This window comes from Miscanthus floridulus, chromosome 6 (genome assembly GCF_019320115.1).
Source record: "Miscanthus floridulus cultivar M001 chromosome 6, ASM1932011v1, whole genome shotgun sequence".
Classification (NCBI taxonomy): Eukaryota; Viridiplantae; Streptophyta; class Magnoliopsida; order Poales; family Poaceae; genus Miscanthus; species Miscanthus floridulus.
Genome location: NC_089585.1, coordinates 135,047,941 through 135,192,119, shown reverse-complemented (window position 1 = coordinate 135,192,119; position 144,179 = coordinate 135,047,941). Strand labels below are relative to the sequence as shown.

General features: G+C 46.0%; 1 protein-coding gene and 4 pseudogenes across 2 annotated transcripts; 4 read left to right on the top strand and 1 right to left on the bottom strand.

Moving 5' to 3' along the window:
• Nucleotides 1–49,005: 49,005 nt before the first annotated feature.
• LOC136459743 (uncharacterized) lies at nucleotides 49,006–50,855 on the top strand (annotated as a pseudogene).
• Nucleotides 50,856–51,464: 609 nt separating this feature from the next.
• LOC136459742 (protein root UVB sensitive 1, chloroplastic-like) lies at nucleotides 51,465–56,760 on the top strand (annotated as a pseudogene).
• A 4,353-nt stretch (nucleotides 56,761–61,113) lies between these two features.
• LOC136461300 (CBL-interacting protein kinase 25-like) lies at nucleotides 61,114–62,559 on the top strand (annotated as a pseudogene).
• Nucleotides 62,560–69,456: 6,897 nt separating this feature from the next.
• LOC136457047 (protein CPR-5-like) lies at nucleotides 69,457–74,970 on the bottom strand. 2 transcript variants are annotated; one of them, XM_066457089.1, is made up of 5 exons: nucleotides 74,618–74,970; nucleotides 71,646–71,702; nucleotides 71,524–71,559; nucleotides 70,774–71,442; nucleotides 69,457–70,668 (listed from the first exon to the last, which is right to left on the bottom strand). In XM_066457089.1, the coding sequence occupies exons 1-5, from the start codon at nucleotides 74,876–74,878 to the stop codon at nucleotides 70,132–70,134; spliced, it is 1,560 nt and encodes a 519-aa protein (XP_066313186.1). In that variant the 5' UTR covers nucleotides 74,879–74,970; the 3' UTR covers nucleotides 69,457–70,131. The 2 variants fall into 2 exon arrangements, with proteins under 2 accessions (XP_066313186.1, XP_066313187.1); XM_066457090.1 differs by lacking the exon at nucleotides 74,618–74,970 and adding an exon at nucleotides 71,783–74,087 and having other exon boundaries at nucleotides 69,458–70,668.
• A 15,888-nt stretch (nucleotides 74,971–90,858) lies between these two features.
• On the top strand, nucleotides 90,859–138,220 carry LOC136461299 (protein DETOXIFICATION 42-like; annotated as a pseudogene).
• Nucleotides 138,221–144,179: the final 5,959 nt, after the last annotated feature.

Below are 144,179 nucleotides of genomic sequence, written 5' to 3'. Positions count from 1 at the left end.
TCCCCGAGCTTGCTGGAAGGCGAGGTATGAGCCTTGTAGCAAGGTCTAAGTGTGAAAAAATATCCCCAACTATATGTGAGTTGCCAGTCGCATGTAGCTGAGACGCAAAGTCCCCGAGCCATGGTCGAAGAGTGGTCGAGGCAGTCCCCGTGCGTAGGTCGAGAAACGAGCGATGAAGTCCCAAAGCTGTGGTCGGAGAGTGATCGAGGTAGTCCCCAAGCACAGGTCGAGGAGCGAGTGACAAAGTCCCCGAGCCATGGTCAGAGAGTGATCGAGGTAGTCCCCGAGCATGGAGTGGTCTGGCCAGAAGTCCCAGAGCACAGAGTGGTCTGGCGAGTCCTCGAGGGTCCCAGAGCTTGGAGTGGTTTGGCGAGTCCCCAAGCACAAGGGTGGTCTGGCCAGAGTCCTTGAGCACTATAGTGGTCTTGGTGAGCCCCAAAGCATGAGCTCGTTGACCGAACTATGTTCTTGAAAAATAAACGTGGAGAGCGGTAGTACATGATGATGTACGAAATATATTGATCTCTCTGTAGTACATGACGAGGTTCGGGCCGTCTGGTCGACGTAATACCCTACGTCCTATGTCTTTGGTGTATTGTACTAAGATGTATACAGATTAACCTCCCTCGCTAGGAGACCCCTGCCTCTCCTTATATACTCTAGAGGAGGAGGGTTACAAGTAAAGTATCCTATTTGGTACTATTTACAATATCTAGTACAACTTGTAATCTTGCCATGTACGCCTTGATTTCACGGGCCGGGCCACCTCAGATGGTGCGGCCCGTGTACCATCTTGTGGTACCCGGGGGTATATCCCCCACATATACTAATTATCTTCTCAAGAGATTCAAGATAGATGAATATAAGACAATCAAGACACCAATGCCAACTAATGGACATCTCGACCTAGATGAGGGAGGTAACACGGTTGATCAAACTCTCTACCGCTCTATGATTGGTAGCTTGCTATATTTAACCGCATCTAGGCCCGACATTATGTTTAGTGTGTGTATGTGTGCTAGATGTTAAGCTAATCATAAGGAAACTCATTTAATTGTCGTAAAAAATCCTTAGGTATCTTAAGCACATACCAAGCATTGGCCTTTGGTATCCCAAATGAGCTATATTTGAGTTAGTTGGCTATTCCGATATGGATTATGTCGGTTGCAAAGTTGATAGAAAAAGTATATCCGGAGGATGCCATTTACTTGGTAGATCACTTGTGTCTTGGTCCTCCAAGAAGCAAAATAGTGTGGCTTTATTCACCGCCAAAGCGGAATATATTACCGCAGGTGCTTGTTGTGCACAAATACATTACATGAAACAAACTTTGCTAGACTATGGTGTAGTTCTAGATAAAGTACCTCTTTTGTGCGATAATGAAAGTGCGGTAAAACTTGCAAATAATCCGGTTCAACACTCTCGCACCAAGCACATAGATGTCCGTCATCACTTTCTTAGAGATCATGTTGCTAAAAATGATATATCATTAGAAGGTGTAAGGACCGAGGATCAATTGGCGGATATCTTCACTAAACCGCTAGATGAGGCAACATTTTGTAGATTACGGAATGAGCTCAATGTTCTTGATTTTAATAACTTCACTAAAAAATAAGCTTGTGTTGTCCCTTGCATTGCATTGCATTGTAATATACAACATGTTTAATTTTTGTGATAATACATATAGGGCTTGTCTAACATGGTTAAGATAACCATCGTAAAGCGTGTGAAGAAGCTTAACCTTGGATCAAACTTGACAAGCAACTAGATTTACTTTCAAGTATTGCATTGCATATTCATGAATGTTGTTTTATCGTTTATCTTCAATTGCTCTCTTATTGCCTATTTTCATAAAAAAGAATAATAGCCTAAGGCAAAATATTTTTAAAAAACATGAGGGTTTGAGAGAGGTTACTCACATCAGTCACAATTGGTGTTTATTTGGATCTTATTGGAGTTGGGACTTGATTGGGAACAAGCAGCACGAAGAATCTTAAAGTTTCGCTAGAAAAGGAGTGACCGGATGCTGCACCGGACTCTGATGTCCAGCGTCCAGTCAGTTCATAGGAGGTGAACTTGCCACAAAGGAGTGACCAGACGCTGGAACAGTGTTCTCCCAACGTTCGGTCAGATAGTGGCTCTATGTCCGGATGATGATGGCTGCTTGCATCAGACTCTGGCTACGTCCGATCGATGTCCACCGGACGTGTCCGGTCGTGATTCTAGGGGTTTTGGACCTTATTGGAATCATCCGGACGTTGGGTGGCAGCGTCCGGTCGCTACCACCGAAGCGTCCAGTCACTAGAAAATGTGCGCATTCTGGATTCTTTTCCTGTTTCCTTTTCTGACATGGGGGGACCCCCATATAACGTCATGTGCATCGTTCCTTGACCCAACCCTCATCCTGCATCGCGCCAACATCATCGAGCTCACCTCCGCCATCGCTGCCATGGCCGCGGCCGCGGCCGCCGTGCCCTGCTCCCTACACTCAATCGAGCCCAAGCCGCTACCGCCCGTGCCTCCACGTCCCCATGCCTTCGTATGCCGCCGCCCATGCTGCTCATGCCACCGCGCTCGCATGGCCGACGTAGCCGCGCCATGCCTCCGTGCGCTGCCACCGACGCTACCGAGCTCTTGTGGCTGAGCCACCACGCTCTAGTGCCAGTGCCCCGTGCCTCTGCTTCACGGTCGTTTTCTCGCCGCATTGCAACCCAAACCCTAGCTGACCCAGTGGTTCCTCGTGTGTCGCTTCTTTTCTCTTCGGATCACTAGTTCATCAGGTAGCAAGCCCTCGGTTTCTATTTTGTACCTAATTGCTTGCTTTCTTAGGGTTTCGTATCTCTAGATGATTAATTAAGATTATCTATATATTCTCTATTCTATCGTGCAGTGAGTCGATACTATTGAGGTCATATTTGCAGTTGTCAGTCAACTCAGAGCCATGCTCGTGAGTACGGATCAAGGCCAAGCCTCGAAAGTGATAGTTGATAGTTGTTTCTTGTCAGCGGCAGTTGTTCTTTTTAGATCCAATCGATGGTTCGCATCAATAATGTTGAAGGTGGTCCTAGAGATGAGGATCCGAGGCGTCCGCCTCACTTGCCTACAGATCCAAAAGGCAAGGCGACAAAGAAGCTGACAACAAAGAAGCGCAAGTATCCAGATACAGATATAGCTAGAGCAGCCATAGTTGTAGAGGCCATAGAGCATGCCAAGAGAGGAGGTGCTCACAGTGCTGTAGTTATTGTAGATCAGCAGCTTCCACCAGCGACAATAGAAGCACTTGAGCAGGTTGAGCGCTGTCATGGTGATCCAGCTAGGACTGTCATGGTAGCGAGACAGCGAGTTGTCTTGGATGAGAGTTAGCCTCAGGGGGAGTCACAGTAGGATCCACAGGCAGCAGAGTAGACTCAGGAGGGATAGCAGGCCGAGGAGACAGAGCCAGCACCTCAGCCACAGCTTTGTCGCTCTGGTCGTAATCGTGTTCCAGTCACACCGAGGGCAGATACATAGCGAAGGGGTTCTCGTCCACCACCTAGACCACAGGGTCCGCCTCTAGTGACTTATGTAGATCTGAGGACTGTCATGGCCAAGCAGGCGCAGCAGCTTAAATTTGTGGAGTTTGAGCAGTGGTTTTCGCCGAGGTGAGATGAGGGTGCAACATAGAGTCTATTGTTGCAATAGTTGAAGAGCATATTTGCCCCTACCTTTCTTACCTACTAGGGCTGACAGATTTACTTAGATGAATAGGATTATATGTTCTATCTTAGGTCCGTTAGTTCTATGCTTCTCTCTAGATTGACTCATAGCATAGATTCATACAATTTGCATTCAGTGACAGAGATTATAGGCTGACAAGCACTAGGGTTAGAGAGATACTCAGGCTTTAGGAGCAGCCTGTTCGGCTACATGAAGTTTGCTATGAACAGACAATGCCCCCTAGACATCCTCATGGTAGGATGGTGCCCCTACAGATCTAGTCCACCACTGCTTCATAGAGCCATTCGGTGAGGGGTCTAGCAGGACACCCAGTGATCTTACTCCCACTGCTAGAGTGCTTGATGCCATTATGAGGAGGACACTGCTTCTGAGGATGGGGTATCATGAGGGTTTGACTCGCATACAGTTGTGGCTACTGAACTATCTAATGCAACAGACATTGTTTGATATTTGGGATCTCCTTCTGTCAGAGATGAAGGACACTATTGCTAAGGGGCTCAAAGGTCACCGACAGTTGCCCTATGCCCACTGGATCACATTTCTTATTCACAGGGCAGTTACAGTGAGGTTGCCTAAGATGTTAGCTGAGTACAGTGGTGCTATGATAGAGTTCCCTGCATATAACCTGACTTAGATGATCTATCATAGTACATTGACTGCACCTAGCTAGCCGAGCCATCGTCCAGAGGTGTCAGAGACTGTAGCCTAGGAGGATGCTACTATTAGGGGCATAGCAACTATAGAGGAGGAGCAGTTGGATGCTCAGCTAGAGGGGATGGTCGCGAGTGACCCCAGTGATAGCTCAGATGAGGACTTGTAAGTTCAATCAAGCCCTATTGTGGGTTTTGGCATTGATGACCACCAAATTAGAGGACTAATGAGGTTTATCGAGATGACAAGCAGGGAATCAAAGAATGAGGATGATGTATAGGTTACAAGTGTCCTAATTATGAAAGGTGGCTAGACCCAGCTCAAAAGAGGTTTAAATTCATTTATGTTTTGAATTTAAGTTTAGGGAAAGCCATACTATTAAGAGGGATTTTAGGACAGTTGGTCAACTATTGAACTAGATGCTCAAATTCACAGATCTACATCATCTCACCTAGTCAAAATAGCCAACCAAATTTCAGATCATGTTACCTGTTTTGGCTAGGTGGCAGTGCTGCCTGTTAAGAGCGACAGTGCTGCCCTTAACCGACCGTTGGGCTCGAGGGGGTATTTATACCCCTCAGGCCTGGCCCACAATGGTCATCTTCCTCACTAAGTCACTTTGCTCGAAAACAGACTGAACTAAAGCTCATCCCTCTCCTCCATTGTTTCTCCTCTATCCCTCAAGCAAATCCTTGATTCCAACCATCAAAACTTGAGAGAAAAAGCAGCAAAACTCAATTAGAGAGTAGATCCACTGATTTCCAAAGTCTAAGAGCATTTGGTTCACGTTTGGCCAGTGGTTCTAGGGTTTGTTACTCTTGGAGCTTGCTCCTAGCTGGCTAGGCATCGCCCTTGTGCTTGCCAACTTGTGTGGCAGCCTTGGGAGGTTTGTAACCTCATTCGAAAGCTAAGAAATCACCCCTCACTTTAGGAGTTCACTCTCTTGATTTGAGAACGAGGGTAAGGCAAGCCTTTGTGGCAAGCCCAAGCCTTTTGTAGCTTCCTCAACAACATGGACTTAGGCAAACCTTAGTGGTGAGCTGAACCACAGGATAAATCTTGTGTCTTGCATGCTTCATCTTGATTATACTTGTTGTTTACTTTGTTGCTAGCTGTTGTTAGGGTTTAGTTGCTCGATTTACATTTGTGTGAAGTTTCTGTGGTATCCAGTCTTCAAACTGGATCTTGAAGTTATATTATAGGATTAAGCAGCTAGTGGGGTCAGGTTCATATCTGTTAAATCTCAACTATGTTAGATTAATTTCTATAGAGCGGTAGTGCCACCCTGTAAGGCCAGCAGTGCTGCCCTCTGTTCTAACAGAGTTTTAAGTTAAATTTTTATAGGCCTATTCACCTCCTCTAGGCCTTCTTTGTCTTCCTATAGATCCTACAAGTGGTATCAGAGTGAGGTTGCTTCACATACGCTTCACCATGTGAAGTATGGAAGAAGGAGAAGGTTCGAAGAACGTTCGCGTTGCGGACACAAGTGGTGTGCACATTGAGGATGTCGGCAGCAGCAGTGAGCTGTCCATGTCCATAGCAAGTGATGCCACCATCAAAGAACCCAAGACCACCAATGCCGAAAGAAGAAAGGCAAAAAAAGAAAGAAAAGCCGCAAAGATCTCAACAAGAGAAGCTAGAGAAAAGAAGAAGGAAGAGCAGCGTCTCAAAGACAAGAAGAAGAGAAAAGAAGAAAGAAGAATCACAAGAGAGGCAAGAGCTAAGAGAAGGGCAGCAAGAACTTAAGAGCAAGAGAAGAATGAGTATGATGCATCATCTAGTGAGCTCTCTAGTAGCTTGGACGATGGAGATGATGATGTGTCATACCATGCTTCAAAAGATAGCAAGAAGGTGAAGAGCAAGGATAGAAAGAAGGATAACAAGGATAAGGGCAGCAACAACAACAAGAACAAATATGCCGACATATCCTTTAATTATTCTTATTTGTCTAACCATAACAAAAGGTCCTTTGTTAATATACCCGTGGGAAAGTTGCCTCATTTTGATGGGACAAACTTTGCCAAGTGGAAGCACTTGATGAGTGCCTATCTTGTAGGTCTTCACCCCGGTCTTTGGGAGATTGTGGTGAATGGATTGTAGCCACTAGAAGATCCTGAAGCGCCAACAAATGAAGAGCTAGCTGCTGTCCATCTCAATGGCCAAGCCACAAGTATTCTCCTTAGTGCCTTGGATGGAAATGAGTACAACCAAGTGATGAATGTCAATGTTGCAAAATAGATTTGGGACACTTTGCATCTAGCACATGAAGGTGTAGATAAAGTGAGGAAAGTAAAGATTGATTTGTTGATGGCCAAGCTCAATAGGTTTGTGATTATAGATGGAGAGGGGCCACAAGAGATGTTTGATAGATTAATGACCTTGGTGGGCAAGATTAGAGGCTATGGGTGTGATGAGCTTAATGATCACAAAGTTGTGAGGGTTATGTTAGAGGCCTACTCACCAAGAAATGAGACCGTAGTCACCTTGATTAGGGATAAGAAGAAGTTTGAGCACTTCACACCTAATGATGTACTTAGAAGATTGTTGACATTTGACATGCAAAGAGAAGAAGCTAATAAGAGGAGAAGACTTGGTGAGTTGCAAGCCAAGCTAGAAAGCATAAAGATCAAGGAAGTAGCTCTCAAGGCCAACAAATCAAGCAATCAAAGCATCTCTAATAAGGTAAAGGGCAGCAAGCAAGCATCAACAAGTCAATCCAAGGAAATCAAGTCAACTCCACAAAATGATGATCCAAGTTCATCCTCAAGTGAAGATAAAGATGATGGGGCTGATTATATGAAGATTAATGACATGGCTTTGTTCATGAAGAGCTATCACAAGGGGTTAAAAAAGAATGGGTACAAAATAGTGCAAAGAAGGTTTCCAAACAAGAAGAGGACTTGCTACAATTGTGGCAGCATAGAGCACTTCATTGCTAAGTGTCCTTATGACAAGAAAGAGAACAAATATAAGAAGGACAATAATGAGGGCAAGCATGAGCATAAAAAGAGATACAAGTAAATGGGAGAGGCACACATTGGGCATGAGTGGGACTCAACTAAAGAGTCAAGTGAAGAGAATGTGAAGATTGCAACCGTGGCTATTCAAAAGTCATCCTCTACATCAAGGCTCTTCAACAATATGTCCGATGATGATGACCACCGCTCCACTTCTGTTTGTCTTATGGCAAAGGGTGAGAAGGTAAATCGAAAAGCTAAATCTCCTCCTCCTAGTGGCATCTCTAGTAGTGAACTTAGTGATTCTAGTGATGATGATACTAGTGATGTTGAGAAATATGTTAAGTTGACCAAAAAGTTAGATTCTAAAACCAAGCTCTTCATCATGAATCTAATGGAGGAACTAGAAAGTGTCAAAGTTGAGCTAGCTGATAGAGATGATTATCTTGAGGAAACCGAAAAGATGTATATTGGCTGTAAGGAAGCTCTTGAGTTAGAGAGAAGTGAGGTGGACTCTTTGAACAAGGCCTTGGCCGAAGAACAAAGAGAACATGCTCTCACAAAGAAGGCAAATATTGCACTCAATGACAAGTATTGTGTCTTAGTTGAAAAGCACAACAAACTTGAGAAGCAATATAACCTTCTATGCGAGAGCACCCCACTTCCCTCCAACACAAATGACATTTCTATTTCCTCCACTAGCCAAGGGTGTGGAAAATGCTATAATCTTGACTTAAAAGTTTATTCCACTAACCTTGCAAACTTGGAGGTCATGAAAAAGGAGATTGCTAGGCTCAATGCTATGTTAGGAAAAAGGGGCATGGAAGGTAAGAAACCTGTGGTGGCAAAGGCAAAAAACCAAAGAAGCCACAATACAAAGATGGAAGAAATCCACGCATCAAAGATGGGCTTGAGCATACTCATGAAGGTAAAACCAATGGGAGAAAGGTAATAAATAGATATGAGTGTGTTTAGTTCGTGAGCAAAGGGCAGGAAGGTACAGATATGTCTACATAGAAGGTGGCACAAGGCCAGCCCAGAGCAGCACCGTGGCCTATGGGCGACAGTGCCGCTGTGAAGGGCGACAGTGCCGCTCCCCATAGAAAAGGGAAGACCACCTCCTACTCCTCTGCTCATGACAAGTCCAAGAAGAAGGTGTCACTTCAAGAGCAGGTTGTTTAGAAACCAAAGAAATCTATCTGGGTCACTCCAAATAGATACGCTTATCAACCAAAGACAAAATCACCTTCTCAATGTTTAGATTCTAACTTTGTTTTGTAGCACAACAACAAGGGGGAGGTGTTTGCCAAGTTTGTTGGCAATGGTTGAAATGTTTATGATAATGCTTCTATTTGGGTTCCTAAAGTTCTTGTGACTAATATGCAAGGCCCCAAGAATATTTGGGGACCTAAGACTAGGAACTAAACTTGTGTTGCAGGAATACTCCTCTGGTGGGTTAAGTTGGGTGCTTGACAGTGGCTGTACAAATTATATGACTGGAGAAAGGAGTATGTTCTCATCATATTCCCCAACTACAAATTCAGATGAAAATATCATATTTGGTGATAATTCAAAAGGGGATGTGATTGGACTTGATACAGTAGCTATTACACTTGATCATTCAATTACAAATGTCTTACATCAAGATCTAGGAGACCAACATGTTTCAAGATTGATGAATCAGATGTCGTATGGTTCAAGGATAGATTGGTAGTACCCAAAAATCTAGAGCTACGAAAGCAGATTCTTGATGAAGCTCATTTTACAAGATACTCCATTCATCCGGGTAGCAATAAAATGTATCATGATCTGAGAAAGAGATATTGGTGGACCAAAATGAAAATAGAAATAGCTCAATATGTAGCCAAGTGTGATATTTGTCAGAGAGTTAAAGTGGTTCATATGAAGACTGTAGGTCCTTATATTCATTGCCAGTTCCATCTTGGAAGTGGGAAGATATTTGTATGGACTTCATCGTGGGATTGCCTAGGACATCTACAGGCTACAATTCGATATGGGTTATTGTTGATTGTCTAACTAAGATAGCTCATTTCTTACCAGTCAGAGATAAATATCGAGCGGAACAATATGCCAAGCTTTATCTTGATAGAATCTTCAGTCTGCATGGAGCATCCAAGACCATTGTCTCTGATAGAGGGTCATTGTTTATATCCAAGTTCTAGAAAAGTCTACATGAGTCTTTAGGAACTAAACTTATCTGTAGTTCTACTTATCATCCGCAAACAGATGGATAGACTGAGAGGGTAAATCAAATTCTTGAAGATATGTTAAGAGCATGTGTTCTTTCCTTTGGTGCTAAATGGGATGAATGCCTTCCCTTAGCTAAATTTTCATATAACAATAGCCATTAAGAGAGCATTAAAATGGCACCATTTGAAGCACTGTACGGCCGTAGATGTCAGACACCTTTAAATTGGTCAGAAGCTGGAGAGCGTTGGTTCTTTAGACCGGATGTGGTCAAGGAAGCTGAAGAGAAAGTTAAACTCATACAAGCTAATATGAAGATAGCTCAATCCTGACAGAAAAGCTATGCTGATAAGAGAAGACGACCGCTAGAATTCAAAGTGGGAGATTATGTCTACCTCAAGGTATCACCGATGAAAGGAGTTCATCATTTTGGGATTCAGGGAAAGTTGGCACCCCATTATGTAGGTCCTTTTCAAATCCAACAACGATGTGGACCAGTCGCCTATCGCGTCAAGCTACCAGATCACATATCGGTTGTGCATGATATCTTCCATGTATCTCAGTTAAAGAAGTGTCTTTAAGTACCTGACCAAGAGATCGACTTTGGTGATGTAGAACTAGAACCTGATTTGACTTATGCCAAGTACCCCATTAGAGTCTTAGATTAGAAAGATCGAGTCACTCGGAGACGTACGATCAAGTTCTACAAAGTACAATGGAATCAACACACTGAAGATGAAGCTACTTGGGAGTCCGAGGATTACTTAGAAGAGAACTTTCCTAACTTCTTCGCTTCTATCTAGTTGCAATACCTTGTCTATATTGTAACTTGTCTCGTTTGTCAACAGAATGGAAACCCCCTTCACTAGCCTTTTGAATAAAGTTATGATGTGTTAGCTTGACACATTTCCTTTTCCATTACATAGCCTTGAGTTTTAAATCTCGGGACGAGATTTCTTTAAGGGGGAAGGGTTGTAACACCTCTGGTGTTTTGACCTAGCACTAAAAATTGATATGTCATCATATGCATTGCAAAGCATTCATAAAGTAGAAAATTTTGAATGCATTCACTAAATAAGGTTTATTCCATAATGTTATTATTTCATGTGGTGTGATTCAAAACCCTAAATAAAGATCATGGCTACAATGGTCAAAATTCATGTGATCATGTGAGGTCATGTGTCTTTTGACTCAAATAACCCTAATGGGCCATGTTACTGGTCAAAAATCAAAATTTAAGTAAAAGGAAGACAAATCAAATTTTAATTTAAATTCAAATCACAAAAGTCCTTTTGCCCCTTTTGACTAAATCAAAATCCATGTGGAATTTGGGGTTGAGGCAAAAAGCAAAGTTGGAGATTATTTTATGTAAACCAACTTTGGTATTCAAAGTTTTTCAAGTTTACATATAAAATTTGGAGTAATTTTGAAATGATTCAAATGCTCAAATGCACCCCAAATTCAAATTTCAAAATAGAGGCAGAATTTGAAAATGCTCCTAGAAGCAAAGTTGTAGAGTTTAAAAAATTGAACAACTTTCATTTTTGGAGATTTTCGACTTCTTTAGAAAATTTGAGAGTAATTTGAAAAATGGACTCAGTGGCAGTTCTGTAAATATTTCAAAAATCAAAATCCACCTCTCTGCTTGCTGTCGGCGCCACGCGGATGTCGCCGCCGATCAGATTTCACTGCTTTCACGCGCAGTGACACACCGATGCCCCCGTGGCGAGCTCGCCCATGTGCTGTCGACACCGCACGCCTTCCTTCTTTCTATAAATAGGAGCACACCATCGTCATTTCACAGTTTCCCATCGACTGCTCGCCGCCGGTGTCCTGCCCGCGCTCATGCAATTCATCCTCGCTGTAGTACCTAGGGCCAATTGCGTTGGCCAGAAGCTCCGCCTCGCCCTGCCGCTCATCCCCGACCTGCTCGCCTCGCCTCTAGCCGGTCAGCGCCACCACGCGACTTCGTCTTCTTCAGAGCTGGCCGGAGCTCCGCCATCATCGGTCTCACCGTGGTCCCATCAATCCAGTTCATCTCCGTCTTCACCGAGTCTACCTACATGATCACGGTAGCTCCTGAACGTGAAGATCGTTTCGCTTTAGTCCCTACTGCAACGTTGCCATGGCTACGCCATACACCATCGTGCCTAGGCCGCCATGCCCGGCGTGGAGGTGTCTCCGGTGCACCTTTTTCCTTTCGGATAGCTGAGATCGGTTCGGGGGAAGGAGTAGGTCATGTAGATACGGTCTGCTTCGCCAGAGCTTCACCACCGGTGTGTTTTGCCGATTAGAACAGACAGCGCCGTCGTGCGTCCTCTTTGGGTCACTGACAAGCGGGGCCTGGCTGTCAGTGCGAGAGAGGAAGAAGAACAGTGCAATTTTGTATTTTCTGAAATTGTGAATAGTGCTAAATCTTTGGAAATTTGTAGGAAAATAACCATAGCTCTAAAAATTCTGAAAATTTGTGGGTAGCTTCTGTACATGGTCTAGTATGGTTCAAAAATTTAAAACTTGAAATTTGAGTATATTTTTAATGTTCAAATATCCAGTCCATTAATTGATAAATGTAATTTTTATGTTTTTTGTAGGTCACTGTATAGTTCCAAAAATTATGAAATTTGTTTTGGTACACTAATTTGTTATGAGGAAGCTTATATAAAATTTTGAGGTCATTTGGAACAAGTTCATTTTTGGGCTTATTTCCAAATTAAGTCAAAAATAAATAAAAACAAACCCTAAGTGTTTGATTAGTGTTTGATCTTGTTTTGGTCATGTTTTGTGACCAGTAGGGTTCAAGATCAGTTTAATCAGAGAATTCACCATAGTGGTCAGAGAATTCACCGTAGTGGTCGGAGAGTTCGCCATAGTGGTCGGAAAGTTCGCCGTAGTGGTCGGAGAGTTCACCATAGTGGTTGGAGAGTTTGTCGTAGTGGTTGGAGAGTTCACTGAAGTGGTCGGTGCTAGCGTGGTCACATCCATTACGATTATGGTTTGGTTAGTTTGGCTTGTAACTGTACCATGAAGGAAAGTTGTATTCAAGGTGTTGTTATATTTCATGCACCATAAAAGCATCATGTTTACATTATCATCATGTTGAAGCATATGCTATTATTTCATGTAGAACCTGAGAGTGAAACAATTCTAGTTGAGCAAGTTTTGGAAGAATCCCCGGTTGTCACGGGATTTGATAATTGTGGTACTGATCCGGAACCTGAGATCGTCAACGAAGGCAAGCCCCGGTTTATGCATTAAACCCTTACCTTGTTTACTTTGAAAAGTTTATCACCTATGGTACTTATTGCATTAAGTTGATATGTCAAATGTTACCTACTTGATGCATTACCTACCTTGTTAATTGTTTACCATCCTTGAAGATGTTTTCATTTACAAAGGCATAGAATGCTTAGTATGCTTTATGGTAGGTTTTCAAAGTAAAAGTTTTGATACGATCAAAGATGGCATACTAGCCAAAAAAGAAAGAAGATAGAATGAACTAGAGACTAGTGAGGTGACTTATCTTGAATGTTGGGTAATGTTGCTAACTATGTCGCTTAAAGGCCACTCATTGTGGATCTTCTGAACGAGACACTTTGTAGTACTGGTCACATACTCTGGTAAGCCTACTTTGGCTAATCCGATACTAAGATGAATGCCCATGCACTGGGAGTGGAGAGATGGCAGGAGTAGCATATACCCTCATGGTAGGAATGTGGTCGGATTTGAGGTGTGCTATGCTCTCGGGTGGCGTGGAGATGGCTTAGTATAGGAGGATCCAGTAGCAAGGTTGATATATGCAAGATTAAGTTCTACATATGTCGTGTGATAAGGAATCCCTAGCTGGGACTTGAATCAATTCGAATTGCAGGTGCTCCGCGGATATGGAGACTCGATTCATTACAGAAGTAATGTAGGACTGGTGAATTACTAAAATATGAGAAAAGAATGGAATGAGAAGGATTGGAATATGGGAAATGTACATTTAGTTGAGGTAATGAACTAAAAGAACTTAGGGGTAAAACTTAAAAATAGGATAAGAATAGTAAGCTTTTGGCAAAGTACTTTGAATTTTGCTACACCCTTACCTTGTCCCAAACCCTGCATCCCTAAAAGTCTTACACCCTGTTACGTCGGGTTAGTCTTATTGAGTACCTTTGTACTCAGGGTTTGTTAACCCTTGTTGCAGGTGAGTTGCATGCGCAGGCTTGTTTTGGTCCCTGCTGCATGACTGTGTTTGAAGTCAATGACGATGAGGAGTGATGAATAGCCTTTGGACAAGGCACTAGTTTGTATGATAAATAAAGTTAATGTAATATTATCCCGCTACTATGGTTGTATGACACTTATGGTATTGTAAGTTTGAAAACAACTGGTTTGTAACTATGTTATCTTAAGACTTCCGCTATCTTTTACTCTGGTATATATTTGAATAAACCATTATAATCTGTAATGTCTGTGATTGGGATCCTGTTTGAAAAGAGAATCATGGATGATTCGGGTCTCCCGAGGACACCCGATAGACCTATTGAGTTGTTAGGAACTCGTGTATGCTATCCAAGGTCTATTAAGACAACGATAGGTGCACGTGGGCCCAATTCCTTAGGAGGTTCTGCCACAACTAGTATCAGAGCAGTTCCCATCTAAGATCATTGTAGGTTACTTTGGAAAACCTTCAAAATGATTTGGATCAAAGAAAGTAAACTTGATATTTTAAAGTTCAAATTTCTTTCTTCTTACCTTTGATCTAGCCTCAATCCTATCTTATTTGAAAGTTTGTGGCAGATAATATGATTAGGTTTGTCCTATGTATTAAAAATCTAGTACTTATGATTATATAAATCTTTTGTACTTAGATTCGTAAGATTGATTCATGCATCATGCTTGAGCACTTTGCATAAATAATTCCCCTTAATAGTGGTTGGGTAAGTAATGTCAATCCCATTCTTGCTAACCTCCGTTATCCTCAAGCTATTCTTATAGTCCTACCCTAAATTCTACAGGCTATGGCAAAGACTAAGAAAACCACACGCAAGTCCACTGGACCTCATGGAGTCCCTCATCACCAGTTGGCACCACGTAATCATGAGCTTGGTGAAGGAAGTGCCAAGACCCTAGGAGATGAAGGATCTTCAAGCAACCCCTCCAACATCAAGAACCTTAGCAAGGAGCTCAACACTCTTCATTGAGCTCATGCCAAAGATCAAGAAGAGCTGGTAGAAATGCAAAGGGGTATCACCATGACCATGGAGCTATAGAATGAAGCCTAGACACGAGAGGATGCGGCCAATGAATGCGTCCATGAGTTGGAGTTCTACATAGAAGACCTAGAGATGGACAATGCCATTCTTCATGAGAATGTCCACATGTTGTACACTCAGCTTCATCCTCCTCATGGGGATGGTGAAGTTACAGATGAAGAAATGATTGTAGCTCCAGGAGAAGTCGAGAATGAAGAAGAGGAGGAGGATCTTGAGGAGTTAGTATACTTCTTAGATGAAGATGAGATTTTGTCCAATATGGGCACGGATGCCGAAGACTAAAAGCTCGGAGTAGAAATAATTCATTTACTGCTTTCCTAGAAAACCAGGGTTGTCTTGTGGGATACAAGACAAGTAATATAAATAAGGACCCTTTGTAGCATAAAACTTTTTAAATGCTTTCAATAAAGAATAATGTAAGTAAATGTGTTTCTCTAACAGATGCCTCATCCTATCACCCAAACTAGTGCTAGTGGCTCGCATGACGATGATGAGTGCCCAAATCCTCCACCAATGCCCTCAACTATGGCTGATGCCATAGCCGCACTCGTCAACACAACGGCAAAGAATGCTAGGCTATTAAGGGAATTGGTGCAGATTCAGCAGGCACCATACCCTAATCGTGGCCATCATAATGGAAATGATGAGTCAACCTATGTGGATTTTACTAACACACGTCCGCTTGTGTTCTCTAAGATAGACAAACCTTTAGAAGCTGATGATTGGCTTAGGACAATAGAGCAAAAGTTCGAGCTAATTCACTGTATTGAGGTTCAGAAACCAAGGTTTACGGCACAGCAACTCCGAGGAGCTGCTGGTGCCTGGTGGGCAAATTTGGTAGCAGTACAGCCCGCTGGTTACCAAATCAACTAGGAGTTCAAGGATGCCTTTAGGGCACACTATATTCCAGACGGTGTGATGACCATGAAGTTAGAAGAGTTCTTGGCTCTTAAGCAAGGGGAGCACCCGGTGATGCATTATGTTGGGCGTTTCAACCACCTGTCGTAGTATGCTATTGAGTATGTGAATACTGACAGGAAGAAAAAGAATCATTTTCTTAGAGGCCTAAACACTAAACTTCAGACCATGATGGCAACTTGTGGTAATGCATCTTATCATGAGACAATTAACATTGCTATCGCTTCAGAGGAGAATTACCGCCGACACAAGGAGGCGAAGAAGAAGAAAATATTTGCTTCTGGATCATCGAGTGGAAAGCGTCAAAAGATAGTCTACCATCCTCAGAATCATGGCCGTGCACCATTCCACCCACAACAAGGCCAAAGCAGGCAGTAGATCTTTATTCGCCCTACAACTAATACGCCTTATACTCATCAAGCACCGCAGTAGCAAAACAATACAAATAATGCAAACCACAATACTACTCCCCAAAATCACAATTTTCCATGCTATAATTGTGGTAAACCTGGACATTTTTCCTGAGAATGTCCATATCCTAGGAAGAACAATCCTTATGCACCCAAAGCCCCTGTTACTCAAGCTCAGAATCAGTACAAGGGCAATGCTTAGAATAATCAGAAGGGTCAGGCTGAGAAGAAAACTAGAAGGGTCTTCTATACTCAAGTGGAATCTATTCCAGAAGGAGAACCAGTAATGATGGGTATGTTTCCCATTGCTAAGCATCCTACAATTACCTTATTTGATTCTGGTGCATCCCATACATTCATCAATTATACATTTGTTGTGAAGCATGGGATAGCTATTGGGGAAACAAAAGAGCCCTATCATATACAGTCGCCCGGGGGATGAATTTATACAAGGGAGGTAGTTCAGCATGTACCTATTGATTTGGGAGGTTATGAGTTCCCTACCAATATGCTGATATTAAAGGATCAAGACATAGATGTGATCCTTGGTATGAACTGGTTAACTCAACACGGGGCTATCATAGATGTCCTACGTAGAACCATAAGGGTAAATACACCTGACAGCAAAACCTAACTTCCCATCCAACTTCCCTTTCATAAGAGTATAGTGGAAACAGTCTGTGCAACTATTGCTGAAGGAGTCGAGAAAATTTTAGTGGTATATGAGTTTACAGATGTCTTTCCCGATGATCTACCTGGTCTGCCACCAGGCCGAGACGTAGAGTTCAGAATTGATCTAAAACTAGGGACATCACCAGTGTCCAGAAGAGCATATAGGATGCCATCGAAAGAATTAGCAGAATTAAAAATGCAACTACAAGAGTTGTTAGACAAGGGTTTCATTCAACCCAGTTCATCACCTTGGGGATGCCCTGCTATCTTCATGAAAAAGAAGGACCAAACCTTAAGGTTATGTGTTGACTATCGGCCGTTAAATGAAGTCACCATCAAGAATAAATACCCCTTGCCTCGAATTGATTTGCTTTTTGATCAACTTGCGGGAGCTAAGGTGTTCTCAAAGATATACTTAAGATCAGGCTACCACCAGATTAAGATCAGATGTGAAGATGTGCCGAAGACAGCGTTTACTACCCGATATGGTCTATATGAGTATCTAGTCATGTCTTTTGGGCTGACCAATGCCTCAACTCATTTCATGTACCTGATGAACTCAGTTTTCATGCCCGAGTTGGATAAGTTTGTCGTGGTGTTTATTGATGACATTCTTATCTACTCTAAGAGCAAAGAGGAACATGTGGAACATCTCCGTATTGTTCTACAAAGATTAAGATATCACCAATTATATGCCAAATTTAGCAAATGTGCATTTTGGTGGGAGGAAGTACAATTTCTGGGTCATGTACTATCTGCTGAAGGTATAGCTATTGATCCGAGCAAAGTAGAAGAAGTCCTTAACTAGAAAGCACCTACAACTGTTCATCAAGTTCGTAGTTTCCTAGGGTTGGTAGGGTATTACCGTCGGTTTATCCCTGACTTCTCTAGAATTGCAAAGCCAATTACTAGATTGCAAAAAAATCAAACTAAGTTTGTATGGTCAATAGAATGTGAAGAGGCCTTTCAGACATTGAAGAAGTTGCTGACAACTGCACCAGTATTAGCATAACCTTATATCGAGAGGCCATTTGATATCTATTGTGATGCATCTAGAATTGGTATTGGCTGTGTTCTGATGCAAGAAAGCAGAGTCATAGCATACGCTTCCAGACAACTCAAGAAGCATGAAGAACATTATCCCACCCATGATCTTGAATTAGCTATTGTTGTTCATTCACTCAAGATTTGGTGACATTATTTATTGGGCAATATATGTCATATCTATACGGATCACAAAAGTTTGAAATACATCTTCACCCAGTCAAAATTGAATATGAGGCAAAGAAGATGGTTGGAACTTATTAAAGATTATGATTTAGAAGTGCACTATCATCCGGGCAAGGCTAATGTGGTTGTCGATGCCCTGGGTCGCAAGAGTCATTGTCATGGCCTAATTTTAGAACCTATGCAGTGAACATTGTGTCAAGAAATGGAGCATCTAGATTTACAAATCATAGAACAAGGTTCTCTGTCCAATATTGTAGTTGAGTCCACTATCAAAAATCAGATCATTGCTGCTCAATAGAAAAGTAAGGGCATAGCCCATATTAAGGATAAAGTCAGATCTAGGAGACCAACATATTTCAAGATTGATGAATCAGATGTCGTATGGTTCAAGGATAGATTGGTAGTACCCAAAAATCTAGAGCTACGAAAGCAGATTCTTGATGAAGCTCATTCTACAAGATACTCCATTCATCCAGGTAGCAATAAAATGTATCATGATCTGAGAAAGAGATATTGGTGGACCAAAATGAAAATAGAAATAACTCAATATGTAGCCAAGTGTGATATTTGTTAGAGAGTTAAAGCAGTTCATATGAAGACCGCAGGTCCATTACATTCATTGCTAGTTCCATCTTGGAAGTGGGAAGATATTTGTATGGACTTCATCGTGGGATTGCCTAGGACATCTACAGGCTACAATTCGATATGGGTTATTGTTGATCGCCTAACCAAGATAGCTCATTTCTTACCAGTCAGAGATAAATATCGAGCGGAACAATATGCCAAGCTTTATCTTGATAGAATCTTTAGTCTGCATGGAGCATCCAAGACCATTATCTTTGACAAAGGGTCATTATTTATATCCAAGTTCTGGAAAAGTCTACATGAGTCTTTAGGAACTAAACTTATCCGTAGTTCTGCTTATCATCCACAAACAGATGGATAGACTAAGAGGGTAAATCAAATTCTTGAAGATATGTTAAGAGCATGTGTTCTTTCCTTTGGAGCTAAATGGGATGAATGCCTTCCCTTAGCAAAATTTTCATATAACAATAGCCATCAAGAGAGCATTAAAATGGCACCATTCAAAGCATTGTATGGCCGTAGATGTCAGACACCTTTAAATTGGTCAGAAGCTGGAGAGCGTTGGTTCTTTGGACTGGATGTGGTCAAGGAAGCTAAAGACAAAGTTAAACTCATACAAGCTAATATGAAGATAGCTCAATCCCGATAGAAAAGCTATGCTGATAAGAGGAGACGACCGCTAGAATTCAAAGTGGGAGATTATGTCTACCTCAAGGTATCATCGATGAAAGGAGTTCATCATTTTGGGATTCAGGGAAAGTTGGCACCCCATTATGTAGGTCCTTTTCAAATCCAACAATGATATGGACCAGTCGTCTATCGCGTCAAGCTACCAGATCACATGTCGGCTGTGCTTGATATCTTCCATGTATCTCAGTTAAAGAAGTGTCTTCAAGTACCTGACCAAGAGATCGACTTTGGTGATGTAGAACTAGAACCTAATTTGACTTATGCCGAATACCCTATTAGAGTCTTAGATCAGAAAGATTGAGTCACTCAGAGACGTGTGATCAAGTTCTACAAAGTACAATGGAATCAACACACTGAAGATGAAGCTACTTGGGAGTCCGAGGATTACTTAGAAGAGAACTTTCCTGACTTCTTCGCTTCTATCTAGTTGCAATACCTTGTCTATATTGTAACTTGTCTCATTTGTCAACAGAATGGAAAACCCCTTCACTAGCCTTTTGAATAAAGTTATGATGTGTTAGCTTGACACATTTCCTTTTCCATTACATAGCCTTGAGTTTTAAATCTCGGGACGAGATTTCTTTAAGGGGGAAGGGTTGTAACACCTCTAGTGTTTTGACCTAGCACTAAAAATTGACATGTCATCATATGCATTACAAAGCATTCATAAAGTAGAAAATTTTGAATGCATTCACTAAATAAGGTTTATTCCATAATGTTATTATTTCATGTGGTGTGATTCAAAACCCTAAATAAAGATCATGGCTACAATGGTCAAAATTCATGTGATCATGTGAGGTCATGTGTCTTTTGACTCAAATAACCCTAATGGGCCATGTTACTGGTAAAAAATCAAAATTTAAGTAAAAGGAAGACAAATCAAATTTGAATTTAAATTCAAATCACAAAAGTCCTTTTTGCCCCTTTTGACTAATTCAAAATCTATGTGGAATTTGGGGTTGAGGCAAAAAGTAAGGTTGGAGATTATTTTATGTATACCAACTTTGGTATTCAAAGTTTTTCAAGTTTACATATAAAATTTAGAGTAATTTTGAAATGATTCAAATGCTCAAATGCACCCCAAATTCAAATTTCAAAATGGATGCAGAATTTGAAAATGTTCCTAGAAGCAAAGTTGTAGAGTTTGAAAAGTTGAACAACTTTCATTTTTGGATATTTTCAACTTCTTTAGAAAATTTGAGAGTAATTTGAAAAATGGACTCAATGGCAGTTCTGTAAATATTTCAAAAATCAAAATCCACCTCTCTGCTTGCCGCCGGCGCCACGCGGATGTTGCCGCCGATCAGATTTTGCCGCTTTCACGCACGGTGACACGCCGATGCCCCCATGGCGAGCTCGCCCGTGTGCTATCAACACCACACGCCTTCCTTCTTTCTATAAATAGGAGCACGCCGTCGTCATTTCGTAGTTTCCCATCGACTGCTCGCCGCCGGTGTCCTACCCGTGCTCGTGCAATTCATCCTCACCATAGTACCTAGGGCCAATTGCATTGGCCAGAAGCTCCGCCTCGCCCTGCCGCTCATTCCCGACCTGCTCGCCTTGCCTCTAGCCGGTCAGCGCCACCGCACGACTTCGTCTTCTTTGGAGCCGGCCGGAGCTCCGCCATCATCGGTCTCACCGTGGTCCCATCGATCCAATACATCTCCATCTTCACTGAGTCTACCTACGTGATCACGGTGAGCTCCTGAACATGAAGATTGTTTCGCTTTAGTCCCTACTGCAACGTCGCTGTGGCTACGCCGTACATCGTCGTGCCCAGGCCGCCATGCCCGGCGTGGAGATGTCTCCGGTGCACCTTTTTCCTTTCTGGTAGCTAAGATCGGTTCGGGGGAAAGAGTAGGTCATGTAGATGCGGTCTGCTTCGCCAGAGCTTCACCGCCAGCGCGTTTTGCCGATCGGAGCAGACAGCGCCGCCGTGCGTCCTCTTTGGGTCATTGACAAGCAAGGCCTGGCTGTCAGTGCGAGAGAGGAAGAACAGTACAATTTTGTATTTTCTGAAATTGTGAATAGTGCTGAATCTTTGGAAATTTGTAAGAAAATAACCATAGCTCCAAAAATTCTAAAAATTTGTGTGTAGCTTCTGTACATGGTTTAGTATGGTTCAAAAATTTAAAACTTGAAATTTGAGTACATTTTTAATGTTCAAATATTCAGTCCATTTATTGATAAATGCAATTTCCATGATTTTTGTAGGTCACTGTATGGTTCCAAAAATTATGAAATTTGTTTTGGTACACTAATTTGTTATGAGAAAGCTTACATAAAATTTTAAGGTCATTTGGAACAAGTTCATTTTTGGGCTTATTTTCAAATTAAGTCAAAAATAAATAAAAACAAACCCTAAGTGTTTGATTAGTGTTTGATCTTGTTTTGGTCATGTTTTGTGACCAGTAGGGTTCAAGATCAGTTTGCTCGGAAAATTCACCATAGTGGTCGGAGAATTCACCATAGTGGTCGGAGAGTTCGCCGTAGTGGTCGGAAAGTTCACCGTAGTGGTCGGAAAGTTCGCCGTAGTGGTCGGAGAGTTCGTCGTAGTGGTCGGAGAGTTCACCAAAGTGGTCAGTGCTGGCGTGGTCACATCTGTTATGATTATGGTTTGGTTAGTTTGGCTTGTAACTGTACCATGAAGGAAGTTGTATTCAAGGTGTTGTTATATTTCATGCACCATAAAAGCATCATGTTTACATTATCATCATGTTGAAGCATATGCTATTATTTCGTGTAGAACCCGAGAGTGAAGCAATTCTAGTTGAGCAAGTTCTGGAAGAATCCCTGGTTGTCATGGGATTCAATAATTGTGGTACTGATTCGGAACCTGAGATCGTCAACGAAGGCAAGCCCCGGTTCATGCATTAAACCCTTACCTTGTTTACTTTGAAAAGTTTATCACCTATGGTACTTATTGCATTAAGTTGATATGTCAAATGTTACCTACTTGATGCATTGCCTACCTTGTTAATTGTTTACCATCCTTAAAGATGTTTTCATTTACAAAGGCGTAGAATGCTTAGTATGCTTTATGGTAGGTTTTCAAAGTAAAAGTTTTGATACGATCAAAGATGGCATACTGGCCAAAGAAAGAAAGAAGATAGAATAAACTAGAGACTAGTCGGGTGACTTATCTTGAATGTTGGGTAATGTTGTCGACTATGTCGCTTAAAGGCCACTCATTGTGGATCTTTTAAACGAGACACTTTGTAGTACTGGTCATATACTCTGGTAAGCCTACTTCGGCTAATCCGATACTAAGACGAATGCCCACGCACTGGGAGTGGAGAGATGGCAGGAGTAGCGTGTACCCTCGTGGCTAGAATATGGCCAGATTTGAGGTGTGCTGTGCTCTCGGGTGGCGTGGAGATGGCTTAGTATAGGAGGATCCGGTAGCAAGGTTGATATATGCAAGATTAAGTTCTACATATGTCATGTGATAAGGAATCCCCAGCTAGGACTTGAATCAATTCGAATTATCGGTGCTCCGCGGATATGGAGACTCGATTCATTACAGAAGCAATGCAGGACTGGTGAATTACTAAAATATGAGAAAAGAATGGAATGAGAAGGATTGGAATATGGGAAATGTACATTTAGTTGAGGTAATGAACTAAAAGAACTTAGGGGTAAAACTTGAAAATAGGATAAGAATAGTAAGCTTTTGGCAAAGTACTTTGAATTTTGCTACACCCTTACCTTGTCCCAAACCCTGCATCCCTAAAAGTCTTACACCCCGTTACGTTGGGTTAGTCTTGTTGAGTACCTTTGTACTCAGGATTTGTTAACCCTTGTTGCAGGTGAGTTGCATGCGCATGCTTGTTTTGGTCCCTGCTGCATGACTATGTTTGAAGTCAATGACGATGAGGAGTGATGAATGGCCTTTGGACAAGGCACTAGTTTGTATGATAAATAAAGTTAATATAATATTATCTCGCTACTATGGTTGTATGACACTTATGGTATTGTAAGTTTGAAAACAACTGGTTTGTAACTATGTTATCTTAAGACTTCCGCTATTTTTTACTCTGGTATATATTTGAATAAACTGTTGTAATCTGCAATGTCTGTGATTGGGATCCTATTTGAAAAGAGAATCGTGGATGATTCGGGTCTCCCGAGGACACCAGATAGACCTATTGAGTTGTTAGGAACTCGTGTACGCTATCCGAGGTCTGTTAAGACAACGATAGGTGCACATGGGCCCGATTCCTTAGGAGGTTCTGCCACATTCACTAAGCCTTTTGATGAGTCAAGGTTTTGTGCTTTGCGTAGTGAGCTAAATATACTTGATTCTCGTAACATGGTTTGAAATATGGCACACCTCTGTTTGACAACCTAGCAACATAGGAAAATGTTTTTAAAAAAAGGATATTACATTGTGTTTCAAAATCACTTTAAAAAGGCCAACTAAGTGTCATGACCATTGTCTGTATTGTTGATTACTTACTGGTCATGATATTTAGAGAATATATATCCATATCTGGGGTTAAGAAGGTCATAAAGTTTCAGCATAATCCCTACAAAATTGGTAGGGCGGTAGTGCTGCCCATTATGGCCGGCAGTGCCGCTCTCTGTAAACTGGGCCGTTTTCAGCCAATTTTGGCTAGGTTGCGGGGCCCGTTTTCTTCTACTTATTCCTTCTCTGCCCCCGACGCAACTCTCTCCTTCTCTCCCAGCCGATGCTGACACCTGTGCTTCTCTCTTCCTCTCTCACAAGCACGCGCCGCCGCCGTTCTTCATGGACTACCACCCCGGCAGTGCCGCCCCTACAGCTGGCCGAGACTCTTCTTTGCTGGTCACTACAGGAGGCTCCTTGTTGAGCCGTCTCTTCTCTTCTCCCTCCACTCCAACGGTTTGGAAGTAAGGTGAAACTCTAACCCCTACTCAATCTATGCAATGTGAAGCTTTTGGTCATGAATTTTAGTTTCTAGGGGGAGTATGAAGGATCTAGAAAGGTTTTTGATGGTTGAATCGAGTTGATTTTGGATTTCACTGGTTGGATGATTTTGGGGAGAGCAGCAATGCCGCCCTTGGGACCATTAATGGCACCCCTCGCAGATTCTAACTACTCTACTCAATTTCATATAGTCGATGAAGTTCAGAATGGATTGGATTCACTTATCAAAAATTATTTTGAAAGTTTTTCATACTCAATCTTTCAAATCCATGGCTAGGGTTTCATGTATTCTCTGTTTAGACTGTGATTCTGAAATTGTGATGATGAATAGACACTGTTGGAAATAGGATTTAACTAGAACGAGAAAATTGAAGATGAAATAGTGAAGCTACTGAGGGCGGCAGTGTCGGCCTCAGGGGGCGGCAGTGCCACCCTACCATGCTGATTTCAAATCCAGCATAGTTTCCTGTGTCATCTTCAAAGTTCTTTTTCTTGTTAAAACCTACTTGCAGCTATGTCTAACTCATTATCTTATATAGTTTCTTATCAAGTCTCATTTATATTGCATAGATGGACCGAGGTAAAAGGAAGGTGTTGACAACTAAGCAAACGGTCAAGAGAGGCAGGGGACAGGCGAGCTATACTCCTAGAGACAGAGATCTTGATGAAGACCTTGCTGAAGAGGAAAACATTTAGAGGATGGGAAGAACTATTCATGTGTGGCCTGATTCTCCTTTGCACATTTTAGAGTTTGATAGCAGCTACATGAGAAATAACACCGATAGGTTCGATCTCATTCCTCCCCAAAACAGTGATGATCATAGAGTTGTTGATTATTCCATGAGTTGGAAGAAGACAGGTGAAGCCAGAGAGATTGATCCCTACTCTTCTGACAGATCAAATGGTATTGATTATAGATTTTGGAATGCTTTCCAATCTGATTTTTATGCTATAGCCATTTTGTCTAAGTCCAAGGGCAAGATTAGCAAGATGCAGTATATTGACTTTGGTGACTTGGAGAGCAGGGATGATTATCAGTTTGCTACAACAATCAAGACCTATGACCGCTTTGAGATGACAAACATCATGAGTTTCAGGTATGACTGGAACAGGGAGATTCTTGCTCAATTCCATGCTACTTACTATTGGAATAGGGAAGTGGCTGAGCTTCATTGGATGACTAATGGGTGACATTATCGCATTGATTTTGTCACCTTCTATCGAATTCTTGGTTTTGGACACATCCATAGGGCATATGAGAGGATACATAATGAGCGTCGTTTTGAGCCAATGGAAGTAAGTTTCATGTGGGAGGATCAAAATCTTGTAGTTCCTGATTGGTCAAGAACAAAGCTCAAGAGTTTTTATTATATCATAAACAATCTCTTCAGGATCACTCTCAACCCTAAAGACAATGCAACAGATTTGAATGGCTATATCACTAATGTGTTGTCTAGGTTTCCCAACAGTGAGAAATTTAATGTTCCAAGGTTTATTTGGGTTGAGCTTGCATATGCCATGGATGATGGGAGGAAATCTTTGCCCTATGCTCCTTACCTCATGTTTATGATTGAGAGAGTGACTGGCATATGGTTCCCTAAGGATTATGAGCATATTGTTTATAAGATCAAAAAGACCCATGGTGGTTTAGGGGGACTTGGCTCAGCTACTCAGCACACTGGTTCTAGAGGACTTGGAGATAGTGGGGTAGCAAGCGTTCATCCTTCTAGAGCTGAACACAGAGATATTCCTGAGCCATCTAGGGCTAGGGAACAAAAGAAGTTAAAGTGGGGAAAGATGAGTGCATGGATGAAAGCAATTTTGCTCAGTGTACATATGCTTCACAGACTGCTTATGAGGATCGAATGGAGAACAGAGAAGCAGTGAGGCATGCTAGGGAGATGGCAAGGCTACCACCACTTCCACCAGTGTAGCCACCACCTCAGTTTCCTAACTTACCTTGCCTTTCTTCTTCTGATGAGGAGCAGGATCAGACAGATGAGCACCATGATGAGCAGCCAGAAGATTAGTAGTATGGGCACTCATATGAGCCATTCAGTCAGTACTATGGGTACCCACAGGGGTAGCATTTTGAGGAGCCCCCATGGCAGGAGGACCTTGGTGTAGAGATTCACCCTACAGAGGCCGATACACAGGTTCAGGCAGCTTTGCTTCACACTTATTCTAGGAGACCGCGTCCTTCGATGGATCAACCAGGGCCTTCTACATCAGCTGGGGCAGTACCTCCATGACGTTCAGCATGCTTCACTTCACACACCCACATCACCGGACATGCCCGCGTCGACTCCGACAGTGATGGGTGATCTCTCTTCTTCTTCTTCTCTTTTTGGTACTTGATGCCAAAGGGGGAGAAAATTAGAGGGATTAATAGTTTTTCGATGCCATATGATTCTTTGTTGCTGCGCTTATGTTTAGATCCGATGAGAGTAGTTGTCAGGTTGTGAGTTTGAGAGTCGCTCAAAACTCTATTTTATGAAATTATGCTACTTTGTGACTTTATTTGCTTCGGATATGGACATGTATTTATGGTTACTATTTTTAGCTCATCATATTATGAGATTAAATTGTTTTATATATATATGATCTGCTGTAGAAATCTGTTTGCTACCTGACTGACATAGTCAGGGCGGCAGTGCCGCCTTATTGGGCCGACAGTGCCGCCCTCTGCTGTATCGGCCAGAATCTTGTGTGCTTGAACTGATATAACCTGTCATATGCATGTTGTTTATTCATGTGACACTTTATTCAGCACCCCACAGCAGGCATGGATGTAGGGGGAGGCTCCCATCACACCTAAAATATGAATCATGGCCTTTTAGGCCAGTTTGAGAATTCAAATCTCTATTCATAGATTTAGGGGGAGGCTCCTACATCCATGATTCGAAAATCTCAGTTTAGATTTCATATCATATGTAAGCTCTAATTGGGTTGTCACCAATTACCAAAAAGGGGGAGATTGTAAGTGCAATCAAGCCCTATTGTGGGTTTTGGCATTGATGACCACCAAATTAGAGAACTAATGAGGTTTATCGAGATGACAAACAGGGAATCAAAGAATGAGGATGATGCACATGTTACAAGTGTCCTAATTACGAAAGGTGGCTAGACCTAGCTCAAAAGAGGTTTAAATTCATTTATGTTTTGAATTTGAGTTTAGGGAAAGCTATACTATTAAAAGGGATTTTAGGACAGTTGGTCAACTGTTGAACCAGATGCTCAAATTCATAGATCTACATCATCTCACCTAGTCAAAACAACCAACTAAATTTTAGATCATGTTACCTATTTTGGCTAGGGCGGCAGTACCATCCTATTACGAGCGGTAGTGCCACCCTTAACCGATCGTTGGGCTCAGGGGGGTATTTATACCCCTCAAGCCCGGACCACAACGGTCATCTTCCTCACTGAGTCACTCTGCTCGAAAACAGACTGAACCAAAGCTCATCCCTCTCCTCCATTGTTGCTCCTCCATCCCTCAAGCAAATCCTTGATTCCAACCATCAAAACTTGAGAGAAAAGGCAGCAAAACTCAATTAGAGAGTAGATCCACTGATTCCCAAAGTCTAAGAGCATTTGGTTCATGTTTGGCTGGCAGTTCTAGGGTTTGTTACTCTTGGAGCTTGCTCCTAGCCAGCTAGGCGTTGCCCTTGTTCTTGCCAACTTGTGTGGCAGGCTTGGGAGGTTTGTAACCTCATTCGAAAGCTAAGAAATCACCCCTCACTTCAGGAGTTCACTCTCTTGATTTGAGAATGAGGGTAAGGCGAGCCTTTGTGGCAAGCTCAAGCCTTTTGTGGCTTCCTCAACAGCATGAACATAGGCAAACCTTAGTGGTGAGCTAAACAACAGGATAAATCTTGTGTCTTACGTTGTTGCTAGATGTTGTTAGGGTTTAGTTGCTCGATTTACATTTGTGTGAAGTTTCTGTGGTATCCAGTCTTCGAACTAGATCTTAAAGTTATATTGCAGGATTAAGCAGCTAGTGGGGTTAGGTTCATATCTGTTAAATCTCAACTATGTTAGATTAATTTCTGTAGAGCAGCAGTGCCGCCTTGTAAGGCCGATAGTGCTGCCCTCTGTTCTAATAGAGTTTTGAGTTAAATTTTTATAGGCCTATTCACCCCCCTCTAGGCCTTCTTTGTCTTCCTGTAGATCCTACAGGAGTACCACAAGATACCTAAGATGCCTCCTCGATGACATGACCATGAGGTCAGTAGCTCCAGTTCAGCTCCACCTGCACCATAGACAGACCTCGCTCTACTTACCGTACTTGAGCGGATGAGGCAGGATTAGGTTCGCTAGGCTCAAGAGACTGCCACCATGTTTGCATAGTTCTAGACTCGATAGGATGAGTTTCAGTGGTAGCAGCAGGCCATACAGTAGCAGCAGTAGGCCATGCATCAATAGCAGCTCCTCATGCAGCAGCAACTCCTTGGATTTATGCAGCATGTAGTGACAGCTATTGGGGTTCCACCACCATAGCCTTCACCCCAGCTTGGTCAGTCTGCCACCACTTCTATGACTCTAGTGTTACAACCTAGTGGGCTTCAGAGTCAGGGACAGCCACCACCATGGGTTGCTTCTCCTATAGAGCAGGTGTCCTAGTGGTTTGTCTCACTAGTACTAGCCCTGCAATTCACACCTCTCCAGACGGGCTTCACACCGGCTCAGACTTCCTCACTGCTAGTGCTAGAGACTACAGTGTCCAGGAGCCTTGGTGCATCTTTCAGTGAGTTGACAAGGTAGCCTACTCCGCCATATTTGCATGTCATAGGTCCTTCTATAGTTGCACCTATTATCGGGACTACAGAGACGCTCCCTTCCTCAGTGGCATCATTAGAGCCAGCTACTCCAGTCATACCTACATAGTCTATAGCAGCTCTAGTTGTTGATTTGACCCAGACTGCTTTAGCATCGCTTCTAGCTATAGAGGGTCAGATAGCTCCGAGTTCTAGCTCAGATGATGATGGCACCCAGTTTCAGCTTGCTCCTCGTACCTCAGTGCCTGACTCGTCCACTACAGCTCCATCGACCGACCCTTAGGTTTTGGTGTTTGATGCCAAAGGGGGAGAGGGATCGAGTATGCTAGACTTAGGGGGAGCGACTTAGGGGGAGCTTAGTTTACTTTGACTATCTATTATATTTGGAGTTTTATGTGAGATACACTATTATGCATTCATGTGTTTACTTTTATGCATTAAACTATATTTATTTGATAGTGATATCTACATAATTATGATACATGACATGTGTGCTCTCTACTTTGAATTACTTATATGTCATATCACTTGTGCTATGCTCATTTGCTTTGCTTCCACATTTCACTCCAAGGCGAATGAGCTTTTATTACTCATACTCATGCTTATTTCATATCTTTTGAGTATATCATATTGGCTTAGGTCATATAAGCTTGCCTAACACTTTTGTTCTTCTTGCCAAAAGCTTATATAAACCAAGCATGTCAAAAACATCAACTCTTTCATATACTTGAGGTAGTATTGTCATCAATCACCAAAAAGGGGGAGATTGAATGCATCTAGGCCCCTAGTTGGGTTTCGGTGATTAATGATAATACATTATTACTATGACTAATATGTGTTTTGTAGAGGCAATTAAGTTAGGTCATGGTAATGGAGATCAATTGGGCTATCATGGTGGTCATACCCCTATGATGGAAATCGTTTCGGTTTTCAAAGGATGGACGACAAGGTTAAGGATGGACTAGTTCTAAGTGTCGATTAGAGTTGAAGAGACACTTAGAGTAGTTTAGGACTTTATTTTTCCTTTGGCCATACTATTAAAAGGGGTATGGATGGGTAGCTTGATCTAGGTGAGTCTAGTAGGTTAGGCGTGATGCACACTTGCTAATCCAAGCACTAGGTAGCTCCTAAAAAGCCCTTAGATCCATTAGAGCAAACTTTATTCACATACGTTCAAAAGTTGGAAGTGAATGGAGGGTCAAATACTGACCGGACGCTGGCTTAGGGTCTGGTTAGTTCATTTGACCCAGGTGTTTTCATTTAGTGCGACTGGACGCTAAGAGGTCAAGTGACCAGACGCTAAGGGCCAGTGTCCGGTCGACTCCAGTAAGGTTCCAGAGAGGGAAAATCACGACCGGACACATGCGGTCAGTGCTGACCAGACGCTGGCCAACGTCCAGTCACACTGTAAACACTGGAGTTTGGGGTGAACTGACCGGCGCATCCAGTCAACATGACTGGGCATCCGGTCACCCCATAGAGGCACATAACGGTTTGTTTTTCAGTCCATGTTATAAATACCTCCTCCATTCGTGTGTGGGGGTACTTTTGCTCATTTCAACAACTGAGAAACATCCTTGAGAGTGCCAAGAAGAGCAAGGTACTAGTGAGGTAATTGAGATTTGAGAATCCCAAAGAGACCCCTCATTAGTGAGATCAAGAGTAGCTAAGTGTGCATCCACCCTTCTCATTAGGCTTGTCATGGTCAAGTGAGAGTTTATGCTTATTACTCTTGGTGATCGCCATCACCTAGATGGCTTGGTGGTGATTGGGAGATTGATGATCATCTGTAGAGTTTAATTATTGCAAAGAAATTTAGAATTAGCCCAATTCACCCCCCTCTTGGGCATCTTGATCCTTTCACCGTTGTCATGGAAGGGTGCTTTGGTAGCGGACACCGAGGAGCAGGAGGCAGCAGCGGTAGATGCGAAGAACGTTGAGGTGGCGCGCCTCAGTGTGTGGACGTTCGAGACGATATCCTTACCGTCAAAAGCTGTTGAGTGCTCGTCGAAGTCGATGATGTAGTTGGAGAGGCCAGCTATCGGGTTTATAAACCTGGGGTCCCTCATAGACCGGCTTCCCAATAAAGGCTCGGCCCAAGCAGACAACGCACAACTCATGGGCCAGCCCAAGTATCTAAACAATAGGCTAGAATAGTGATCCAATCACCGATCGAAAGGTCTGGTCAAGGAGGAGCGACGCCTGTTTTTCTGACTCTGGCCCACCTCTCCAACTAGATGGCTCACTTTGGTCTCTAGCCCACCTCCGGATGGCCTCTCCGATTGGAAAGCCTAGCCAAAGCACTACTTCCAACTCCAACCCCATGTCTCCAACTAGGGTACGCAAAAACCCTACTCACTGCTCTTCTCCAACTGGCACAATCAGAGCTGACTCATCCCAACCGGCTCCTACCCAGCCTACGGGTCACCGTGACCCTTGGCTCAGGATGCCCCGACTAGAGCAATAGGTGGGGCATCCTCTGATTGCGAGTCACATGCTGGCACCGGTTCTAGAGACACATGGGTACCAGCCTGCTCCTCGGACTGCCTAGCTTGCTCGACCGCGTCCGCGATAGGTGGGGATGAGACCAGCAATGCCACCGAAGGGCACGGTGACCGTGTCCACTTTGCCTCCCATTCACCAACGGCATCCACGCTCGCCGCATGCTTCCTCACACATGGGAACTACCATGCGCATCTCTGCCTCCTACTCATCACTAGTGGACATCGTCGTAGGGTCATGACGCTCCACTGAGGTCACAACGACCTCCCGACTTTCCTCCTTCTTGAAGAAAACCATGTCATCCACATCTGTGGGATCCCCCGACTCAAGCTCAGACTCAACGTCGCTCTTATTTTCCCCAGCCTTCACATGCCGAGCATTCTCCTTCTCCTTCTTATACCTCCAGTGAGACACCTCAGCTTTCTTCTTCTTTCCTAGTATCTGTTGCGTCGTGCCCTCCGGCCCCTTTGGAAGGTATGGCCAGGACCTGTAAGCATCAAGCCCCTACACAATAGGTGGCTCAAGATAAAAAAAAGTAGGAAAGCAAAAAGGGAAAAGAACACGAAGTAAAGAAAGAGGAGCATACAAGTATTGACACCACCGAGGAATTGAGAGGTATGGGCTTTCCCTCGACCTTCTCTTTGGGCTTTAGCTACAGCACCCGGTCGAGACAACTCCAAACCTCATCATCCGGTAGCTCCTCTGGTGACGCATGATCAGGGTCTGACAGGCCACCGTACCTCCACATTGGCCACGACCTCTCCACCAACAGAGCAATCTGGTGGCGGTAGAGGGTGTGGAACACCCGCACCCCATCAAGGCCGTGCCGCATGAGCTTCCAGAGCTCCTCCTCGATGATCTCCACATTCTTCTTCTCTCGACGGGAAGAACACCATGACCAACTATCCTGCTTCTCCGGCCTCCCGTCAGTGAACATTGGGAACAACGCCTCCACCAAATTTCTGATGTAAAACCACTCCCCATGCCACCCTCAGTTGGAGTGGTAGGGGATGTATGTGGGATACAAGCCTCCCACACTCGGTTTCCTCTATAGGGCAAAACCCCCCACCAGCACGACCTCAGGTGGATTCCCCACTAGCAAAGCTCGCCTAGAGAACAACCACCAGAAGAAATCCACGTGTGGCTCCATCTTGAGGAAGGCCTCACAGACGGTGACAAAGCCAGCAATGTGTAGCACCCTGTCAGATTGAGGTGCTATAGCTCCAGACCCCACTCATTGAGGAGTCCACATAGGAACCAGTGCACGGGGTATCCTAACCCATGCTCATGGAAGGCGAGAAAGGAAACCACCTCGATGGGCTGAGGTTGCGGAAACTCCTCCCTTCTGGGAGCCCTCTAGTGTGCCACCTCCTTCGGCGACAGAAACCCCTTCATGACGAAGGCTGTCAACACCGACTCCCTCACATTGGATGACCTCTAGTCCAACATTTTGCTCTAGGATCATGAAAGGATTTGTGAGTCTTTCTCTTCTCCCTCGCTTTCTCCCTTTTTTCCTAGAAACCACCACAGCTCTCAAAAACGCTCTCAGTAAGAAGGAAAAGGAAAGGAGACGGTAGATGAGGAATAAGCGAAAGAACAGGGCGAAAAACCTTCTCCCTTCTCCTACTTAAGGAAAAGGGTACAACAGCTGGGGGAGGTGCGCCGATCGGGAAAGACGAAACGGTGAAGCAAAACTCTCTCTCTCTCTCTCTCTCTCTCTCTCTTTCCCTTTAATGTAGATGGGACGCACCCTGACTGATGAGACACGCCCTACCCGATGGAATGATGCCTGATCAGATGGGACATGGCCTAGGCATGGCCCACCACTACCACATACCAACCACTACCGCACGATGGGCACAAGAACCAAAGCACCACCACACATAGACGGCCCTCCGCTTCCCTAGGCGGGACTTGAAAAAAACCCAAAAATAGGATCTCCGCCAGAAGAGACCATCGGGCTTCCTAAAAGTTGATCGAACGGCTCAGGAAAACACACTGAGGGACAGGTAAGGAGCAAAGGGATGCCCTATGTAGGCCATGCCAACTCCATCATGAACGATGAGCATGGGTCCTGGTCGGACATTTCTGACTAGAGCTCTTCAAACCCTATCACTCGAGTTATCAAGGTAACACAACCAACCCCTGCTATTTCTTTACAAATCAGTTCATACATCCATACACACAATCATCCCATGCGTCTATGCCCTCTAAACGATTCGGGCCCATAACTGCCTGAGGGCTCGGGAACTAAGCATTGCACATGCAGCGAAATGCATGTCAACACTTTGTGTCGCATCACAAAGCGGCTGTTACCTCATTCGACATGAGCAACGACCGACCAGGGTTCAAAGGTTGGCCCTCGAAGGGCTCGAGGCCGCCCCATGTCAAATAGAGCTAGGGGAGAAAATGCAGATGAGCCCGATGTGGCCCTCCCTCCGTCTGCCCCAAAGCAGACAGGGTCATCTCAACCTTCTCGTTCAATCCTGAACCTCTTGCCAAGTCCATAGAATCTCCATTGAGGGGAGGCCGTCAGGCCACCCGGGTCGGTCTTCGGAATGACTCAGGCATCTATCGGGTTGTAGGTAAAGGAGCACTGGAATGTCATAGGAGGGCTATGCTGACCCTGTCACAAACGATGGACCTAGATTCCACTCGATCATACTCATTAGCGAACTCACCAAATGCGTCACTCGAGCCCGAGCGATTGGGACAAGGGACAAAACTCAGCCCCTCCGGTTGTGAGAAACCGAGGATGGAGTAACGCACACAAACTCAAACTGACCCCTACCAAAGCCCAACAGGGCTCGGGGGCTCAAGACATCCCAAAAACCTAGGTCTGCGACCCCAAACTCACCCCATCTGGCTATAGTTGTTTCGACTACACACCAAACGCCTAGGGTCTATGACCCTAAACTCGCCCCATCCGGCTACGCTTCGACTACACACCAAACGCTTGGGTCTATGACCCCAAACTTGCCCCATTGGGAGCCATGAGCTCTAGCTCGTCTGATCCCTAAAACTAACTAACTAACTACCACGGCTGCGTGGGATGCACCAAGGCTAGGATCTAGGACTCCGACTCGCATGATCCCACGGCGCGCACCGACGCTAGGACCCGTGAGTTTTGTCTCATCTAAACCCTAAAGACTAACTTCCTCGCCTGATCCCACGGCGCGCATCGACGCTAGGTTTGATGAGCTCCGTCTCATCCAATCCCTAAAAAAACTAACCGCCTCGGCTACACAAACGATGCCTTGGTTGACAACTCCGTCTTGACTGAAAAACACGCACACACGCTCGTTGACAAACACCCCCAGACGATTCTATCCAAATCGCCCGGGGCTCGGGGGCTACACCTGTGGGTGCGCTCGCGCGCTCCCACTAACAAAACAAAAACCTCCCCCACTGGCAACACGAAACCCCCCGGATGATTCTGCCCAAATCGCTTAAGGGCTACACCCGCGGGTGCGCTCGCGTGCACCCACTGTCAAGATAAAAAATTCCACAGACAATTCTGCTCGAATCGCCCGAGGGCTCGGAGGCTCCTGTTGGGTTCATAAATCTGGGGTCCCTCGCGGATCGGTTTCCCAACAAAGGCTTGACCCAAGCAGACAACACCGGTTTTTTCAACTCCATCCCACCTCTCCGACCGGAGGTCTCACTTCGGTCTCCAACCCACCTCTGGATGACCTCTCCGACCAAAAGGCCTAGCCAAAGCACTACTTCTGACTCTGACCCCACATCTTTGTTCGGGGTACGGAAAAACCCTACTCACTGCTCTTCTCCAACTGGCACAATCAGAGCCAACTGGGACCAACCGACCAGGGATGCCCGCTTGGAAAGGACCAGGGAATGAACAGAGAAAGCAAAGCAAGGCGCAAAAGGTCATACCATGATACTAGGGACCGTACCCTATACATCTCTAGAAAACTATACTCTGCAACCTCCCTAACACAAATAGTGTTGTAGGCACTGATATTTTCCCTACAGTATTGTGGGCGCCATTAACTCCCATACGGTAAGGCTCCCCCACATGCCTCTGGGCATTGTCGATGCGGGACCCATGGGATACCCCTCAAGGAAGGGAGAAGATGTAGTCTAACTAGGATTCTTTCCATGTAATCTTAGTAGTAGTAGTATTCTGTAATCCTACTAGGAACTCTCATTGTAAACCGACTAGGACTCTAGCCTCCTAACTATATAAAGATAGACGGAGGTCCTAGAGAAGGGAGTTAGAGACAACACTTTACAATCAATCTAACGCAAAGGCTAACGCCGACTGGACATAGGGCTATTACTCGATCATGGTCGAGGGCCCGAACTAGGATAAATCAACTATCTCTTGTGTTTACCGTCGAGTTCTACATACGTCGAAGCCCGAATAAACTGCCCTGGGTACCTCTATGGTAGGCTATCGGTGGTGAAACATCGACAGCTGGCGTGCTAGGTATGGGCTTTCGGTGAATTTGCATTCGAGAGCTCGATGGACCTCGACAACATGATCTTCTCGATGGGATCAACCTTCATCTTCGGTTCATGGATCTACGAGGCAGGCGATGATGGCAAGCTCCAAAGCCATCTCCTCAAAAATTTGGATCACCATGAAGACCTTTCTATTTCGGTGACTACGATAGATCAACTCGCTGGAAGATTCGTGCAGCTTGTGATGTCCGATCCAACTCAGATTTTGTGGCTTTGCCCATCCAACTCAAACTCAGGCTCTGCATCCAAGATGGAGTCTTACCCAAGTTCTTTCGAGAAACCAAGTTCTTTTTCGATAGGGTTCTAGAACATGGCTTCGGCCTATCAAGAATACAACTCGGAGTACACTCAAAATCATTTCAAGAAGTCGGGTCCTTTTCTGTTCGGACTCCGCAACATGGTAAAATCTTATCAGGCATGGCCCGAAGGATCCCTCAATCCGGTGCTTAGAATGCCAATAAAAGGAGCTCAGGAAGGTCTCGTACTTACTATAACATCCCAAGACTACATCGTCCACTGGCTAGGTTCTGTTCCTAAGGATAGCGATACCCGACTAGTCGGCACGATGACAACAACAATTCTACCCTACCAAGAAGGAGACTCAATCTGCGACCTTGAAGCCTCTACTAAAGTCATCAACAACTACGATAGTGTGCAAACCGACGCCGATAATAGAACAATTCATGTACGAGAAGTATTCATGGTTTGACATCCTCGATCACCATTGGTCCCCCTAGAAGCACTCGACATCAGGTCATCGGATGAATCTGAGTCCAACAAATCACCCTTTATCCAGGGGAATGATGGTGAGACCAAGAATTAGAAGCAAGCCAGAGAAAGAAGAAACAAATTAAAACAAGGACGCCAACGCCGTGCTAGGCAGCGTAAGGAAGCTTGGATCAGATATGAATCAGATCTGGCCGAGTATAATAGAAGAAAATTAGAGCAAGAAGTCAAAGAAAGACGTGTGGTGAATACACCCTATAATAGGATCCGAGAAGCACTAGAAGAACTCAGAGCGACCTCACATCCTAGTGAAAGATAGGAACAACTCTGAGACCTTCTCCGGTCAATAGCCCTAAGGACACACGATGGAAAGACCCACTCAAGACTACCTACCAGGTCAACATCTCATGGGCAGGAAGATCAAAATCAAAGGAAGTCCGCTTTTGAGAGACTCGGACCAAGTGGAAGTCACAACAGAGAAAGTAGAAGGGACCATAGTCAAAACTACCAAGTCGAACAACCAAGAAAGATTAGAAGCAAAGTACCTATTCAGACAGCCCCAAAGAATTACTGTCACCAAGACAACAGTTGGCTAGAAGGAGGTGCTGAATCAGAATACTCAGAAGTCAGAACGCACGATAGATTCTCCTATTTTGCAAATAGACTTGCTTCAATACGACTACCTCACAAGTTCAAGCCGTCCAACCACTCTAAATATGATGGCAAGACTGAACCAAGGCAGTGGCTCAGGATTTACTCACAGTCGATTAAACTAGCTAGAGGAGACGACGATATCAAGACCTTGTTCTTTCCCATGGCCCTAGAAACCATGCCCCTCCAATGGTTCAACAAATTAAATCCAGGGTCAATCAGAAATTAGGAGGACTTGCAAAGAGTTTTCTATGAAAATTTTGTGGGTATCATTACACACCCCATCACCCACACAGATTTAAAAGGACTCAAGCAGAAAAGAGGCGAAAGTCTCAGAAATTACTATCGACTATTTGGCAAACTACGTGCTCAAGTACATGACATCACCGAACGAGAAGTAATTGAAGCTCTCTCACAGAACCATGGCTAGGTGGCAATTTCAGGACTTCTACAAAGAAAACCTGAGAAATAATGAAGAATTCAGACACACAGTAGAAAAGATGATTACTATAGAGGAGAAGACACGAGAAAGGTTCCTGGATAGAAACAGCCAAGATAACCCGGACAAGCAAAATCATCGAGACATCAGACATCAGGAAAGAAAACGTGGACCAGACAACACCATAGCGGTGGCTATCAAATCAAGGTAGTTTTCCAAACCCAGAAGGTATGATGACATTGAAAACATGCATTGCATCTGGCACCCTAAAGGAAATCACACCATCGAAAATTGCTACACCTTCAATGATCGATACACAAGAAAAGATAATAAGGTAAACACTAAAGAAGACAATCAGAAAAAAGATGAAGACAACCATGAAGACAAGGAATTCCAAAAATCTAGGGGGACAATAGCAGTGATCTTTGCTAGGGCCCCAGATTCCAGAAGCAAACATCAAGAAAAGCTAGCTCTACGAACCATCATGGCAGCAGAACTGACTACTCCAAGATATCTCAATTGGTCATAATATCCAATCTAGTTTTCAAGAGAAGACCAATGGACTAGCGTAGAAAATGCAGGCCATTACCCACTGGTTCTAGATCCAACTATCACCGGTATGACTATCACAAAAGTACTAATCTATGGGGGAGCCAGACTCAACATTATTTTTTTCAGAAACGCTAAGAAAGATGGGACTATAACTCACTGGGATGATTACACCAATGAGCAACCCTTTTATGGGATAGTACCCGGTAAGGCAGCCATGCCACTTGGACAAATCACTCTACCGGTTACTTTTGGAACTCTCTCAAACTACCGAACATAGTTCATCAAGTTTGAAGTTGCAGACTTTGATTCATCATATCACGCAATCCTCGGGCGCCCAACACTAGCAAAATTCATGGCGATACCGCATTACCCGTACCTATTGCTTAAGATGCCAGGGCCTAACGGTGTCCTTTCCCTTCAAAGTGATTTGAAGCATGCTTTTGACTGCGACATTCAGGCATTGCAGCCAAAGCACAAGCCACCAATGGTAGAAAAGAAATAGCCACTGTTGCCGCAAAAATGAGCCCAGAAGAATCAGAGATACCGGCTAAAAAGCCCAGCATCCTCGCACCACCAAAAGAAGCCGACGTCAAGCAAATCGACCAGGGCACCGTTGATCCCTCTAAAATGGCAACCATCAGCATAAACCTCTCGGCAAAATAGGAACTCGCGCTCACCAACTTTCATTGGGACAACAAAGATATCTTTGCTTGGAAGCCAGCCGACATGCCAGGTGTCCCAAGAGAGTTGGCTGAGCACAGAATCAATACCAATGAAGGCTCCAAGCCTGTGAAGCAACGGCTATGATGATTCTCACCCAACAAGAAGGCAGCAATTAAAAAAGAAATCACAAAGCTAATGGTAGCCGAATTCATTAGAGAAATCCTTCATCCAGATTGGCTAGCAAACCCAGTTCTAGTATAAAAAAAGAATACGGACTAGTGGCACATGTGCGTCGACTACACAGATCTTAACAAACACTGCCTGAAAGATCCATTCGGGCTACCACGCATTGATCAGATAGTTGATTCAACAGTAGGATCTGCCCTATTATCCTTTCTTGATTGCTATTTAGGATATCACCATATCGCATTAAAGAAACAAGACCAGAGCAAGACATCTTTCATTACTCCATTTGGTGCCTACTGCTACAAGACCATGTCATTTGGACTCAAGAATGCTAGTGCCACATACCAAAGAGCTATCCAAACATGCCTTGGTGATCAGATCGGTGAAAATGTAGAGGCATACGTGGATGACGTAGTAGTAAAAACAAAGAACCCGGACACACTAATTAAAGACTTAAAGCAAACCTTCGAAAACCTAAAAAGGTGGAGGTGGAAATTGAACCTAAACAAGTGTGTATTCGGAGTTCCTTTAGGACAACTACTCAGATTCTTGGTCAGTCATCGTAGAATCGAAGCCAGCGCCAAGCAAATTCGAGCCATTATAGAGATGGACCCTCCTCGAAATGTCAAAGATGTGCAGAAACTAACAGGCTGCATGGTGGCCCTTAATCGTTTCATATCAAGACTCGACGAAAAATGGTTATCTTTCTTTAAACTACTAAAGAAGACAGACAAGTTCAAGTGGATAGAAGAAACCAACGAAGCTTTCAAAAGACTTAAGGTATACCACACCTCCTCGCCCATTCTCACACCTCCAAAGAAATACGAAGACATGATGATGTACATTGCGACAACTTCTACTATGATCAGCACAGCGATAGTCATAGAAAGAGAAGAAGAAGGGCGCGTATATAAAGTACAACGCCCCGTATACTACATCAGCAAAGTACTGTCAGAATCAAAAATCCGATACTCGCATGTGCAAAAACAACTCTACGCCCTCCTGATCACTTCACGCAAGCTTCGCCACTATTTTGAAAGCCACAAGATTACCATGGTGATAGATTTCCCACTCGGAGACATCCTACACAATAGAGACGCAACAGGGCACATATCTAAGTGAATAGTTGAACTTGGTTCTCTCAATATTGATTTCACCCCACGGAAGGCAATTAAATCTCAAGCCCTTGCCAATTTTGTTGCCGAGTGGACAGAAATTCAACAACCTATGTCAAATACCATCCTTGACCATTGGAAGATGTACTTTGATGGATCGCTCAAGCTAGGCGGAGCCGGTGCAGGTGTTCTCTTCATTTCTTTAGACGGAAAACAACTCAAGTATGTCCTTTAGATATTATGGCAAGCTACAAACAATGAAGCAGAATACAAAGCCCTCATCTACGGGCTCTGAGTAGCAATTACCCTCGGAATCAAGCGATTACTCATATACAGTGATTCGGCAGTAGTCATTAACCAAGTCAACAAAGATTGGGACTGCATCAAAGAAAATATGGGCGCTTACTATGCTGAAATATGAAAACTCAAAAAACATTTTTAAGGATTGGAAATTCTACATGTCCTATGCAATTCTAATATTGCGACAGACATCCTTGCCAAGCTTGGATCAGACAGGGCGAAGGTCCCACCCGGTGTATTCATAGAGGAGTTATCAGCTCCCTCTATCAAATAATCCAATGAGATAACCTCTGAACTCCCAGTCAAAGGCACCCAGATTTTGGTAATCACCACCTCATGGACCCAGGTTTTTATTGATTATATCAAAGAGAATAAGTTGCCAGCAGAAAAAGAGGAGGCTACCCTGGTTGTTCGCAGAAGCAAGAACTACGTCCTAGTAGGGGACAAGCTGTATAGAAGAGCCACATCATCAGGAGTACTCCTAAAATGTGTCTTTTTTGAAAAAGACAAAGAGATCTTAGATGAAATACACTCAGGTTGCTATAGAAATCATGCCGCTTTAAGAACACTAGTCGGCAAAGCATTCTGCACCAGATTCTACTGGCCAACCGCTTTAAAAGACACAGAAGAACTCATCAAAAAATACAAAGGTTGTCAAATGTTCGCAAGACAAGCTCATGTACTAGCTCACAATCTCATCTGCATCCCACACGCTTGGCCTTTCTCCTATTGGGGGCTGGATCAAGTAGGACCTCTCAAGAAAGCAAAGGGCGGTTTCGAGTACATCTTTGTAGCAATTGATAAGTTCACCAAGTGGATTGAATACAAACCACTCGCAAAATACAGTGCAGCCAAAGCAGTCGAGTTCATCCAAGACATTATGCACCACTTTGGCATGCCCAATCGAATCATCACAGATTTGGATTCTCCCTTCACAGCTATAGAATTCTAAAGTTGGACACAGGATTGCGGCTTCGGCATAGATTACGCATCAGTCGCACATCTAGAAGCCAATGGACAGGTAGAAAGGGCTAACGGACTCATACTAGCCGGATTAAAACCAAGATTGTATAAAGAACTAGTGGACTATGGATCCAAATGGATTGAAGAATTACCCAAAGTAGTATGGGGGCTACGAACTCAAATAAGCAGAGCCACCGGATACTCACCTTTCTTCCTAGTTTACGGATCAGAAGTCATACTACCTGCTGACTTGATCTGGACGTCACCAAAGATAGAACAATATGACGAAGGAGAAGCAGAACATACCCGAAGATTAGAACTCGACAATACAGAAGAAGTTAGAGTAAACGCTACCCTTCAATCAGCTAGATACCTCCAAGGTTTATAACGCCACTACAACAAGAATACCCAGCCTCGATCACTCCAAATCGGAGACCTAGTACTAAGAAGAATACAAAAAATTGATGGACGCCATAAACTACTTAGTCCAAGGGAAGGTCCTTTTATTGTCATAAAAGTCACTGGACCAAGCATGTACAAGTTGACAACTGAAGATGGAAAAGAAGTCAACAATACATGGCACATCAGCCAACTAAGAAGATTCTATGCATGAAAACAACTCAAGAAAGAATATATATATAAGCCACAAGAGATCAACGTTCATGATCAATAAAGATGATGTTCCTCGACAACATATGTCTTATTATGGCTTTCCCAAAGTTGTTTTCACTAAGCATATCAACATTCATGATCAATAAAGATGGTGTTCCTCGACAACATATGTCTTATTATGGCTTTCCCCAGTTGTTTTCACTGAGAATACCGGCCGAGAGCAAAAGAGCTAAAAAGATGCTTGAGCCTACCGATAAGGATAGCTAATAAGCTAACACCCGAACCAAAAAGCAAAATGGCTGAAATTATGCCTGAGCATACCGGTCAAGAGCAAAAGAGCTGAAAAGATGCTTGAGCCCACCGATGAGGGTAGCTAATAAGCTAACACCCAAACCAAAAAGCAAAATGACTAAAATTATGCCTGAGCATACCGGCCAAGAGCAAAAGAGCTGAAAAGATGTTTGAGCCCACCGATGAGGGTAGCTAATAAGCTAACACCCAAACCAAAAAGTAAAATGGCTAAAATTATGCCTAAGCATACCGGCTGAGAGCAAAAGAGCTGAAAAGATGCTTGAGCCTGCCGATGAGGGTAGCTAATAAGCTAACACCCGAACCAAAAAACAAAATAGCTAAAATTATACCTGAGCATATCGACCAAGAGCAAAAGAGCTGAAAAGATACTTGAGCCCGCCGATGAGGGTAGCTAATAAGCTAACACCCGAACCAAAAAGCAAAATGGCTAAAATTATGCCTAAGCATACTAGCCGAGAGCAAAAGAGCTGAAAAGATGCTTGAGCCCGCCGATAAGGGTAGCTAATAAGCTAACACCCGAACCAAAAAGCAAAATGACTAAAATTATACCTGAGCATATCGGCCGAGAGCAAAAGAGCTGAAAAGATGCTTGAGCCCACCGATGAGGGTAGCTAATAAGCTAACACCCGAACCAAAAAGCAAAATGGCTGAAATTATGCCTGAGCATACCGGCCGAGAGCAAAAGAGGTGAATAGATGCTTGAGCCCACCGATGAGGGTAGCTAATAAGCTAACACCCGAACCAAAAAGCAAAATGACTAAAATTATGCCTGAGCATACCGGCCGAGAGCAAAAGAGCTAAAAAGATGCTTGAGCCCGCCGATAAGGATAGCTAATAAGCTAACACCCGAACCAAAAAGTAAAATGGCTGAAATTATGCCTCAGCATACCGGCTGAGAGCAAAAAAAGCTAAAAAGATGCTTGAGCCCGCCGATGAGGGTAGCTAATAAGCTAACACCCGAACCAAAAAGCAAAATAGCTAAAATTATGCCTGAGCATACAGGCCGTGAACAAAAAAGGCGAAAAGATGCTTGAGCCTACCGATGAGGGTAGCTGATAAGCCAACACCTGAACCGATCCTAAGATGTTTTTACAACCAGGGAAAGAGCCAGATGCTGGCCACATCTCGAGTTAAGCAAAAAAAGCTAAAAAGAAGAAGCTAAAGATACTTGAGATCACTGGTCCTAAGTCTCTTCAGTACTAACAAGAACAAAAAGGTTGTCAGGACAAAGATCTACTTAACCCGAGTTGTTTACACGGCAGCCGGACAAGCACTCGACAAATCAAGAAAGTTTGTCAAGACAATGATCTACATATACCGAGTTGTTTACACAGCGCAGACAAAAGCCTAACAAGCACTTGATAAAATCAAGAAGATTTAACAAGACAACGATCTACATATACCGAGTTGATTACACGGCGCAGATAAAAGCCATACAAACACTCAACCACCACCATACAACTATATCTGACAATAGCAGACTACCAGAGAATATGCCAAGATCCAGTTCTTTTTGAATAAAAAAACCCAAATATATGCTCGGAGGCTGCAACAGGAGAGGTTTTCAGTTCTTTAAACAACTCAGATTCAAGACCCTCCAACTCTTTGTTCCAAATAGCAAGAAGCTCGGGGGCTACACTCAGTGAGTGCACTTTTTCTTCAAAAAAAGCGCACATCACTCAGAAGAATTATTCAAGACAGAAGTTTTCAAAAAACATAAGATTCAAGACCCTCCAACTTTTTGTTCCAAATAGCAAGAGGCTCGGGGGCTACTCTCAATGAGTGCACTTTATTCTTTGAAAAAGTGCACGTCACCAAAAAGACTTCTTCAAGATAGACCACTTCAAGACCTTAAGACAAAAAGAACCCGGACCGAGCTATATCCGAATTCTTTTTGATAAAGAACCCGTGTATATGCTTGAGAGCCCTTCGACGAAGAAACAGAGCAATTTCAAGACAAGACCCTCCAGCTCCTTGTTCCAAATAGCAAGAGGCACGGGGGCTACACCCAGATAGGAGTACTTTTTCTTCAAAAAAAGATACACACCACCCGAAGATCTCACGAAGCGCTACACGGTTTCGCTCAAGAAAGCACTCGGACGACGCTTGTTCCTACTCGACAAGACCTAAAGGAACAAGACGAGGCTTTCAAAACTCAACCATGAAGTGCTCGGGGGCTTGTCGATGTGGGACCCACGGGATACCCCTCAAGGAAGGGAGAAGATCTAGTCTAATTAGGATTCTTTCCATGTAATCTTAGTAGTAGTATTATTCTGTAATCCTATTAGAAACTCTTATTGTAAACCGACTAGCACTCTGGTCTTCTGACTATATAAAGGAGGGTGGAGTTTCTAGAGAAGGGAGTTAGAGACAACACTTTACAATCAATCTAATACAAAGGCTAACGCCGACTAGACGTAGGGCTATTACTCGATCACGGTAGAGGGCCCAAACTAGGATAAATCGACTGTCTCTTGCGTTTACCGTTGAGTTCTGCATACGTCGATGCCCGAACAAAGTGCTCTGGGTACCCCCGTGACAAGCTATCGGTGGTAAAACATCGACAGGCATCGACAGTGTTGTGGGCGTCGGTATTCACCGTACCGAGTGAACATGGTGAAACTCCTCATATGCCTCTAGGCATCAATAGTATAACAGGTACCGACATCTGTCATATCCGAACAAAACGATGCAACCTCCCACGTGCATCCGACTTCCAACAGTATTGTGAACGCCTACCATCATCGTATACCCGCCGACGTAGGCAACAAGGCTTAGAAGCATATGAACTATCTTCCTCTCACTTGTAAGGTCATTCCCTTCATCTATAAAAGAGGATGCGCTCTCTCCCAATATTCAAGTGATTCTAGATTGATTAGATCGATCAAGTTCACTAGTTCACAATCATAGAACCGCTAGGTTCGAATCTCAAGCACACGTTTGAACACTTAGCTCATAGCAGAGCTCCTGTCGCTCTCGGCTCTTTCGACCGGACCTCTTGTACCCTCTATCTTTCTCCTTCTCGTTTGTAACCCCACTGCAAACTTCGAGCACATGGGCTCAGAAATAAAGTAACCGACTGACTTAAACTGGACGTAGGGCACATTGCCTGAACCAGTATAAACCCTATGTCATTGAGTGCTAGGCCACCTTCGATCACAACGTACGGCAAAACTATAAATATTTACTTGTTGGTCACTTTCTGCGCCGACAGCGGCTGTCGCCATGAAGAAGCCGCGGGAGGCGATCGGCCCTGTTCACTTTGCTGAAAAGCCAGATTGAAAAATATTGTTAGCTGATTTATTGTGAAAGAAAAATACTATATCATATCTGATATACCAGGCTGATAATTTCAAGCGAACAAAAGGAATGGCGGTAGGCAGCCCACCCGCGTCTGCCTCGACACAAACATAATCCGATCCGATCTGGCGCTGCAAGACGACACCGCAACCAGCTCGGACCTGTCCTGGCGATGCCTAGCGTCTTCGCGCGGTTAAGGCCCTGTTCGGCTGACTAAAAAATGATTGATGCTGATATTAATTTATTGTGAGAAAAAAATACTATTATTTTATTCCCATAACTTTAAGCGAACGGAGCCTAAACGGACACGACGAAAATCACATAAACGTATAATCCGAACCAATTGTCGGCTAGCTAGGTGCCTAGGTCGTCGTTCAGAGTTCCACGTCATGCAGGGCTGGACGCCAGGTTCAGGTATTTACAATGAGCTTTCAGAATTGATGCCTGGTATTAGCCATACTTCTATTTCCTTCGTGGTGTTTTATGACAGTTTTAAATTTTCTATTCTGTACTATACTTGATATCATCAACTAATATGTTCATCTTTGATAATGATTCTTTTTCAAATTCTCTTGTCTCCCCGATAATTAATAAAACTACTATAGTCTACGGGCTATATTACAGGTTAATCAAATGTAAAATAATAATTCTCGTGCATCATTAGGAGATAAGACTAATAATACTAATGCAGGTAAGAAAGAAACATCCTTTTACTACATTCCATTAGTTGCATTGTGTATATTTTTACTTTTTAATACTGATATCAATAGTACGTGGACGTAACACTACCGATTCATCCTTGCTAAGAGGCGATGAAAGCAACCCCTATATCTGATGTCTACAATAGGCAAATCTCAAAACACCTCAAATTTAAAAAGGTTATGGCCTGCGCCCCGACCGAGAACAAGCTGCTCGTTGTTCTTGCAGACAATGCTGGTGGAGACAGCGCCGACATGAAGACAACGCCCCGCGACGCCGGGGATGATGGCCTGATGTGGAGAAGGATGGCGCAGAGCGTGGAGAAAGAGAAGGATGTGGGAAGTAAATAGATAGAGTTAAAAAAGACAGAATAAATTGAGAAATAGTTTAGGGGTCCTGAAACAAAATCGTTCATTAGCTTTTTATTATTTATGGCTCCGTTCACGTGCCCTTAAACCCAACTTCATCCACATCTTTTTTTTTATCTGAAACAGCATTTTCCTCTCACAAATTCCTTCAGAATTCCTCCAAGCGAACAATATTTATGTGGGTAAAAATTTAGAGCCCCGTGCAACACACGGATATGTATCTAGTCTATATATATATATATATATATATATATATAATTCTACGTATATATCTATATTTCTAATATTAATGAACCAAAAATCATTCTATTTTTCCGTCCATCTCTCCATGAAAAGTTTATGCGGTGTTGTTTTTTTTACTTCTCAAACTGCATCCATGTCCTCGTGTCGCATATGTTACCTGGACTCATGACTCATGAGCATACGGAAATAAACATGGCTCTAGCAATGACCCAGACTCATTACTGTATTGGGTCGCCCTTTGTATCTCATATGTATTTATGAGTTAGAACACCCATGTCTAGTCATAATAAAGAGTTTGATTACTATACGTATCGGGTTCCGTTGTAATGCATTGCATCATCAGGTGGCTTGTTTGCTATCCTAAATAAAATTTCATAATTATTAATATTATTAAATAATTAATATAAATGACTCTTGATGGTTTAGTTGTGATTAAATACTATTTATAAAATCAAAGGGGAAATGCAGCAATACCGAATTTTGCAAAAGGTCAGATAAACTAATTCAATTTACATTATAGAATTAAATCTTCACTAACATATACTAAAAAACTTATATAAAATAAATATAATTTATCTGGTCTCGTTCGCTGACTGAAACTGGCTGAAAAACACTGTTCTGGCTGAATTGGTGTGAGAGGAAAATACTGTTCCGACTGAAAAGAGAAGCCGAATATGAAGTAAGCCGAACAGAGCCAGAATCTAATAGTATCTTCATACTACGATTCAATATTTTCAAATAGGAAATTATCATGAGTAAAATGACCTTAGATACCCGTTGGCACTTGAGTGCTACTGGTACAAGATAGTAAAAAGTGTAAAATCCATATTTGGATACACATGCACTACGCACTGCGACCATCGAAATTATCGGCGAGTTCAATTTTTTCATGGAACTAAACTACCACTGGCTGCTATGCTATCAACGAAATTTTTTTAGAGCACGCCAAAGCACGTATTTCATTAAGCAGAACAGAAATTTTTAGAACAAACAACAAGCATGGTAACACTCTCGTTACCAAAAACACACACCCCACTCCACACTAGAGCACACGGGGGATTACACCAAGTTACATGTTGCGACTAGCGCGGGCAGCAGGCTAGATCGAGCCCCCAAAACGGACAGCAGCAACCGCAAATGTGTGAAGCCCGCCTGGCACCACGACAAAGCCTCATCTTGAATAAGCGCAGCCAATTCCGCCGCCGGGCGCCCCACGCCGTTGAAAGTTCTGGCGTTCCTCTCCTTCCATATAAGCCATCCCACTAGGAAGAATAGAGAGTCAAAACCTCTTCGCAACAATTTTGGAAGTTGCTTCCTAGCCGTAAGCCACCACTGAAACACATTTTCATCTCTAACAACAATGGTAGAGTGAAGATTTAGTCTGGACAGCACCAAAACCCACACCTCTCTAGTTAGTGAATGTCCCAGTAAGATGTGATCAATTGGCAGGGTCAGTTTTTCCAATGTAACTACCGCTGGCTGCTTTTATCAGCGCGTTCATTTTTTTCATGATGAAATACCACTGGCTGCTATATCATCAAAATTATCGGCGGGTTCATTTTTTTCATTAAAGTCCGCTGGATGTAGTAGGGTCGGTCATTTCTACTTTACCGGCTTACCGCAAAAGCTCCAAAACAGCCCTAAGGCCGTCAAAGCCCAGTCCTCCTGATGGTCGACGGTGGATAACGATTGGGATTCTCCAAAGCCCACAGTTTAACTGGAAGACAGCCCAGCCCATAAGCAGTGTTCAACAGTACGTATTTTTGCGGCGGGCTGGACTATCCTAATCCTAATCCCACTGGTTGCCCGCCGATGGACGAAACGCCGGCCCCACGATTCAGTGACCGTCTCACCTCACGGACCCGGACCCGAGTCCGACCGCGCGGCGAGCCCTTCTAGACTTCCCTTTCCCAAAGAGGCGGCAGCAGGCAGCAGAGTCCAGACCGTTCTCCGTCCGTCTCCCCGCCACGGTCTCCCGGAGAGCATCGCCGCCCGCCATGGGCTCGCCGCTCCGCACCGTCACCGTGCACCTCCGTCGCTCGTCGTCCTCCTCGCCAGCGGATACCGTGGCGATTGCGGTGGACGGCGGCTCGGGGGTGGACCTGGCCCGGGTGGGGCTCGCGCTGGGGCTGGACCCCGCCTCCGTCCGCCCCAACGGCTACTTCCTCAGCCGCGGCCGCGGCCACGTCTACTCCGCCGTCACGTGGCGCGCGCTCCTCGCCTTCTTCGCGAAGCGCGGGCTGCCCACCGGCGCCGACGCCGCCGCGCCCGTCGTCGTCCACGGCAGGCCCGCCGCGCCAACTGCGCAGAGCTCAGGTGCGTTGAGGACGGTTTGGACCTCGCTCCTTTAGGAACTCTGAATACTTGATTGGTCCCATTGCTAACTGGTAGAGAAATAACGAGCTGTATCTCTGAATGTTACAATGTGCGGTCGTGGTTCAGGGATCAAGTGGGGTGATCGACGCCTCTGTTATTGCAGTGGTCAGGAACTCAGGATCATGCACATCATATGCCTGATTGGTTGTTATGTCCCTTTTATTAGCTTCACGATCAGTAGTACCAACCGGTTTATGAAATTTGCAGCTACTTATATTTGCTATTTGGGATGAATGGGGATCAAATACCACTAGAGGCAAATAGTGTGGCGCTACTGAACCACTCCTTGTTGCTATGGACCATAAACCTCATAAGTAGCACGTATGTTTGAGATTGACAACTATAAGGCCTTGTTTGGATGTAATCGGATTCGCATCAATCCACATGTGTTGGTGTGGATAGGAGTGAAAGTTGAACTAAATTCCATCTCAGTCCACACCAACACATATGGATTGAGGTGAATCCGACAACATCCAAACATGCCCTAAATTGTACATGTATTCGGTTATCAATGCTGCCAATTTTCCATGTACCATCTGTTATGTACTCGTTTCACACAAATTTTAGTAAAATCTTGGGCTAGACATTAATGTTTGATGCTATATTATTCTTCAGTATTCAGTATTGTTGACGATTTGTCATTTCAGTTTTCATTGTATTGGGCCTCACGTAATTGCCATGCAGCAATTCCTTCGTCAGGTTCATTATCAAGTGCTACTTGTTGATCTGCACATTGAATTCGTTATGCATATTGCATGGGTGTTACCTGATCTGCTTAATACTAGATGATTTACTTAATATTAATACTACAAGGATGCCATTATGGCATGTACTATATGCTTGGGGAAGATGATTTCAGATGTTTACACAATCATTTGGTCTGAATCCGTGAAATTCTATTCTTCAGATCCAACAAATCCTCCATGCCCAAAGCGAAAATCTGGAGTGGAAGTAGAAAGATGTCCCAAGAAGAGCAAGCCTCAAGAGACCAAATCAGCTCTTCCAAAACGAAGGCACGATGTACTCGGCGATGAAATCATCCTTGGTCTAAAGAAAAGACTCAGGCTGGACGACCCAATCCCAGCTAAGAAGATTAAGCAAGTAGAATGCGGCTCAGGTGAGTTACTTACTGACCAATTCTCTAATTACTAACTACATAGTGCTTCATAATTATCCATATATAAGCAAGTAGAATGTGGCTCTCAACTGACAAATTTGTCTGTCTTGCTTGTTACTGCAACGGGTGATCGATGATGGACTATGGAGCAGAGACACAGCAACCAGTTAAATTTTCTTGCGGCTTTGTGAATGCAAATGGAAAGCGGCTACGGGATGAGGAGATGATCACCTCGCTGCTTTTCATGTAAAAGAGTTCGGTGACCGGAGCTGAGGTAAATGCCCTGTCATGTGTTCCAGCAGTCATGTAATCTTCAACAAAAGGGCATATACGTACTTTGCTTGGAGGCAGTTCCAGATGCAGCTGATGTATGCTGTAACTTAAGTAGTTCCCGTGTACATCCATGTGCCTTGTGAATATCACATCGATTGTAACTAAACGACATTTTACCTTGAGAATCCTAGTGACAAGTCTGTAGTCTGTGCATTTGTTGCATGACAGCAGCTACAGTTCTGCTGCTTGTCAACTAGCCACGCAATGGCATGCTTAAAGCCATATCAATATGTACCGTGCCGTCAAAACCTGAATTATGCAACTAACGACAGAAACTCCACGGTCAGTTGCATACACTTCTACCGTTCTACGCTCAATCATGAAGCGCAAACTTGGGAACAATGATTATATCATGATACGGTAAGCACATAAAGTCTTGCCTAACCAAAATCACTGCAAAGAAATACGGAGTATGTATATATACATCAAAATCTCCAGCAATTTTTGGCCCATGCAAAGCGTTTTGCGTTTATGCTACCCTTGCCCATAATACAGTCACAAGCCAACACCTGGCCCATTTTGGCCCAATCGTCTCTCCGACACTTCCGCTTCCAACCTTGAAAATTCCAAAGCCGCCGTCGCCCGGCGGCCGCCCCTCCCTCCACCGAGGAGATGTCCATGCCGCAATCCTTCCTCCTCCTCCCCTCCTTTTTACCCCCAGCTTCCCTCGTTCGCGTCGCCTCGCGGCCGCCGCGCCATCCCTCACCGCCCTCAGATTCCACCGCGTCGACGCCAAGCTTTCCCCGCCACTCCTCGCGGCATCCCACAGTCGTCCCGGCGGCTTCCGCGGTTATGGTGACTCCGGCGGCAGCGATGGAGGAAGTGGAGGCGATGGCGGGAGAGGAATGGATTCTCCTGACCCCGGCGACGGGTGGTGGCGGCGGTGGCTCCAGGCCCTCCACCCGGAGTTCCTCCTCCTGTTCCTGCTCCTCCAGTCCGGCGCCGCGTCCACACTCGCTGAGGCCCTCGGCAACTCCGGAGATGACGCGGGGGGCGTGTGGGAGGTGAGGGGCGGCACGCGCTCTCGCCTCGTGCCGGACCCAGCCTGGACCTCCTATCTCATCGCTGGGGACGATGGATCGAAGCGGGAGGTCGAGGATGAAAAGGTGGGAGGCGGCCCTGAGGGCCTGGCCGCCCTGCGGAGGCAGCTGAGGCGGTCGTGGCGGCGGTGCGCCGATGTTGCTGTCCAGCTGCTGCTCCCCGACGGATACCCTCATAGCGTCAGCAGCGACTACCTCAACTACTCGCTCTGGCGCGGCGTGCAGGGCGTGGCGAGCCAGATCAGCGGGGTACTTTCCACGCAGGTAGTGGAGCTCATCTCATCTGAGCGTTTATCGCAATTCTTTCAAGCAGATAGGTAAAGGGTAGCATATTTATTCCCTGATGAAACGTTTTCTTCAGGCTCTGCTCTATGCGGTTGGGTTAGGGAAAGGAGCGATACCCACTGCTGCTGCGGTGAATTGGGTGCTGAAAGATGGGCTCGGGTACCTTAGCAAGATCATGTTGTCAAAATTCGGACGCCATTTTGATGTTAACCCCAAAGGGTGGCGGCTATTTGCTGATTTTCTGGAGAATATGGCTTATGGGCTGGAGATTCTGACTCCAGTGTTCCCTCACCTGTTTGTTCCAATTGGGGCGGCCGCTGGTGCTGGTCGCTCAGCAGCTTCTTTGATACAGGTTAAGACTTACTTTGGTATTGATTATCAGTATTCTATAGTTTGCATTTATGGAAATGTATGCTCATTATATCGTAATGAAGGTGTTCTGCCTTGTGTATCTCGTTATCCTCACACTTGGGAGCTATATGAAGATGAGTCATACAGAGTTGAGCCTATAATATGGTCATTAGAAGATGTATGGCTATATTTGAAGATTTTCATAGCATGTTTATACTCATCACAGCAATAAACATAGAACTTCTATATGATTCCATTTTGGTGTCATTTCTGCTAATTTCAGATATAACATATCCACCAGGGTTCAGTGAGTTTTGAACTGTACTGTACTGGGTCTTGTTTCTAACCGTGTAATTTCTCTGACTCATGCCTTGTTGTTCGCTTCCATACTGAAGCTTTCTCATAATGAAGAATAACAATTAACAACCAAATCTGAGAACGCCCATGCTGGCATACTGCACAATATGAGAATCCAGTTTTGTCTGTTTTTTTGTTTTTCATATATGAATGAAAATGGCATATGACAACATGTCAATGTTGTTTCCTCTATATGCTGTGTGCTATGAAAGGGTTATTTTGTCACTTATATTTATTCTTACTAATGTTCCAGCAATAGCATATTTGCAATTTTGTTAAATGCATTAATCATGTATCTATCTTTCTTATTGGAGTAAACCACTGTTTTAGTTTATCATCCTTCAACAACTTCGACAGATTATCATGCTTCGTTTTGGTACAATAATGCAACAGCTTTAATAATGTAAGTTTCCATGCCTGCAGGCTGCCACCAGAAGTTGCTTTTATGCTGGATTTGCAGTACAAAGAAACTTTGCTGAGGTGTGCTTATCCTCATATTTGAAGAATTTTCACTTATTATCATTTTAGGGCTAATAGCCCCCCCCCCCTTTTTTTTGTGTATCAGTCCATCAAATCATTGTAGTATGCTTATATGCCTTACTGGTTGAAACTTTCCTGTTTTCAGTTATCTACTTAATCCATCTGGAATTGTACAACTAGATGATCTATCCACCTTTTACAGGCGAAATTTATCTCTGACAGATCTTTACTGTTTTAATATAAATAAATATATATATAACACAGTAGAGGAAACACTCACTGTTTCCATTTCAAAATTTGTTATCTGCAATAGATCTTGCTCATATTTCATATCCTGCCAGCTTAGATGTTTAGGAACTGGCAAACATTTTGTGGTCTCCTACAAGTATTTTGGAATTTGATATAAGAGTTCTGAAGTGTCAGTTGTCAACACTACCTTGTGGTGGTGCAGAACAGCTGCACCACCCAGTGCATTGATAGATGCCATAGCATTTCTCTCAACCCACTAGCCGCACCACTTCCATTTGTATTTGTACAAGGAACTCATGCATCACATTATGAAATGAGCACTTAAGAATTAAGATCTTAAAATTTAGTAAATGCATTGTTTGCTCTTTTCATTGCATTTTCATCTCTGTGACGGAAAAAGAATTGAAATGACATTTCAGGTTATTGCAAAGGGTGAAGCGCAAGGAATGGTTAGCAAATTTGTTGGCATATGGCTTGGCATTGCATTGGCTAATCACATTGGCTCATCTGTACCATTAGCTCTTATTTCGTTTGCTGGAATTACTGCAGTTCACATGTATTGCAACCTCAAGTCGTATCAATCAATCCAGCTCAGAACACTGAATCCTTACCGTGCAAGTAATTTGATTTCTTCACTGATGTTTATCTCCATTCCGTGCTGATTTTCATCATATCACCACAACTTTCGTATGAATGAAATTTTGTAATCAGTGAGGCTACTTTGTCATTTTATTGCCTTAACAAAACTAGCCATGGAATAGAAACTGTTTAGAGAGTAAAAACTGTTTATTTCTGATAGATGGTTGAATGAAAGCTGGAACCATATATTTAGTTTGTTATATTTTGCTACGATAATACTCTCTTACTCCAACATTTCACATTTTGCTGTATAGGATTTTATGGGGTAGAAACGTGCACTGTATGTACCTGATCCCTTGTATCGATGCTCTATTCCTTGACATCTACTCCCTCCGTTCGAAATTAAGTCGTTTTGGCTTTTCTAGATACATTGTTTTTGCCATGTATCTAGACATAATATATATATCTAGGTGCATAGCAAGATCTATGTACCTAGAAAAGCCAAAACGACTTATAATTTGAAACGGAGGGAGTAGCATTTATTCTTTAGAGTGTGTGAACCCGTATTTGCTTTCAATATAAGCAGAGATGTTTTCATGTGAAACAAATTATTCTTTAGAGTGATAATGTTACAGGGATGTGATTGAACATTTTAGTTCCTGTCCTTCTTGATAATGTTACAGGGATGTGATTGAACATTTTAGTTCCTGTCCTTTTTATGTAGGCTTGGTGTTTAGTGAATATCTGTTAAGTGGACAAGTTCCATCAGTCAAAGAAGTTAATGATGAGGAACCTCTTTTCTTCAATCTGTCACTTGGTGCTTCACGTCAAGTAAGTCAAGGTTACTTTTATTCTTGCACTGATCACATTTCTCTTCTCTCTGACTGTTTATGTTGCTCAGTGTTTAGCCTTTAGAGTCCCCTGTTCTAATACTCATGTGGCACAGCTAATGTCTTTGGTAATGTCCAAGTTATAATTATGCCATTTGTGTCCGATACAACCAGCTTCTCATTATGAATCCTTGAGTAACTTAATGGTACATGTTCAATCAAGAACCTTTCATTTATTTTATATTTCTCATTTTGTGCACCCCTAAATTTTTGCAACAGCAAAACAAGATATTGTCAGCGGAAGCTAAAGATGCTGCAGATAGAATATGCCGGCGGTTACAAATGGGTTCTAAGATTAGTGAAATAATTGAGAGTAAAGAAGATGCTTGTGCATTGTTTGATCTTTACAAAAATGAGCAATATTTGCTTATGGATTACAAGGGAAAATTTTGTGTAAGTTCATCTTGAAGCAAGTATGTTCCAATTGTCATTTTTGTTGTTACCATTAATAAGCTAACAACATTTTATCTTTTTACAGATTGTACTTAAAGAGGGATCTTCTCCAGAAGACATGCTCAAATCTTTGTTCCATGTTAGCTATCTGTATTGGCTAGAAAGGTATATGGGTTTCAAACCAAGTAATGTTGCCTCAGAGTGTAGACCTGGTGGAAGGCTTGATGTATCCCTGGATTATGCTCAGAGGGAATTCAGCCATGTCAAACATGATGGTTCTGATGGTGGCTGGGTTATGGATGGTCTGATTGCGAGGCCCTTGCCCGTTAGAATACGAATAGGAGATGGTACTCCTTAGGACTTTGCTCTATTAACTGTCCTCAGAGCTACATCCCTTGGAAATGTACAGTTTGCTTATTTTTGGATTGGAGGATTGGCATGGGATTTTTGTAGGATTCAACTTCCTAAGGCCCCGTTCGGTTGTTCTGGAATAGGGCATTCCGGGCCTGGAAATGTTCCTCTGTAATACAAATTTGTGAAGGAAGGATGCGGCTGGGAATCAATTTCAAATAACCCAACGAGGCCTAAGGATTGTTTCCTATCCAGTCCTTTGGTTCACAGGAAAATGGAAGGAAAAATTCCATAGGATTACTTTCCTTTGACTCCATTCCACAGGAATGCTAACATGAGGTGAGACTTAATGGAAAAATTCCTGGCGCGAAACAAACAACTTCCCACGCGGCGCTCGGCCTGTTCGCGCTGCTTTTTCACGGTGGCGGTGCCGTCTTGCTTCTACGACTTTGGGCCCACTCATCTAAGTTTAGGGAGAGTAATATATTATCAAATTGCTAGTGTGGTTCGACAACATATTCATAAGGCTTGTAACTAACAGTCCTCAAATACCTGGTGCTCGCTTGCAGTTTTTACCCACATAGTAGGATGGAACTGGCTACATCTCTGGTATAGTTTTTCTTGAGGATGGGATTCTTTGTAGTTGGTTTTGACTTTTGAAGGCTGTACTAGTGCAGTAGTGCTCACAAGTCACAAGTTTAAGAGCACTCAGGCTGTTATAGAGATTCACGACAGCAGATGAAGGATTTCTAGATTTGTCAATGCTCAGTATGCCCAAATTGTGTGCTTGAGATAAATTTTACTGGCAATACTTGTCTTGTTACAATTATTTCAATAAAATTAACATTCCACAATGTCAACGCAACATGTGTGAGAATGTAAAACTTGTAATTTGCTGAGTTATGTTCTACTGTCTTGAATCATGGCCCGGCAAGTTTGTTTTCTTAAAGCCATGTGTCTGATGGTTTCGCAAAACTCATGTTATGCTGTGGCAGGTGAAGTTTTTCTCTTCCAGTTTGCTTTCTCAGTTATTTCTGTTGTATTCACTGTCTTTCAGTTGTATGATTGTATCATGGGCTGCATCTGTGCTTTAAAATTTGCGGTTGAATATACCGTGGAACTGCCTCCAGGGCTTTACAAATTGGAGTTGTCTTCCACAAATTGGAGCACTCAGAGCGAAAGTATCGTGTGCCAGAAGCGTTCTGGCTCTTGTGCACTGCACTTTTCCATCTCGTGCTCTGCCTCTTGCTTTTTCGACTTCAAACAGAACAAGTTTTGACAGATTTGTTCTTGAGATGAGAATCGGGTGTTGCAAAGGATGGTGCCTAGAAGGGAAGACGGAAACATAGCTAAAAAGAACTGTTAAAAACAATTTTAACAGTTGTATATGGATTTTATTTTGTGGGTGCTTATTATTACCTTTTGGATTGGAATAATAGTGATATCCGGTGCAGATCCTCTTCAGGAACTTTCCTTGTCCAATTGAGAAATATATGAATACGTTACTCGTTAGTATTGTTTCCAATGTCAAAGGATGTGTGCCTCTAAAAATCGGTGGATATTTTGAGAGACCCCGCATTTTAGATCCGCCTCTCTTATATTAAAAGTCTTATCTCCTAAAATCGTTTTTTATAGTGTAAACAAGAGGATGCGGAGTACTTGAAGCATAAAAAGCAAGTGGTTTCCATATCAACCCAGCCAGGAAAAAGTGCAACATTTAACTCAACACAAACAGCAATATATGTAGCGTATCAACAAAGATTCCACCTCAAAATCTAATGGGTTAACTACAAAGATTCCACCTCAAAATCTAATGGGTTAACTAGGATAATGCCCGTGCGCTGCAACGGGACAAATTCTTATCACCACGTGTTGTCTTAACATGTGTTGTACTATTCCAAAAAAAAAAATTGCCATCCTAATGTGTGACTATTCCAACAAAAATGGTACTTTAAGCGTGAAGTTCACAACATTTTGTTTCTAGTCAATCATCAATATTACATGAGTTTTCATGAAGATAAATGTTTTTGTCATCCCCGAAACCTAAACCAAATTGGAACCAAGGCATATCATTCCTTTTCATCTGCCAAGGTTTATACATAGGTTACAACATGAGCAAAACATTAAACTAAAGTAGTACATAAAGCATGACACCATATATAACAAAACACAAAAAATAATTGAAAATACATTAAGCACAATGATCCACTGAAGGGAGACAATTCTTGACGGTGTAGAACAGATAGGAGCAACAAAGCTGATACTGTGAAGGAAATCGCCTCAGCCACCTTCATCTTCCTAAGCATTGAACACGCAATATATCTCGCAAGGAATAAATAGACACAATTTCTTACATTTATAAGCTGCACAATAGTTTGTATCCTAATATGTATGGTCACTGAACTACTTGTTTTGTTTCCCTGGACGAAATTTCTGGCATTGCGAGATACTGCTCAATTTAAAGAAAGAATAATTCCAACTTAATTTCAACCTTGGACATTGGATCATGCAGGTACATACCTGAAGGTAACTCTTGACGTGGTAGAACTAGTAGGTGAGGCCCTTGATTACCGCAACCCTCGTGATAGTCTTTGAAGTTACCTATATACGAAAGAAAGGAATAAAAGCAAATGAAAACTAAACCACTAGAATTCCAAGCATTTGACGAAGCATCTATATTACATATTATCCAGGCCTCTGAGCTGGGCAATGGCATTGATGAAGCGGTCGTGGGTCGTGGAGCTCAGCGATCCACCAGACATGGCTTAGCATCAGCTGGTGAGGACGAGGCCACACCCGGGTCGCCTTGCCCACACAGAGGCTGATCATTTGAGCTCACAGCGCCAGTGTTGGGCTGCTTCTTCGAGGAAGGGAATATTGTGCTCTCTCGGGTCCTTGCTGCGGCTTTCCCTCTTAAATCTTTCTATGCTCCATTATAGTTTTAGAAATCAAAGATGAATCATACAAAGGAAGCCAGCATATTGATATTAGAAATATCATAGAAGTGTTGCTACTACATAAAAATCCCATATTTTAAAGTGGTAAATAACAGAGAAAAATACTGAAAGGAGCATGGAGTTGGAAGTGGCGGCCAAATAATAGTGGCTGCAACAGCATACATTTGACAATACAAATAACTGCTGTAAAAAAATTGAATTGACAAGATTTAAATTAAAAGCCACAATAGTCACTATTACCAGAATGTGAAGTCATGAAGGCTTAATAAAATAATGAAGCACACTGTCAATCATAGCAAAATAGCAGGAAAAAATGCAAATGGCAAAGATATCATAATTATATTCATTAATTAGTAGCCTGAACATACTTCAGGATTTTGCATTAATACAAAAGAAAAATGGGTAGTCATTGATGCATGGGTAAGACCAGGTTTGAGATTATGTACAACAGTTTTAGTATTGGTTGTTGATGTATTTTGTTTGGCACTTCCATATGGAAGACGATTTTGCTTTTCCCCCAAAATAGTTTCAGAATAATTTCCTATAGTAGAAAAATATACCTACAGGCCACACTGAGATTGTTGGACAGATCACTTATCTGCTCCTTATGTACCCGCAACATGTTGGAAAGTAAAACAGATACATTTCTGATTTCAGCTACTGAAACCATTCCAAGACACAATTTAGTTGAAAACAAAGTGCTTTTCAGGCAGTTGACACACCTTGAGGAATAACCACCAGCATCAGTAGCTGCTCTGCTTCTCTGGAGAAGTCTCTTGCGTCTAAGCCAAGAAACAGCAACATGAAGTCAACAAGGTCACTCACAATTTACAGAGGGGAAATCACATGCCAACAATTTCCGAAATCTTTGGATTCAGAGAGGAGGGGTTCTGGAAAATTCGATGGATGACGCCTCTGTCAGTATAGGCACAACCATGGCACCGAGAGGGATAAAAAAAAATTAGAGGAATAAGAAATCAAGCTTCGTATCAATTGTTCATCACTTGTTGCCACTTGTTATTTTGCATATAAAAAAGGAAGCTGGTTGGCAGACACATATATAAACACTAAATGTACCATTATAAGGAGCAAATATATCTAAACTCAACAAAAAGGGAACACCCAAATGAAGAATGTACTTCAGGCAACTCCAGTGCACCATGATACATGCATGCATTGGTTGGAACATGCCAATTTCTAACTCTAACATAAACCTCCCTTTAATAAAAGTTGTCAGGTTTTTGAGATATAAACCTATCAGCAATTCTAACAAGCCTGTTATTTTAAAGTTTTGGAAAAAAAAAACTCTATCAGCTTTAACGTTTCTGTCCATGTGAACATGCTTGGATATAATCTCTTCTACTCTCGGAATCCCATATAAATAGTACTGATTCATTTGGACTTTTGCTACAGATACGAAACATTTATACCTAGCTTAATAGGGATTCTATATGGATCACGTTCAACCGTGCAGTTACTCTTTAAGAAAACTTGAAACGTATAGATATGCATTATGCAATCATAAATTTACGCTTGGGGACAAATATCAAATCTAAATGGTGGCATGGAAATCTGAAAGAAAAACGCGCAGAAAAAAAAAACAGTTTCACTTTGTACCTGTGCACTTTTTTTAGTGCGCCCAAGCCCCAAGGCGCGGACGATGGGCACGGGCATCCTCTCATGCTCCCCACCAATGTCGAAGTTCTGCAGCGACCTCCTGCGTCTGCGCGCCCCACAGCCTGCTCGAAGCAGAACACAATAGTCAAAAACCATCGGTTCAACCACATCATCTTGGCTGCAGGCGCAACGCGCGACAAATTAGATCGAGCGGACAAAGCTGCTATCTATGGAGGCGAGGGGTACTTGTCGTTGGGGACTTGGATGGGACCGAAGGTGTCGCGCTCCTCACGGAAGCAAGTGGAGATCGGGTGGGTCAACGCTGGCCGGAGTAGCAGCTCGGCCGCGGCAGCGCAGGCTGACGGCGAGCCGGACGGGTGCGGATCTCGTTCGGCCACGGTCCACAAACTTTCTGCCTGGCAGCTGTCGATTGCTTACGATTTCGTTTCGGTGTAAACACTAAGTAAACGCGATTAGTAGAAAGACGACTCACGTCACGAGATCGAGTCCCGTTCCCGTCCCCTCTCCACCCCACATACCTAACCTCCTTCCTTCCCGATGCATCTTAGCCTACTCTAATAGAACAAATCCTGATACACACAGGCTCTCTCTCTCACGCCGCCGGCGGGCGTTAGCGGCATGGGAAAAATCCCCCGCCTGCTAATGGGGCGGTATGAACTCGACAGGCTGCTCGGCAAGGGCAGCTTCGCAAAGGTGTACCACGCGCGCAATGTAGGCACCGGGGAGGAGGTGGCCATCAAGATCATGGACAAGGATCACCTGTCCAAGTTAGGCGCCGTGCAGTAGCAAATCATGCGCGAGATCGATATCATGCACCGGGTGCGCCACCCCCACGTCGCGCGCATCCACGAGGTCATGGGCCACCAGGAAGAGCATCTTCGTCGTCATGGAGTTCGTCGGCGGCAGCACCCTCAACGCCCACCTGGTCCACCGCGCCGGCCGCGGCATCAGCGAGGCCTCGGCCCGCCGCGTCTTCCAGCAGCTCGTGTCCGCGCTCGACTACTGCCACTCGCTCGGCGTGTACCACCGCGACATCAAGCCCGACAACATTCTCGTCGACGCCACGGGCAACATCAAGGTCGCCGATTTCGGGCTCTCGGCCCTAGCCGGCACGGCGCAACGGGAAGCATTGCTCCACACCCTCTGTGGGGACGCCCATGTTCATCGCGCCAGAGGTTTTCCTGCGCTGCGGCTACGATGGCGCCAAGGCTGACGTCTGGGCCTGCGGCGTCGTCCTCTTCGCGCTCGTGGCAGGCCGCTGCCCCTTCAATCACAAGGACACCCATGATCCGCCGCTGTGACTAACACTGCCCGCCGTGGCTCAGTACAGGCCTCGTCGCCCTGGTCCGCCGCATCCTCTGCCCCGACCCGGTGCGCCGTATCGCCATACCGCAGATGAAGGAAAATCTTTGGTTCAAGAAGGACTTCAAGGAGATCCCACGGAGCCTCAGCTAGCCCGAGCTGTGCGACTATGACTCTGATTCTGACGACGAGTCGATGGCGTCATCTACGTCGTCAGGGGACCCGGCCTACCCGATGGCGTGCCCCATGCATACCTCGGTATCAGCGCCGTCGCTGACCACACTCGAGAGTACTGGTAGCGCCGCCGTCCAAGCCCAGCCGCACATGCGCCGCCCCAAGAGTCTAAACGCGTTCGACATCATCACGTCGTCGCCGAGCCTCGACCTGTCTGGGTTGTTCCAGGAGCCGAGCGAGCAGATGCGGTTCACGTCTTCCGCGCCCGTGTCCAAGATCATCTCCAAGCTGGAGGAAGTCGCTGGGCACGTCAGCTTCACGGCGCGCACCAAGGAGTACCAGGTGAGCATCGAGGAGACGACGAACGGGAACCAGGGCGTGCTCCTTATGTCTGCCAAGATCTTCGAACTCACGCCTGCGCTCGTCATGGTGAAGGTTTGCAAGAAGGCTGGCGACACCACTCAGTACCGGCAGTTCTGCAACAACGAGCTCAAGCCCGGCCTTCGTGGCCTCGTCGACGGACTGCCGGAGGACAACGCCGGCCTCCATCTCTCGATGATCGTAGTATCTTTAATTTTATTTCAATAGTTCTATATTAGTAGTATACTAGTTTATTAGGAGTTTTGACAGTGTTAATGCTTTGATGGTGTGTCATGGCATTGTTGTTAATTAGGTTGCTAAAAATTTTAGGCATGTGCTTTCTCATCCAGTACTAGGTGTATCATGGTGTACACTTTTCACTTTTGAGAATCTGTTGTTTCGTGCACATGTTGTTTTATTAACAGAAAATGTATTATTTTTTAATGCATCTGGAAAATATTCCTTTCATTTTTTCCTCTTGCTAACGCATCTAAAGAGCAAGGAAAATAAATTTTATGTGTTTCTATACATCAGGCAAGAAGAGGCTGAATGCTTAAAGGTGACAATTTTGTATCTTTATTTTTCCATAAGAATAAACACAAGGTTGGCATCTTTTGGACAGGAATTTTACCACAACTTTGCAAGCAACACAAGTTTTTGGGAAATATTCTTGTTGATCAGGAGTAATAAGGAGACAAAAAGATGGCCGAAGACACGCAGTAGGGACATGTTACGGTGATCAGAAGTAGACGTCATAGCATTTTGTCTCATGTCCACAAGATGCAACAAAAAGCATGAGTTATTAGAGAAATCCAGCTCCGGGTCTAGAAATCATCAGAGGAACACGCTGAAGCGGAGTGCTCCGGAGATTCGATCGATGCAGCAAGGAACTGGCAAGGCTGTACTAGTCCTGTACCATTTGGCTTTTGCTTCTTCTTTTTTTAAACCAAATTTGGCTTTTGCTTTGTATTACAGTTTCATACATGGATTCAAGAAGCGGCATAGCCACCGCCTTATATGCAAGCCAACCTAAAGAAAAAAATATATAACTGGAGACACACTAATATGATTATCAAGTCAGTCTTATATTTGGAGGTGTGTGAGGATCTTATGATTCATTTGTGTGGGGCACTCATGGTAAGAAGTTGTCATCTACTAGTAAATTTTGAGTGGCATGTGCCCTCACTCTACATAACCTAGCTTCAGCCCTACTTATACGAGTTTTAGTGATGATGAATCAGCATAATCATCTGCATTGGTAATATCGTAAGCGCATGCATGCAACTTGAGTAGTTCCCGTATATATCCAGGTGCCTCGTGAATATCACATCGATTGTAATTAAACGACATTTTACCTTGAGAGTCCTAGTGACAAGACGTGCAAGTGTGTAATCTGTGCATTTGTTGCATGACAGCAGCTACAGTTATGTTTCTTGTCAACTAGCCACGCAATGGCATGCTTAAGGCTATATCAGTATGTACCTTGCCGTCAAAACCTGAATTATGCTACTAACTACAGAAAATCTACCGTCGGTTGCATACACTTCTACCGTTCTACGCTCAACCACCGCAGTCCTGGAGAAGTACAGGATTGGGTATATGATCCCATACAAAGAATTATAATCAAAACCTTCAACAATTTTTTAGCTTAAATGCAAGTCCATGTACAAACTGTAAGTAGCAATACATGTTGGAGTATGTGTGTATTAAGGCCCATATATGGCCCATGTATGACTCCCATATAGCTACCCTTCTAGGGTTAGCCCAAGAGTAAGGAATTACAATTCTATCATGGTATCAGCTTAGGTTTTCCCTTTCCTCCCTCTCCCAGCCGCCAGGCAGGCAGCCGCCGCCGGCAGCCGCTGCCGCCATGGCCGGTGGCCCACCACCTCCTCCCCCTCCCTCCTACTTCCACTACTTCCCCCCTCTTCCTTCCACCTGGGCGCAAATCGCGAGCCGCGCGCGCCCCGGAGACCCAGCCGCCGCCGCCGCTTCTCTTCTCGCCGCCGTGGCCCTTCCCGGCGTGGATGCGGGCCTCCCCGGCGCGGCTGCGGGCCTCTCCGGCGCGGATGCGGGCGGCGCGGCTGCGGACGGGGCGGATGCGGGCCTCCCCGGCGCGGATGCGGGTGGCGCGGATGCTCGTGCGGCTGCGGGCTTCCACGACGACGCCGCACGCGTGCGCGCGGACTTCCACGCTCCTTTTCCCGCCCCGCCTCCTCTGCCATTTCACGCAGCGCCTCCACCGGACTCCGCCCTCACAGCGGCTCTCGTCACCGCCCGGGCCGCTGCCGCGGAGGGCCAGGCACGCCTGCGCGCGGCGGCCCAAGCCTGGGAGCGGGAGCATGATGCGGCCGATGTTCTGGCCCGTCAGATCGTCGAGGCGGAGCAACTTCTCATCCATCCGTTGTACCACGACACCACTGCCACCTCGTCTGCCTCACGTCCGTCCCCTACAGTGGCTCTCTGGCCCAACTCGGCTGATCCCCTCGTCGCGCAGCTGCACTACCAAGCCGGTGGTGTCCAGAACATTCGGAGCCTAGTTCCTGTCGTCCTCGACCCTGAGTCACCCTCCTACGCCCGCTGGCGGGACCTGGTCCTTCTCATCCTCCGCCGCTACGCCCTCGACGACCACGTCCTCACCGACGCCCCGCCTACGGCTCGAACCCCTTCATGGCTGCGTCTCGACAGCATCGTCCTCTCGTGGATCCTGGGGACCATCTCCTTCGACCTTCACGACCTCATCCGCAGCACCCCTGAGAGCACCGCCCGCCGGGCCTGGCTGGCGCTCGAGGGCCAGTTCCTGGGCAACGTCGAAGCCCGGGCCCTGCGTCTCGACGCAAGCTTCCGTACCTTCGTCCAGGGCGACCTCTCCGTTGGCGAGTACTGCCGGAAGATGAAGACCATGGCAGACTCCCTCGGTGACCTTGGCTGGGCCGTGGAGGACCGGATCTTGGTCCTCAACGTCCTTCGCGGCCTCAACGAGCGGTACAGCCACCTCCGCACCTGGATCACCCGGCAGCGGCCCTTTCCCACCTTCCTCCAGGTCCGTGACGACCTTGTCATGGAGGAGCTCACTCAGGGCATCACGCCTGGGTCACTACCCGCGCTGGGGTCCTCGTCTCCCTCGACTGCTCTTGCCGCCACTCCTCCGCCACGTCCTTCCGCTCCACCAGCGTCGTCCCTTCTTGGTCCTCCTCCTCCCGGGCCGAGCGGGGGTGGGGGGGCTGTGGCGGCCATCGTCGACGCGGGGGGGGGGGGGCGTGGTGCAGGCCCTGGCCGTGGTAGTACTCCGACGGCTCCACGGGGTACACCCTGGCCCTCCTTCAACAACCCTTGGTCAGGGCGCATCTCCATGTGGCCCTTCCGGGCTCCTGGGGGCGAGCCTGGTCCACCGGCGGCCATGCTCACCAGCGCCGTCCTAGTCGCCCCGTTCTCGTCGCCGTGGGCTCCACCTACCTGGACCACGCCAGGGCCTGTCGGTTGGGACCCGACGGCTTTGGCCCGCTCTTTCGGCACCATGACCCTGACTCCTCCAGTCGGCCCAGACTGGATCGCCGACTCAGGTGCTACCTTCCACACCACCCCCAACCCTGGTATACTCTCTTCTGTTCATCCTCCTTCTTCCTCCCACCCTTCGTCCATCATGGTCGCCAATGGTTCGTGTCTTCCTGTCACTTCCGTGGGTGCCGCTCACACTCATGGCTCTTTTTGTCTTCCGGATGTCCTTGTTGCTCCCTCTATGGTTCACAACCTCCTTTCTATTCGTCGTTTTACAGCTGACAATTCATGTTCTGTTGAATTTGACTCATCTGGTCTTACTGTGAAGGATTTGGCTTCCCGGCGTCCTCTTCTCCGATGTGACAGCACAGGGCCCCTTTACACCCTTCGGTTTCCTGCGTCTGCTTCTTCCGCTTCGCCCTCCGCTTCGTCAGCTGCTTTTGCCGCCACCGCTTCATCCACTACATGGCACCAGCGTCTTGGGCATCCTGGCCGTAATGCTTTGACCCAGCTTAGTCGTAGTTCCGACATACCATGTACTCGGGCTCACGATGAGCACTTGTGTCAGGCATGCCAACTGGGCCATCATGTTCGTCTTCCTTTCCCTACCTCCTCTTCCCATGCGACCCATATTTTTGATCTTGTACATTGCGACCTATGGACGTCACCTGTTATGAGCATTTCTGGCTATAAATACTATCTTGTCGTGCTTGATGATTTCTCTCATTATTCTTGGACTTTTCCCTTGCGTGCTAAGTCTGATGCATTCCCCACGCTTCTCCACTTTTTCGCCTGGGTGTCTACTCAGTTCGGCCTCACCATCAGGGCCGTTCAGTGTGACAATGGGCGTGAGTTCGATAACTCCAACTCTCGTGCTTTCTTCCTCTCTCACGGTGTGCAATTACGCATGTCATGTCCCTATACCTCCTCCCAGAACGGTAAGGCTGAGTGCATGATTCGCACCACGAACGACACCATGCGCACCCTTCTGTTCCAGGCTTCGCTTCCTGCTCACTTCTGGGCTAAGAGTTTGCACGCCTCCACCTACCTCCTTAACCGCCTACCTTCCGTTGCCTGTCCAGCTCCCACTCCACACCACGCTCTCTTCGGTACCCCCCTTGTTACGATCACCTTTGTGTCTTCGGGTGTGCGTGTTACCCTAACACCACTGCCACTGCTCCCCACAAGCTGGCTCCCCGTTCGACTCAGTGTGTCTTCCTCGGGTACTCCCCGGATCACAAGGGGTACCGTTGCTTTGACCTCACCTCTCATCGGATCCTCATCTCTCGCCACGTGGTGTTTGACGAGTCCGTCTTCCCTTTCTCCACCACCTCCCCACCCCCCTCCACCACCGACCTTGACCTCTTCTCCCTATTTCCCACTGACACGGTGGACCAGCCACCATTGCCGTTGTGTCCTGCAGGTACTACTCCACCGTGCCCTTCGCCGGCTCCGTGCTCCGGCTCGACGCCCTCTGGTGCGGCCCCTGACCCTGCGCCCCGCGCGGGTCCGGCGGCGCTGGACTCCGGTGCTGCTCCTGGCCCTACGCCCTGCGCGGGTCCGGAGACCTCGACTTCAGCACCTGCTGCGCGTTTCGCACAGCCGGTGCGTGTCTACCACCGCCGAGTGCGTCCGGCTCCGCTGCATCCGGAGCCGGCCCCGCCACCACCGTCGTCGCCTCGGTCACCACCGGTGGCCTCTTCTCCGCCGTCGACACCTACGCCGCCACCTCCGCCCCCGGTTGCCCGTGTCGCGCAGTCGGTGTACCACCCGCCTCTCCTGCACCGACACCCACGTCATGTTCACCCTATGGTGACGCGGCACGCGGCTGGTACCCTGCGGCCCCTGGCTCTCGCAGCGATGCCAGGCGAGCCGCAGGTCTCTCCTGTACCCTCTTCCATTCGCGCCGCCTTGTCAGATCCGCACTGGCGTCGTGCGATGGAGGAGGAGTATGTGGCACTCCTTGCCAACCAGACATGGGATCTGGTGCCCCGTCCGCCTGGCTCCAACGTTGTTATCGGCAAGTGGATCTGGACACACAAGCGGTGGGCTGATGGTTCCCTTGATCGGTACAAGGCTCGCTGGGTTCTCCGGGGTTTCACTCAACGCCCTGGCGTCGACTACGATGAGACGTTCAGTCCAGTGGTGAAGCCGGCTACCGTCCGCACGGTTCTCTCACTGGCTCTCTCTCGCTCCTGGCACGTGCACCAGCTCGACGTCAAGAATGCCTTTCTGCATGGTACTCTGACTGAGACAGTCTACTGCAGCCAGCCTGCAGGCTTCGTTGACTCTTCTCGTCCTGATATGGTCTGCCGGCTCAACAAGTCCCTCTACGGCCTCAAGCAGGCCCCTCGGGCTTGGTACTCTCGGTTTGCTACTTACCTCCTGACATTGGGATTCGTGAAGGCAAAGTCAGATACTTCTCTGTTTATCTATCACCACGGCGCTGAGACTGCCTATCTGCTGCTCTATGTTGATGACATTGTGCTCACAGCCTCCAGTCTGTCACTCCTCCGGCGTATCATCACCTCTCTTCAACAGGAGTTCGCTATGAAGGATCTTGGTGTGCTCCATCACTTCCTCGGCGTCACAGTTTAGCCTCGTCCCACCGGTCTCCTTCTTCACCAGCGACAGTACACTCTTGATATCCTGGAGCGAGCTGGGATGACTGACTGTAAGCCCTGCTCCACTCCAGTTGACACTCAGGCCAAGCTGTCAGAGGCAGCGGGCAACCCAGTACCAGACCCCACTGCGTACCGGAGCCTTGCAGGAGCACTTCAGTACCTCACCTTCACCAGGCCAGACATCACCTATGCAGTTCAGCAGATATGCCTCCACATGCATGATCCCCGAGAGCCCCACCTCACTGCTCTCAAGCGCCTCCTCCGCTACCTGCGAGGCACTGTCGACTACGGCCTGCTACTCCACCGGTCTCACTCCACCGATCTCGTCGTCTACACTGACGCCGACTAGGCCGGGTGTCCAGACACTCGACGCTCCACTTCCGGCTATGCTGTTTTTCTGGGCGGCAACCTGGTGTCCTTGTCGTCCAAGCGCCAGCCGGTGGTCTCCCGTTCCAGTGCCGAGGCGGAGTACCGCGCTGTCGCTAACGGCGTGGCGGAGGCCTCCTGGCTCCGCCAACTTCTTGCCGAGCTCCACAGTCCCCTCTCCCGGAGCACGCTTGTTTACTGCGACAACGTCAGTGCGGTGTACCTCTCCACCAACCCTGTTCAGCACCAGCGGACCAAGCATGTGGAGATCGACCTTCACTTTGTCCGCGATCGGGTCGCCATCGGCGATGTTCGGGTCCTCCACGTCCCGACCGCCTCCCAGTTTGCCGACATCTTCACCAAGGGCCTCCCGTCCTCCACATTCTCCGAGTTTCGCTCCAGCCTCAACATCACCGGTGGCTAGTTGCGTCAGTGGGGGGGGCTCGTGTGTGTTCTTCTTTTCATGTCCAGTCTGCAACTCCGCTGTGACGGTAGTTCAAACTGCAGGGGGGTGTTGGAGTATGTGTGTATTAAGGCCCATATATGGCCCATGTATGACTCCCATATAGCTACCTTTCCAGGGTTAGCCCAAGAGTAAGGAATTACAATTCTATCAATACATGAACACACTGAACAAGTACAACATCAGGCTGTGTTCTCTCAAGCCCGGAGATAACATACACAAACCAACCACCACATAGAGTAAGCAGCCACTACCAGATAAACCACTCTCTTGATATTTACAATGAACAAACAAATTATCAAGCTACAACAAAGACAACAAAAAGGAATTCGAAAGACGCAGCAGAGTTTCCAACTGGTGGTGAACCTGTCTACGCGCTAAACTGTATTGTGAACTTGCATCATGAAATTAAAATGCCTAAGGCAAAACGAGGCATTTAAAGCCATTTGAAGTCTAGATCACAACAAAACACAAACATCACAAAACTCAAAAGCCTAGATCATCTGAAGCTTTGATTTTGGTGGTAGGATGGTACGAGGCACTGATGAAAGCACTTTGAGTTGGATCAATATGCTTGAGGCTGCTGCAGAAGTACAATCAACTTGTTTATTGAACGGTGCCTTTAATTTCCATCCAATGTATTCTCTTGGGGCAACACCAAGTTGAACTTCTGAATCGCTTCTCAAACAGAACTATTTCATTTCTCAAAAATCTTTGCCCGCACAGCTGGCACGTAAAGGACATCATTGTGCACTCATTGCACCCAAGATCATTCAGGCTTCAATTTTTTTCTCTGCACAGCTGACCCAAAAAGGACATCATTACACCAATTGTTGCATCCATGATCATTCAGGCTTCAATTTTCTCACCATTAAAGATGGATTTGAGCTCCTTAGTGAAATGGTTAATCCAGTCAGAAAGAGAAGCAAATGGCAGTAAGCCATTCAAGGCTGGGATAAAAAACCCCAGCATAGCATAAAATATCCAGCGGCGAATCCAATACGGGAACCAGACAGACTCCTTGCTATCAGATACAGATATAGGACCATGAAGAACACGGTACAAGACCGATGGATAACAATTTCCAAGTAAATGGATGGAACAAAGAACCTCCCAGCATATAAGCCACATGTTCCCATCGCCACCAAGTGTGTTGGTACAGAACCTTCCAGCGAAGCCACAAATAACTCCCAACAGAATGATGTTGAAAGTTACTGGCATACTTGATCCAGACACCGCAGAACGCTGGAATGCTAACCAAACAATTGCCAGAATCATTACTATGCCAAAGAACATCCGTGTTGCAGCTATTACATGACATCTTATGAAGAGCAACCCAGAATTGAAGTTTGACACTGAATTTGGCACCCACCATGATTTAGATCCCTGCATGAGAGACAAGAGAGAATCTTTCTGATTACCACACAGGTTTGTTAAGATTGTACTTCATTGATTACTGATAGAAAAAGAAGAGACAGATGATGAGCGTACCCTTGAGGTGGCTGAACATGCTGCTGTAATATCAGTTATCCTTTGGTATGAATAAGTATAAGTTCCGTACCCAAAGCATACTGACATAATAATCACTGCAGTAACAAGGAAATCTATGAGCGTCCTCATTATTTGTGCATGCCTCGTGTCCTGCATCTGAGTCTTGAATTTCTCCTTTTGGAAGTAAGCTTTCTGAAATCCCAAGGATAACTTAATCTTGTCTAACATGTGCGAGTAGGAGTTAAGTTCTAGTTGAGACTGTTTATGCTGCAACTTTCTCATGCTGAGGCTTATCTCAAATTCCTTGAGCTCATTTGACCGAGTTTGTTCTTTCAAAGATCTCTCAAATGCATTAATGATGCGCTGATTAGCTTCAGGAGAAGATATGCTATGAGTACGATGAGTCAGCTGCTGACTGCCACCAGCATACAGAACAAGCTGACTTTCCTCTGAATTTGAAAGGTCCTGCTTGATTTCCTGCGTTGGATTTTGTGGACCACCAGTGCTCAACTTGCTTGCAGCATTAGAGTCTTCGTGCTTAGAAGAACATTGAGGAACTGGACCTTGTCCATAGACAGGCATCTCATTAACAAGATGAAGCGTTGTCAATGTGCTGCTGAACGATTTCTCGAAGTTTCTCATAAAACTGTCTAACTTGTTACCATATATCTATACAGATGATAAGTAAAATATATATTAGGAACCTTATTAACAACTGAGCTGTGCAATGATAAATGGAACTAGGCTTACATTTCTCAATGATTCCTTCACTGCCGATGTACAGATCTGCATCCAAAGTCCAGACTCAGTTCCAAACTACAAACAGTTTCGTGGTTTTGCAGAGTTTATTAGTCAAATTGTAGTACAATAACCTTGGAAAGGAGTGCAGGCTGTATTCTTTCGCCTAAAGGATTCTTCGTATTCACAACCTGCAATCAGCAAATGCATCTCCTCATTGCCCTGAATAGAAACTTAGGTGCACAAAAACATGGAATGTGATGACGCTAACATGAAGGCGAATGTGGGTGAAATATAGGATTTTCCCTGGTGTGCTCATGTGAATGATGACGCCTCTGGAGAAATGCATGTGAAATTGTCGAGAGATGAACAGATGACACACAGTGAGGTGTGAGCAGACAATCATATGAAATGTAATCTCATGCTTGATTTCGGAATGGATAGCAAATGTTGCAATACAATACAAGATGAACAAAAGTCGTGTGGCCCCCACGGAAATGAAAGAAAAGTGACAATTTCCCTCCCTCAAATGGGACGCCTTACTGGTATGGCTCTATCACCACTTATCTAACCCCAAGCTGCCACATTTGACATGTGATGCACGATTGCTCGGAATAATTTTTCGCGAGCGTGTCCTTGTGACACGTATTTCATTAAGAAGAAGTAGAGTTGAATAGGTTACAACTAACTCAGGTAATCTAAAGATTACCCAACACATAAAAAGAGAGAAAGAACAACGAAGGGGAAGAACCCACAACCCCAATACCCTACTAGCCAAACCTGCGAGAAGATACATCAACGCAAAAGCTGCCTATAGAGCGGACCAGGCCACCGTGGCAAAGCATCCACCTAGAGAACTCGAAGAACCAGCAACAACGGCGGCAAAGCATCCGCCCGAGAGGATCAAAGCAACCTTGGCGGCAAAGCATCCGCAAGGTAAGAGGCCCACACACGCTCGACAGCAAAGTATCTGCCAGGGAGGGGGGCTAGCAACGACGACGGTAAAGTATCCGCAAGGTGAACCAGCAGCAACGGCGGCCAAGCATCCGCCCGAGAGGATCAGCGCAACCTTGACGGCAAAGCATCCGCAAGGTGAGGGGCCCGCGCACACTCGGCAGCAAAGTATCTGCCAGAGAGGGGGTCAAGAACAGCGACGGCGGCAAAGTATCCACAAAGAGAGATGCCCACACAGATATGGCAGCAAAGTATCTGCAAGCAAATAGCGGACCAAGGACAATGACGGCAAAGCATCCGCCAGAGACCAAGAGACAGTGGCTAAGTCAAGCACTCAAGTAGGACAGACCACTGCGGAGAACAATAGGCACACACATGAATGGTGAGAGGTAGAACCAGCGAGAAGAACAAAGGACCGAGTGAAGGTACGGTGGTAGGAGCACAACAACGACGCCTTCAAGAAGGGAAGTGACATCCACGGATGCCACCATCATTGGACGAAGTGTCATGCAAGGATTGCCTTTCGGCCCAGGATCGATGGCGAAATAGAATTTTCGACGACGCCTCAAAGGAGGTAGATGACGCAGGCTGCAACAACGTCACCGGCCCGGAGCTGAGGCCGGGCAGGGCTTTCACCCAAATTCATACGCGAGCCCTCGACGCTGCACATCGCGGCTCCACCACCAGCAGCAGACAACAATGCGGCCACGCCCGAGAAGCACAGACGGCGCCGGCGTGCCTGCTGCTGTTGCAGCATCATGTCGAAAGACAGCATGCTGCGCATGCACAGGGACAGGACGCAGCTGCCGCCTCCGACCGCCACCGCTCATAGCCCAGCCGGCACTGCACCGAGCGTACGTCGAGGAACGGGTGCCATGGCGACGCGCTGCTGTTGGAGGCCGCCGTTGCGGCAGAGACGCCTGAGTCGCGGCAGGCAGCAACATCCTCCCGCGCGTCCTCAGTGCCCGCAGGCGGAGCCCGGCGTCCCCGTGCAGCACAGCAACACACGCGCCGCGACGGCCTCTGCGACGTGGCTCCACGCACGCGGCCGAGGCCCCGCACCCAACGGCTCCCCACGGCCGGCGCGTCACGCATGCGGACACAGGCAGGGTCCGAGCCGGGGCAGCCCAACGCGCACGCGGCCTTGGCCCCGCGCCCGGCGCGTTAGTCGGGCGGACGTTGGCGAGGGGGCCAAGAGCAGTCGCCGCTGCCTCAGGTCGAGCGCACGGCAGGGACGGCCGGACGGCTATCACCTTCCCCGGATCCGGTCTCCCCCTGCACGGATCCAACCACCAGAGGCACGGATCTGACAGGAACAAGCACAGATCGAGGGATTTTAGGGGTGTGGAGGGAGCAGATTCAGGAGGCCTTTTTGAGTCCTGTCCCCCTGGCCGCCGCCGCCACCAAGGAGGAGGCGAGATGCCGCGGCGGCGACGGCCAAGCTAGCTGGCGGGAGGCGAGGCGCAGGGCCGGCCAGGCGGACGCCCTCGAGTCGCCTCCGAGGAGACGACGCGAGGGAGCGAACGAACGTTTGCTCGGAATAATTGCAATTTGCAACGACAAAGGAAACAAAATTGATCCATGGCATCGGTATTTGGCATTGCGCCCGCCTCCTATGTGTGGACCCAATCCTATGCATCGTCGCTAAGGCCATGTTTAGTTACACCAAAATCCAAACTTTAGCACTATGCAAAAAGAAGATTCCCCGTCACATCAAACTTACGGTACATGCATGGAGTACTAAATGTTGACGAAATCAAAAACTAATTGCACAGTTTGGTTATACTTTGCGAGACAAACGTTTTGAGCCTAATTAGTCAACGATTGAACAATTATTACCAAATTCAAACGAAATGATACAGTGCGCTACAGTGCTATAGGATTTCCGGCGGCGCCGATTCCGCAGGCAACTAAACGCCCCCTAAATGAATTAGGTACAATTCGGTAGAAACGGTAACGCAGAAATTTTACGGGAATCACTCTAGAATTTCATAGGAATCAGTTCAATTTCAGAGAAAAAAACACAGGAATAGAGAAAAATCCCGCATTCCAAACAAGCCCTAAACGGCAAAATGTGGACATAAACACAGGTCGGCCACTCGCCACCCGCGCCAGAAATGGGGAAAGCTACGGAGCGAATGGCACCACGCACCTGCGCGAGGACGGCCGCGAACGACATTCCGAGAGGCAGCGCGAGGTCATCCTGCACCTGCGCGCCGGCGCCACCCTGACCCTCGCCCCCGGGCGTAGCGGCGGGGGCCGGCTCCTGCCGCCTTCGCCGCAGCCGGAGCCGGAGCCGGAGCCGCACCCCGCTGCTGCGCCGGGCGGAGGACCGGGAGGCAGAGGCGGAGCCGCAGGCCGACGCCTCCGACGAGGAAGGGTCGGCGAGTGGGTGGAGGCAGCCCGTGTCCATCTCGGCGGGGCCGGGGGCGAGGAGAACGACCGTTCTGGGGTGTTCCTTTCTTCAGGCCAGGCCACGGGCCACGGGCCACCTTGCGCTGTGTGATTTGGTTCCGTTTTGATTTCGCTTTGGAAGGAGTGGGACGGACGGGGACGCCGTCGGAACGGGCGGGCGGAGCGTCCCAGTCGAAGCATCGTGGGAAAGCGAGAAATAAGTTATTACAGGGGGCTGAATTAGCCGTTGAAGTTGAATCCTGGGAAAGTTATTAATTCCATAATTTGCTTTGGAAAAATCGAAAGTTTCTTGGTTTTCTCTAAAAATAAAAAAGGAATTGGGGGAGACTCGGGGCAGAGCGGCGCAACGGCACGTGCACGTTTGGTTGGATGGGCTTGACGATTGCCGACGAGGCGGCCAGCGGCCCATCGACTAGCAGGCCGGGCCGGACCGCGCTATTTTGAAGGCCGAATGTAAGAGGACTTGGGCGGTCATGTAAAGGGACCAGCTTCTCTCGAAGAAAAAGGAAAAGTTCATTTTCTCTCTCAATTATCGCGAAAGTCAATTTTTTCTCCATAGACTTTAAAACCAGACACAATTCCTCCCTCATCTCTCAAAACCGGTCACTTGATCGCCATGGCTGTTTCCATTGGTGGTTTTTCTTTTTCTTCATTTATGTTTATTTCGGCTGAATCTTTGAAAATCATAGTAAATCATAAAAAAAAAATAAAGTAAAAAATCCAATTATGTTGGACTCCGCATGAGTAGATCTACACAGTGAACATATGATATGGTATGCTTTAGTATAAAGTTTTTGTTGTCACTTTATATTTATGTTTTTCTGTAATTAATTCATAGTTGTTGTTTCTTTGATCCAATTGTAGTGAAATTTTTATGGTGGCCTAATCATTGCATGCTTGAGTTGTAGTAAAAATTTCACGCTCATTGAATAATGCATGATTGAATTATAGATTTATCTAGGTTCATGTTTGTTAAATAGTTTTTAAACGAAATTAAATCTATAACTCAGTCATACATGATCCAATGAGCATAAATTTTTTGTTAAACTCCACATGAGTAGATCTGCACAATAAATATATTATATGGTATGTTTTAGTACAAAGTTTTTGTTGTATCTTTAGATCTATGTTTTTCTATAATTAATTCATAGCTTCAGATTATGTGGTCTAATTATGATGAAATTTTTATGGTGGACTAATCGTTAAATTCCTAATATGTAGCAAAAATTTCATGCTCATTGGATCATGCATGGCTGAGTTATAGTTTTATCTATATAAACCTAGATAAATTAATAGATAAATATATAACTCAGTCATATATGATCCAATGAGCATTAATTTTTTTCTACCTCTCAAGAATGCAATGACCAATCCATCATAAAAGTTTTACCATAATTGGACAAGAGAAACTATAGCTATGAATTCAATATATAAAAATATAGATCTAAGATTACAGCAAAAACTTTGTACTAAAGCATATCATATCATGTTCACTGTGTAGATCTACTCATGTGAAGTCCAATGCAATGTCCATGTTGCCCTTTTTAGTCACGGGCATATGTGGAGGTTGTGTTGACCGATATTGACCGGCATCTCTCTGAGTCTCTCACTCTCTCTTCTCGCTCGACTCCCTCAATTCCCTAACCCTAGCAGCGGAGAAACCCTAGCGGCGGTGGATCCGGGCGGAGGCTGTAGTGGCAGCTAGGAGAGAAGATGATGAATCCCTCGTGCTTGCGATGACACATGGGGTAGTGGAGCGTGGATTCGACCGTGGATCTAGAGGATAGGCGTCGCATGGCGGGGAACAAGGGCATGGGCGAGCGACCGGATTGGCTTTTGGACGAGTGAGTTCATTGCTTCCCCCCTTGGTTTTGTGGTGCCCCGTGTTTGTAGTGTTGATTGCTATTTAGTGCCCTGCGCTTGTGCCCCATGTTTATAGTGTTGATTGCGTGCTCCTTGTTCATCTGTAGGATGGACGCTGAAAGTAGCTACAACTTAGAAATCCATATTGTTGCTCCCAATTCTCGTGTGTGGTGGTTTTCGTTGAACAAATTGGTGGATGCTGACCGCACTAACTTCATAGACCTAATTGCTAAAATTGTCAACAAGTATCCTCATGACTACGGTGACATAGTGAGATTGTTTTATTTCTACATGGATAATAAAGTGAACATCCAAGTCTGCACTGACCAAGATTTGGTTGAAATGTTTGCAAAACATAAGGTTTCCAAATGCTGCTTGTTGACTGTTGCATATCATAGCCCAAGTAGTGACCTGAAAGGATCTAACAATGCCTAGAGGGGGGTGAATAGGCGTATCTAAAAATTTACTGCAAATGCTAAGTTCAAATCTGTCAGCCATTGTCAGAAGTCTCGACGTTTGGGCTGGAACTCCCGACGTTGTCAGAAGTTCCGACGCAAACGTCAGCAGTCCCGATGCCTAGGTGAACTACAAAAGCAGTGCCAAATTTAACTTTGCAAATAAATAATCTTACAACCTCACTTCCTAGTGGTTTGGTGAAGATGTTGGGTCACTCTCTTAACGCCGTAATGCCTCCAAACCATAGATCGAGTCCAAACCCTAAAATGGAGATTTTGGAGACAAAGAGACAAACACATACAAGTAATCTCAAGCAATCATAACAACAACTAGCACGCGGGACATAAGGATTTATCCCGAAATTCGGCAACCCCACAAAGGAGCTCCTACGTCCTCGTTGTTGAGGTGACCACCAAGGTCGGAGTCTTTTCCACCTCCTTGCCTCTCTCAAAGCGACCACAAAGGTCACTTGAGCTTTCCACTAAGAAATTGAAGGGTGATACAAACTTCCCAAGGCTCTTCCATAAGATGGAAGCTCTTGGGCAACGCCTAGCCAGCTAGGGGCAAAACCCCAAGAGTAATAGATGCAAAGACAACCGGCTTGACGAAGAAATCAAGTGCTCAAGCTTTTCAAAGTGATGCTCTCACTTAATCCATTCTTCTTTCACTCAAAAACTAAGGGGATCAAAGATCGGAGCAAAGGAGGAAGGAGAGGGGTGCTTTAGTTGCTTGGGAGCTGTTCAGCACGAAGTGAGTCAACTGTGAAATGAGTCCGAGTCTGTAACGGTTAGAAGTGAAGAGAGGAGTATTTATACTCCAAGTGAAAACCCAACCGTTCAGATCTACGTCGGAAGTCCCGACACAGATCCCGAGACTTCCGACATCAACAGAAAACACTGTTCACAATGGGTCAGAAGTCCACGGATGAAAGTCAGTGTCGAAACTCCCGACAAACGTCGGGACTTCCGACGGTTGGAACTCCCGACGTTCGTCGGGACTTCCGACGTGCTCAGTTAAACAAACAGCCAGCACCGCTGATGCCGGGACTCCCGGCATGGGTCAGGACAGTGTTGGAACTCCTGGCGAACGTCGGGACTTCCAACGTGCACAGACAGTGAGCAGTCAGAAGCACAGGTGCTGGGACTCCTGGCTTAGGTCGGGACTTCCGACTGTCGGGAGTTCCAACATGCGTCGGGACTTCCAACATCGAAAGTCACAGAAAATTATTTTATGTGCTCGTGAAGTGCTAGAGTGACTCTCTTTTGATTTTATTTAAATGCTTGAGCACTCTATCTTCCTCAGACCAACTAAACTTGCATCCCTCTTTATAGTGCGGTGGATCCTAAACTCAAAAATAAAATTAAAACCTTTGGAGATCGTTTTGAGTTTGTCCGCCTTTACAACTTCAAGAATTGAGGGATACCATTTCATCTTTTTCAACTCTTTGAATCTTTTATGGGACTAATAGCTGCAACATATCTCATTAAGATCACATTAGTCCCTAATTTGGATGTCATCAATACACCAAAACCCACATAGGGGGCAAATGTACTTTCAATCTCCCTCTTTTTGGTAATTGATGACAACCAACTTAGGCTTTTATAAGAATGAAAGATTTTAAAACTTTTGAACCCCAAAATTTATGGAAAGCTCCCCCTTGATGTATGCATGAATTTGAATTTCAATTGGAATCATGTATACATGATTTGCATACACCAAGACAAAAGCTCCCCCTAAATTTTGCAATCCATGGGGTGCAACAAGTATGTGTGAACAAATAAGTATCGGTGAAAAGAGATGCAATATGACATGTTATTTCACACAACAAGTAAAAAAATATGATGGCCACGATTTCAAAGTAGAAACTTTAAGTAACACATGGTCATACAAAAAACATTCATCATGACAAGTAGAGATAAGCACAAGCAAATAAGATAGATTAAAACATAGCTTATCCTATAATCATCCATCACACACATATAAATAGATAGTTGTCCATCACACGGTTGCCACCACACGACATAGTTCATACACGCTAAAGGTTTTAAAGTTCCAAAACATAAAGACCAACTAACTTATTACAATAAATCAAAGCCTAACACCCCCCCTTTGTCAACAAGTGCCAAAAGGGGTAGGCCGCATGAGAAACCAACTACTCATCATCGGAGTCATCATCTTTGCCTTGGTCACCTTCCTCACCATCGTCGTCGTCTTCATCATCTTCTTTCTCTTGATATTCCTCATCGTCTTCAGTTGCTTTCCCCTTGCCATGTGGGCATGAAGAAGCATCATCATCGTACGCCACACAAGCCTCATCATATAAAGCCAACGGATCATGAGGAGGCACAAATGGCGGTGGAGGAGAAGATACAATTCCTGCTTGCTGTTCTAATCGATATAGCCTCTCTTGCATGTCGTGCTCACACTGAGCACTAGCACAACATTGTCCAAACATGTAGGTCATTAGGAACTTGAACTTGCTGGGCTTCTTTCTAGAGGAGGACGAAGAGAGGGGCTCGTCACTGGATGACTGAGCAGCAGTAGCAGTGGTGGTGGCAGCAGCACGGCGAGAGCGAGAACTCGAAGGACCTTTCCCTCTAGCTGCCTCAGCTTGTTCTTTGAGTTCTCTAGCAGCAATGATAGAGGTCTTGTTTGATATCTTGAGGACCTTATGCTCAGAGTCATAGGGAAAACGGATGCCGGATACATGCTCTATGATATGCATGATGTACGGTGCATAGGGAAGATGCTTTACCGGATCCTCAGTAGCATCATGAATCTTATTCCATATATAGCGGCTAATGGAGAACTTCTCAAACTCATCTCCAAATCTCTGAAGCACCTTCTGTGAATCATCACGAAGGAAGGTGGAGTCACCTACCTTCGGATACAATATCTGTCTCAGGATGTTGTTCAGAACATAATAGTATGGCTTCAGAAATGTGGTCTGTCCATCAGCTCTGTGACCCTCAAGATACATGTGTTGATATTCCTCCAAAGCAAGATCCTCATACTCAGTCAACTCATTCGCATTGTAGTCGCTGTGACCCAAACCTAGAAGGCAAGAGAAATTGACGAAGTCCACCTTATAGTGCTTGCCTTTCGTGGTCCAATGAATAATGTCCATAGCACCGGTCTGGTCTCTCTCATGATGATAAGAAGCATAAAACTAACAGATCAGCTCGTTGTTCCAATTATTCTGAAACTCTAGCAAGTAGGACAGCCCCATTGATTGTATATCTCGAACCATATGCTCCAGCTCGGGTTCCTTGTACTTGCCAAGAGAATATGCACCAATGCACTTCATCTGAAGGACCGGTGGCTCCTTCTTCATCAAAACTTTCGATAGAGAATGGAATCATAGAAATCATAATGGAAGGGGTGCCAGAAACAATACTCACGGCAGAGATCTTTCGCATCCTCTGCATACAGGTTCCTTCCTCTGTTGTACCAGATGTCCTTGACTCGGTGACGATAATTCACTAGAAGGGGAGGAGTCCAGCCACCAGCCGGATTCAGAGCCATGGAGGGCTCCCTCATGACCGACGACACACCAGTGAATGGAACAAGCTGAAAAGTCCTCGGCGGACCATGAGTCGAGGTGCGAAGCGGTGGAACAGCAAGGGTGCGTCCGGCACGGTCCAACGCTTCCTCTTCTTCATCAACCATTAGCTCAGCCCCAACAGGAGCAGGAGCAAGAGGAGGGGCAGCAGCTGATGACCCCGAGTCGCCACGGCCATGGCCACAGGAACCACCAGCACCACCACGCGAGTAAGACACCTTGGTGCAGCCAGGCGGCTTGGGAACAGCGGCACGATCTTGAGTCTTCTTGGAATGCTTTTCCTGATGGCGCGAGGGACTGCTACCACCATCCATGACTGCGTAGAACACAAAAAGGAACTAAGAAACAATACAAGGAGAGGTGAACAAACATCGAGAAGTGAAGAAACGGGAATGGAGTGGTCACCATAGGGTCGGTAGTCCCAACAGAAGTTGAGACTTCTAACAGCCAGGAGTTCTGGCGTATGTCGGGACTTCCGACGGTTGGAACTCCCGACGGTCACCGGGACTTCCGACGCTCACGGTGACCATCGCATTCATGGGGCTTCAAATCATGACACACATCCAAACAAGGGAGATAGAGGAGTAGAGAGGAAGAAAGAATAGAGGCAAAACATAAGGTGCATTGGATTTAGGGTTAGAACACCATGGTAGTACCTTGAAACGAGAACAAAAGAGATGAAAAGAAACGAATCGCAGTCATCGACGAACAAATCCACGGGCACAATCTCCTTCACCAATAGAATCTCCTCCACCAATGGAATCTCCTCCACACCAATGATAAGACCACCACAATCCGAAGAAAATGAGGGCACGGGCGGTGGAAGGGAGGGAGGTCGGTCGGCACTACCGGTAAGACCTCCGGCGGCGGTGGAAGAAGAAAGGAGGCCGGAGCATGAGGTAGGGCGGTGGTGGGAGGGGAGGGCATGATGTGACGAAGCCAAGGCGGCGTCGGTGGAGGTGGGAGGAAGAGAACCACAGTAAAAAAATGGGGCCAGTTATAAAGGAGTTGGGAACGGAACCGGCACAGTCAGATCTACGTCGGAACTCCCGGCGTACGCCGGGACTTTCGGCGGTCGGGACTTCCGGCACGAGCCGAGACTCCTGGCCGTTGGGACTTTTAATGCAGGGAAACAGAAAAACACCTTAACCTGCACTCGCTCTGCCATGTGGGGCAAAAATATGATGGACACTAATATTTTCATAGGTGACTAGATTTCACTCATCCAATACAAAACAATAGTCACTCATGAAAATTACAAAATAGATTTTGAAAGTGACACACAATGTTTTCACAATTCTTTTCTCCAAACTAGATCAAACAAAATGTGTGTGCAAGGGATCAAGCCACGTTACGAGAATCAATGATATTTAGTTCACTCCTCAAAGCACAAAATCTTGACTCATCTAGGGGCTTTGTGAAGATATCGGCTAATTGTTTTTTGGTGCTCACATGATGAATGGTGATATCTCCTTTGGCTTCATGGTCTCTCAAAAAATGATGCCGGATGTCTATGTGCTTTGTTCGAGAGTGGTTTACGGGGTTGTTTGTCAACTTAATGGCACTCTCGTTGTCACACAAAAGTGGAATCTTGGTTAACTTACATCCAAAGTCCTTTAGTGTTTGCTTCATCCAAAGTAGTTGGGCACAACAAGCGCCGGCCGCCACATACTCGGCTTCGGTGGTGGACAAAGTAATGGAATTTTGCTTCTTAGAGCTCCAAGACACCAAGGAACGACCAATAAATTGGTAAGTTCCGGTAGTACTCTTTTAGGTTATTTTGCAACCGGCATAATCCGAATCAGAATAGCCAAGTAACTCAAAAGTGGAGCCCTTAGGATACCACAAGCCAAGATTAGGAGTGTGCACTAAATACCAAAAAATTCTCTTAACAACCATAAAATGACATTCTTTCGGATTAGCTTGAAATCTTGCACACATGCACACACTAAGCATAATATCGGGCCTAGATGCATAAAGGTAAAGGAGTGATCCAATCATGGAGCGATATACCTTTTGATCGACATCCTTTCCTCCTTGATCAAGATCAAGATGTCCATTGGTTGGCATGGGTGTCTTGATGGGCTTGGCCTTGTCCAAGTTAAACTTGTTTAACATGTCATTGGTGTACTTGGTTTGACTTATGAACGTGCCATCCTTGAGTTGCTTGATTTGAAATCTAAGAAAGAATTTCAACTCTCCCATCATGGACATCTCGAACCTATTTGTCATAATCCTACTAAATTCCTCACAAAAAGCCACATTAGTACTACCAAATATTATGTCATCGACATATATTTGGCAAACAAAGATATCATTATTGACTTTGCGAGTAAACAAAGTAGCATCGACCTTTCCTATCTTAAAACCTTGTTTGAGTAGGAAATCTTTTAAACAATCATACCAAGCTCTAGGGGCTTGTTTGAGCCCATAGAGCGCCTTGTCGAGCTTGTAGACGTGGTTTGGATACTTGGGGTCTTCAAAGCCTGGTGGTTGCTCTACATACACCAACTCGGATAGGGGGCTATTGAGAAATGCACTCTTCACATCCATTTGATATAACTTGAAATCATGATGGGCGGCATAGGCAAGTAGAATACGAATTGATTCTAGCCTAGCCACTGGTGCATAGGTCTCCCCAAAATCCAAGCCTTCAATTTGAGTGAATCCTTGAGCCACCAACCTTGCCTTGTTCCTTGTTACCACTCCATGCTCATCTTACTTGTTGCGGAAAACCCACTTGGTTCCAATCACATTTTGCTTGGGTCTTTCCACCAAGGACCAGACTTTATTCCGAGTGAAGTTATTCAACTCCTCTTGCATGGCTATCATCCAATCCGGATCATCAAGTGCCTCTTCCACCCTACGAGGTTCCAAAGGAGAAACAAACGAGTAATATTCACAAAAACTTGCTAAACGGAAACATGTAGTTACCCCTCGTCGGATGCTCCCCAATATGTTATCAATGGGATTTGGATAGGGCCATCATCATCATCATCATCATCATGGTCATGATCGATTGGAAGATCACAATCATGAGCTTGTGGAGGGATGACCTCACTACTTTCCCCATTGTTGACACCATCTTCATGAGAATGACCTTGTGCTTCTTTTGATCTCCCATCTTGACTATCTCTTATTGCGGAAGCTTCACCATGTTCATTTGATGAAACATGATGAATGGTTGGATCAAGATCATCATGCACAACATGGTCTTCATCTTCGTCTTCAATGGGCTTTACTTCACCAATAGCAAGCTTCTTGATTGCTTCATGTGGGGCTTCCTCATTACCTACATTCTCAACATTGACTTGCTCTTCTTGAGAGCCGTCGGTTTCATCAAAAGTCACGTCTATCGCAATTTCAATCAAACTGGTGGTTTTATTGAAAACACGATATCCATGTTCGTTAGTACCATAACCAAGCATGAAACCTTCATCAACCTTTGATGCAAACTTAGAACTTTTGGATTTCTTGTTAAGTATGAAACACTTGGATCCAAAAACTCTAAAGTAGTGCACCTTAGGCTTTTTACCGGTTAGAAGTTCGTAGGCGGTCTTTTCTCTTATCTTGTGAAGATATAAGTGGTTGATGGCATGACATGCCGTGTTAACCGCTTCTGCTCAATAGTTGGTTGGAGTCTTGTACTCATCCAACATTGCTCTTGCGGCTTCTATGAGCATTTGGTTCTTCCTCTCCACAACACCATTTTGTTGTGGAGTGTATAGAATCGAAAACTCATGCTTGATTCCTTCTTCATCAAGAAACTCTTCAATGTTGGTGTTCTTGAACTCCGTCCCATTGTCACTTCTAACTCTTTTGATTTTGACATCAAACTCATTTTGGGCTCTTTTCGCAAACTTCTTGAAGATTCCTTGGACTTCACTCTTTTCACGCAAAAAGAATACCCAAGTGAAATGAGAATAATCATCAACAATTACAAAGCCATATTTGTTACTACCAATGCTTATATAAGCAACGGGTCCAAATATGTCCATGTGAAGCAACTCCAATGGCCTTTCGGTTGTCATAACATTCTTGACGGGATGTTTAGCTCCAACTTGTTTTCCCGCTTGGCATGCGCTATAAATCCTATCTTTCTCAAAGGAAACATTTGTTAGTCCAAGGATGTGTTTGCCTTTTTGAAGTTTGGCCAAGTTCCTCATCCCAACATGGGCAAGTCAGCGATGCCATAACCAACCCATGCTAGATTTTACCATTAAACAAGTCTCAGGATTTACTCTATTTGATGTGAAATCAACTAGATAGAGTTTCCCCTTTAAATGACCCATAAATGCAATAGAGGAATCCTCCCTTCTATAGACTTCCACACCCTTATCCGTAAAGAGACAATTGTAACCCATCTCACAAAGTTGTGAAACGGACAACAAATTGTATCTCAACGAATTCACAAGTAAGACATTGGAAATGGAATTATCATTTGATATTGCAATTTTACCCAAACTGAGTACTTCACCTTTTCCATTGTCACCAAACACAATATTTCCACTTTGATCATGACTTGGTTAGAATGATGTGAACATGTCCTTCTCTCTGGTCATATGATTGATGCATCCACTATCCAACACCCAACTTGTTCCACCGGAGGAATATTCCTACAAAAACAAATTAAGCTTTTATTTTAGGTACCCAAAAAGATTTGGGTCCTAGGGGGTTAGTCACATAAAACTTGGGCACCCAAACACTCCTCATAATTTCCTTTCTCTTTTGGGCACCAACATACTTAACCACAATCTTGCCATCCTTGCCCCAACAACACATATAGTCACTAGCATAGCACCGTGGAAGAGGTGCTTGTGGCTTGAGGACATCGGATTGCTTTGTCTTGATTGTCTTGGTATTTGTAGGTTGGATCTTTGGAATGTATACCTTGTTGTTGGCCTTGCATATAAGCTCATCAAGAGCAACCCCCTTGTTGAACTTCACACAAGGCACACCATTTATTATATTCCTTCCATTTGCCTTTCCATCATACCTATTGTAGCCAATGCCTTCCTTGATTGATGGGTGCCTTGATGACTCATGATTGCTTCAATTTCTTCTATGTTATCATCACAACTATCATACTCATCACTAGAGGAAACGGGTGTAGTATGTACCTTCTCCCCTTTTGCCATGAGACAAGTTGGGGTGTAGTAGTCATTGTCGATGAGGTTGGAGAAGAGCCTCGGTGGTGAAGATAGGTTGGAGAAGAGCTTTGGTGATGAAGTTAAGTCGGGGAAGATCATGGTTGGTGAAGAAGAGTGGTGGATGGCGATGTTTGCGGCTCCCTTCTTCTTCTTCTCATCATCACTTGAGTTACTATCACTTGACTCCCATTCTTTCCCAAGATGAGCTTCACCTTTCTTCTTGCCTTTGTTCTTCTTATCTTCTTCCTTGTCATGCTTGTGCTTCTTTTTCTTATTAGGACAATCGGCTATGAAGTGACCAACTTGACCACATTCATAGCAAAATCTCTTTTTAAACCTTCTCTTACCATCACCATAGGTCTTGTGGTTGCTTTTCTTCTTCATAAACTTTCTAAGATTTCTAATCACAAATGCAACCTCCGCATCAGAATCTTCTTCTCCACTTGAGGAATCATCCTTCACTTTCTTCTTCTTTTCTTGACTTGAAACTTGACCTTCATGTTGTTGAGTTGCTTTAAGGGTGGCACTCTTGTTGAATCCCATTGCATTAGGATTTTGATTGTGAGCATTGATTGCATCTTCATCTAGACACTCATGATGCTTGAGCTTTGAAAGAACTTCTTGAGGTGTCATCTCATCATAACCAGGCCTTTCCATGATCACGGACGCTAGCATGTTGTTCTTGGCTCTATAGGTTCTCAACATTTTTATAGCAACTTTGTTGTCATCCCATTCGTTGCTACCAAGAGCTCTTATGCAGTTGACCAATGCCATGAGCCTATCAAACATGGATTGTGTTGTTTCATTTTGTAAGAATACAAATCTTTCCAATTCACCATGAAGTAACTCTATGTTGCCTTTTCTCACACTTTTATCTCCTTCAAATGATACTTTCAAAGTATCCCAAATTTGCTTTGCACTTTCTATTCCATTCACTTTTCTAAACTCATCCGAAGCTAGGCTTGACACAAGCAATGCTATGGCTTGTGCATTTTGATGGAGGTTGTGCACTTCTTCCGGAGTTATCTCTTTATCTTCATCGGTAGGAATCATCACACCAATATCCACAACTTCCCAAAGTCTTGCGGCTATTAGATGCATCTTCATCTTGTAAGACCAATCGGTGTATCTTGTTCCATCAAAGTGAGGAGGCTTGCCAATATTGACGGATGGAGTATGTAGTGTTGAACCTTTCATGATTTGTCCATAGTCAAAACTCATGTGTGAATATATTCCTTTTCCATGAGCATGCTCACCGGCTCCAATATCACTAGCGGCATCTTTGTTTGCTTCATTCTTGTCACTAATATCATTCTTGCCACTTATTGCTTCATCAACCTTCTTGCTCAATTCTTCCTTCAACTTGCTCATCTCATCTTGCATCTTTTTCATTTCATCTTGAAAGAGCTTGACTTGAGTACTCATCAACTCTTCAGCTATTTTCTTGGCCATTTCGACGGCAACGGCTTGCATATTGTCGGTCTCCGACATTGTTTCTTCTCACGTGGTGAAACACAAAGAGAAGACCTTGCTTTGATACCAATTGAAAGTATCTAACAATGCCTAGAGGGGGGGGGGGGGTGAATAGGCGTATCTAAAAATTTACTACAAATGCTAAGTTCAAATCTGTCAGCCACTGTTGGAAGTCCCGATGTTTGGGTCGGAACTCCCGACGTTGTCAGAAGTTCCGACACAAACGTCAGCAGTCCCGACGCCTAAGTGAACTACAAAAGCAGTGCCAAATTTAACTTTGCGGATAAATAATCTTACAACCTCACTTCCTAGTGGTTTGGTGAAGATGTTGGGTCACTCCCTTGACGCCGTAATGCCTCCAAACCATAGATCGAGTCCAAACCCTAAAATGGAGATTTTGGAGACAAAGAGACAATCACATACAAGTAATCTCAAGCAATCACAACAACAACTAGCACGTGGGACACAAGGATTTATCCTGAGGTTCGGCAACCCCACAAAGGAGCTCCTACGTCCTCATTGTTGAGGTGACCACCAAGGTCGGAGTCTTTTCCACCTCCTTGCCTCTCTCAAAGCGACCACAAAGGTCACTTAAGCTTTCCACTAAGAAATCGAAGGGTGATACAAACTTCCCAAGGCTCTTCCACAAGATGGAAGCTCTTGGGCAACGCCTAGCTAGCTAGGGGCAAAACCCCAAGAGTAATAGACGCAAAGACAACCGGCTTGACGAAGAAATCAAGTGCTCAAGCTTTCCAAAGTGATGCTCTCACTTAATACATTCTCCTTTCACTCAAAAACTAAGGGGATCGAAGATCGGAGCAAAGGACGAAGGAGAGGGTGCTTTAGTTGCTTGGGAGCTGTTCAGCACGAAGTGAGTCAACTGTGAAATGAGTCCGTAATGGTTAGAAGTGAAGAGAGGAGTATTTATACTCCAAGTGAAAACCCAACCGTTCAGATCTACGTCGGAAGTCCCGACGCAGATCCTGGGACTTCCGACATCAATAGAAAACACTGTTCACAACGGGTCAGAAGTCCACGGGTGAAAATCAGTGTCGGAACTCTCGGCAAATGTCGGGACTTCCGACGTGCTCAGTTAAACAAACAGCCAGCACCGCTGATGCCGGGACTCCCGGCATGGGTCAGGACAGTGTCGGAACTCCCGGCGAACGTCGGGACTTTCGACGGTCAGAACTCCCGGTGAACGTCGGGACTTCCGACGTGCACAGACAGCGAGCAGTCAGAAGCATAGGTGCCGAGACTCCTGGCTTAGGTCGAGACTTCCGACTGTCGGGAGTTCCGACATACGTCGGGACTTCCGACATCAAAAGTCATAGAAAATTATTTTATGTGCTCGTGAAGTGCTAGAGTGACTCTCTTTTGATTTTATTTAAATGCTTGAGCACTCTATCTTCCTCAGACCAACTAAACTTGCATCCCTCTTTATAGTGCGGCGGATCCTAAACTCAAAAACAAAATTAAAACCTTTGGAGATCGTTTTGAGTTCGTCCGCCTTTACAACTTCAAGAATTGAGGGATACCATTTCATCTTTATCAACTCTTTGAATCTTTCATGGGACTAATAGCTGCAACATATCTCATTAAGATCACATTAGTCCCTAATTTGGATGTCATCAATACACCAAAACCCACATAGGGGGCAAATGCACTTTCATGACCCCCCTATGATTCCTGATTGGGATTCTGGTAGCACTGTGAACTCTGTTGAACCCCCATTCACCCCTTCAATTGCTTGTCCAAGCTTAGCAGAACCAAGCCATGCCACACACACTCAATCTACTGAACCTAAATACCTGGCTAACCCAAACCTAATGAATGAGCATGTGGGTGCTGATGGGGAAGGGTTGTATATTGACCTTGGTCCCCAATATACCCCACCTCCTCCCAATCCTCAGAGCCAAGGTGGGAGTAAATAAAGGGAAGGTGAGAGTTCTGGTGCTGATGAATCCTCTGAGATAGACTATGATGGTGAAGTAGAAGACATAGATGATATGGTTAAAGATAGGGAGCCTGAACATATGTCTGATGTTGATTGTGATAAGAAGGACCCTCCTATGTTAGTAGAAACAATGTATTTAGACATGGATGCTTTTAAGATTGCTTTAGCTACTCTTGCTGTTAAACATGAGTTCAACTATGACATTGAGAAGAGTGATATAGGGAGGTATAGGGTGAACTGCTCACAGCAGAGTGAGGGCTACAGGTGGAGACTTCATGCCTCAACTCTAAGGGATGGGCACACTATTAAGGTAATATGTTAGTACATTGTTTTCATTAACTCCTCCCTATTTTTCTTGTATTGTGTGACTTGTAAAAAGTGCATTACTTGACTGTTTTGTAGGTGAAAAGGAACCCCTACCCTCATGAGTGTTAGAGCACTAGGAGGCAAGGAATCTGTGTAGGGGTAACATAGTTCTGGATGTGCAATCAGGTGATTGATTGTCTGAAGGAAGATGGAACTCTGGGTGTAACAGAACTGTAAAGGAGGTTGAAGGATGCACACAAAATTGTGGTGCCCTACAAGAGAGTATATAAAGGTAAAAATCTTGCCATGGATAAGATTTATGGGCCTTGGGACAAAAGTTTTGATAACCTGTATAGGCTTAAGGCCTAGTTAGAAGAATCAAGTCCTAGATCATTTCGGGTCATAATGGCGTGTTGGACAAAAGAGTTTAGCGTCATAGCACCAGGGTTCGTGTGAATATTTTAGTGGCATGTAGGAATGGAGCATCTTTCATAATGGCACATAGGAGAAAGGCTAAAGAGTTGATAGAAGAAAAGCTGAATTTAATGATAGTTGAGGGAGGCAAAATAGACTTTTTTTCAAAGAAAAAATACTAGCATTTCTCAAAAAAAAAGAAGGGACTAGCAGCCCAGGGCCGAACAGACTTTTTGGAAGCCAAAATATAAGAAGGATTGGGCTTGTCAAGAACGAGTTAACAAAAAATTTACAATATCATAAAGTAGGAAATATGGAGTTGCGGGGTATCGCGATCCTGTACCTCTTGCAAGGTAAGAGAAATGTGCTTGTGCTCACAGCTATACTAGGTGAATACCCCGCGCTTTGCTGTGAGAATAGTGATGTTATAGAAAGAACTTTATATGTGTTGACGATCATTAAACTCCAAATATAACCATTAAGTATTGCATAATTTGACATGGAATGAATGGCAAACTATAGTTATAGGGTTTGATTCTAACAAGTTCCACGAGTTTTTGTGCCCTTACTTGTTTTGTAGGATATTTAATTTTTCACCGAATAAAACTATCATAAATGATGAATTGGAGTGCACCATTGCGAAGAGCTTGTCAAGTTTGATCGAAACCGATATATTACTTGCTATATTTGGAGCTCAGAATAAAAAGATATTAATTTCACAAATGAAAAAAGAAGCGCTGACGTCAGCACTCCACAGTTCCATGCAGCCCAACCGACGGTGGCCACGTGGCGGGCTGATGGCCACGCAGTTGCTCCGCACGAAGGAGCAATCGGTCAACGCGCGCCAACAGCGGGCGACCGCGTGCCAGGCGCGGGGCCCAGCTGCCACCAGCGCGGGGGACAGGCGACAGGATCCGGCCCGTCGCACGGCGACGCGTGGTGCTGGCAGGGAATGCGCGAGCGCGACCGCAGAGCCAGGCCAGGAGGGGTACGTGGCGCGCCAGGAGAGGCCAAGAGGCCGGTTTTGCAGCACGCGCGCAGGAGGAGCGAGTGAACCGCCTGAGCCGCCCGGCCCAGTTGCCCAAAAGGCCTATTTTCTCCCCCAGAAAAGCTGACAGCTCACGGTTTTGTTTGTTCGGCTCCAGTTGGAGTCCCAAATAGCCGGTTCTGGACTGGTTTTCTGCATAGGTCGGTTGGGAGCCTCATTGGCGACCAAGTAAAGTCCCCCACCGTCCAAGTAAGGTCGGTTTGATTCGACGGTGATCAATAAATATGGCGCGGATCGATGACGCGGCGATTTCTTGGCCGCTACTCCATCTCCCCACTATATAAGGCGCCCTAGACCCCCCTCCAGGAGGCCATCTCTCATTCGGGATCGAGGCATACAAATATCTCCACAACACTTTTAAGATGTAGAATTAGATTAGTTAAGTTGAGAGTTAGGGAGAGTCGAGCTTTGCTCAGGTTCTGGAGAAATCTTCGTAGGTCTGGTATATCTTTGTATCTTACCTTTGCAAGACTTATGCTTTAAATACAATTATCTTCTCTATTTACTTTTTATGCTTTTCATGTGTATGGTTAGTATAGTTATCATACTTTGACATGGGATCTTCGCTCGCATCGAGCGCTTTAGTTATCATGTGTGACTAGAGTAGTAATCCATAGTATAGACATGGTGTCTAGACTATAGATTACCTGAGATTGCACCCAATCCTACGGATAGTTATGGTAGCCCAGGTGGTGACAGCCCTGACGGCCAACGTAGTCCACCACGTTCGGGTTGGTGTTTGTAGGACGATAATCGGAGCTTCCTAGCCCCTTTCTCATCCCTTTCTGTGGCTAGTGTTCCGATGTCCCATAGTGCTAGTGTGTACGATCGCTATATTTACCCATACTTTAGTTATCAGTTTATACTAGAATAGAACTAAAGAAATAGAGAAATATTTAGGAACCTTGTACTCACCCGTTGTCCTCTCAATTCAGATAAACTACTCTTTTATTTTACCATAGAATTCCCCTAGGTGTGTGTCGTAACTCTTATCATTTATCACTTACCCTCACTTTAGTCTAATTGGTATACTAGTTAGTAGATACATGATGCTGAACTATCAACTTCTTTAACCATTGCTTCCCTGTGGATAAATACAATACTCTGGAATACTTCCGGGTAAAAGCTATAACGATATCCGTGCGCTTGCGGAATTTTCTGTGTGCGTTATAAAATACCAACAATATGAAGCGGGAAGAATTTATAGTTAAGGGCCCTTTGGAACGTGTGAATGTAAAAAAACACTAGAACATAAAAACATATAGGAATATATTGCTTTTAAAAATCATATCAATCTTTGTATCCTCAAATAAGTTTACTATTAAAATATATTCCGTGGTCAATATACGCATACTTATTACACACCACAAATATTAGATCTTTTATATATATATTTAACCAAATTTAAAAAGTTTAACTCTTCGACAATATAATACATTTTTTTGTACACTTTATTGCATGCTGCCAGCTGAAGCTCTATTTTGCTAAGTCGCCTTTTCAGTTTTCATGCCTTTTCACACCTTTCTCTTGTCCCCCTTCCTGTATACGCCAATTCATAGGGCTCAGGATGTGGCAGAACTGCCTAATCTAATGCTCTCTCAAGAGTAGTTGTCTTCCATTAGACGTTGAGTACCCAAGCGAGGACACTAAACCATGTGGTTTTGTCGAGCACACCCAAGGGAGAACTCGAAAATCCACATTTTCTCGCCTGGATAAAAAATGAGAGAACAAAGCTTACAACATTCTTAGTCATTTCTTACATCACTTTATTACAACATTTCTAGTTCACAAGTTTTATCTTGTAGCGGAAAATAGATATATGATCAGAGTTACAGCGGAAACAAAGATTAATTTAATGACATGGTAAAGTATTAACATAGTAAACATTTATATACAAGAGATGCTAGCAGATTTTACATCTTTTCTTATAAAAACCGTTAGTGAGGGTTATAAATAAACACTACGACCGTAGCATGAAAGGAATCCTTTCTGAGCCCACCAGAAGGTTTCCACACACAAGAGTCAGCTCTATGTATCCTCTGGCCACCTGCAATAGGGGGATAAAACCCTGAATACTCGGTTGTACTCAACCAGACTTACCCGATAGAAGGAAAATAAAAAACTCCAAGGATATGCAAGGTTATCTTGCTTGTGGGTTATTGCATCTGTAGAAAGTATTACTAAACGTGTGTCCTTATATTCAATTTTATTAGCAATCATCATTAGTTCATTAACTAACCATTCTATATAAGCACCTATGCTACTTTTAAGCAGGTGGTAAGCAATCAAAACTATTTTACCATCTTTCATATTTCAGTTCTTACTATGGTGCTAGACCATAGCCAAGTCGGTACCGTCTCAGAGAAACAGCGATTCATGAATCAATGTATCCTAGCTGGGTACCCCGAAACACACGCCCCACTTGTACCCTGGGCATAAACAGAACCAACTCGTCTTACTCCTATCAAGGGGTCTAGGTCCTCGTCCAAACTTGGACTCCAAGCCCCCAACACCTGAGACTCGATCTTAGTATGGTGCTTAGACCTCCACCTAATACCCACCCCTAAAAGCTGGTCCGGAAAGAGTTGGAACTCATAACAAGAGAGTAACAAGTCTTTCCGCTCCCATAAGCAAGTATGTGCTCAGGATAATAAGTCTGTGACCTGACTACCATCCACAGCAACAGACGGTCCTCAATTGACACAGGCGGAACAAGTGCAACCCGAGCCTTGTTCGATTGCCTAACCAAATCCAGATCCAAAGTACAATTCCGTCCGGTCTCCAATTATCATCTATATATATATATATTTCATGTGATAGTTATAGGATAATAAGAACAATAATATTTTTCCTATCTCTCGCGAGTGACAGATAATCACTCGACTTCTACCGAAATCCTTTAGCATAGCAATCTACATGATCCTAACATACTAGTAGGACTCATAGGATAAGAATATATATATATATATATATATATATATATATATATGCAAGTGGGTTTCATTCAACTCCTTAAAACTTAATGCACAAGCATAAAATAAAGTACAGAATAATAGGGGTTATGCATCGAGGATTGCCTGGGTAAGATATAACCAAAGGTTAGCACTTCATCATGGTGACACAATCACTGAGGTACCATCTTTTCTGTTTCCCTAGTCAACTCCATGATCCATCGTTGTCCCTATTATGATATACGTAGATGCAATGCAAAAAAATGTAATTAACCAACGACAATAGCAACTCTAAGAATACGATTACGCTTCACAAGCTAACAAGCTAGCTCTAATGACTAACGCACTAGGCTATGTATCCACGTCATCAAGTAAGGCTTCGTTTCTAGAAAATATTTTAGTTCTATAATCCCAAGGTGTTTTGGCATTTTATTGATTAAATATATATATTCGAACTAGGGCTTATTTAGCTACCCTAGCAAACTAATTATTATGGAGCTACAAAAATTACAGTGAGCATCTAATAATGTTAGGAATTTACTGTGAAAGTTTTAGAGTCAACACTATTACCAATTTATCACAACAATTCCTACAAGTTTATATCTGTTTACACCAAAATTTGGAAGAAGAATCTCAGGGACTCGAAAAGCTCCCAAGATCATGTTATTAAGGGATCAATTGCATGCAGGTTGGTATCAGCTGATTCGAACGTAACACTAGAATCGGCTTTCTTCAGATAGCGTCAGTAGATAACGATAAAGGCTATGATCGGTGCTGGAACAAAACATGTTGGACTCTATAAAAAGGGAAATATTAGGGTCCAAGTTATCTTAAATTTGGAATATTTTCTCTTAGGCAAAAATTGTGATGAGTCGTGCTTAGGTAGGAGTCATGCGTAGGTCCCGAGTATAAATATTGGACCCCAGCTATTGTAAAAGGACACACAATCAATCAAATATATGTTACTTACTTTTTTGGCTCCGGCTACCCCTTAGGAGTTGGAGTAGAGTAGGTCTCGGCGAGTTCTTCAGGAAGTACGGCTGCATTGATCCGACCGACCTCCACTGCTTGTCTGTAAGTACCGTAATGGCTTATACTTCTGTTCGTACAGCTGCATCGATCCAGTCGATCACCACTGCGACTCTGGTATAACCTAGTTATCGACTCTTGTCTTGTTCAAGTAAGGCTGTATCAATCTGGTCGACCTCCACTGCTCGAACTAGATTAAGGTCAAGTTATCGGCTCTATCTAATGGTGGCATTCCTTCGGATAGTTTCATTAAGTTACTAATATTACTTATTGCTTCCATTATTTATTTAATTACAGCAATATCACTTCGCCCAATTGGGATTGATCTAGATCGGCCTTATATCCTATTTAACCCATCGTTTGTTAATCTAAACTAATATAATCTGCATCTAAAACAATGAGTTATGTTTTATCGGCCGTTTTATATTAATCTTGATCATGCATAGTATGCGGTTAAGGCATGTTTTGCCTTGAATAGATCTATTGGCTAACAAAAACCATTTCATGGCCTGTTATCATGACCTGTGTGATTCTGCCTCACACCCCACTATTAGCATCGTAGAGTGGGGATCGTTACTTGGTAGATTTGATGCTGATAGGGCATGACCTTAACTGTGCGCTATGCCTGAATCGACTGTTTTAGCCGATATCGAGTGCTTTTACATATGCAGTTCACATTACGAGACCGTTGAAGTAAAGATAGGTTGAAAGATGTGTTAGCCCCATGATCTTATTATTGTATTATGGCCTGCATAATTCTGCCTCATGCCCCACTGATATTAGTAATGAGTTAGGGTCGTTAAATCTATTATTGTTTCTACAGCCTGCATGATTTTGCCTCATGCCCCACTGGTCATAGCGATAGACGAGATCTAATATGTTCATTAGATTTATCTTTATTAAATGGTTAAATGATGATGAGCCGCTTATTCTATATAAAAAGAGATTCGGTTACTTGCAGTCATTGGCTTAGCATAAATTAATTATTGTTGACATCTTTTTGCCATTGATTAATGTTTGTCTAAATAACAAAATCTATCCTGAGTGATAACCGATTTACCATCTATAATTCCATGAGCTTTAATTGATTTATTCTTATGAGTATGTTGGAATTGACTATTTAGTCATTTTCCTTCTATATCGGCTCTCAGAGCCGCACATTCGGGACTGTCTGGCAACACCGGCTTGTTCCGCCTTAAATTACGGATTAGCTTTCTCCCCTTGTCAATTGCAGAGTCAAATTGACTAGCATGTCTCGGAAGGAGTGTGCAGGATTGACCATCCCTGCGCTGAAGCTAGGCGGATCCCCAGCTCCATCGAGTGGACCCTTCTGACTTGCTCGTGTGCCCTCGGCATGAGACAAAATTTTGTGCCAACACACGTTCTTGGCACGCTCGGTGGGACCCCACAATTGTCATGGCGGTTCACAACAACAACGGCATCCTTATGGTACATTATGAAGATCTACCTGATGGAGATAAAGATGTCATCGACAAAGCTATAGAAGAATTTCAGAATAAGTGTTTGTTGTCCTACACCAAAACACATGACAACACAATTGTTCAGAAATATCCACTACTAAGAGTTCTATTACACGGGCAGGCAGATACAGTTGAAGCTAAAGATAGGTGTTTCTTTACGGAAACTATAAACAAATCTGTTCGTGATGCCATATCAAGCCATAATGAAGCTTTCTTGGACACATTCCACAACACTATAAAAGAAGTGTTTTATGGATTTTTAGTTGGTTAGGTTGGACCGTCTTATTACAACATTCTACATCCATCGACCCAAGGGACTAATTAAGTCGGTACCAGCCATCAAGAAGCAGCATCAGCTGGTAATGATGATGTCCAGGTAGTTCAGAGTTCATCTCAGCAAGCTCAAGGTACTACTATGAATCAGATACAGTATAATCCTAGATCGTCAGTGCAGCATATGCAATAGTCGGTGGGGCAATGTCAGAACTAGGTGATTAATTTTGGCACATCAGGCCACATACCGTCGATGACTAAAAAATAGCACCATCAATTCAAAGGATCCGTAGAGATATAGATCCTCATGTCTACAATCAGAGACTTCAAGCAGCAAACCAGCAAAGGACCCAGTAGATAGAGATTCCACAGGGGTATCATTATGGCACAGATTATAACACCCTTCACATGATTCTGAATTTAGGGTATCAAGGCACATAGGATTTCAACCCACAGATGGGTCGGCAGGTGTAGAGAAATCCAAATTCACATGCTGACGAGCTATTGCTGAAGGTGACCGACATGATGAAGAATCAGTTCGGTCTGAAGCCAAAAGGGCTTACCTTCTCATACAAACGCCTATATCTAGAATGATATAATTTGGTTGCTCTTCCTACAAATTACAGGCTCCTAAAGTTTGCTAAGTTCACTAGCTAGGACAGCACAAGCATAATAGAACATGTCAGACGGTATCTTACACAGCTAGGCAAAGCATTAGTTGAGGAGGCCCATCGAGTTCGTTTCTTCTCTCTATCACTATCAGGGCCAGCCTTCACTTGGTTTCCATTACTGCCAGCCAACTCCATTGCCAATTGGGCTAACTTGGAAAAGAAATTTCATACATATTTTTATACTGGGACTGGAGAAAAGAAGATTACCGATTTGACAACTATAAGGCAAAAAACTAACGAATCAGGCACTGAGTTTCTTCAGAGGTTCCAAAAGACTAGAAATTTATGCTTCTCATTAAACTTGGCTGATAATCAGCTAGCTGCTTTGGCCATTCAAGGAATGCTGCCAACATAGAAAGAAAAGCTGTTGGGACAAGAATTTAACAACTTGAGTCAATTGGATCAACGAGTGGTAGCGCTCAATGGCCAATTCCAGAGTATGAGTAGAGATACCTAATTCTAGAAGAGTACTACAGTGGCTGAAGCTTATAATCCATATTCAGTCGATGATGGCTATGAAGATGAAGAAGAAGAGGTTGCTGCGGCTGAATGGAATTGGGGCAAAAAGATAGTAATGGTGCCAAATCCTTAAGGAAGAGGAGTCGAGGAGAGCTATAACTTTGATGTCACTAAATCAGACAAGCTCTTCAATTTCTTGCTTGAGAAGAGACATATCAAGTTGCTCGATAATCATGTTATGTTGCCCCCTAATCAATTGAAGAATAAGAAGTTCTGTAAGTTCCATAACACTACTTCTCATTCCACTAATGAATGCAGAATTTTTTAGAAGCATATATAGAGGGCTATTCAGCAAGGAAGGTTCAAATTTTATATGCCTCGAAAAATGAAGGTTGATGATAATCCTTTCCTAGAAGATCAAAACATGGTCGATGCTAGGTTGCTCAAAAAAAGACTAAGGTCCTAACATCGACCGAATCAAGAGAAGCTGGAACAGTCAATCCCGAGAGGCAAATATCGGCTGACGAATATAGGGAAATTAAAAGACATCACGATAAGCAAAAGAGCCGATATGAGCAGGAAGAAACATCAAAAGAAGGGGCAACAAAGCTACGGGTTACATCTTGAATTCTGTTGAATAAATGGCAGCGGTAGAAGGAAAAGGATTATCAGCATTGGTTAGAAAAGCAAGAATACTAGCGTCAACAGGAAAAAGAAAGGTATGAAAGAAAGCAAGCTAAATTGCATTGGAATTGTCCTTTCTTCAGACATGTTGGAACGAAGGTTTGAAGTTGCCTACCAGGAATAGCTGTCTAGAGTGCAGTGATCAGTATTGGGAGTTTAGGCAATCTCAAGCCAACCGCCGGTCTATCCATGCTCAAGATGCATATTATCACAATAACACAGATCGACGCTTAAAAAATGAAAGTGTTCATAATCGGCTTGGAAAAAGAGTTATTGATCAAAACCGGGTTGATTACGAAGAAGTAAGTAATGAAAGAAAATATATTTGGTAGGAAGGCCAATGGTGTCCAGGAGGTTTGACAAGAAGCTAAAAGAGAAGGGTGCAACGCCTAAGGAATAAAGAGTTGGAATAGGCTCAGGCATCCAGTAAACCTCAAGTATGGCGTGCTAAGCAAACAACCGATAGAAAGCAACGATTGGCTATTATTCAAATGGCTTTTCTATTACCATCAGAGTTCAGAGCTCCGGTAGATCAAGAAGTTTATTCAGATTAGATGAATCAGAGTATGTGGAGATAGTTGCTAAGTTAACGGTTATACAACAAGCAATATTTGATAAACCAGTCAAGCATCGGCACCTAAAGGCTTTATATGTAAAAGGTTTGGTTGATGGGAAGCTGATGAACAAGATGTTGGTGGACGGAGGTGCTTCTATTAATCTCATGCCTTACACCACTTTTCATAAACTTAGCAAGGGACCAGGAGATCTGATTGAGACTGACATGATGCTTAAGGACTTTGGAGGTAATGCGTCTAAGACCCGGGGGCAATGAATGTCGAACTGATAATCGGGAGTAAGACTCTGCTCACCACGTTCTTCATCATCGATGAAAAAGGGTCATACAGTTTACTCCTTGGTTGTGATTGGATTCATGCGAACTATTGTGTAGCATCGACCATGCATCAGTGTTTGATTCAATGGCATGGAGATGATGTTGAACTGGTTCATGCTGATGAGTCTATAAGTATCGCAACAACCAATCTAGTCTTTTGGGAGCTAGTAGGCTTCGAATGCTTTTTCTTGCAAGTTATGGGAAGGAGGCTTCATTAGAATCAATGATGAAAGACAACAGCCGATCCAAGCAGTCGGGTTTAAAAATTTTTCTTAATGGATAATCCAATAGATGGTACAGATGGCAAACTAGGACATGGTTTCATGTCGGCCGATAAATTAGAAGAAGTAGATATTGGTTCTAGAGATAGACCTAGGCTGATGTATGTAAGTGCCAAGTTGGACCCTAAGTTTAAATGAGAGTTAGTTGATTTGTTAAAGGAATTTAAAGACTATTTTGCTTGGGAGTACTATGAGATGCCTGGTCTAGATCGATCAATTATCGAACATCGGTTGCCAATCAAACCTGGATATCGGCCGTTTAGGGCATGTACAACTCACAGACGGGGGTTCATCTCTAAGCGCTTCGATGCTGTTGTACAGACATGTATAAAGATAGGTCATATAGCCCAACAGACGGGGCTCTGTCTCTAAGCTGTTTAATGTTTTGCATGTAGCTAGGATCAACTATAAATAAATTTTTGCATACCATTGTGTGGCTATTTGATAGAAAATATATAATAAGGATAAATAAGAGCAACATGATTACAATATATTTTTTAGAAACCATCAATATAATAATTATGCTATACATAGTCGCAACACCTTCTGTCTAATTTCCTTTGTTTCCATAGTGTTGCCATATGTGCTCGATTAGATCCTTCTTGAGTTTTCTATGTGTTGGCCAAGCTCTGATAGCGGAATTTTTAGTTCATTGCTTTTGGAGGGCCAAATATTCTCTACCAAAACATTCAATCACTCCTTCGGCAAATTTTACCAAGATGATCAAAGAGGGAGTGAGTTCACACAATATACACGGTGATCTCAGTTTTATGAGAACAAATAGCATTACAGATAGAAACATACTGGTAGCCTTTGTTAGATTCATTCATAAGAAAAATCAGCATCTAAGTGTCTCCTTGTGCTCATTGTCCTCTACCTTTTTTGCTGAAAAGTTGAGAAACAAAGAGTGGAAAAGATGTTAGGAACATGGGCACTAAAATCAGCACACGACAGTGAAATCAGCACATCATCATTCAGAAAAGTTTCAGGACATTCAGAAACTTAAACTGAACAAAAGTACAGAAATGTCACCACCATCCATCCAGTTTAATTGAACAAAAGTAAAACTAAAACTTAACAGTATAGAAATATCACCACCATCAATCCAGTTTATAATTGAAGAAAAGTTTAACTGAAACTTAACAGTACAAAAATATCACCACCATCCAGTTTTCAGAAACTTAACTGAACAAAAGTTTCAGGACATTCAGAAACTTAACAATATAGAATCATCTGGTAAGGTAGATCATAGCATGGTAGATAAGCCTAGATAGTTCATCAAAGAAAGGAAACAGACTTCAATTCCTTTCCAAGCTCTCTTCAAGCCATTAGGTGTAAATCATGGAAAGGTAGAATAGATCCTAGAGGAAGGAAATCAATCGACCTGCTGCTCTACTCCACTGACTCCCTAATGCTTACAGCCTCCGTCATGGCCGCGCTCAAGGTTTTCACGGGGGGCGCTCCTAGCCACGGCCGCGGTCACCATGGCCGTCGTCAATAGGGTCCAGCTGTCGTAGCTCGCCGAGGAGCAGTGCAACGCCACAACTGTGATAGTTCCTTCCCGCACGCGGCCAAACCACAACCGCGCGTGCGAGCGCCCAGGATCCGCACAGCGGCGAGTCGAGGAGGCGGGCCGTACATCGCTGCTGGAGCCGTCTTCTCCGCCTCGGAGCATGGGATGTTCTCGTCGCCTCATGAGGCGACGTCGACTTTGTCTCTAGGCTCCTACGGGGTGTTTTCTATAAAAATTGCATTGAAGGGATGGGGTTAAGGGGACTGTTGTACATGCCCTTAAACAGGCTCTGTTGGGTTCATAAACCTGGGGTCCCTCGTGGACCGGCCTCCTAACAAAGGTTTAGCCCAAGCAGACAAACACACAACTCATGGGCCAACCCAAGTACCTAAATGACAGGCCAAAGGGGTGATCAAATCTTCGACCAGGAGGCCTGACCGAGGAAGAATAGCGCCCGCTTTCTGATTCCGGCCCACCTCTTTGACTGGAGCACTTGCTTTGGTCTCCAGCCCACCTCTGGACAGCCTCTCAGATCGGAAGGCCTGGCCAAAGCACTACTTTTGACTCTGACCCACATCTCCGACCAGGGATGTGCCAAACCCCTGCTCACAACTCTTCTCTGACTGACACGATCAAAGCCGACTAGGACCATCCGACCGAGGACGCCCGCTCATAAAGGACGAGGGAACGAATGGAGAAAGCAAGGTAGGGCACATAAGTCAAACCATGATACCAGGGACCATACCCTATACACCTATAGAAACAATACTCGGCAACCTCCTTGGCACAACATTGCCCAAACAGTGTTATAGGCGGCGACATTTTCCCTACAGTATTGTGGGCGCCATTGACTCACATACGGTAAGGCTCCCCCCACATGCCTCTAGGCATCAACAGTGTTGTGGGTGCCGGCATTTACCATACCGAGTGAACATGGTGAAACTCCTCACATGCCTCTGGATATCAACAGTATAGCAGGTATCGACATCTGCCATACCCGAACAAGACGACGCAACCTCCCACGTGTATTTGACATCCAACAGTGTTGTGGGCGCCTACCATCATCCTGTACCCACCGGCATAGGCAACAAGGCTTTGAAGCATACATACTCTCTCCCTCTCAGTTGTAAGGCCATCCCCTTCATCTATAAAAGGGGATGCACTCTTTCCCAATAGACAGGTTGATTCAAGTCATTCTAGATTCATTAGATCGATCAAGTTCACTAACACACAACAATAGAACCACCAGGTTCAAACCATGAGCACACGCTCAAACACTTAGGTCATAGCGGAGCTCTTGTCACTCTCGGCCATTCCGATCGGAGTTCGACCAGACCTCTTGTACCCCCCATCTTTCTCCTTCTCGTTTGTAACCCCACTACAAACTTTGACCACCTAGGCTCAGGAATAAATTCACCGACTGACTCAAACTAGACGTAGGGCACGTTGTCTGAACCAGTATAAACCCTATGTCATTGAGTGCTAGGCCACCTCCAATCACAACATACGACAAAATTATAAATATTTACTTGTTGGTCACTTTCTACACCGACAGTTGGCGCCGTCCATGGGGAAGACATTGTACGTTCAACACTTTTTGGTCATCGAATGGCCCACTTTTCCGCCACCATCACCATGGTGGGCTCAAGCGACATGACTCGCTTTGGCTCACTAGAGTTTCCTATGCTCCCACCTATTGGGATGTGGGTTCCACCCTTGTTCAAGCTGTCCCAGGCCTTTCTCTTCGGAAGCCTAGACTTCGTTGCCGACCAGCTCAGCATACTACACCTCCATGAGGAGGCTCTCTTTCTAGCGCCCATCGGAGGGGTGCCCTCCATTGGCTCTGGGACGCATGATGACTTCAATGACAAGGCATCCACGCTTCATTTCGAGCAACTCTCTGCTCAAACCCCGCTGTAAGTAATATGCATACTATTAATTACTCCATATTTACTATCTCTCACCGATTATCCGTAGAGACCGTATTGACCGTGCCACGGACATGATACGATCAGTTCCCCTATAGCCTCGTGTCCCCTTTGGATGCGTGCACTTGGGGCTCCGAAGGACGCTGCCGCCATCCCCTCTCACATCTGAATTCATGGGAATGGTGAGCTATACTCCTACCACTTTCCACGAACTCCCGGATGATGAGGGTGAGAGCGACGGCTCTAGCATCAATGACATGGCACCTAGCCACCATCTATCCTAGGAGTGCGCTATGGCGGACACCCCAGGACAGTCGCTGGTCATTGTGGAGTCTATGCAGACTCACACCCCTCTGGACCCGTGTGCGGGGGCCCTTGCGTTTGCATGAGTGCACGCTGAGGAACTACGACAATGGTGGTAGAACCAACCGCCGCCTCGCCGGCACGCTCGGTACAGCACGTTGCGCCCTATGTGTATGACCCGGTGGGTGGTGCCAGGGGTCACGCATGCCAGGTCCAACACGATATCATGAATGAGGGGAACGATCCCCCATAGTTCACTTAGGCTAGCCAAAACATCGCTACTGCGACAATGCTTCTATGTGGCGTTCCCAAGCCTGTCGACCCCTAGGAGCGGGAGGTCTACCAGAACCTTCGGGTGCTGGTAGAAGCCGCCGCCGCTCAATAGGCGGAAAGCTCCGCATCGTGACTCTGACATGTGCCTTTTCTCCCCACCGGGGGAGTGGGGACGCGCTAGATGGATCGCTCCATCTGCTCACCGCTACAGCCACCAAGTGCGGCTCAGGAGGCAGTGACTGTGTCGCGGTCCGACCTAGCGCCTGCTCTTCATCGACTGTTGGTACGCTAATGACCTTGATGAGGACATGACACCCATGCATATGACCATGTTTGGTACATGGTATGGAGAGGTAGGAGGCTAGCAAGGGTGTACAAGTCAATAAGGAGGTCCGAGACTAATTCGGTTCGAGTCCCCGAGGTGGAGGCCCAAAGCAACTCAAGTTTGAGTCTGCCTCGGCCTCTAAGACTAGTCTGCCTTAAACTGGTCACCCAGGACGCATCCAGACTCCGTTTTTGACGATCCACAAATGGTTGGAAAGCTAATTTGATAAGGAAGCCAATCCAAGTGGTCTCATATCAAAATACCTTCAGAATCAATAGGAATCGTTGAAATAAATCAGCGTCCAGAATCTACCAGGGTGCTGCGACACCATCTTTTGATCCGTTGGACCGTGTATCGTGTTTGGGCCCATTAGGGGGCGTGTCTAGGGGGTGATGCCCAAGACTCTATAAATAGCTGCCGTCGCTCTCTTTAGGGTTTGGGTTTTGTTTAGTTCTTGATTTCCTCATAAAATAGACATCGTTTTGCTGCAACTGTGCCGCTAAGGCTGCTTGCTGTAAACTAGGGCCCCCAGTTCTTGATCTTGTTCGCCTGTGGTGATTAGTCCTTTCAAATAAAGACTTGAACCCTTTCTCATTATCATAAGCCTCATATTTATTTGCAATTTCAGATTGCGTTTATCTCATTCTTGCTTGTGTTCTCGATTCGCTTGCAGGAAAGTCTTCTCAGCAAGGTCAATCGCGTTCGCGTGGTTGATAACCAATGGAGCAGTGGTATAACGTTGTGGGGGTCCGAATCAATCTTGGTTCGAAGCCTAGATCATAAATGTCAAGTCTCCAGCAATCGACGCTATCATACCTTTTAGAAGATCGGGCCTAGTCTATATCAAGTGGTATCAGAGACATTGTTGCCCGTTAGGTATAACTTTGTTTTTCCCTTTAGATTGTTACTGTTTTTGCATTACCTATAGTCCACAAAAAGCCAAAAAAATTATACACCACCACATATTCCCTGTCCTATAGCCTCGTTGTGCCAAGCAATTTCGTCTCTGTGTCACGTGGTTGAGTTTGTGCCCTAGGTCAAGCTCTGGTTACTGGTTTTAGATCGATTTTGACTCCAGTTTGTGTTTTCCCTTTGTTTTTCATCATAATCCGTGAACACCTTCAAGTCTTGCTGTGTTTCCTTTATATCCATCAAACCCTAGTCCACGCTATCTAATTTGTTATACTTGTCTTCACTGTTTTCATCAAATCCTTGCTGCCGTGACCTATTATGCGTGCATTGTTCCCGTTTTATCCTCTAATTCGGAGTCAGTTCGTAAAACTGGTCTAGTTTTCGCATACAAACTCAGATTTCGACGTTCTATATATCAAAATCGATCAGAAATTTTTTTTGGATCTGTCCATCGCCCACCTTTTCAGGGTCGAAGATTTTTATTTTGGTCAAAAACTGGTCACAAGATCATCTTTTCGTGGTCACAAGCTTTTTGTCGATTTTGAGCACGTCTTCTAAAATTTCCACAGGCATGCCTTTCACTTGTTTAAGCTCATATTTTCTGTGGTTACTTCTTTTGTGCTCCTAAGTGAAGAAAAAATATCAAAAAAATAAAATGAAAAAGTCAAAGAATCCCAAAAAACAACGACAACCAAAAAATAGAGAAAAAAGAGGGGCAAAAGTAGAACAATATCTAGAGGAGCACAAAGAGAGCGTCATTTGAGATGTGTTTGCGTGTGCTGATTTCTGCCTTTTTCCTAATCATATTCCTATTGTTCACATCACTTGATACATCTGGTACTTGGAACATGAGTAGGCCAGCAACTAAGACAAGTACTTAGAATACTTATTCAGCTTTGCTATTCAGTTATGAATTTTGTTATTCCTTGCTACTATATTGTGCCTGTCCAAGCTCCACTTTCTTCTAACCAAGTACAGGTTCACCTTGCAACTATTACACTCAAGCTACAACGGTATCACAGTCACCGAACGATTGCACCGCATGTTGTTTTGGTAAGAACACTTGTAAGACCATGGTAGGATGCTTGAGAGTTGAGTGTCTTGTTTTTTCCTTGTACACAACCTAAGTAGTTGATAGGGACAATACTTTTGTGTTGTCTTTTGCTGTCTTCTAACAATGACAGGTTGTTCGTATCCACCGACTTATGATGGTATAGGTGTTGATGAGTACATGGAGTGGGAAATTGTCATAGATAACATATTTGCTACTCGCTTTATGTGTCCAAGGAGGAAGGTAACAAATGCAACTAGTGTTTTACGACATTCTGCTTTATCTTGGTAGGAGTCTTTAGATCCTTCTGATAAACCTCAAACTTGGAATGATATGAAACTCCTTATGTGAGAAACCTTTGTTAATCCACCTCATGTTTTGACTTCATATGCTGAGGTGCACCATTTAGAGGATGAGTCTGTTGTTATTCCTCTTGCTATGACTAACCTTCTGCAGGATAATGTACATAAGCGAGAGAATGACATGGAAGAAAATGAGGAACTCACAACCTCATATGCAAATTTAGAACCATCACTTCACAATGCACCTATTACTCTTGCTAAGAACACAGGTAATGCCCATGGTGCTACACTCACAGAAGGTGAGAATAGTTTTAATGTACTAAACTCTTCCATAAACCATGCTATCATAGATCAATTGTTAGTGGAACCCTCTCTTAATTTATCTCCGTCCCATGATAATTTGCTTGAAGTTCCTTGTGATAAAGATGAATTGGTTGATGATGCCTCAGCTTTACATGTTTTGGAACCAGTCACTTGTGCTAAAAATAAACATCTTATTCATATTGCTACTAAAACTGATGAGTTCAAACTGTTGTCTTCTTTACATACTTTGGGTTACATTGAATTTGATGTTTTGTGTAACCTAGATTGTTTGGAGGAGAGCCTATTTAAATATGTTGATTTGCCTTGGTTTTCTAAACATACATATCATGTTATTGGCAAATATAACAACAAGGGACAATATATGATACATCGAGTATACATTCATAGTAATATGAATTCTTCTTTTGTTGTACAAGATTATGATCATTTAGAGGGTAGCCATAATAATACAAATATTTTATCATATTCCTCAAAGAAACAAGTTCACTTTCAAGAAGGGGAGCATTTTTGGTTGCTACCTATGTCTGCTAGATCATCTATTTCTGCATTGTCTTTGGTTAGTTCTAATCTTTTGTAGGATAGTGTTGACATACATCGTGTGCATTCGGATCATGGAGTCTACATGCTTGCTGAAATTTTTATGCGAGATGACATGCTACAAACTTGGAAACATGGTCACATTCCTTCTCACAATTATTTCAGTTCCCTTTGTTTTCGCAACCCCGTTCTCCTTTATGTTGTGCAGGATCAGTTTCAAGCACAATCGACGTCGAGGACGGCTTTTCATCAAGAAGGGGAGGATGATGAGGACATGACACCCATGCATATGACCATGTTTGGCACATGGTATGGAGGGGTAGGAGGCCAGCAAGGGTGTCCAAGTCAAGAAGGAGGTCCGAGACTAATTCGGTTCGAGTCCCCGAGGTGGAGGCCCAAAGCAACTCAAGTTCGAGTCTGCCTTGGCCTCCAGGACTAGTCTGCCTTAAACTGGTCACCTAGGATGCATCCGAACTCTGTTTTTGACAATCCACATATGGTTGGAAAGCTAATTTGATAAGGAAGCTAATCCAAGTGGTCTCACATCAAAAGACCTTCAGAATCAATGGGAATTGTCAAAACAAGTTAGTATCCAGAATCTGCCAGGGTGCTGCGACACCATCTTTTGGTCCGTTGGATCGTGTATCGTGTTTGGGCCCATTAGGGGGCGCGTCCAAGGGGGTGACACCCACGACTCTATAAATAGCTGTCGTCACTCTTCTTAGGGTTTGGGTTTTGTTTAGTTCTTGATTTCCTCATGAAACAGACATCATTTTGCTGCAACTGTGCCGCCAAGGCCGCTTGCTGTGAACCAGGGCCCCGGTTCTTGATCTTGTTCGCCTATGGCGATTAGTCCTTTCGAATAAAGACTTGAAATCTTTCTCATTATCATAAGCCTCATATTTATTTGCAATTTTAGATTGCGTTTATCTTATTCTTGCTTGTGTTCTTGATTCACTTGCAGGAAAGTCTTCTCAGCGAGGTCAATCACGTTCGCGTGGTTGATAACCAATGGAGCAATGGTGTAACAGTTGCTGGGGTCCAAATTAGTCTTGGTTCGAAGCCTAGATCATGAACATTGAGTCTCCACCAATCAACGCTATCATACCTTTCGGAAAATCTAGCCTAGTCTACATCAGACCTGGTCTGCACCAAGATGCTTGCAGCGTCATTAGCAATCGGCATCAGGCCTGGCATGATGATGACATCCACTAGGCTATGATGAGGGCAGGCGACACAGATCCTGGCCAAACCATCAAGGGGAGCGATGAAACATGCCCCAGGCATGATCGCCGGCTAGGCAACTAGAGTCCCAGCCCTGAGGGCCCAGGACCATAGGCCTTTGACCGACTTATCCAGAGAGCATCATTCCCACAGCGCTTCTGACTGCCCACCAACATCACCAAGTATACTAGGGAGACAAACCCTAGTATTTGGCTCGAAGATTTTTGGCTTGCCTGCCGAGCTGGAGGGGTGGATGAAGACTATTTCATCATCTAGTATCTCCCCATCTGCATGGGGGAACATATTCGGGCATGGCTTGAATTCCTCCCGCACGACAGCATTCGCGACTAGGTGGACCTCAAGAGGGTCTTCGTTGGGAATTTCTAGGGGACATATGTTCGCCCTAGAAACTCCTAGGACCTCAAGAGCTGCTAGTAGGAGCCCAGCGAGTCCCTATGGGATCACATCTATAGGTTCTCCCAATGATGCAACTCCCTCCCTAATGTTGTCAACGTAGACGTCATCAGTGAATTTCTCTCTGGGACGACCTGTGAATCCCTAATCCATAAGCTTGGCTGCCTAAAACCCTATTCCACCCGTGACCTGCTCGACGTCGCCACTAACCATGCCTCCGGTGAGGAGGCGGTCAAAGTGGTCTTTAACGGAGGCTGAGACAAAGGCAAAGCCAAGCGCACGGACCAAGATGAAGGCCCCTCCACACAGAGGGCAAGAAGAACAAAAATGATCAGCGCCAATCGGACAACACCGCATTGGTCACCACAGCTGATCGCACGGGCAAGCCACCCCAACAGGGCCTACCTGACCACTTCAACAAGCTCATGGATAGCCTGTGCACCAACCATGCCTACCCCATCAAACACCTCTACAAGGACTATGAGCTCCTCAAACATTTCCTGCGACAGGCCGGTAGGTCGAAAGAAGGAGACAGCAAAGAGGCGGCAGCCAAGAAAGGAGGCATGGCAGGCAAGGACAGAGATGGCTTCTCCAACGCTGAGGAATGCATCATGATCTTTGGTGGATCCAATGCCATCTGGTCCAAGCGCCAGCACAAGGTACGCTATAGGGAGGCATGCACCGCCGAGACGGCCATCCCCTCCTTCCTTAGCTGGTCAAAATCTTCGATCAACTTCGATCAAAGGGACCATCCCTCCCATGTCGCAAGACCCGAATGTAACCCGCTCGTTGTCGACCCCATCATCTATAAGAAGTGCCTTGCCAAGGTGCTAATGGACGGAGGCAGTGGCATCAACATCCTCTACATCGACACCCTCTATGCCATGCACATCCCCTGGTCAGAACTCCACCTAGCGGGCTCTCCCTTCCATGGGGTGATCCTGAGAGTGCAGGCATACCCGCTCGGGCAGATCGACCTACCCATCATGTTTGGCAACCGAGCCAACTTCTGCTCGGAGGTCCTCACCTTCGAAGTGGTGGACTTTCTAGGGTCCTACCACGCCATCTTGGGGCGACCATGCTATGCCAAATTCATGGTGATCCTCAACTACACCTACCTCAAGCTAAAGATATTGGGACCGAATGACATCATCACCATGAGCAGCGCCTTCTCGCACGCCTTCACGTGTGACCACGAGCATTTCGAGCTCACCACCGCAGTCATCAACTCATCCGAACTCCCATGGCTCGGGGAATCATAAACCCCGGCAGTCCCAAACTACAACAAACCAACCTCCTCGATGGCCTTTCGCCCGCTCGAGGAAACTAAGGTGGTGGGAATTGACCCCATCGACCCAACCAAGACAGTGCAGATCAGGACCCAGCTCCCAGCCAAATAGAAATGCGAGCTCATTGACTTCATGCGCATCAATCATGATGTCTTCGCATGGCAGCCTTCTAACATGTCGGGCATACCATGGGAGGCCACCGAGCACGCACTATGCCTCATCCCAGGCTCAAAGCCCACCAAGCAGTGCCTACGTCGCTTCGACGATGAGAGGCTTAGGGCCATAGGTGAAGAGATCGCCAAACTCCTGATAGCCAGATTCATCAGAGAGGTATTCCACTCTGACTGGCTTGCCAATCCTGTTCTTGTTAAAAAGAAGACCGAGAAGTGGAGAATGTGCGTTTATTATACTGGCCTCAACAAAGCATGTCCAAGGGATCACTTTCCTTTGCTGTGCATAGACCAGATAGTCGACTCCACCTCAGGTCACGAGATCCTCTCCTTTCTAGATGCCTACTCGGGCTATCACTAGATCATGATGAAAGAGTCTAATCAGCTCGCAACCTCATTCATCACCCTGTATGGTTTGTACTGCTATGTAACCATGCCTTTTGGCTTGAAGAACGCTGGTGCCACCTACCAAAGGTGCATGCAGCAATGCTTCGCTAACCAAATCGACCCACTCGATCAGCCTGATCATGCCAAGCGGCCAAGACCAACGATCACCGTCTATGTTGATGACATAGTGGTCAAAACGACTCAAGCTTGTGACCTAATTACAAACTTGACCGCAATGTTCGTGAACCTCTGAAGGTTCAACATCAGGCTGAATCCTAAAAAATGTGTTTTTGGAGTTTCAAAGGGGAAGCTGCTTAGATACATTGTGTTCGAGCGCGGCATCGAGGCCAACCCCAAAAAAGTCATGGCCATCTCCAATATGGGCCCCATATGCAACGTCAAGGGCATGCAAAGGGTCACCGGTGGTCTGGCTACCCTAAGCCATCTCCCGGCTCGGCGAATGGGGAATGCCACTCTACAAGCTCCTAAAAAAGATGGTCACTTTCGTCTGGACTAAGGAAGCTCAGCAGGCTCTGGAGAGCCTCAAAGCGTCCCTCACATCAGCCCCAATCCTCATCACTCCTGAACAGGGAGAACCCCTCCTCCTCTACATCGTGGCCAGCAACCATGCGGTAAGCGCCGCGCTGGTCGTCGAAAGGGAGGAGCCGAGACACCAACTTAAGGTCCAGCGGCCCGTATACTTCTTTAGGGAAGTACTCACCGACCCCAAGGTCTGGTACCCCTAGGTGCAGAAACTCATATATGCCGTGCTGATGGGGACCCGAAAGCTCCTGCACTACTTCACCGACCACGAAGTCATGGTCATCACTTCATACCCGCTCGGGGACATCATTTGCAACCACGATGCCGTGGGATGGATCTCTAAGTGGGCACTTGAACTTATGGGTCATGACATGAGGTACATCCCCCATCCCGCCATTAAATATCAGGCTCTCATGGATTTTGTCGCCGAATGGACAGAGGTGCAGCTACCAACCTCGGACATCACCCACAAGTACTAGACAATGTACTTCGATGGGTCCGTAATGGTGCTCGGCTCAAGGGCTAGAGTGGTTCTGATCTCCCTAGATAGGAGTAAGCTCCGCTATGCCATTCGCCTCAACTTTTCAGCCTCAAACAACACCATGGAGTGTGAGGCCATCATCAACAGACTACGCATCGCCATCGAGGTTGGTGCTACGCGACTCTACAATTGCGGTGACTTAGAGCTAGTCATTGATCAGGTCATGAAGGAGTCCTCCTGCAGAAGCCCCCTCATGGTAGCATACTACCAAGAGGTGCGCAAGCTTGAGGACAAATTCTAGGGGATCAAGCTACATCACATCCCCTAAAAGGACAACGCCGCCGCTAATTTTCTCACAAAAATGGCTGCCAGGCGGGATCCGTCCCCGAGCGGGGTCTTCATCAACGATCTCCATGAACTGTCTACCCATGTCCTAGAAGGTCTGATCTAGACATGCCCTGATGCCAAGCCGGTGCCTGGGGCTCTGACCCCGACGCTAAGCCGGCACCCGAGGGCTCTGACCCTGACACCAAGCCGGTGCTCGGGGGCTTCGACCCTAGTACCTCTATGATGACGTCACCCACTGATGTTGCTGTATTGGCACTCGATCAAACCAACTAGCGAGCACCGCTACTCGCCTTCCTCCTCATGGAGGTCCTCCCACCCAAAAGGATTGAAGCCCGATGGATCGCTCAACGCGCCAAGACCTTCATCGTGCTCGGTGACAAACTCTACAAACAGAGTCCATCGAGGGTCCTCATGAAGTGCATCCCCACCAACCAGGGAAGCAGCTCCTCCTCGAGGTCCATGCTAGGATATATGGACATCATGTGGCCCCAAGGTCGTGGGTCAGAAAAGCCTTCCGCCAAGGTTTTTACTGGCCCACTACACTACGATATGCAAAGGAGGTCGTCCGCAGGTCTAAGGGATGCCAATTCTATGCTCGACAAACTCATTTGCCGACATAGGAACTTCAAACCATCCCCATCACCTGGCCATTCATAGTCTAGGGCCTTGATATGGTAGGACCCCTCAAAAAGGGCCTGCGCGGCTTCACTCACCTACTCATAGTAGTCGACAAGTTCACCAAGTGGATAGAGGCTAAGCCCATCACCAACATCCGCTCGGAAGAGGCGGTCAAATTCTTCCTCGACATCATCTACTGGTTCAGCGTTCCTAACTGTACCATCACTGACCACGGGACTAACTTTATTGGAAAGAAGTCCCTTGACTTCAGTGATGGATACGACATCAGGATCGACTAGGCCTTGGTCGAACATCCATGAACTAACGGTCAGGTCAAGCGAGCCAATGGCATGGTCCTCCAAGGACTTAAGTCACGCATCTTCGACCAACTCAACAAGTACAGTGGGCGATGGGTTGTAGAGGTCCCAATGATCCTCTAGAGCCTGAGAATGACCCCAAACTGATCCACAGGGTTCACACCCTTCTTCCTAGCCTATGGAGCTGAGGCAGTGCTGCCCTCCGACCTCAACCACGACGCCCCAAGAGTGAAGGCTTTCGACCATGACCTAGCCATGGAGGCTCAGCAAGATGTAGTCGACCTTCTCGAAGAGGCCTATGAGACGACCGTCATCCGCTGTGCTCGCTACCAACAAACCCTCCGTAGGTACCATGAAAGGAAGATTAGGGGAGGATACTCGAAGTCGGAGATCTCGTACTCTAGAGGACCCAATCAACAAAGGAAAACACAAACTCTCTCCACCATAGGAAGGGCCCTATATGGTGATCGAAGTAATCCGACTGTGCACCTACTGATTGGAGGACGACAATGGCAATGTTTTCACAAACACTTGGAACATTGAACAGCTACGTTGTTTTCCCCTAAATTTGGTCTTACCGCTTTTTAGTCAACACTTGCTCCTGTAAAGCACCCCAGCCCAAACATTTTTAGCCCGGGTCGCTCGAGGGCTCCATGAGGGTACAATACTAAATACTACCTCTAATTTTTTCTAACATATGGTAACAACTTTGTCCCTGAATGGAAGCGCATTCCATTCCTTTGATTGCCCTACGTGACTCTATTCTTACTCTTGACCGAATGCACCCCGCCATGACCTATGGTTATAAGCAGCTGAGCCCTACGGGCCATGCCTAGGTTCTTAATAGCTGTAGCCTATGGAACTAACGGGTAGGTGCAAAAAAGAAAGGATAAAAACAAAAGTTATGCCAGGATAAAAAACAAGGAGCGAATAGTGGTTCTGTCACAATAACAGAACTGATGGAGACATTGATACAAAAACTGTTCACACAGGGGCTCACCCACAACTATTACATTTTCTAACTACTTCTAATCCAAATACTACTATGGCCCCTCGATGGCATCGCCTGACGCCAAAGGAGAGACCACGACACATGCCGCCAGACGTAACCAGCGCTACAAGGGTCTCGCCTGGTTCTGTTCCCTCGACTTCGGTGGGTGCAACGGGTACCTCAAGGGCATCGCACCCATAGATGCTCAGTAGAAGAGCATGGTGCTCCTGACGTTCTCATGCAGTCAAGGAAGCTCCTGGGCAAGGACGCTGCTACCGAGGTATGGCCGCCATGGCTATAAGAGATCTCATCAAAGTTTATGAACTGGCCAACCTAAGCAGCTACAGGCACAGAACCCTCCATCGGCACGATCCTGGGCAACTTCCCCTCTAACAAGGCTCGCCCTATGAAGATCCACTGGAGAAAATCCACACATGGCTCCATCCCAAAAAAGACCTTGTAGATGAATCCAGCACGTCACCCCCTTTGGCAGAAGCCACCCCTTCTCAGGCAAAGACGGCCAGCACCTCCCTGGGCAACCTCCAGCTCAACTTCATGCTCTAGATTTATGAAAGGATCTGTAAGTCCTCCCCCTCGCTTACCCTCTCTCTCACTTAGGAACCACCGTGGCATACAGGCACTCTCGATGAGCAGGAAGAAGGAGGAGAGACAATAGTTGGAGAACAGGCAAAGGAATGCGACGAAGAGCCCTCTCCCTCCCCCTATTTAAGGAGAAAATGCGACAAATGAAGAGGGGCAAAAGATCAGAGCAAAAAACTCCCTCCCTTCCCCCATTTAATACGGATGGGAAACGATGGGACACACACTGACCGATGGAACGCCGCCAGGTTAGACAGAATGACGCCTGGTAAGATGAGACGTGGCCTAGGTATGGCCCACCACTACCACACGTCAGGCGCAAAAACCAAAGCAACACCACATGCAGGCAGCTCTTCGCATCCCCTAGTGGGACTTGGAAAAACCCAAAATAGGATCTCTACCAAGAGAAACCATTGGGCTTCCTAAGTCGATCGAATGGCTCAGAAAAACCCACCGAGGGATAGGTAGGGAGCAAAGGGACGCCCCATGTAGGCCATGCTGACTCCATCATGAACAATGAGCACGGGTCCTAGTTGGACATTTCCGATTGGAGCTCTTCAAACCCCATCACTCGAGTCATCAAGGTAACACTATCGACCCCCGCTATTTCCTTATAATCATTTCATACATCCATACACGCATTCATTCCATACACCCATGCCCCCTGGACCATTTGGGCCCTAAACCGTCCGGGGGCTTGGGAACTAAGCATAGCACATGCAGCAAAATGCATCACAATGCTCCATGTTGCGTCATGAAGCGGCAGTTGCCTCATTCGACATGAGCAACGACCAATCGGGGTTCGAAGGCTGGCCCATGAAGGGCTCGAGGCCGCCCCATGTCAAACAGAGCTAGGGGAGAAAACACAAATGAGCCCCATGTGGCCCTCACCCAGTCTACCCTAAAGCAGACAGGGTCATCTCAACCTTCTCATTCGATCCTAAACCTCTACCAAGCCCATAGAATCTCCATCGAGGAGAGGCCATCAGGCCACCCGGGTCGGTCTCTAGAATGACCCAGGCATTTGTCGGGTTGCAGGTAAAGGAGCAGTGAAATGTCACAAGAGGGCTATGCCGACCCCGTCACGAACGATGGACCCAGATTCCACTCGATTATACCTGTTAGCGAACTCACCGAGTGCATCACTCGAGCCTGAGTGATCGGGACAAGGGACAAAACTCAACCCCTTTAGTTATGAGAAACCTAGGACGAGGTAACGCACACAACTCAAACCGACCCCTACCAAAAGCCCAAATAGGGCTCGGGGCTCAACGCAAACCAAAACACCTAGGTCTGTGACCCCAAACTCGCCCCATCCACTCGGATACACTTCGACTGCACACCAAATGCCTAGGCCTATGACCCCGAACTCACCCCATCCACTTGGCTATGCTTCGATTGCACACCAAAACGCCTGGGTCTACGACCCTGAACTCGCCCCATCCCTCGGCTATGCTTCGACTGCACACCAAACGCCTGGGTCTGTGGCCCCAAACTTGCCCCATCAGGATCCACGAGCTCTGGCTCACCCGATCCCTAAACTAACTAACTAACTACCTTGGCTGTATGGGCTGCACCGAGGCTACGATCCACGACTCTAACTCGCTCGATCCCATGGAGCGCACCGACGCTAGGACCCATGAGCTCTGTCTCGTCCGATCCCTAAACTAACTGTCTCGCCTGATCCCATGGCGTTCATCGACGCCAAGATCCATTAGCTCTACCTCGCCCAATCCCAAAACTAAAAGGCCTCAGCTGCGCAACGACGCCTTGGTTGACGACTTTATCTCGACTAAAAAACACGCACACATGCTCGCTAAAAAAACCCTAGACGATTCTGCCCAAATCGCCCGGGGGCTTAGGGGCTACACCCGCGGGTGCGCTCACACGCACCCGCCGACGAAACAAAACTTCCCCTGCTAGTAACACGAAAAACCCCTCAGACGATTCTACTCGAATCGCCCAGGGGCTCAGGGGCTCCTGTCAGGTTCATAAACCCAGAGTCCCTTGCGGACTGGCCTCCCAACAAAGGTTTGACCTAAGCAGATAAATGGACAACTCATGGGCTGGCCCAAGTACCTAAATGATAGGCCAAACAGGTGATCGAATCTCCGACCGAGAGACCTGACTGAGGAAGAACTATGCCCGCTTTTCGATTATAGCCCACCTCTCTAACTGGAACACTCGTTTTGGTCTCCAGCTCACCTTCGGGCAGCCTCTCCGACTGAAAGGCCTGGCCAAAGCACTACTTCCGACTCTGACCCGTGTCTTTGATCGAGGATGTGCCAAACCCCTGCTCACGACTCTTCTCCGACTGACACGATCAGAGCTGACTGGGACCATCTGACCAGGGACGCCCGCTTGGAAAGGACCAGGGAATGAACAGAGAAAGCAAGGCCAGGCGCACAAGTCAAACCATGATACCCGGGACCATACCCTGTACACCGGCATAAATAGTACTCTACAACCTCCCTGGCACAACAGAGTCCAAACAGTGTTGTAGGCACCGATATTTTCCCTACAGTATTGTGGACGCCATTAACTCCCATACGGTAAGGCTCCTCCCACATGCCTCTAGGCATCAACAGTATTGTGGGTGCCGACATTTAACATACCAAGTGAACATGGTGAAACTCCTTACGTGCCTCTGGGCATCAACAGTATAGTAGGTACCGACATCTGCCATACCCAAACAAGACGACGCAACCTCCCACGTGCATTTGACATCCAATAGTATTGTGGGCGCCTACCATCATCCTATACCCACTGGCGTAGGCAACAAGGCTTAGAAGCATACGTACTCTCTCCCACTCACTTATAAGGCCATCCCCTTCATCTATAAAAGGGGATGCGCTCTCTCCCAACAGGCAGGTTGATTCAAGTCATTTTAGATTCATTAGATCGATCAAGTTCACTAGCACACAACAGCAGAACCACCAGGTTCAAACCACGAGCACATGCTCAAACACTTAGCTCATAGTGGAGCTCTTGTCACTCTCGACCCTTCTGACTGGAGTCCAACCAGACCTCTTGTACCCTCCATCTTTCTCCTTCTCGTTTGTAACCCCACTGCAAACTTTGAGCACCTGGGCTCAGGAATAAAGTCATCGACCGACTCAAACTGGACGTAGGGCACGTTGCCTAAACCCATATAAACCCTATGTCATTGAGTGCTAGGCCACCTCCGATCACAACATACGGCAAAACTACAAATATTTACTTATTGGTCACTTTCTGCACCGATAGGCTCCAAGGAGATTCAACCCAAATGTGCTTGATGATATAAAAAAGGATACTAAAAGGTTACTGGAAGCAAAGTTTATCCGATCATGCCGACATGAAGAGTGGATATCGAATGTTGTCCCTATGTATAAGAAGAATGGAAAATTAAGAGTTTGCATTGATTTTAGGGATCTAAACAAAGCCACACCCATGGATGGTTATCCGATGCCGATAGCTAATATGTTAGTAGATGCAGCAGCTGAGCATAAGGTTATTAGCTTCATGGATGCCAATGCAGGGTATAACCAAATTTTCATGGCTGAGGAAGACATAGCAAAGACCGCTTTTAGGTGCCCCGACGCAATTGGTTTATTCGAGTGGGTTGTGATGAGCTTTGGTTTGAAGAATATCGGTGCAACTTATCAAAGGGCGATGAATTATATTTTTCATAAGTTGATCGATAGGATTGTTGAAATCTACATCGATGATGTGATGATAAAATCCAAAGGGTACAAAGAGCACCTAGCTGATTTATGAGAGAGTCTGGAATGCACAAGAAAATATGGTCTAAAGATGAATCCTAATAAGTGTGCTTTTGGAGTGTCAGCTGGACAATTCTTGGGATTTATGGTCCACGAGAGAGGAATTGAAGTTGGTCAGAAAAGCATAAAAACAATTGATGAGGTAGTTTCCCCAACTACTAAGACAGAGTTACAATCTCTGCTTGGTAAGATTAATTTTATCAGAAGATTCATTTCAAATTTGTCGGAAAGGATCCTGCCATTTTCTCCCTTGTTGAAGTTGAAAATTGATCAAGAATTCAAGTGGGGTGACATACAACAAAAGGCGTTTGAAGAAATAAAAGAATACATGAAGTGTCCACCTATGCTGGTCCCTCCTCAGTAAGGTAAGCCTTTTAAGTTGTACATATCAGTTGATGACAAGACAATTGGATCAGCCTTGATGCAAGAATTTGAAGGAAAAGAAGGAGTTGTTTTCTATTTGAGTAGAAGGCTCCTAGATCCAGAAACAAGATATTCTCCCACCGAAAAGTTATGCTTGTGCTTATATTTCTCTTGCACTAAGTTTTGACCCTACTTATTATCAGCCGAATGTACGGTTGTTTTCCAAGGCTAATGTGATTAAGCACATGTTATCAATGCCAATACTAAATGTGAGAGTGGGAAAGTGGATTCTTGTGTTATCAGAATTTGACTTGAAGTACGAATCGGCTAAAGCAATCAGAGGACAAATAATGGCCGATTTTGTCACCCAGCATCATAAGCCAAGTATTGGTTATGCAGAGTCGATGTCTTGGACGTTATTCTTTGATGGATTATCATGCAAGCAAGGTGGTGGCATTGGTATTGTTATTATTTCACCTCGGGGGGGGGGCAAGTTTTCAGTTTGCTCTTCTAACTGAACCAATGATTACCAACAACCAAGCGGAGTATCAAGCTATTCTTAAGGGACTTTAACTTCTTCATGAAGTAAAGGCCAAAGTAATTGAAGTATTTGGAGATTCACAGTTAATTATCAATCAGTTGATCGGCCTATATGAGTGCAAAGAACACACTTTGAAAGGATACTATGATGAGTGCCAAAAGTTGCTCAAAGAATTTCTTTATGTCTCTTTCCAACATATTTTGAGAGCACAAAACCAAGAGGCTAATCGTCTAGCTCAAAGTACGTCAGGATCTCGAGTGTTTCGAGATGTCTTGAGTAGTGAAGCCTCAAATGATATTTGGAGAGTCGAAATAGCCGACTACCTTAGAAATCCATCACAGAAAGTTACCTAAAAGCTAAGGTATAAATCGACTAAGTATGCTTTACTAAATGATCAGCTGTATTATAAAACAGTTGATGGAGTATTACTCAAATACCTAAATTGAGAGGAAGCTAAGGTGTTGATGGGTGAGGTGCATGAAGGGATATGTGGAGCTCATCAATCGGCTTATAAGATGAAGTGGATTATTCACAAAATTGGATATTTCTGGCCAACAATATTGGAAGACTATTTTGAATATTACAAGGGATGCTAGGATTGTCAATGTTTTAGTAATATGCAGAAATCGCCTGCATCGGCCATGAATTCAATAATCAAGCCATGGCCATTTCGAGGTTGGGGAAGTGATTTAATTGGCCAGATTTTTTGCCCTCAAGCAAAGGACATAAGTTCGTATTGGTGGCAACACATTACTTCACTAAATGGGTTGAGGCAATTTCTTTGAAGATGGTAACCTCAAAGAACATGGTTGATTTTGTCAAGGAACACATTGTGTATCATTTCGATATTCCTCAAACTATAATTACCGATCAGGGGACAATGTTCACATCAGAGGAGTTTGGAGATTTTGCTGCCAGTATAGGAATCAAGCTACTAAATTCTTCTCCTTACTATGCTCAAGCTAATGGCCAGGCAGAGGCGTCCAATCAGATTATGATTAAGCTGATCAAGAAAAAGATTGAAGAACAGGCAAGGAAGTGGCATTCAACGCTTAATGAGGCACTATGGGCATATAGGATGGCCTATCATGGATCAATTAAAACATCGCCTTATGAACTTGTGTATGGCCATAATGCAGTTCTTCCTTGGGAAGTTCAGATTGGATCGAGGCGTGTTACATTACAAAATGATTTGTTAGCCGAAGTCTACAAGAATCTTATGATAGATAACATAGAGGACTTGAGTTGCCTTCGGCTACGTGCTCTTGAAAATATTGAAGCCAATAAACTAAGGATTGCAAAATATTACAATAAAAAGGTCAAGATTAAGCAATTTTTTAAAGGAGACTTGGTCTGGAAAGTGAAATTGCTGATCGGGTCAAAGGACAGTAAGTTCGGCAAATGGTCACGTAATTGGGAAGGACCTTATCGGATCAAACGTTGTGCGCCTGGTAATGCTGATATTTTGGAAACATTAAGAGGAGAGGAAGAATTTAGTAGAGTAATCAATGGAAAATATCTAAAGAAATATCACCCTAGCGTTTGGATTAATACTTGATAACCAATTTGTTCGGTCGTCAGCTCTAATAGCCGATATCAGAAAGGTATCGTCTCTAGTGCAAAAATAAACCCAGAAGGGTAGAAGCCAGTACGATGTGTATCACTAATAGAAGCAAAGAAAACATGAACAAAGTGATGCATATAAGTACAAAGCAAAAGAAGATCATTCAAAATGAGGAAATTGTTTGCTAACTATCATCTATTACAAGCTACGGGCCATAAAACACTCTGCTTACTATATCATCGGCCTGGTTGTTGAAATCTATAGAGTTGGCGGCGCTAAAGAAATCCTCAACTAGGCACTCATGATCCCTAGGGTGTGCCGCATCTGGAAAACCGTGGGAAAGAAGCCGAAGATTGTGGCCAGAGTGGGCTTGTGTAGCAGCTAACGCCATGGCAGCACCATGACAAACGCCATGAAGAGCGACCTCCCTGACATGGTTCGGGATGTCATGCAAGCGAACCACCGGAATGGCACCCCTATCATTAACAAATCCCACCACGTGCTTCGCAGCTGATCGAAGGCTTTCCAACTAAGCAGTTAGATCTAAAAGATTCAAGGATTCAAATGATCAAAATCTTGAAGATGAAATTGAGGAAAAGCAAAAGTTATGACAGATGTCTCACCCATGATTCTGGCCTCAGCCTTGGCCAATCTATCCTCCACCAAATCAACCTCAGGAGGTGATCGGCATCGGACCATAGCCAGAGTAGATTCTACAAGGGAAAGACAGTCGGCAAGATTCTGACCATGCCTGTCGATGGAGGCGAGCAGGTCGTCATTATCGACCCACCTCCTCAGATAGCAGGGAAGCTAGTGATGAGCTATTGATGAAGAGAACCTCGAAGGCTAAACGGAGCCGGCCCTATGCCTCAAAGTAGTGAGAGCATCATGAGTTGCACCCTCCTAGTGATGAAGGCGTTGGCATGATGACGCGGATCCATTGAGGTCCTCCTCAGTAGACCTCTTGTTGTTCTCCATGATCTCAAACCTACGGGAAAGTAGGAACAACACTAAAGAAGCAAAAGGTTTGAGACGAAGCGGGTTGTTTTTCGATCCACAGCCGTGGCCCATATATATAGCCCGGGAAGGCGAGAAGATAGATTTCGCCGAGGGTGTGAAATTGAAGTCAGATAACGAAGAGATAATAGATTCGAACTTATTGCTTCCCCAAATTACAAAATATCATGGGATGGACACAAAAGATTACATTGACCAGCAATCAATCCACCAAGGCTTCTTTGGATTGAAGGGTGTTCGAATCCCATAGGGCCAAAGGTCATCATAAACCGAGTCATATCGGCCCATTAATAAAATTATACTAGAGAAGGGGAAACGCCGCGTACCTAACAAATGCCCAGCTGATTTCTCGGTGACTGGGAAACTGCGGGAAAGAAGCTTGTGGCTTTCCCGATGGGCATTGGATGGAGCAAACAAGGGGAAGGTATCCACACATTTTAGCCCTTGTAAATACTAGAATAGCTCTATGAGCATGGAGAGAAGACTCAGGTGATATCACAAGAATTCTTCTAACCGTAATAGCTGATCCTCTTGCTCGACAAGGTGCTAAGATGAACGACACAATCACCCTATGCACAAGAATTCTTCTAATCACTCAAGATCTTCATGGCAGAAAGATAGACCATGGAGGGTTAGGTGGGGTTAGAGACACTCGAGGGAGCAGATAGAAGAGAGACATGGCTGAAATGTTGAATTGCTCTCGCTAGAATCGGATAGACATCTTATAGTCGGCCTAGAAGGATGGATCCAAGCGCCCGTGAAGCAATAATGCCCTCATAAAAGTTTTGAAGCATGGGCTCATGAGCTGACATAGATGGTGACAAACGGTAGATCCTAGATCAAGATTCTCTATCCGTGACTACGGACCTATCGGGGGCACAGACATGATAATTTTGGAATAAAATTACTTTTATCCCAAAATTGGGGGGCATGTGTTTACACCAAAATTTGGAAGAAGAATCATAGGGACTCAAAAAGCTCCTAGGATCATGTCATCAAGGGATCAATTGCATGCAGGTTGGTATCAGCTGATTAGAATGCAACACTGGAATCGGCTTTCTTCAGATAGCGCCAGCAGATAACGACAAAGGCTACGATCGGCGCCAGAACAAAACATGTTGGACTCTACAAAAAGGGAAAGATTAGGGTCCAAGTTATCTTAAATTCAGAATATTTTCTCTTAGGCCAATTGTGATGAGTCGTGCTTATGTAGGAGTCATGCGTAGGTCCCGGGTATAGATATTGGACCTCGGCTATTGTAAAAGGCCACACAATCAATCAAATACAAGTTACTTACTTTTTTTGGCTCTAGCCACCCCTTAGGAGTAGGAGTAGAGTTGATCTCATCGAGTTCTTCAGCAAGTATAGCTGCATCGATCCGATCGACCTCCATTGCTTGTCTGTAAGTACCGTCATGGCTTATACTTCTGTTCATACGGCTGCATCGATCCGGTTGACCTCCACTACTCGAACTAGATTAAGGTCAAGTTATTGGCTCTATCTAAGGGTGGCATTCCTTTGGATAGATTCATTAAGTTACCGATATTGCTTATTGCTTCTATTATTTATTTAATTACAGCAATATCACTTCGCTCGATTGGGATTGATCTAGATCGGCCTTATATCCTATTTAACCCATCGTTTGTTAATCTAAACTGATCTAATCTGCATCTTAAACGATGAGTTATGTTTTATCAGCCGTTTTATGTCAATCTTGATCGTGCATAGTGTGCGGTTAAGGCATGTTTTGCCTTGAATAGATCTATTGGCTAACGAAAACTGTTTCATGGCCCGTTATCACGGCCTGTGTGATTCTGCCTCACACCCCACTGTTAGTACCGTGGAGTGGGGATTGTTACTTGGTAGATTTGATCCTGATAGGGCATGACCTTAACTATGCGCTATGCCTGAATCGACTGTTTTAGCCGATATTGAGTGCTTTCACATATGCAGTTCACGTTACGAGACCATTGAAGTAAAGATAGGTTGAAAGATGTGTTAGCCCCATGATCTTATTATTGTATTATGGCCTGCATGATTCTGCCTCATGTCCCACTGATATTAGTAATGAGTTAGGGTCGTCAAATCTATTGTTGTTTCTACGGCCTATATGATTCTGCCCCATGCCCCACTGGTCATAGTGATAGACAAGATCTAATATGTTCATTAGATTTATCTTTATTAAATGGTTAAATAATGATGAGCCACTTATTCTATATAAAAAGGGATTCGGTTACTTGCAGTCATTGGCTTAGCATAAATTAATTATTGTTGACATCTTTTTGCCATTCATTAATGTTTGTCTAAATAATGAGATCTATCATAAGCGATAACAGATTATCTTCCATAATTCCATGAGCTTTAATTGATTTACTCTTATGAGTATGCTAAAATCGACTATTTAGTCGATTTCCTTCCATATCGGCTCTCAGAACCGCACATTCGGGATTGTCTAGCAACACCGGCATGTTCCGCCTTAAATTACTAATTAGCTTTCTCTCCTTGTCAATTGTAGGGTCAAATTGACTGGCACATCTCGGGAGGAGTGCGTAGGATTGACCATCCCTGCACTGAAGCTAGGCGGATCTCTAGCTCCATCGAGTGGACCCTTCCGGCTTGCTCATGTGCCCTCGGCACGGGACAAAATTTCGTGTCGATAATATCTTACAATATTAATCAACTCAAATTAATTAGATAACTCCTGAAAATATTATAAAACTATGTGAACAAAATATGCTAGCAGATAGATCATGATTTTAGAAACTAAACAAAATTAGTTTCACAATTTTTGGTCAACTACACAATTTTATATTGAATTTACAAGTTTACCCTAAAAACTAATTTAGAAAATGCATAGAAAACGAAAAAGGCCGGTGGCAACCATTCAACCTAGTAGCCCAACGTGGGCGCGGCCTCGCGCGGGTCATGATGGCCCAACATGGCCCAAGGCCGGGAGACCCACACGCGGCGGTGGCTTTGCAGAAAAGCCCTCGTGCTTTCAGAGATTAATACGACCACTTTGCGCACTATTCCTACAGTCAACAACCTTGCAACCAAACCCTCAAAAGTTTTCATCTTTACTACAAGGAGATCCCTGGGATCCCCTCGTGCGCCGACATGGCTCCCGACGACCTATGGCGCTTACACTGGGCAAACCAGACTCGCTACGACTGAAGTAAGAGGTCGACTACCATCTATGGCTAAACACGCAAGGATTGGTGGTGGTTAGGGGCTTAGAGATGCACTGGCATGAACAGCAGCGGTGAGTGGCTATCCGCAGCGGCGGCGTGCCAGTTCCGACGAGCTAGAGCCGCTAGAGGACTAACGCGTGAGCGAGTGAGCATGAGGAGCTTACAACGAGCTTGCCCGTGGTGATGGTTCGGTCAGAGGCGGTCTGAACAGGGCTAGCCACATGCGACCGAGTAGGGCAGCAACGCTCTACGATGGACACCGGCTTGTCACCCCACTGATGACGAGCACCCTGGGCAAAATAGCGTGAGCGCCGGATGGAGGAAGTAAAGGCGAACTTAGGGTTACGAGCAATTGAACTGTTACCGCTCCAACATGACTTACCCCCAATCCACATACTGCGGCGATGCCCATGGCTGGCAGCGAGCAAAACCCGAAATTGGCCACGGCTAGACCACCGCTGGACCCGACAAGAGTGGAGCATCTAGGTAACTCTCCATATTACTCACTAGTACAAGGAATTGGGCTGTGAGGGCATGAGTTGGTGATTATGAAGGGGAGAGGGCGGCGCATCGCCACTGCTACATCACACGATGCGGCCCTAGCAGAGGTGACCTGGCCATGACCCGACAGGGTACGACAACGCGGGGACATGGCTGCATGAGCGAGGGCAGGAGGCATGTCGGTTAGTGCTTAGACTGAGCCAAGAAAGGTGCCAACGCGTGGAGCACTTGAATACAGTAGCCGGGCCCGAGCGGCTCACCAACGTCAGCTAGCAGGACAGGGCGAAGCAGGGAGGCATCACCATCACTCTATAGCTAGGGTCGGTTGACCCAAACACGGTGAGCGACGATACAGACCCACAGTAGGTGAATCACAGGGCAGGGCGACTGCCACGCAAGCATGGCAACGATGGCCACAGCCTCGGCTGGCTCGACAATGGTGGTCGTGGTAGTCTCGGCCTGTCGCGTAGCACAGGACGGCGACGAGATGACCACCAGCAAGGCCAGGTGCGATGTGTTGCGCGCGTGCGGCGGTGGGTGCACCAACACACGACGCCGCACCCCGAGTGCGGTGACCACGTACACCTGGCTAGCCAGCTTGAGGTGATGTTGTGCATAGATCTTAAAGCGTAAAAATCAACCGATTAGAGCTCGGTTGAGATTAAAACAAAAGCTCAAGACTCTAGTAGACCCTAAGGGCTTCGTATCAAGGCAACAAACACAGCCGGAGGGTGACTAGCGAGGGAGATAGAGAGGTGCCAACGTGGGTTCATCACGATGAGCGCTGGCCCATGAACGAAGCACCAACAACGTGGACACAACGTGTTCGAAGGAAGTTTGGGAAATTTTTAAGAGAACAACGTGCCGCCCAACACCACTACAACCTATACCATGCACCAGTACTCACTTAGAGGTAACCAACCGTACCAAAACATGAAACTAGTGTTTAAAAAATTCTATGAGAATTCAAATGCCAAAATATCATTGTCCAACACTCTTTTCCAACTTAGAAAAGACAAGGGTTCAATTTGGACTTAACATCCATGAACACTTGTTGCCACAATTTTTAAGAGGTCTATACCTTATTAACCTCAACCAAGAGATACTACATGCGATAGCCCATACTTTATACTAAACCATAGGAATAAAACACTTATGCACTATTTAACTATTTTGTTCAATATAATTTGCCAAAAATGACATTTTAAACATAAGTTCAAATTCTTGCCGATTCAACGAAAAGGGTGATTTTTAGTTTCACATTCGATTTTTGAGCTCTCAAGAACACTAGTTAACAATATTTATTTTCAAAATTTAAAGTTGCATTTTCAACTACACCACTTGCTCATCATCTTTACTTAAGTACTACACACAAGTTATATTTTATTTTTGCTTATATAAATTGTTTTTCGTGCCAAACAATTAAAATGACTTACCCTATTTTTCTCGTTAGGATTTTCATTAGCACTTTTACGCACTAAGTAGGTTAACTTAGACATTTATTTGAGTCCACAAAAGTGAGTCACATAGGATTCGCTTATCATTTCATGTGCGTTATAAATTTTTAAAACCCAAAAACTTATTTGGCTAATCCCTCGTAGACCTGTTGGCCATGTAGCCTGAGCCCGTCGGCCCGGCCCAAGGCCCATTTTTTTGCCCGGCCCAAGCATGACCCGGCATGGAGCTAGCGGGCCCGGGCTGGCCCGGCCCGGAGGAGTAGGTCGTGCCTGGGCCTTACCCCAGGCACGTGGGCCGGCACGGCATAGCCTACCAACCCCGCGCGGCCACGCCCCAGGCCAGGGCGACATTCAGCCTAGCTCCCTGCCTCCCCCCGCCTCACCTAGTCACCCTCACCGGCCGACTCACCCCAAACCCTAAATCCTACCTGCTCCCTCTCGCCTCTTCCCCGCGCGGTGGCGTCTACCTCCCGCGCGTAGCCCAGCTTCCTGCCTCCCCCCCCCGCCTCACCCTCCCGGCTCTGCCTCTGGGGCGAGCGCGCTGGACGTCTCCCTCCCGCACAACTACGCGCAGTCGTCTTGCTCCCCACGCCCGAACCCTATCCCTTCCGCTGCCGCACTCGCTCCTCCTCTCATCGAGATCCGAGCTCCGCTCTTTCTCCCACCGCCCCTCCCTCCACTCTCTCCCGACGCAACAATGGCACCCCTCTCCCTCCCTCCCAATGGTAGCCCCTTTCGTGCGGCCCTGCAGCGGCACTTCGCGGTGGAGCTCGCGTGGCCCCCTGCAGCGGCGCTCTCGTGAGGAGGTGGCGGGATCTGGCGCTCCCCTGCAACGGTGAGCTCCCCTGCAAGCGGCTAGCGAGATCTGGCCTGAGGAGATGGCGGCACAGAGCATGGCGGCTCTCTTCTAGCACGGACCTCTCCGGGCAGGGGCGGCGCGGATCCAACACGGGACGGCGCGGATCTCCTCCTCCGTGGTGGATCCGCTCCCCGCGTCCTCCCTCCCTCCCTTCTCCGGCGGATCTCCAGCGAGCGGCATCGACCCCCTCCCCCCTCTCTCTCTCTATCGGCAGCTAGTGGGCCTCGGGCTGGCACGGCCTGCGAAATTGGCCGTGCTTCTTGGGCCGGCCTGACACGAAAATCGGCCTATAGTGTCGTGCCTGGGCCAGAGGCTAGGCCCGTGGCCCTGTGAGGCACGGCGTGCCACGCCGGCCCATTGGCTATCGGGCCGTGCTTTCACAGGCCTGTGCCATGCCGGGCCGGCCCGTTGGCCATCTATGAATCCTTGCGGAGTTGCTCTGAACTTTTGTCAGACCGTAGACGCCTCTACAAGCACCTCTACAGGTTTGTAGGGCTACCACTGCTCGTGACATGGAGCATTATTGCCAAGTTGGACCATGGGGCAGTTTGCCACGCTGTTGCGTTGGAAAAGTCCTAAGAGGGCAGTCTCACTCAGAGTCACTGTTTTGGAAATATATTTAGGTGGGAACATAATTTATATGGAGAAACTATAGGCACTTACTGTAGATTCATGATACGTGTCTTACTCTTACCATTGTTTGCTTAAACGGTCGTTTAGCCCGTTTACACACCGTGTACACGCTACACAGTGGTGCGCCGTTTCTGTTTAATCACCCGTTTACCCCGTTTAATTGGTCGTTTAGCCCGTTTAATGGGACGTTTTGCCCGAATAATGGCTAAAAGGTAGGTGACCGACTGTTTACCATTTAGCGTTTAGGAAAACATTGACTCTTACATATGTATCCAACCCATGAAACTGTTTCTTAAAATTTAGAAGGAAAATTTGGAAAGTTAATAATTTATAGGTGTCAATATATCTCTCTAAAAACTTGCACAGTTAAAAATCAAACTCGACCCGCGGAGGGTAAGATAGCCCCGGGCATTGTACTTAAGAGGAAAACCTTCTCATGAAGGTTGGGAAAACCCCTGAACTTCTGCATCACCCATACACAGCGGCACCGTAGCTTCCGTGAGACTGGGCTGACCTTAGACCTATGCTTTAGCGTGAGGCAGATGATGAGTTTTTTTCAACGCACAAATAAACTGCGTCTCCTCTTGTCAACAAATCCGCCCTCAAGAGGTTCAAACTCTGGCTGGCAAACGTTTAATTTAGTAGCAGACACACACACCGAACTTTCCCCTCTCGTCTAGCTGGGCTGGAGTCTGCCCGCCTGCCAAGAGGTTCAAACTCTGGCTGACAAACGTTTAATTTAGTAGCAGACACACACACCGAACTTTCCCCTCTCGGCTAGCTGGGCTGGAGTCTGCCCGCCTGCCTATATAAGGATGGGTTGCTCGGTCACCGGTCACACCCACTCCATCACCAGTTCACCAATCGTCCCCTTCACCAACTTCTAGAGTTTCGCTCCCACTTGCTCTCCAGCTCTGGTTAGTCATTAACCAACGCCGTTCCTATGATTTTGAGGGTCTCCCGTGAGCTGCTCGTGGCTACGGCCCCTCTAGACCATGTATAGAATCTTATATTATATAGATGTCAATTTTATTTGTAAAGGGAAAAGCAAATCCAATAATATATTTTTAATTTAACATGACTAAATTAGAAGAAAAACATGACTATATGAGTACAAAATACTAGAAATCTGGAATAATATATAAATAAATAATTTGGATTATAAATGAACAGGTAAAAAATACATAGGTCCTTGACATGAACTGAAACAACTGATCGCAATTCGCAAGAAGGTAAGAACCAAGATGTCGTCGTCGTCGAGCCCTGCCTGGTCCTGGTCGCCGTCGTCGTGCGCCGTTCTCGGACTCGGCGGTACGGCTTGTCGCCTCGTCCGACTCCACGTGTGTGCGTCGGGACTCGGGTGTCAGCGCGTGAGCGCGTCGCGAACTCACGAGTCGCAATTTGCGATCGTCACTGCGGCGCGGCTCCTCGCCTCCTCTCTGCCCGAGGCGGGCCGTGGTGAAAACTGGGAAACAAAGCCAGAAAGGCCGCCGATCTTTTTGGGCTGGTTGCCGCCGTCGTGCGCCGTTCTCGGACTCGGCGGTGCGGCCCGTCGCCTCGTCCGACTCCACGTGTGTGCGTCGGGACTCGAGTGTCGGCGTGTGAGCACGTTGCGAACTCATGAGTCGCAATTTGCGATCGTCACTGTGGCGCGGCTCCTCACCTCCACTCTGCCCTAGGCGGGCCATGGTGAAAACTGGGAAACAAAGCTAGAAAGGCCGCCGATTTTTTTGGGTCGGCTGGCCAGTTCTTTGCCTCTTTTCTCGTTTGTTTGCTGATGACTAATGGACTATAGGGCATGGGGGTTTATATACCTGAGCTTGGGCCCCTCCCCTGCCTGGGCCCTCGGGCGTCGCACCTCGTGCCCTCTCCCTAGGGCCGGCATTGTCATTAACTATCCTGTTATTTTGTTCCTCTACGATGATGTAGGAGCATATTACTACATAAGTCCTTGTTAATTAATTTGAGACGCGGTCAGGTGGTAGAGGGTAGTAGAACAAACAAAAAGTGGGTGATCATCATCGTTGTCGTTTTTATTGAAAATGCTTTGATTATCACTGATCCAGTGATTAATGTGGCGTATGTAGGGCTTGCAAAGCTAGGCCGGCAGGGATACATGGAGGAACATACCAGCTCACGCCAAGCCCGAGGCCGAGCAGCCACCGCAGCAGCAGGTGGCGGTGGCAGTGGACGTCGCTGCTCCGGCCGCAGTCGCGCCATAGAATGGCACTGCGGTTCTTGCTGAGAACAGGGACGTCGCTGCTTCGGCCGCGCCAAAGAATGGTACTGCAGCTCCCGCTGAAAACGGGGACGGCGGCGGCTCGGAGCTGCTCGGCGGTCCGCGCTGGACGGGGCTGCACCTTTTCTTCGTGAACGTGAGGAGCGTGTTCAAGCTGGACGAGGTCGGCGCGGAGGTGCTGGGCATCGCGGTGCCGGCGTCGCTGGCGCTGACGGCCGACCCGCTTGCCTCGTTGATCGACACGGCCTTCATCGGCCGGCTGGGGTCCGTGGAGATCGCGGCCGTGGGCGTCGCCATCGCGGTGTTCAACCAGGTCATGAAGGTGTGCATCTACCCGTTCGTCAGCGTCACCACGTCGTTCGTCGCGGAGGAGGACGCCGTGCTCAGCAAAGGCGGCGCCAAGGTCATCGACGACGGAGCGGAAGAAGAAGTGGAACAAGGCCCGGACCACACTGCTTCCGGCGCGGACCTGGATGTCAGGACCGATGGCAACCACTCTGTGCCGAATGAGCAAGTGGAGTCTGCGGTGCCGGGCTCGGCAGGAGGAAGGCCTGCTCGGCCCAAGAAGAAGAACGTTCGGGTGTTTGGGCCTCAGTGGGAGAATGAGTGAGCACAGTATGTATCAAATGCGTGCGTGAGTCTGTTGCGTATATGAGATGGCTTAGGCCACGGAAAAGGGTATGAACATTGTAACCCAAATATTATGAACTGCAACTAAAGCTTCGTCTGCTCCGGTTCCTCCTGCTCTGCTGCCTCGCCCCTGCTTCGATTCCTCTTTTCCTTCCTCTGATTGCTGACAAATTGGTATCCAGAGCCTATCGTTCCTTGACCGATCTATCCTATTCCCATCATGGAACCCCATGAAATTATCCACGACCATTTTACCAGATTCCGTAAGCATTTCGGTGCCATGGATTCCAACACCAAGCTCCTGATGGATGAGCTCAAGTCTGTGAAGACCCACCTCGAAACGTCCCTCGGGGAACGTATCGGGGAGGTGGAGGTGTCGCTGGACAAGCGAATCGGGGTGGTGGAGTATTCTATCGCGGATCGATTCAACCGGTTGGAGGATGCCACTAAGGTGTTCGATGAATGGAAGCCCAAGGTGGATGCGTCGGTGGCGGAGCTGCGCTCGGAGTTGGGGGCAGTCCGCAAGTCCGACGCGGTGGTGGAGCAGTTGCACGAGGAGATGACTGCCCTTCGCAAATCTGTGAGTCGTGTGGTGCTCGACTCAGAGCTGGCGACTTCCGCTGGTGTCCTGAAGTCCCATCTCGTGGTGGCCGCGGCGACATCATCTGCCGGGCACCCAGCCATCGGCCCGTCTGTTGGGCATGGCGTTGTACATCATCACCGGGGGTTCGAGTCCATGGCTCAGCCCTCGGTCAAGAGTAAGCCAACCATCCATCCCCTTCCCCAGCCTGCCCATCAGTTTGTCCTGCATCGGTCTCATTCCAGTTCTGCTTTGGACATGGGGGATCAGGAGTTTTCTGGTGTTGAGGGTGCGCCGCATGAGTATCGCGCGCATTGGGGACCTCAGTATTCTAGTAGCAAGTTACCGAAGATGGATTTTCCAGTTTTTGATGGGGAGGATCCAAAGCTGTGGCTCAGTCGTTGTGATGACTATTTTGACATGTATTTTGTTGAGCCCAGTCAATGGATTCGTGTAGCCACGATGCGGATGATAGGCGTTGCATCTCGCTGGTTGCAATCTTTGGACCCAAAGGTGAAGAAGGATAGCTGGGAAGAGTTTTGTCAGTTGGTCCTAGATCATTTTGGTCGGGATCAGTATGAGTTGTTGATTCGTCAGTTGTTTCACATACGTCAAACTAGAAATGTTTAGGAGTATGCTGATAGGTTTAGTGGATCAACTCATAGCTTATGGCAAAACTACTGATCCCCTGTTCTATGCTATGCGTTTTGTGGATGGGTTAAGGGATGACATTCGTTCTGTTGTGCATATGCAACGCCCATCTTCTGTGGATGCTGCCTGCATTCTCGCCCTATTGCAGGAAGAACTGGTGGATCCTGTGTGGAGGAGATCGGCGTCCAAGTCTCTGCATATGCTGCCGCCGGCCACCGCTCCTGATCATGGCGGTCGGGCATCTACGGGTGGGGCTATGACTGATGACCGTCGACCCCGTGGCGTGGAGGACAAATTGAACACACTACGGTCTTACAGGCGTGCCCGCGGCTTGTGTGTTCGATGTGGAGAGAAATGGTCTCGCGGCCACAAATGTCCTGAAGCCCTTCAGTTGCACGCTCTACAAGAGTTCTAGGACATGTGTAATTCGGATGAATCTGATGGTGTTGATCAAGCCACTAATGAGGAGAATTCAGCACAAGTTTTTGCTGTCCAGGTGCTAGCGTCAGTGGCTGCTTCTTCTCCAGTTCGGTCTATCCATCTCGAGGGTTCAATCTAGGGCATTCCAGTTTAGATTTTGGTGGATTCTGGCTGTACTCAGTACTGATCTAGCTAGTAAGCTGACTGGTGGCCAATCTCTGACAGTTGCACCTCGAGTGCGCATTGCTAATGGTAACATCATTGAGTGCCCACAGTTGTTCAGTGAGCTATCGTGGGAAGTGCAGTAGAGTCAATTTAGTTCAGATTTCTTGGCTTTGCCTATGCCGTCATATGATATGATTCTTGGCATGGACTGGTTGGCACGTCATAGCCCCATGCAGATTGATTGGCAGCACAAGTGGCTCTTGATTCCTCATGGCCAGACTATGGTTCGCCTGCAAGGAAAGTTGATGGCATTACCAGAGGGTTCAGTTATTCAAGTGACGGCTTTGTCAGCTGAGGACACTGCTCAACACACCCTGGTTCATCCAGTAGTATCTGAACTGCTGTAAGAGTTTGATTCAGTTTTTGCTCCTCCCACTGGTTATCCTCTGGCACGACCTTTTGATCATGCTATACCTCTGATTCCGGGAGCCTCGCCCATGCAAGTTCGTCCTTATCGCCACCCGCCTGCTGTCAAGGATGAAATTGAGAGGCAAGTAACCGATATGCTCAGGGCTGGCATCATTCAACCCAGTACCAGCCCGTTTTCGTCTCCGGTATTACTGGTCAAAAAGAAGGATGGGTCATTCAGATTCTGTGTGGATTTCCGGCACTTGAATGCGGTGACTGTTAAGGCCAAATACCCGGTACCGGTGATCGAGGAGTTGTTGGATGAGCTGACTCATGCTTCGTGGTTTACTTGTTTGGATCTCACAGCCGGCTATCATCAAATTCGCCTCCAGTCGGGTGAAGAACCCAAAACAGCTTTTCAAACCCACTCAGGTCAGTATGAGTTCCTGGTTATGACATTTGGACTCACGGGGGCCCCGGCCACATTCCAGAAGGCGATGAATACTACCCTGGCATCGTTGCTTCGCAAGGGAGTGTTGGTTTTCTTTGATGATATCCTTATTTACAGCCAGCCGCTTGAAGAACATTTGGTCCACCTTCGGCAGGTGTTGGATCTCTTATGTCGTGATCAGTGGCAAGTTAAACGCTCCAAATGTGTCTTCGCCCAACGTCAGTTGAAATATTTGGGGCATGTTATCTCGGAATAGGGAGTGGCGACGGACCCAGACAAGGTTCAGGCAGTGTTGAATTGGCTAGTGCCATCTTTGGCTAAGGAGCTTCGCAGTTTCTTAGGATTAGCCGGCTACTACAGGCGTTTTGTGAAGCATTTTGGGGTAATTTCCTGGCCTTTAATAGACTTGTTGAAGAAAGGAGCCTTGTTCTTATGGTCGACAGTCCATGAAGCTGCTTTTCACGCTCTGAAGTAGGCCCTGACATCTGCTCCAGTGTTGGCTTTACCGGATTTTTGCAAGCCATTTTCTGTGGAGACGGATGCCAGCGGGACGGGCATTGGTGTAGTGCTTACACAAGATGGTCATCCACTGGCTTTCCTCAGTAAATCCCTATGTCCCCGATCTCAGGGTCTGTCTACATATGAGAAGGAATACCTGGCCATCCTTTTGGCACTGGATCAGTGGCGTAGCTATTTACAGTATGCTGAGTTCCGCATTATGACTGATCAGAAGAGTTTGGTGCAACTGTCAGAGCAGCGACTGCATACACCTTGGCAGCAAAAAGTTTTTACCAAGCTCCTTGGATTGCAGTACCAGATTGTGTATCGTAAGGGCGTGGATAATTGTGCTGCTGATGCTTTGTCTCGCGTACCGGCACTGCAATGTTCTACGGTCTCTGTGCTTCAACCGCAATGGTTGGAAGAGGTGGCTGCTTCTTATGAATCTGATGCCCATGCGCAACAGCTGATTGCTAAGCTGATCCTTGATCCTGCGGCTGTTCCCCATTTCACTTTTCGGGATGGATTACTGCGCTATAATCAGCATGTCTGGATCGGTCATAATGAGGAGCTCTAGACTCGTATCATTGCTGCTCTCCACAACAGCGCTGTGGGAGGTCACTCTGGGATTCTAGTCACTTACCGCCGTATCAAGCAGTTGTTTGCTTGGACAGGATTGAAAGCAGCAGTCCAAGACTTTGTCCGTTCCTGTCTCACTTGTCAGCAAGCCAAGCTGGACCGTTCACGATTACCTGGCCTCATGCAACCCTTGCCGGTTCCGGATCGCGCTTGGCAGGTAATCTCTATGGATTTCATTGAGGGTCTTCCTTTGTCTGGCGGATTTGACTGTATTCTGGTTGTTGTGGACACCTTTTCCATGTATGCACATTTTCTGGGCCTTAAGCATCCTTTCACTGCTGCTGGGGTAGCTAAGCTATTTTTGTCCCAAGTCTACAAGTTGCATGGGTTGCCCAACGCTATTGTCTCAGATCGGGATCGTATCTTTACCAGTCACTTATGGCGGGAGCTGTTCAAATTGGCTGGGGTCGATCTGTGTATGAGTTCGGCATATCACCCGCAATCGGATGGCCAAACAGAGAGGGTCAATCAGTGCTTGGAGGCTTTTCTCAGGTGTTATGTTCATGCTTGTCCCCGCCGTTGGAGTTCCTGGTTGGATGTGGCGGAGTTCTGGTATAATAATTCGCTTCATTCGGCTCTCGGTCGTTCTCCATTCGAGGTGCTGTATGGGTTTGCTCCCCGCCAGTTTGGGCTACCGGCTGCTGATGATCACCCTATCTCTGATCTGTCTGAGTGGTTTCGGGACCGTGATCTGATGACTCAGTTGGTCAAACAGCATCTTCATCGAGCTAAGCAGCGCATGAAGAAGCAGGCGGATGAACGCCGTTCCGAGCGCGAGTTTCAAGTTGATGAGTGGGTTTTCCTTAAGCTACAGCCCTATGTGCAATCGTCATTGGCCGACCGCGCCAACCAGAAGCTAGCATTCAAGTTTTTCGGGCCCTTTCGGATCATTGAGCGTATTGGGTCCGTCGCCTACCTGTTGGAGCTTCCTGCTTCGTCTTCTATTCACCCTGTTTTTCATGTGTCTCAGCTTAAGAAAGCCGTGGGCGGTCATCATGTTGTGGAGAAGACTCTGCCTTCTTCTTCCGTTCGTTGGAGTATTCCTGAGAAGATTCTTCAACGTCGATCCATCTTCAAAGGTACAGTTCCTGTGTGTCAAGAGTTGATCAAATGGTCTCAGTTGCCTGCATCTCTGTCAACATGGGAGGATCTGGAGTACCTTCGTCAACAGTTTCTGCGCGCTGCTGTCTGGGGACATCCAGGCGCGCAAGGGAGAGGGGATGTCAGGACCGATGGCAACCACTCTGCCGAATGAGCAAGTGGAGTCTGCGGTGCCCGGCTGGGCAGGAGGAAGGCCTGCTCGGCCCAAGAAGAAGAACGTTTGGGTGTTTGGGCCTCAGTGGAAGAATGAGTGAGCCCGGTATGTATCAAGTGCGTGCGTGAGTCTGTTGCGTATATGAGATGGCTTAGGCCACATAAAAGGGTATGAACATTGTAACCCAAATATTATGAACGGCAACTAAAACTTCGTCTGCTCCGGTTCCTCCGCCCCTGCTCCGATTCCTCTTTTCCTTCCTCTGATTGCTGACACTGGAGAAGCAGCAGCAGCCAGCCGACGAAGCCGCCGCAAAGAGCGGCGGCGACGAGCTCGCAGGCGGCGAGGGATGCGCCCCTGCTGTCGTCGCCGGCCGGAGGAGTGGCAAGAAATCAGGGAACAGGAGGTTCGTGCCGTCCGTGACGTCGGCGCTGATCGCGGGCGCGTTCCTTGGGCTGTTCCAGACCGTCCTCCTCGTCGCCGCCGGGAAGCCGCTGCTGCGCCTCATGGGCGTCAAGCCGGTAAGTCACTGCGCCTGTGCATGCCCGCACCGCAACGGTGAGCTAGATCGTCGGTGGAATGATGAACAGTTGCTTATACAACTACCGGTGCTCAATGATTCCCAGGGTTCGCCCATGGTGATCCCCGCGCTGCGCTACCTGACGCTGCGCGCGCTTGGCGCCCCGGCCGTGCTGCTGTCTCTCGCCATGCAAGGCGTCTTCCGAGGCTTCAAGGACACCAAGACGTAATACGCCATCGGTAATAATGCTACATACAAAATATGCTGCCATGTATCAACCAAGCAAACCAGCAGGTTTGATCTCAGTTGTTACGAATGCATGCAGTGGCCGGCGACGCGGCGAACATTGTGCTGGATCCGATCCTGATATTCGGCTGCCGCATGGGCGTGATCGGAGCAGCCATCTCCCATGTTCTTTCCCAGTAAGATCATGACCATCCATCTCCTGCTTGTCAGCAATTCAGCATTGGCCTCAACAACTGACAATGGCGAAATTAAACTGCACGCAGGTACCTGATAACGCTGATAATGCTGAGCAAGCTGGTGAGGAAGGTGGACGTCGCCCCGCCCAGCCTGAAATGCCTCAAATTCCGGCGCTTCCTCGGATGCTGTCAGTAGTCAGTACGATGCCTCTCCGCACTTGGATCCATTTTAACGAGATGATGATGAGGTTAACCATGGATCTTTAATTGCAGGATTCCTTCTGTTGGCACGGGTGGTGGCCGTGACGTTCTGCGTGACGCTGGCGGCGTCGCTGGCCGCTCGCCACGGGCCGACTGCTACAAGGTGGCCGCCACCACCGCGCGCGTCCTGCAGCTCGGCGTCTTCCTGGGCGCCGCCCTCACGGCGCTCCTCGGTGTCGGGCTGCAGTTCGGAGCCGGCGCCTTCACCAGCGACGCCGCCGTCATCAAGACCATTCGGAAGGGCGTTCCGTTCGTCGCCGGCACGCAGACGCTCAACACGCTGGCCTTCGTCTTCGACGGCATCAACTTCGGGGCGTCGGACTACGCCTTTTCTGCCTACTCCATGATCGGCGTGGCGGCCGTGAGCATCCCGTCGCTCGTCTTCCTCTCGTCGCACGGCGGCTTCGTCGGCATCTGGGTAGCCCTCACCATCTACATGGGCGTCAGGGCCCTTGCCAGCACCTGGAGGATGGCAGCAGCCCAGGGGCCATGGAAGTTTCTTCGGCAGTGAGCATACAGTCTCGTGTCGATCGTACGACGTGCACGTACATGCACACTACACTTACAGTATACACATACACGTACGTACGCTAGCTCGTGGGTATCCTTTTTTACGGATACATATACCCCGGCGGTACGTACGTGCCCCGATGCGTTCTAGGTGTACGTGCAGACATATGCACCGACCCTGGATTCTGCACGCTTGCTAATGCTACCCGGCCCCTCTAGTGGCATTGATCGATCATTTCTGTTTCACAAAAAAGAAAAAAATCGATCATTTCTGTTGTAAGCTCATCTTTCTGCTGAGGATGTGTACCACAAAGCGATTATCGCTTTACATGTAACCAGCACCAGCGTTGCCGTTTTTATTTAGTGATGTTCTCTTGTCGTTGTTCAACACATATATGCTGAGCTTCGAATTTTTTTTGTTTGAAACAAAGGCAAGGCAGGAGCTCTGCCGCTTAATTAAGACGAAAGAATATTATGTACAAGAAGGTTAGTCAAACGAGATACCAAAAAGGCACCCCGAAGGGTTAACCACCCCACGCAACGTGGTTGAGCACAAACACGACGCACTACTATCGTTGCCGAGCGTGAAAGCCAAGCTACCAGCAGCTCCGACTTCCCATGGCAGGCCACCCACTAGTCACCCCCGACGAGTCCGAAGCTAAGGCCGCCACCGGTCATCGTTGCCAAGCTCAAACACCGAAGAGCAACTCCGACTTCCAATCGCAAACCCTCGCAATGCATCGAAGCCGCGACGAAAATCCAAGTGCGACGTCTTCAGGAAGGGAGTGACGCCGATGGCGCCACCATCGCACGTTCAATGTGGACCGGGTTTTCATCCTTGGAAGGCATGCTAGAGGGGAAACACGACGCCCTCAACAGGGGAGCGGCGTCTAATGGCGTCGCCGCCGCCAAGGCTTTCGTCCAAGAATCCTCTAGCATGAACACCGAGTCGCGAAGCTGGATCCCTGCTAGCCTTCACCACCATTGCCGTTGTCTCGCCGCCCCCACAGAAGCCCCTTCAGATGGGCATCAACGTGCCGACTGCACGCAGCAGCTGCTCAGCTGTGTCGGCCGCCAACCCCTCCTACCAAGCCACGTCGAGCCGGACCTAACTCCGCCTCTTGCGTCACACTGCCACAGGTCGAGACCGACACTGACCATCGTCGTCGGCTCTGGCACCCGCCAAAGTCGCTGCCGACATCGTCGCCAGCAACCACATGGCGTGTGCCCTCACCAACTCGGGCGCCGCCCCGTGACCTATGGCCGCCGGATCCGGACGCCAGGCCCTGAACCCGGCGCCCCCTGCCGATGCCACCGCCTCCATCTTGACCGCAACAACAGGTACCTAAGCCGACCCTTCGGACAGGCTGCGCAGAAGCCGCTCCGATCACATCCAGCTCAGCCAGCTCGTGGACAAGCGCAGCCACTGCCGGAGCAGTCCTGGACGGCCGCCATAGCAGCCAAGGTTGTGAAGGGAGGGGCAGGAAGAGGAGAGAGCGCCGCCCCCAACGCCTGCACGAACCACGGCCATGGTCGGCCAGCCGCCGCCCCGGCCATAGCCGGCCCAGCAGCCTGCCGCTGCCGGCTCAGGTCCTGCATGAACCGGTCGCGCTGGTCACCACGCCGCCCGGCAAGGCCAGCCGGATCTGGCCGCCCGGCCATGGATCCAGCCGTCCAGCCACCGGATCCGGCCTCCCGGCTACCGGACCGGCCGCCCCCGCCTGTGCCGCCATCTTCAAGACTGGAGAAGGGGAGGAACGGAGGAGAGGGAGAAGGAGCCCCGCCGACATCCCCTTGCGCCGGCATGGACACTGGCCAGCGTGGCCACAGCCACCGCGACCTCCCCGCCGAACTCCATGCAGCACGCGCAGGGGAAAGGACCACCGGCCCTGCTGCTGCACGCACCGCCGAGGGAGGGAAAGGCCACGCCGCCACCATCCCAGCCGGCCGAGAGGCCTTGCCGGCGGCCAGCTCCGGTGGCGGCGCGGCAGGAGAAGGGGTGAGGAGGGGGCAGCGGCTAGGTGACGGGGGCCTATCCTATTGCTGTTGCAAATATTGATTTCTAAATATTCAGAACCCACAGACGAGGAGAGATGACCAACAAAAAAAGATCCTAATTCGAGAGGGCAGAATATACAGAACAGATGAGTGCCTTATTGATAGCGTCTTTGATAGTGTACATCGGAGACGATGGGTTACAAAACATCCACGCCCTGTTCGCTTGGTCGTAAACGATCGTAAATTTTTAGCCAAAACAATATTTTTTTTCTCACACCAAACCAGCCAGCAGTAATAATCTACGATCATATACGAGCGTTTCAGCCCCAGCCGAACAGGCTGCCATCTGTTAATAAAAACAAAACAAAACAAAACATCCATCTCTAACATATAACTCAGAGACACACATGCACGTAAAACGTCTATGAATGCCTCTGATCTAATTAACATGTGTGCCAAAAAAAACTGTCTGACAGTGGCCATCCGAGATGGTGTGATATGGAACATCCAGGCGGGGAATATGTGGTCCACATCACAGACTCAAATTTGAAGAGTCTATTTTTCCGTTGTTAATATGCATCTTGAACCGTCGTCCCTTATGTCCTTTCTGGTAGTGAACATTCATTTTAAATTGAAGACGGGAATGGAAGGGACCAATACAAATTCTCTCAAGAAACTTGGCTTATGGCCTATATCCTGAATTCATGCACAATCCAACATAGTTTCTTTTCTACTCAACACCATTACTCATTGTCAACTAGGATTTTTTTTTTAATTTTAACACTTTTTGATAACTAATTTTAAATCTAACACTGCAAGTTTTTTTTTAAACTAACACTTTGCCCTGGCGCGGCCAAATGCCTGTGCCGCGCCATGCATGGTGGCGCGGGCAGAGGTCTGACGTGGCGACGACCGGTTTCGGCGCCCGTTGACGTGACAGCTCTTGCCGCGCCACCGATCTTGACGTGGCAGTGCCGCGCCCTAATCCATGGCGCGGCAGAGCCGAATAAATACCCGCGTGGCCGGCCGCCCGCCCGCCTGTCGCCAGCGTCGCCAGCCGCCCGGCCTCGGCCGCCCGACCACGCCGCGCAGCGCCCGCGCCGGCCACGCCACGAACGCCGGCGCGTCAAGGCCGCCCCCTCCTAAGGTACCTCCTCTCAATTTCATTTTTTTTTTGCTTATTATTGATTTAGGATAATTAGTGATTTAGGATAGTTGGTAATTTAGGATAGTTAGGGTTGATTTCATATTTTTTATTATTATTGATTTAGGATAATTAGTGATTTAGGATAGTTAGTAATTTAGGATAGTTAGGGTTGATTTCATATTTTTTTTATTATTATTGATTTAGGATAGTTAGTAATTTAGGATAGTTAGGGTTTTATGATTGGTATTGAATTACGATAGTTAGTGATTTAGGATAGTTAGGTTAGTGAATTTGTTTATGATTTACGTAGGTTTGAGGTTGTGTGTTCTAGTATAGTTAGGATTTTAGGTTTAGGGATTGTTTATGTATTTATTATTTAGTTTATAGTTAGTTATTTAGTTAGGGATTTTGGGTATAGATACTAGTTTACTCTAAACCCAAAAGGGTTTAGGTATTTTAGGGATTAATTATGTATTTATTATCTAGTATAGTTAGGATTTTGGGTTTAGGGATTTAGGATAGTTAGGTTAGTGATTTGTTTGTGAACTTATTAATGTTAATTTAAATTTTGTTAATATGAATATTCTAACGTTTTGTTTATCAATTCGTAACAGGATGGCTCCTCCCACGCAGCACCCATTGTACCCTATTCTTGAGGTAGAGTACAACGACCAGCATCGAGCACACATCTTGAGTGACAATGACGCAGAGGTGTCGTTGCCTCCTTTGAGACCCCGCACGCACACCAGGGCGCATCAGTGGGACGAGCGTTATGCGCCGTACATACGGCGTGTCGGCTTCCTCGAGCTTGTCCGTGTTGTCAACCACGGTCTTACGTTCCTTGATCCAGCACTACTTACTACAGCTGTAGACAGGTGCGAGTGTATTCTTTGTACATAAACTTTCTTCTAACAAATTTGAGGCAACTAACAGTTGTTCTATTCTTATAACAGGTGGAGGCCTGAGACCCACATGTTCCACCTACCTTGTAGCGAGATGACCTTGACGTTGCAGGACGTGAAGGCTATTTTAGACCTTCGGTTGGAGGGACTTCCAGTGACAGGGATAGTTGACAATGATCACTGGAGGAGCTGGTGGCTCAGTTTACTGGCTTTCTTCCACCGGACGACGATGCTTCCAAAAAAATAAGTGAGTAATTCAAGCCTATTTAATACTTGCATTGCTTTCCTACAGCCATGGGGTCTCATTTTCTTTGGTCAATTTCAGGAAAAGTTTCGGGGTTTCGTCGTCCTGGATCACGGAGCGCTTTGATTACTTGAACCCATAGGCTGAGGAGGCTCTGATCGACAGGTTTGCTCGTGTGTGGCTCTGGCACTTTCTTGGTGCTTTTCTCTTCCTAGACGCCTCGGGTAACACGATCAGCTGAATGTTCCTTGACATACTACGACAGTCGTGGGAGAATATAGCGGCGTACAGCTAGGGCAGCGTAGTCTTGGCATGGACGTATCGACAGCTATGCGTTGTCTGCCGTCGCATCTCAGGATATGCGAACCTTGGGGGTTGCTCGTACCTACTCCAGGTGTGGTGTTAGGAAGGATGGCCCGTTGGGAGGCTCCTTAATAATGGTTTACCAGTAAGTACTTCGGTTCATTATATTTTTGGAGGCAGTTACATATGAATTCATTATTAATGACTAATTCATTATCATGTTCAATGCAGCGATGGAACGGGCATGATACACTCTCTATAGCTCTGTATATCTGGACGGAAGCAGAGTTAGTTAGAGAGAATACGAGGCGTAAGTACAGGGAGTACACGGACGGTCTCGACGTCCTGACACAGCACCAGGTTACGCTCTCTTTACTATCATATATGTGTCTTGTTCGATGTACACATATCACAACCTAACTCAATTACAAAATTCAGGTGCATTGGTGTCCTTGGGATGCTCCGGAGCTCTAGTACTATCTTAGTCCTGTCACTAGGGATGAGTCAGACGAGTATCGCTACGACGTCCCTCTTATTTTCTTCCATGTGGTCGAGATTCACTTGCCCATCCGGGTCTGCAGATAGTTTGGGAGAATGACAGGCTGCCCACCACCGCTTTACTCCACCAACCAAGAATTGCACGGGTGCGTTATCAATTAATAACAATGCTACAATCCAGAGGTGTGTGGTACAACTAACATCGTTTTGTTGTAGGTATGACCACAGGAAGAGGTACAAGATCAAGGATTGGTGCGTGACACACAGCTCGCGCATTCATTTGTGGCAGAATAGGGTACGACATCCGGTCCATGCGGGTCCTCCACACGACCAGCACACCTTCGACGAGTACCTACGGTGGCTTCACAGGTCTACGAGAACACATATCAAGCCCCCGTACACTGACGTGGCGATTGACGAGGACTCAGAGGAAGATGCCATCGAAGATGTGTACGACGTTACCACTAGGGAGGACACACAGCTGGAGAGAGCCCCCTTCAAAGATACGTGGTAATATACTTGAATGGTATAATTTGTTATCCTTTTGGTATTAAGTATGTGTACTAAAACTGTCCAACCGTATTTCTGTACCTAGGCGACACAATTGTCAAGGCTGTCCAACGAAGCAGTGTTTCGGCTTCACGAGTCTAGAGGTCAGGGGCCAGGCGTTCTCGCGGCTTTTGTGGAGGTAACATAAACTTGTCTGTTCCAAAAATGTTTCTTTAGTATATATGCGTTTGGGTAATGCACTAACTTTAACGTCTATTTATGCAGAAGGTGAAGAAGAGCTGCATGAAGCTAGCTCAGAAGCTAAGCTGCATGGACACTTTTTATGAGGAACCGCCACTCCCGACGCGGTCGGGTGTCA

Excerpts from the sequence above, each read along its gene's own strand:
- LOC136457047 (XM_066457089.1), bottom strand. The coding sequence starts at position 74,878 with ATGGACACGGGCTGCCTCCACCCACTCGCCGACCCTTCCTCGTCGGAG. Across the intron at positions 71,703-74,617 it reads TCGCGGCCGTCCTCGCGCAG|GTTGTGAATACGAAGAATCC; the intron begins GTGCGTGGTGCC and ends TGCTGATTGCAG. Across the intron at positions 71,443-71,523 it reads TGAAGGAATCATTGAGAAAT|ATATATGGTAACAAGTTAGA; the intron begins GTAAGCCTAGTT and ends TCATCTGTATAG.